The sequence below is a fragment of the Monodelphis domestica genome, chromosome 2 (genome assembly GCF_027887165.1).
Source record: "Monodelphis domestica isolate mMonDom1 chromosome 2, mMonDom1.pri, whole genome shotgun sequence".
In the NCBI taxonomy this organism is placed as follows: Eukaryota; Metazoa; Chordata; class Mammalia; order Didelphimorphia; family Didelphidae; genus Monodelphis; species Monodelphis domestica.
In genome coordinates, this window is record NC_077228.1 from 397,485,749 (window position 1) to 397,629,927 (window position 144,179).

The window sequence follows — 144,179 nt, forward strand, 5'->3', positions numbered from 1 at the left end:
CAAAGTAGAATTTCTGGAAAAAAGTAAGTTTTTAAAAAGTTTATTTCTTACAATGAAATGGAAGTATTAAGGAAAATACAATAAAGCAATGAGAGTTATGAAAGAAAGGATTGGAAAAGGAAGTAACAGCTTTGGCATAAGAAGTACAAAACTTTGTCTAAGCAACAAATTCCTTGAAAATTATTATGAATCAAATAGAAACCAGTGATAACATGTGACAAAAAATAATGTAAATATTAAAGATCTATCAAAAGATGGGACAAATAGATGAAAATATAAGGTCTCATAGCAGAAACAATTGTCCTAGAAAATAGCTGCTCAAGAAGGAAAAAATTAAGAATCACTGGACTATCTGAATGTCATGAATGAAAAAAAAGATCCTAGATTTCATCTTGTAAGAAATCTTAAAAAACTTCCCAGATCTCTTAGAACAAGAGGGCAAAGTAGAAATAGAATTCACTGATCACCTACTAAAGGAGACTCCTAAGATGCCTAGGAATATAAACAAAATCCAGAGCTTTTGAGTTCAAAGGAAAAATACTGCAAACATCTATAAAGAAAGAATTCAAGTAGGTAGGACCCATAGTCAGGATCACACATGATTTAGCAGCTACCCTATTAGAGATCCATGAAGTACTATATTCTAGAAGATACAGGATGTAAGCCAAGCATAACTTACTCAGAAAAACATTGTAATTGTACTGGGGTAAAAGGGTACATTTAATGAAATAAAGGATTTCTGAGATTTATTGATGAAAAGACCAAAGCTGTGTAGAAACTTGGGATTTCAAACATTCAAAGTTAGGATAAACATAAAAAGAGACACCAATGAACAATCATAAGGAACTAAACAAGAATAAACTTAATTCAGATAGGGGTAATGATATATGTCTCCTCTGAACTGTGTCATTATCAGGAATCATGGAGAGAATTGAGTTAGACAAGATATGAGTGTTTCTATTATGTCCTGATTTTAAGAGAAGTCTAGAAAGAAGAGAAATTGAAGATCCCCCAATTTAAAATGTCTAAGATCCTGGTGATATATGGCAGTAAGTTAATATTTATTGTTTTGTACTATGTATGTTACATTCTTATGATTAGGGCCCAAGATTTAACAGGATTCTATATTTACAAAGCAACAACATGATTTTTTTAGAATGCTATATTTTGAAAACTATATTAATTATGAAGAACTAGAAGAAAAATGGGTGCACCCAAGGCAAGAAGATGGATAGAGAGGGAAAATTGTCTCATGAATCAGGATGTGTGAGTAGACATCTGTACAAATAAGGATGAGAAGGTAAAGGAGAGTGACTTGAACCTCTCATTGGAACTGGTCAAAGTAGAAAAGAACACACACACACACACACAAATGCAGAAATATATTTCACTAAACAAGAAAATAGGGGGAAAGAAGAGAAATAGAATTAGAGTGTAGATTAAGGGAAGGATTAGCCTTAAGCAAAACAAAACTAAGATGTAAAAAAATGATTATAAACATTTTTGAGGTGCAGGAATGTAAATCTGAGGGGGATATTCATAAATTAAGAATGGGCTGAATAAGTTACAGATTATGTGATGGAATATTATCATTCTGTAAGAAATGAAAAGGGGGTTGGTTTTAGAGAATGCCAGGAAGAATCATATGATGAAGAGTGAACAAAACCAGAAGAACTATTTATACAAGGACAATATGGTGAAGGCAACTTTAAAAGGATTAGGAATTTTGGGCAGTGTAGTATAGCTACTTTTACAGAGGACTAATGATGAAACATGATAAACACTTCCTGATAAAGAAGAATGAGACTTTTTTTGGACACCACAGTACAGATATGTGTTTTGCCTGACTGCGTGATTGTAACAGAGGTTTTATTTTTCTTAAGATCTCAATTGGGGATAGGGTTGGAGTGGGAAAGAAGTGAGTTTTTGCTGATTGAAATAATATATAATTTGAAAGAAGAAAACAATACTGATAGACTTGAATATTTGTAAGTGCAGGAATTAATCATGACTTCCGAAGACTGGTGGTAAAATATACTTTTAGTCTTAAGTAAAGAGGACAAAATTTATGGTCAGTGTGTTTGTTTATTTTTTTTGCACTTATTTGATACAAGAGATGGTAGAATTTGAGGAAAAGGAGAAGGAAGTCATTGGGAAATAATAGAAATGTAAGAATAAAACATTTAAAAAAATTTCATTACTGTGAATGAGAAACAACTTAACATATTTGTTTTATGCATCTTTGAATATGGGTTGAGCATTTAAAATTGTTTAAAAAAGTAACATCAATAAATTTTTGATAATAGAATATAGTCTTACTGATGCCTTTTCTTTTTATATCAGTTACGTTTTCCAATGTGTCTTTCCTTCTGAGCCACCTTAAAAGAAGAGAGGGGAGAAAAAACCAAAAAAGTTCAGCTAAACTAGCTGACACATTCAAAAAAATCTAACAGATGCCTTAATTTTTGTGTAGAAGCTATTTAGTTTGATACACTCCAAATACAACAACTCTATGAGGTAGGTGCTATTTCCTCTATGCCTTTTTTGGTTAAGAATCTATCCATAACTAAAAGGAACATGATCAACTTCTAATTTTTCTTTTAACAATATGATATTTAACATTGAGGTCAGGTATTGATATAAATCTATTCTGGATATAGTATAAGATATAGATCTAAGCCTAATTTCTGCCAGATATCCTTCCAGTTTTCCTAACAGTTCTTATCAAATCAGGAGATTTTTCTAGTTGAGTTTAGTTTTATTCACTACCAGGTTTTTAAAATTATTTCTGGCTTTCTTGTCTAGTGTAATAGATAGTAATTCTGAGGGTGTATATTGATTGATTCTGGATAACTAATGGATCAAATTTTGCCTACCCTCCTCCCAGTTTTCCTCCCTCTTCAGAAGCCTTTCAGCTTTCCCTCCCCCTTTCCCTTCAACCTTCTTCTAAGTCACTCAGGGTGGACTATGAGGCTTTAGAGAAAATAATCTTTAACTCAAGTAAGGGTTTATTGGGGAAGACAGGAAAGGATGGAGAATAAGGTAAGAGGGATGGGGTATTCCCTAGTCTCTACAGGGAACCTAAGGTTGGAGGATAATGAAACAAAGTCAGAGATATGAGCATAACTGTCTTCTTTTTTCTTCTGCCAGTCAGGTAAGTCACAGATATACAAATAGATTCTTCTTTCCTTCACCTCAGCCAGCCAGCCCCGTCACCACCAGAAGCCAGAAGTCTCCGCTTCTTTTCCACCACCCTGTTAGAAGCGCCAAAGGTCCTGTCCAGTTCAGCCGTTGGCTTTGCTCCAACTGTCTTTCCGGGTAACATTCCAAAATGGAATGTTCCTTTTGGCAGATGATGACCTTTGAATGCATGTATAATCTTTCTTTTACACTAGGCTGTTCTATATTCTCTTCATTTCTATGGAAAACTTGTGGTTGTTCCTGTTTGCCCTGGAATAGTGGGGTACATAGTTTCAAGGATGAAGAGACAAGAGATTGAAAATAATGGAAGAGGCAGGAAAAAAGTAGGCTATTTTGTTTTTCCCTGGAATAGAATCCTTTACTTACATTGTGTTGTAAAAAATCCAAGCTAACAGATCTTTTTTTAAGTTAAATTTTCCTTTTTTCCAATTATTGAATTTCCTCCCCATTAAAAACAAAGAAAACAAAACCCTTGCAACAAATATGTTTAATAGAGTGAAACAAAGTCCTGCACTGACCGTGTCTGAAAATAATCTCAATTTGCACGTCCTTTACAGAATTGTGTTTTAATATCAACTCTGCCATTGGCTTGTGTGAATGTTATGCAAGTTACTTAATCTCATTTATTAATCTCTAAAATGAGTGGGTAAATGATCTCTGGATTTCTGTTCCTAAAATTATATGCTTTGATCTCTTAACTTTAAGTCAAAGCAGGTTGTGAAAAAGATATAATGTGTACATTATAAGAGAGCCAAGGACTAAACATGTTAACATACTGTTCAATTAATAACCTTATGACTAAAATGAGAAAAATGAATTATGGAATCATAGAGCTGAAAAAGACCTCAGAGGTCATCTTGTCTAATCTGTGCCTGAGAATCTTTTCTACAATATGTATGGACAAGGTGTCACATCTCTGCCACTGGAAGACCTTCATGATGAGATCTTGGAAACAGCTCATTCCACTTTTGGAACTTTTAATTCTAAGTCATTTTTTCCCCTATGGAGCCAAAATCAACCTCTCCAGTTTCTGTGTATTGCTAGTGCAATACTAATGACTGGGGGGAGATCATAAGATGATGAAAATTATCAAATAATTTTTGACTAAGTGTTTAATAGTAAATTAAAAAACAAATTCCCCTTTACTTTGGAGATTTCATTTTTAGTCTTTAAAAAGCTCATCAAAAGAGGTAGTTGGACCTAGAAGATATTAAAATGAGTTATTTGTCCAAAAGTAGAATTGGCTCCCCCATCTAGAAGTCTAGAAATGTTCAAAGGAGAGATGAACCTATTAAGAATAGTAATAGTTAGCATTTGTATGGTGCTCTAAACCAGGGGTCCCCAAACTTTTTACACAGGGGGCCAATTCACTGTCCCTCAGACTGTTGGAGGACAAGACTATAAAAAACTGAACAAATCTGTATACTGCTGTCAGGGATAGTGGAGGGTGCAGCACTGGCTGTGATGGGCCTGTCACACCTTGCACAGGCCCATCACTGCCACCACTATATAGGGCAGCAGTATATACAGTGCTGAATCCCCTCCCCAGATCGCTGCTCACTATGCTGAGGTCTTCCATTGTGCAGTCACATATTCCTTTGCGCTGTGCTTCATTCTTGTTCAGTTATTCTCAGAACAAGGCGCCACGCAAAGGATTATGTCACCGGAAGTAGTACTGTACGTGAGCGATGCCCCGCTTTGCAGTGCCACCATATACAGTGCTCCTCTCATTAACCACCAGTGAAAGAGGTGCTCCTTCCAGTAGTGCAGTGGTGGCCTCAGGGGGCCACATGTGGTCTGCGGGCTGTAGTTTAGGGACCCCTGCTCTAAGGTTTGGAAAGCACTTTTTCTGTGCTATCTCATCAGATTCTCATCACCTTATGAGGTAGGTGATGTTAGCCTCAATTTACAGATTAGGTTAAATATCTAGCCCTGTGTGCCTTTAAGAAAACTGCATGCTGGGGGCAGGGAGCTTGGGAAACTGGTGGGGGAAGGGTTCCTACTTACCTGAAGGCCCTGTATAAATGAAGATTTTATAGCTTTGGAGTTCATTTCCCAGAAATCCCTAGTATTTCTCCAAATTCCCTTTTCCTATATCCTCATGTTTTGCGTGATTGTATTTAAGTGACTGTAACTCCTCCCTCTCTCTCCTGGAAGCTTTCTGGCTGGACATGCATGGAGGGAGAAGCTGGCTCTGTTTCTCTGAATTTTACTTTCCCTTTGCTCCAAGTTGATTTTAATAAAGAGTATTAAATAGAATACTTGGAGTATTGGATAATAATTTTTATCTTTACAGCCCTTTGTCCCTTAGTGATTGCCAACTCTAATGTTTTTAAAAAAATAAGACTAGTAGGAAAAAATGTATAGGAAATGCATTCTTTATTCTGGCAAGCTAACTCCTACTCTTCCCTCTGCTCCACTGTTCCCTGGCTCCAAGACCCCTTTAAAGGTCCCTCCTTGGCATGGAATTGGTCCATTTATAGACCAATCCCATACCAGGAAGTAGGCGGGGAGAGGGAACTCTGGGGCATGCTGGGGGATGTAGTTCCCCAGCATATAGTTTTTCTTAAAGGTACAATTACACACAAGTGAGGCAGAAGATGAAATTAGGCCATTCTAAATAGTTCCAAGGACACCTACATGCTGAAATCTTCTTGTTCTCAAAGGGTAACACTTTTTTTCCTCAATTACCCCAAACAGTTCTCTGTCAGAGTTCTCCGATTATTTAGTTGATCAATATGTGTCCCATCAAGAATGTGGACAAGTACTTATTCTCAAAAATAAAAGATTAGACCTGCCATCTTTTCAGTTCATGTAATTAAAAATTATAAAAAATCTTATAAAAAAATTATCAACACAATAGCTGACTTCTTGATAATTTCTGGAATTTATTGTACAACACCCAAAACTCTAGCGGAAGAATTATCAGATATCTCTGTATTATTTGTATATCTATATGTACATGTTTAACTTTATTTGGTGTAACTTTTATTTATGTGTAACTTTATTTGGTCTGGAAAGATCCAGTTCTATAAATTTATGGTAAACTAATCACATTTATATAGCTATAAGGGACCTGGCTAATTATCAAACTAATTGCACTGGCTGGAGCTAATGGGGCAGCCTTATATCTTTAATGAGAAGTATGGTATTTCTTCCTCTTCCCTTGAATGCCACCTTGGTGGTGAAAGCCTTTTGATTTCTTCAAGCTTATGTCTGTGATCCCACTCTCTTGTTTTCTCCAGCAGATTGTGCACATGATCAACTCCTCTTTATCTCTAATCTTCAGGCTTTTTGTACTGTGAAGTGACTTTCCTCTCAGCCTCAGTTTTCTGATCTGCAAAATCTAGTTCACAAAGTTGTGAGGATCAAATGAAATAATTTAAGTGAAATACTTTGCAAAATTGAAAATACCATGTAAATGCTATTATCATTTAGGTTTTATGAAAGTTCAATTTTACATAATGGGGCATGATAGGAGTTTTAAGGACCTATAAGGGAGGTGTGTGTGTGTGTGTGTGTGTGTGTGTGTGTGTGTGTGTGTGTGTGTGTGTGTTTGAGCAGTATGAGGTAAGGACTCAGTTCCTGCAGCCTGAAAATTCCTTGTGGAGAGGTCCAAGGAAGGGTCTAGTATCTGCTGAAGGGGCCTTTTTGCTGACACCTAGGCAGAACTATAAAACAAGTGAAAAAAGTCACAGTAAAGCATGGGATGAATAACCACAAAGCTGAGACCTTGACAATTTGAATCTTTTCCCTGAGTCATCAGCTCCCAAATATCAGCCAGACTTGGGGGATTCTAGAGTTAAAATAGTACATGAAGCACCAAAGCAGCCTGTGTTGAATATGGTGTCTTTGGGATGGAGTTATTGCTGTGGATATGGATGGTAAGGGACAAAGGCCTTGCCTAGTTACTGCTGGGGGTCTGTGGTAGAGGCACGGAGAGAGAGAGAACTTGTAAGACAAGCATGCAAGAGACAAGCTGGGGACCTGACCTGGCTGTCAGTCAAGAAGAAGGTTCCAAAAGGAATGTTCCCAGGAGGAGGAGGCAGTTGAGCTGGCCAGGGGGAGGATCTGACTCTCTCTGGCTCTAGGAAATTGAGGCTGGCTGAGGATCCTTGTAGGACTGGCTTGGTTTTGGGAGCTCTCTGACCAAGGGAGAAACCTCTGCTCTCTTTGAGATTTGATTGACCAAGAGTTGGAGGAAAGCCAGGCTGAAGGAGAGACTTTTCTTGGTGGCTTTGTGAAAAAGAAATATTTAAACAGTTGTCCTCCATCCAACTCTCTGTCTCCCTGTCACAGTTTGTGACAAGACTGATTATTTTCATAACCCTCCTAAATTCTCCTTGTAGTTTAGGGAAACCCTCTTCCGTCTTTCCTCAATTTCCCATCCTGTTATCATAATAAACCCCTCACCTCAGAAAGAAAACTAGAGTATATTATAGTGTTGGTTCTCTCAGAGGTGAGAGAAGCCACAAGGTAGGAAGATAGAGACAGGATAGAAGTTTTTGATACCACGAGGGAAGTGACGGAGTCCTAATAGAGATATGAGGTGTTCAGGATGAGTCTTTATTAATTATCAATGAGCCACAGCTAAGCTCTGATCAAAGGACCAATTCTGTAGGCTTTTCCAGTCCTGAGATCCATACCACGCAGGTCAGAGAGGTGAATAGAGAAAGATTAAAGATGGAGCTTGGCCAGAGGCCAAGCTCCTGCAAGGACAGCCATCAGGTAGCCTGAAAGAGAAGGAGCGCAGAGAGCAGAGAGCAGAGAGCAGAGAGCAGAGAGCAGAGAGCAGAGAGCAGAGAGCAGAGAGCAGAGAGCAGAGAGCAGAGAGCAGAGGGCAGAGAGCAGAGGGCAGAGAGCAGAGAGGGCGAAGGCGGAGCTTGCTGGGCTAGATATAGTTTTTGATATGCAAATATACACAGTACATAGGGATGATTCTCATTGGTCAATGACAAGGCATAGGTGTGGTTTCTCTTAACCAGGGGAGAACAAAGAAACCTGTTTTCCCGCCTAACCTGGGAGAAACTGGGGTCAAGGGTCAGAGGCCTTCCCAGCCATGAGCACTACTGAGCATGCCCAAGACTGAGCAATCTGCACATACTGTTTTCCCCTTGCCCATAGCCAGGGGGCGGACTGCTACATATAGTTCACTCAGGGGGGAGGGAAGAAGCCAAAGGCTTCAAGAAGAACTTGGAGGTGAGGGAGACAGGGAGGAGAGGTGAAGAAGGGAGGGAGAGAGGGTAGGAGGAGATTAGGAGAGATATTGATCCACTAGTCACCAGTAGGGATCAGTAGGCAAACCCCAGAGTATTCCCCAGTATCAATCTAGAGCAATCCCCTGTGGCAGCATTCCCCTGTAGCAAGTGTGTCTCCATACTAGCAGTAGCTCTCTCTAGTCTGTCAGAGTCACTGCAGCAACAAGAAATAGTGTAACACAGATTAACATTTCTATTTCAGGTCCCAAAAATTGACCTGGAGATCTGTTGGCTACAGCAACTCAGTGCAGCCTTCCATTCAGTGTTATAACATTAATCCTCCTCCTCTTCCTCCTATTTTCTTTTACTCCTAGCAAAGGAGGCCTGGGGGTTGGGACTGGAATTATTTTCCATTGCTTTATAACATTGGGTTTTCTTGTGTTTTGTAATGATTAATGAGTTTAAAAATAGGACAACCATGGTTCAAGTCGGACCTCAGGTATTTTACTATGTGTCCATGGAAAATCATTCTCTATGCTCAGTTTCCTTTTTTGTCATATAAGTATTCTAATAGCATACACCTCACAGAATCATTGTGAGAAATCAAATGTGGAACTGTGTACAAAGTACTTCCAAACTATAATGTGTTACACAAATATGAGCTATTACTAAATGCTTTGTTATTTGACTGTACAGAGTCTATATTGGATATTGAACAGCGAATACATTTATCTTTTACATCATTGAATTTATCTTGTAAAGTAGGGACTTTCAGGGCAAAGTAGGAAATCCTTGGTCTAGACCTGATTAACTAGATAATTCAGATAAAACCTTCCATTCTATATATGGTTCCCTAAACACTAATTGTTAACCAAGGATGAACTATTTTCCTGCCTAATGTCCTAGGAATACATTCAATGACTACTCAAGATTCATTTTCTTCCAAGTCTAGTGAAGATTGTCTTTGGAGAGCAGCTGGAGTAAGCTTCCTGGTATTGATTTACCTCTTTGAGAGCTGTAGGACTTGCTTCCAGCCATGGAGATGCCCAGTGTTGGGAAGGCTCAGCCAGGGGAGCTCAGATCTGAGAACACCACCACCTTTTCAGCTTTGTATTTCCTTTCCTGAAGAGATGATGGAGCTCAGGTATACTTAAGGAGTACATAGAGTATATGCATCTGGAGTTGGAATGACCTTGAGAATTTGAAAACTAGATGGAGCTAAATGGCATCAGCAGAAGAGTCCCTTGCATTTTTAAAGAGGTGGTTACACCAAAAAAAAAAAAAAAGGATTAACCTATGCTTGAGGCTGCCTTATGAGAAGCTGAGGTGTTTGGAGAGGGCAAAGCCAAGGTAAAAAATAAAATGCTTAATTAGCAGTCTTGCAAACTTTGTTATTTGTGAAGTGTTCCAATGAGGTTTAAGTTTTAGCTTTTTAGCATATTATAATTTTAGTTTCAAATTAACTTAAATACTATTTTAAGTCATTCTGTTAATACATCCTGTGAGGCTTACATGTTTAGCATTTATCTTGCATGTAGGAACAAATTACTTGTGTATCATTCATATTGTCCATTGAGTTTTTTTGAGGAGACCTATATGTGAGCCATAACCAATGATATATGTTTCAAATGCCCTTAAGTGCCCAGAGTGGGAGTTTAATTAGCTAAAGACTGAGAGAACAGGATGCTAAGCCTCTCTTTCATAAGAGGTCATGCTCCATCACAACTGAATGGCACAATCTCCCAGGCCCTGTGGGCTCAACAGTGTTTCCTTATTGTTGGAGAAAGAAAAAATACATAAAAGCTTTGTTTTAAGTAACTAATATGAACTAATGTTTTTTCCCCACAGAAAATAATTTTTCAAGTTATGTTGATTGTTCCATCTCTGTTTTAGTAAAAGAAAGAACATTTCCTCAATAAGGGGATTTAACTCATAAAGTTGTAGTAGGAAACACTTTCAATGTATCTTTCTGTCTAAATAAGATCTAGGGGGAGGGAATATTTCAATAACCGAGAAAGCTCCCCCCCCCCCATTATTTATATAAATAACATGCTGTCTTCAAGTCATGTTTTAGGAGTTTTATTCCCACTTCTGAGTCTAGTTTTCATAATCCAGTTTCATTCAATAATAGTTTAGTAAGTACAAAGCTTTGTACTATTCCAAAATTTTAGAGTGGAAGGGGACTTCAGAGGCCATATATTTTAGCGCGTATCAAAATGAGAATCCTTCCACCAACATACCCTGAAAATAGTAATTTAGCCTTTGCTCAAAGACTTCTAGTGAGAAAGAATTCATTATCTCGTAAGACTGTTCATTCCATTTTTGGATAGCTCTAACTATTAGGAACTAAGACTTCCCCTTGCTTCGAATTCTTCCTTCTAGGGCCAAACTGAAAAAGGCAATTCCTCTTCCACATGGCAGCCCTCCAAATAGTTAAAGACATGTCATATCCTCCTTAAGTCTCTTCTGGGCTACACATCTTTGGTTCCTTCTATTGACCATCTTGACTCTTCACCTTCCTGATCCCTCTCCAACTTATGAGCATCCATCCTAAAATGTGATTTCCAAAATTGAACATAATCTTCAGATTTAGGAAATGCTTGTTCCTTTCTCCCTTCTTCATTCCTTTTCTCCATTATTTTCTTCTATATTTTTATGATCTTTCCCATTTCCCATTCTAATCTCCTCTACCTTTTGTGTCTGTTTCTTCTACCTTCCAGTGATCTCCTGTCGTACTTTACCAATTCAAAGTCTACCAACTCCAACTAAGCCTATTTTATTGTAGAATTCTCTCCCTCCTCCTCTTGATCTTAGTCATAATTCGTCACCTACCTGAGTGCTGCTAAGTGAGCCAGGTTTGTCATTAACACACTAATGTGACTGAAGATAAGTCAATTTTTCTTAGCCTGTTTCTTCATTTATAAAACAAGGACAAATACAATATTATCTCAAAGGGCAAATTGGTATAATGGTTCCCTATATGGATGAAATCATACGTACATTCAAAAAAAGAAATACCCAAATGAGGAGTGGGATTCATAAATCTTACATGCTAAATGTTGTTGTTCAGTTGTTTTTTAAGTTGTGTTCAATTCTTTGTGACCTGATTTGGGGTTTTATTGGCAGAGAGACTGGAGTGTTTTGCCATTTCCTTTTCAATTCATTTTACAGATGAAGAAACTGAGCCAAACAGGATCAAGTGATTTGCTCAGGATCACACAGCTAGTAAAAATCTGAGGCCAGATTTTAATTCAGGCAGATAAGTCTGACTCCAGGCATGGTACTCTATCCTCTGAGCCATCTATGTGTTCAAATGCTACATAAATGCAAATTATTATAATAAAAATCTTGCTTTCACTTGGTAAACATTTCTGTAATGTTTTGGATCAAAGTTAGTTCCCTGTTTGTTCTTAGGAAACTTCTTTATCCTCTGATTTGTGGAGCAAGTTCATACTATCAGAAAATAGTTACTAAGTAGGTTTGGGCTAGAAAACAGCAAAAGAAGAAGAAAGGGAAAGAGAAGGAAATCTATAGATAAGTACTGCAGAATATTCCCTTCTCTTTTTATTTTTCCCCAATAAACAAGTTTCTTTTTCCCTTCTCTGTTCTCCTATTTTGAGTTTCTTTTATAATTGGAAATACAGCCAGCTAGGAAAAGATTTCTAATGTATAGCATTTTTACCATGGAAAGACATGCTCTTTCCATTTTTGTCAAGTTTAGTTCAATTCAGTGCAGAAAGCATTTACTACATAATGCAAGACACCAGGTTGTGTACTGTAGATACAAATATCAAATAAGAAAATAGAAGTAGATAGAATAATTTGTTTATCTCAGTTAATTACTAGGAGATAGATAAATGTTGTGTACATAAAAAAATTGTACAACAAAAATAAAAAACAAAAGGAGAATAACAGAATTGAACAAAATATTTGAATGATTGAAAAGGCATTTATTAAGTGTCTGTTAAATGTCAGGCATTGTTAAGCACTAAGGATACAAATACACAAGAAAGATAATATTTGCCCTCATTCACACATAAGAGAGTGGTGGCTTTTGAAGTAACTTTTTGTATGGTGAGCCACCAATTGCAATGACCTTTCCAGGTAATATGATAGAAGGAACTTATAAAAAAATAAATTAAGTTGACTCCTAGTCAAATAGGAATCAAATGGTCAAAGAATAAGACCAATTTAAAAAGAAGCACAAATTATTAAGCCTCAAATACTCTACCTATCAAACTGATGCAAATTAAAACAATTTTGACATTACTATGTACCCATCAAATTGATTGAAGTAACAAAAAATAAGGAAATTCAATGCTGATGAGATTATGGGTAAATAGGCTCATTTATTGTTTGCTAGTAGAAATGGAAATTAGTGGAATCAGTTTGGAAAGTGATCTAGCAGCATACAGCAAAAGTTAGGAAGAGAATGATCCTGAATAGCTTTCATAATAAAAGAGCATGACGCAAGAGCATCTTAGCCAAGAAAAAGGAATGTTTTATTCCCCCGCAACTGCCAGCATTCTCTTCTTTGTAACTATGAAACCAGATTTTTTTTTCCATTCTATGAGGAAAGGACATATAAAATTTATTCAGATCTTGATATGACCCTGTGTCTTACTAAGCCATTGCTTGACATTTTGTTACCAGAATTCTGTGACAGTTCAGTGTCTTAGTAATGAAGAAGCTTATGACAATTTGCAAAGGCACTTTCCCCCATGGTTAACAAAGGAGTAGAGAGGATGACTAGCAAAAATTACTTATATTTGCATAAAGTTATGCATATTTCACATACATTAGGTTTTTTGACCTTTATACTAATCTTGTGAGGTAGGTGCAGCAGGTAGGTAGTATGGGTAGTTCACCTCAGCATGTTCTGCAACACCAAGGCTAATTCTCAGATGCTCAACTGGATTTCATTGATATGGATACTCACTCTAGAGATGTAGACAGCAACCTATCCATGTACGGGTTACTTAGGAATCAGAGGACCTGAATTTAAATTTTACCTCTGACCCTTACCTGTGTCACCTTAGACAAATCACTTACCTTTCCTAGATTTTGGTTTTCTCATCTGTAATATGAAGGACTAAATGGTTTCCGAAGTCCCTTCCATCTCTATTTCTAAGATACCATGATGAGTTGGCCACAGGAGGTTCAGCCAAAATGCTGATAGTTTCATCACTTTCTCTTGACATAAAGTAGATACCAATGGAGCCCTCATGCTTTCCACCTGTCATTCTTCAACTTCTACAAAAGTGACCAGTACCTCTCAGTCATCTGTGAGATTTCATTAGTACTGTGCTTTCATTGTTATAGGGAACTTCCAATGATTAAACTCTCTTCACCAATATAGATTGCCATCTGCTCTGTGACTTATCACTACATTTCTGGAGATACTCAGAGGCTAAATGACTTGCCCTGGGTCACAAAAACAGATGTGAGAATTGAACCCAGGTCTTCCTGACTCTGAGACTGACTGCATGTACTTCAGAGGTGTTGAACTTAAAGTCCACTGGCCCCGTGAGCCAGCAAAACCCTCAAAGCCAAAACCAGATTAAAATGTAATTGGGAAATGTTTAATAAATTAAAATAAAATAAAACAAATAATTTTAATTTGTGGTTTTCTAAATCATTATGCAACCTGTATGGATCCATTTATATTTGAGTTCAACACCATTGTGCTAAACTAAACTACTTCTCATTATGAATTTTAGCTAAGTAAAATTTATCACTTAGTATTTTCATTAAAAATTAGACCTTGGGGATCCCTTGGTGCCTTCCAAAATGTGTCCAAAAATGTTTAACAGATTTAAGAGAAATGTATAATTTCTGATTACTATACATCATCATTGAAGTTCCAAATTTTGCAAGCTGAACATTTCATTTTCTAAATGAGAACAAAATATTGTGAGGTAAATATTAACAAAAAACAATAAATTCAGCTCAGACCCAAGAACTCCCATTTTTTTTTTGTTTCATTTGACAATTTAGTGTCTATATTTCTTTAAAATGTATGTGCTTGGTACTTCCAATTTTTAAAAAGTGAATAAAACATAGAAACATTTACTGATTTACATGTAAAGACAGTCTATCTGGACATCTGCCTTGATGCCATATTGCTCTGAGACCAGAGTAGCCTCCATGGGCATGCAGCAGAGTATCACCAAGGTGGAAGTTTTGGAAAGAAGTTGAAGGAAGTGATGTAGAAAAAGGACTATAAAAGGCATGAACTTCCTGTCCAAGGGGCTCTTCAGCCTGAATTATTGGCTTGGAGGATTTTGGACTAGGACCGTGGCTTGGAGCTATGACTTGTGACTTTGACCTGGGACTCTGGCTCTTGGACTACTTCTGGTAAGGCTGCTCCTGGATCTTCTGCTTTGGAGCTTCGGCTTGAGTGAATGAGAAGCTGCCCCTCCTTTCTTGGCTTCTAGAGAGTTTAGTTCTGGAAAGGCCTCCCCTTCTTAGAGGAGGTCTCATGGGTTGAACCCTTGTTTAATTCACCACTGAGTCCTCTGGCTAGGGGTTAATGAGCCCTGCCTGGGTTTAGCTGAGGACCAGAGCAACATTTAGGGTGATAGGCTAGACTTCTTTTCTACCCTCTTTTACATTTCTCTACTTTCACTCTTTCCACTTTTTTGTGACTAAAACTGTTAAAAAGTCAATTTGATTTGATCTTTAATATTTTTACATCTGTGACCACAGTATTATCTTAGAATTCTCATATATACCAAAGTGTGCTGGAGGGAGCTGCTTCCTTTTTCCTCTCCATGTGTGCCTGAGGGCATTTCTTACACAACCACTCCTCTGCCCAGCAGCCTAATGGGAGCTCTTCTTCCCTCCTCTGTCTGGGTAAAAAAGTGGCTCACATGTGGTGTGGGGGTAGAGTTTGTACACTTAGTCTCTAAAAGTTTCACCATCACTACTCTAGAGGATGTACCAGATTGAGTAGCAGCAACATTTTAAATAACAGTATTTTCCTGATTTTATCCTATATTTTAAAATAAATTTTCTCTTATCATCATGTAATATATCATGTGATTAATGTAGATGATTATGGGAAGAAGTTCAAAGACAATGGGAGCTTGAAGCATTAATTGAGTGGATTAGAACATCAAAGGAAGTTCTAGATATCTGAGTGGAACAGAAGAATATACACAAAACCATTTTATTTGAGTAATGTTATAACTACGCCATCATCTCGTCCTTGCCAAAGCATTTCTCCTTCAAAATGAACCATTCCATGCTTTCTGGCCCTTAGAAGAAGTCCCACAAGCTTATTGGAAATGGTTGCATACCTTTCAAAGAGTTGTTTAAATGTCATTTTCCTGCTTCCATCTTCTCCTTTTTCTCCATTGTTCTTCATGAGCCAGCAGAGTTCTTCCAGCTCTTTCTCTACATGGACATGAGCATCTTTTCCTCTTTGCTCTGTTTTAGAACCTTCAGGAGGTCTCCCATAAATGGGGTCTCCTTTCTGGACAGGTATGATCCTGGTCTCATTACTGAATGGATTACATTTTTGATAATCATTATGGCTTTCAATCCAACCCTGCCAATTTTTCCTGAGATCATCCACAGTATTCATTGAAGTTGTGACTGAATAGCCTGCATGTTCGTCATTTTTCTCCATCTCTTGAAAGCTTCCAGATAAACATCTGGCAACTCTTTGATGTGAGACTTAACCAAAACAAAAATCTGTAAGAAAATCCAAATAGCTCTATGAAACAAACACTCCAAATGAATAAAGTCTACTTTGCTTGACATGTAAGCTTTTGGGGAAGTGACAGTCAGGCAAAGGGAGGAATTCCCTGCTACCAAGGTAACAAACAAGAGAACTAGGGCGTTGGCATAAGACTGACATAAAGCTAATTGGGAGAGACCCTTAAGAAGGGATAATACCATAAATGACAAGGAAAGAATTCATGTAGCTGTCATGTAGGAGCTTCATATTTTGTTATTCTTATAAGGAGGGACCAATCTATCATGCCTCAATGTGAAGGCTTGTGAGTGGTGTCAGTGCAATTATGATTTCTAAGGCCTGGGGCAATGTAGTCATTGCCTTGTTATAGCTACTAGGAAGAATCATCTTTGAGGAAGCAGATGAAATAAAATGGTCAACAAAAGGGAAATGTGCCATCTGTTTTGATTAGGCTAATTTCCTCACTGCCTCAGGATTCTGATGTGCCCATTACTCCCAAGCTTTTGTTGATATTGCTCCATCATTCCTTCTTCCTCCTACCTATCTATATTTTGCCCATCCTTCAGTCTTGCTGAAGTCCCATGTTTTTTCATGAAGCCTTCTCTGTTCATTAACGCTCTTGTTGGTCATTGCTGTCTCCTACTGGGAACACTTTCTTTCCTGCATGGCATCTTGCCTGCTCAATTACAGCATAAACTTCATGAGGACAGATATTATGTCTTGTAATTCTAGAACACTATTCAGTACCTAGCAGGTGCTCAATAGATACCTGTTGACTGATTGATTGTGAAGACTGAAGAACTCAAAAACAGACATTGTGAAGTGATGGCATGCTAAAGTTGTGAGCAGAACCTAAGGCTAGTTTCAAAAAGTTGACTCCAAAAGTTGATGAAGAGCCCTCCCTCTGCCACATTGCCAGAATGGAAACAATTACTGCATGTTTCCATTCCTTCGATGTAGCTGTCCTTTCTGTAGTCACCTCAGTTTCAGAAAATTCAATCTTCACCCTTCTGAGGTAAGGGGAGGGATGGAAAATGTCTCAATTGATGGCATTTCACTGGAAACAATAGTTTCCTATTTCATGTTACATCTACTGCTAAGACATTTGTTGGTTCCTAATGGTCTTCGCTCTCCTTGTCTGTCAGATTTTTTTTGAAAGCCTTTGAACTCAAAAGTTAATTATACTATCATTTATATAAGTCTTTCTTTCTCTGGGAAATTAGGCAAAACATAGATATAAATATGACTAGACAACCTTATAAAATGTTTCCGGATTTTTTTCCTTTTAAAAAATATTTTGGTTGTACTGTACATAATTTCCTTTGCCCATACCACAAAGCCTGCCTTGACCTTTTTAAATGAACATTAAGAAGGAAAAAATCCTTTAGAGTTTCTTTAGGATTCTCCTGATGAGTATTCTAGTCATAGTTAACATTAGTTAACAGGAGAAAACCATAAACCTTGTGATAAAGGTTGTATCTGTTACCAAGAAGGTTTCTTTTTGTTTACATTCCTGATTCCTCAACTTCTAAATAAGGTAATCATTATAAAGTACACATGAACCTATTGCATTGGATATGTTTTTAGAAAATCACTTACTTTTTGAATGTCTTCAGTTAAGCCATATTCTTTTATTTGTTCACATCAGCAGTAGAGATGAGTCTGTAATCTTTCCTCATCCTGGCCCCCCTTCTTAATGCAGTAGATCTAATTTTAGATCGACGGTAGAACTGACCAATCTCTATAAAGAACCACATCTATGACTAAAATAAGGTGGGATTTCTATATCCTCCTTCATTTTTTAAGGTGGATGAAGCTCAATACAGTTCACAAGACTTCAATAGAAAACATATTTAGAGAGGGTGCTGTTTCAGTGTTTGTAGTTTAGACTGTAACAAATAGTTTTAAAGATACATGAGAAAGGAACAGTGAGAGAATTTGAGAGGGGAAGACCATAAAAGGAGATTCACAAACAAAAACAATTTCTTTTACTTTGAATTTGTTTTTGTTTTTTTTTGTTTGTTTTTTTTTAAACATTATTTTATTTGGTCGTTTCCATACATTATTCACTGGAAACAAAGATCATTTTCTTTTCCTCCCCTCCCCCCCACCTTTCCCTCTCCCATAGCCGACACACGATTCCACTGGTTATCACATGTGTTCTTGACTCGAACTCATTTCCCTGTTGTTGGAATTTGCATTAGAGTGTTCATTTAGAGTCTCTCCTCAGTCTTATCCCCTCCAACCCTGTAGTCAAGCAGTTGCTTTTCATCGGTGTTTTTACTCCCACAGTTTATCCTCTGCTTGTGGATAGTATTTTTTAGATCCCTGCAGATTGTTCAGGGACATTGCATTGACACTAATGGAGAAGTCCATCACCTTCGATTGTACCACAGTGTATCAGTCTCTGTGTTACCTTGAATTTTTTTGTTATGTTGTACCATCATTGAATTTTAGAGCTGGAAGCCCAATTCCTTATTTCCTGTGCCTTATAGAATCCCCATTTCTTCATTAGCAGCTTAAGCACCAACTTCCATACAAAGCCATTTCTGATTGCCCTCCATTTCCCAACTATTGGTGTTTTCCCTCTTAAGCCATTTTGTATTTGACTCCTTTGCATTTACTTGTATTTATATTTATCCTGTATATGCTTATAAATATACTTATCCCCTTTGTTAGAATATAAATTCCTCGAGATTAGGAATTGTTTCATTCTTTGTATTTGGGTCTTCAGTTCCCGTACAATGCCTGATATTTAAGCACAAAGACAATAGTCATTCTCAGTCACCGAGAGACTACCACTAGTATTAATTGGTTGATAAGATGAACATACATCATGAAAAACACTTCTATCTTTCCTCATAATATTTGGTTTGATTTGGTGAAGTTAAAGTAGTATGATGTTCAAGCACAATACAGTAGGCATTAATGCCTATTCCTAAAGCACTCCTCCAACCAGTCTGTCAGCCTTTGTCAAGATGTTCTTTCCTTAAGCTTCCTGAGACAGGAGGATAGGAGGGAATTGAAGGAAAGAATGACTCCCCTTCCCTCCACCTCAAGAGCTTGTCAACCTGCAAGTTCAGAGCAGCTGAAAAAAGGAGCTTGGTTAGTGGAGCTGAGCATCCCTGAATATCTTTTCTGTGTTCTGTTTCTTTCCTGAGCAGAGTTGACCAAACAGTGATTCTCAGATGGATAATTCTAGGCTTGGGGGCAGACGCATACATTTAGGAAGTTGGAACTTCTGGGTTCCTCAGAGCTGATTGGCAGCAACAAGAGCTCTAGTATTGGATAGGATAACCACTGATAAGAAGAGCTACAATACTTGGGAATAATTTGGACAGTGAGCATCAAGATGAAATGTAAAATGCCTATTAAGCAAGACAAAAAAAACAACACATCATGTTCTGGTTTAAGTCTCAACCTATCAAGAGAGTAAAATAGTGTGTGTGTCTGCTTCTGCTTAAATTTTTTTGTCAGTGTGTCCTTGTGGGTAATGTAATAAACATTTCATTTGTGTAGAGAAAATAAATAGCTTTTCTTTTTTAAAATTTTAAAGTATTTTTCCATGGTTACATGATTCATGTACTTTCTCTCCCCCTTTGAAATTCATGAATGAAGGAAATACTCATTTTCAGTTAGAAGTTAGTGAAAATTAAAATTTTTTTACCGTTCAAGTTCATGGACCCTCCAAAATCTATCTAGGTTAAGAATTCCTGTCTTAGATCAATGAAATGAATGCTTAGGTTTGATATCTTTGGAGATCTGTGTAATTGCTTGGGGTTGGGGGGGAAGGGAGAGGAGGAGATTATTGATTATTTTGCATTGTTAACTTGGAAATAACACAGAACATCTAAAGTAGTCAGCAAAAACCAAGTCTTTAATCAGAAAAGAGATAGATCAAATAATTGGCTGCGATCACAGAGCCAGGAGCCAAGATACTACACAGAGTTGGAACCCTGGCTCTGGAGAGTGTCTCTCGGAGGATCATCATGCTAGATGATTCTCCAAAGACAAATAGAACTTGGGAATCTTTTATACCTTTTGGGGAACTTGGTACAACAAATATACATCGACAGGTTGCTAGCAGGCTTGGGAGAGAGGCAGCAGCTAGCAACTAGAGTACCCAGGAGTGGTCTACTACAATAAATACAAAAGGAAAGGGTCAAAGCAAGAGCTGGGCTTCTTCTGAGAGGACTTTAACACAATAGGAGAAGCTACTAAGACAAAAAAGGATACCCCACATTTGACTATGTCCACTAGTCCCACCCTAACTGGAGTCACCAAATACTTCAAGTACGAACTCCTTAAGGCCAGAGTCTTGTTTTCAAGCTATTGTATTTATTTATTTATTTTTTTAATATATTTTATTTGATCATTTCCAAGCATTATTCGTTAAAGACATAGATCATTTTCTTTTCCTCCCCCCCCCCCACCCCCCATAGCCGACGCGTAAGTCCACTGGGCATTAGATGTTTTCTTGATTTGAACCCATTGCTTTGTTGATAGTATTTGCATTAGAGTGTTCATTTAGAGTCTATCCTCTGTCATGTCCCCTCAACCTCTGTATTCAGGCAGTTGCTTTTTCTCGGTGTTTCCACTCCCATAGTTTATCCTTTGCTTATGAATGGTGTTTTTTTCTCCTGGGTCCCTGCAAGTTGTTCAGGGACATTACACCACCACTAATGGAGAAGTCCATTACGTTCGATGATACCACAGTGTATTAGTCTCTGTGTACAATGTTCTCCTGGTTCTGCTCCTCTCGCTCTGCATCACTTCCTGGAGGTTGTTCCAGTCTCCATGGAACTTCTCCACTTTATTATTCCTTTTAGCACAATAGTACTCCATCCCCAACATATACCACAGTTTGTTCAGCCATTCCCCAATTGATGGGCATCCCCTCATTTTCCAGTTTTGGGCCACCACAAAGAGCGCAGCTATGAATATTTTTGTACAAGTCTTTTTGTCCATTATCTCTTTGGGGTACAGACCCAGCAGTGCTATGGCTGGGTCAAAGGGTAGATATTCTTTTAGCACCCTTTGGGCATAGTTCCAAATTGCCCTCCAGAATGGTTGGATCAGTTCACAGCTCCACCAGCAATGAATTAATGTCCCTATTTTGCCACATCCCCTCCAGCATTCATTACTTTCCTTTGCTGTTATGTTAGCCAATCTGCTAGGTGTGAGGTGATACCTCAGAGTTGTTTTGATTTGCATCTCTCTGATTATAAGAGATGTAGAACACTTCTTCATGTGCTTGTTAATAGTTTTGATTTCTTTATCTGAGAACTGCCTATCCATTTCCCTTGCCCATTTATCAATTGGAGAATGGCTTGATTTTGTGTACAATTGATTTATCAAGCTATTGTATTTAAGGCACTATTAAGTCAATTATTATTAATATGCATCAAGATTTTTAGCTGTGAAAGCAAAATAAAGCCTACAGTAAATAATTACAGAAGATGGGAGTCAGTTGTTAATCTTTGGTTTTTATTAAGTTAACTTTGTTTCTCTGGTCTTGTTCATTGATTAATCAATTGACAAATTAACATTAATAGAAATAGAAAAGTTAGAAGGAATTTAAGGTGCATGTGTTGGAAGATGAAGTGTTGTTTCATGCATACTCAATTGGAGTTACAACCAGGTAGAAATTTAGGATTAGAGCATTAGAGAGAAGTAAAAATTAGCTATATAGGTTTGGTCGTCACTCACATAAAGGTCCTTAGGCTATCTAGCCTACCCCTGCCCTCTCTCTCCCATACTTACTACTGATGAAGGAACTGAAATCCAGAGATATGGAATTTTTTCCCAAATTCACACAGGAATTAGGATTTGAAACTTGAAGCTATAGGAGGGACAAGATCCTGACCTCATCCCTCACTCAGCCAAACTTCAAACTGGGTCTTCTCAACTTCCCTATTTGTCATCACCATAGAAGCATAAGATTTAGAGTTGGATGGGACCTTAATCATTCTCTAATCCAACATATTAATTTTTAATACTGCTTGTGATGGTTCCTCTTCCCTGCCTGAGCTATTATCTAAATAACTAAATGATTGCAGAGCAAATTTTATTTAACTACTCCAGGTATCTAAGTACAAATTTTCCCTTCTTCCAACCCCCTTTCCCAGACTAAGCTCCTTTAAGACAGATTGTTCTGTTTTTTGTCTCTGTCACCTAGAACAGCATTTGGTCAGCTTAATCACAATTGGTTGTGAAGTTCAAATGAGAAAATGAATGTAACACACTTGGCAAACCTTAAAGCGCTCTGTGAGAGCAATTCATTACTATTGTTATTATTTTTAAACTGCAGTCGCCAGATCTTTAGTCTGGCAATGATTTCATTCTCATAGTTTTCTTCGCTCCTGCTGAGTTTAGGCAAGATTGACGAAGCAAAACAGCAGCATGCTGGTAAAGGTTTAAAGAAATATGGGGGGAGGGGGGGATTGTATGCACACACCCTTTGAAGTTTAATTTACATTATTAACACTTTCTTAAGTCTAGATAATCAAGCCCTAATTTGTAGGACTACATAATTCCAGATGTGAATGAAAATTTAACTACTGGTTTGCAAGTTGAGAGCTGGCATCAGTAGTTTGGGCTACTTCTATTTGCCGGCTTCCCATTCCCTACGCCCCCTCCCCACCCCCAAAAAAAGGATAGATGAGAAGATCCCTTCCCCCTCTTTTTTGCATGGGGGAATGGACCATGACTATTAAACACCATATAAAAAACCAGATTCATTGGTTTGGCAGTTTTTTTCTCTTATTTTTCTTTAAAATTTTTACACTTAACGATGGTTAACGATGGCTCTCTGGGAGGAGGGGGAAAGACTAAGAGGGAAATCTTAAGATACACGAAAGCAAAAGATCATTAAAGAGCTCTCAAACAAATGCTTGTTAAAGAGCGGAGAACTGGCTGCTGCCAGAAGGTATTCTAGAGTCAGATTCCAGCAGGACCACTTCTTCCTTCAAAGTGTTAAACAGGTCACACCTACAAAAGGCACGGCTTCTGGTCCAAGTCCACGCCCAAACTCCGCCCCGAGCGACGCTCTACCCTCGCACATGCGCAAAAAGCAGCCGGAGGAGGTGGCTGCTGCGGCGGCGGCGGCGGCGGTAGCGGCAGGGGCAGCAACAGCGACGGATCATGGCGCTTCCTAGCACGCTGAACCGATATTTGCTACTGTTGGCGCAGGAGCACCTGGAGTTCCGGCTGCCGGTCAGTGCCGCACTTCTTCGTCGTGTTGTTTGAGAGCCGGAGGTTGCAGAGGAGGGGCGGCGCGTGCAGCCTGGGCGCGGGGCAGCGGGGTGGGCGCGGGGGCGGGGCTCCTGGGGAAGAGAATCGCGGAAAAGGGGAGGGAGAGGTCGCGCGCGTGCGCGTTCTTTCTCGCGGGTCTCCAACTTCGTTTAAGTGTTGGGCTGCCGCATCCCTAGTATTTCCAATTGTTGGGATAGTCTCCTGATTCCCTTAGTCCCCGGAGTCCTAAGGGAAACCAGGGCTCCCTTAAATCTAATCCATTTGCAGTTTCCTACATTTTGTTCTCTTTTATCTATACTGTTTTGGGATTGGCATGAATGTTGGAACTTGCAGCAGGAAGACGTGGGTTCACATCCTTCCCCTGAGCACTAGGCTTGTGGGAGAATAATAGCACCCACCTCCCCATGGTTGTTGTGAAGATCATACTATATTAATAAGTTGTGAGCCACTTCCGACCCCATTTTGGGGATTTTCTTGACAAAAATAATGGAGTCGTTTGCCATTTTCGTCTCAAGCACATTTTACAAATGAGAAACTGAGGCAAACAGAGTTAATTAGTGACTTGCCCAGAGTTACACAGCTGGTAAGTGTGTGAGGTTAAATTTGAACTCAAGTCTTCTTGACTCCAGGCCTAGCACTCTCTATTCACTGTACCTCCTAGCTGCTCTAAAACACGACAAACGCCCTGATTTCTTGATATCCCAGGTCCTTTCCAGCTCTAAATTTATGAACCTGTACCCTAGAGGCTAAGGCACTGACTGATTGTATGCATTTATTTAGTGCTTAAAGTTCTGCAGTGTTTTACATTTATGATATCATTTGAGCTTGGTAACCTGACTTCCTCATTTTACTAGCGAATAAAACTGAGATCCAGAAAGAAAGGTTCACCTGACATTTTGATAGAGCTAGAAAACCTGATTCTTCCTCATTTTACTAGTGGATGAAACTGAGGTCCAGAAAGGTTCAATTCATCTAAGATCACACAGTTCTGTAGAAGCAGAAAACTTAAGTCTTCCCATTTCCAGTATTCAAATGCCAAGCCTTCCTTTTTTTCAGTCTCTGCTCCAGTTCCTAGGATTAAGGGTCAAAGAACTTGGAAGGTCATCTATTTTGTTTCCTTCATATTATATAGATGAGGAAACTGAAGTTTTGAGAAGGAAAGTGACTTGCTCAGGGTCACATAGTAGCAGAGCCAGAATTTCCACCACATTCTTTGAGTCTAAATCCAGTACTCTTTCCACTGGGCCAAACATTGATGATACTTGTATGGTGATAAAACCCTGAATTTCTTATTGAGCTCCTAGCCAATTATGGGTAAAAGTAAGAATTGAAAGAAAGAGGGCAATGCTTGAGATATTTTGGAGATAGAATCTCAAGATAGGGATTGGTGTCTGAGCAGATGTTCAAAGAGAACCCTGAAGTTGTTAGTATGTATAATTGGGAGGAGAGCAGTACCATTGGTAAAAGAGTAGTATTTCAGGAAGAGCAGCAAACTTTGGGACAAAAAAATGGAGTTTTGTTTTAGTCCTGTTAAACTGGTGTGCTGAGATGGGAATGAATAGAATCAAGTGAGAGTTCTATAGGAAAGAAGAGTTTCAAGGACAGAATGTCAAGAGGTTCAGGGGGAACACATATTAAAGGGATAGTATGAAGAAGAAGAGTTTTTAAAGAGGCAAAGTGTATGTTGTTAGTTACCTGAAAGGCAAAGGAAGAGAGAAGACTAAAGAAGAAAGGGTGGTCAACCTTCTCACCAGAAATAGAAAGGTTAAATAGGAAGAGAACTAAGAAAAAGCTATTGGATTTACTTTTGAGGGGCAATAAGTAGAGGCAGAAGCTAAAATGTCAAAAAATTGAGAGGCAAGTGGGTAGGTGGTGGGGAAGTGGAGACAGTGAGTTTAGACTATGCTTTAAGGAAGTTTTGTGTGTGGTAAAGGCAGAAAGGACAATCAGCTCAGTGGAGCATTTATCAGCCACTGTGTGTGGGCCAGGCACTAGGTAGGTACAAGGAAACAGACAAGTAAGAAATAAGAAATTTACAGGCTAAGGAGAAAAGACATGATTCTCCTATCCAGTAAGATACAAAACAAAAACAAAACAAAACAAAACAAAAAAACTGCAGAAACAAGAGAACCTAAGGGAGAATGAACTAACAGCTCTGTGACCCAGAAAAAGCCCCAAGCAGAGGGTGGCACTTGAACTGAGTTCTGAAGCAAGCCAAGTATTGCAATGAGATGAGGAGAGAAAGGAGAGTAATCCAGGTATGGCTGACAGCTAGTGCAATGTCATGGTTGGGGGAAATGAAGTGTTTTGTATAAGATCAAGAAAACCATATAGCTAGATTATAGAGCGTGTGGTGAGGCATAATGTTTAAGAAGGCTGCAAAGCTTGGATTGCGCCAGGAAGAGGTAAGAGTCAGAATTTTAAATACTCAACAGGGGAGTTCATATTTGACAGTAGAGCTAATTTGGAACCACTGAAGCTTAAAGAGAGAGACAGAGGGACATGATTAGCCCTACACATTAGGAGAATCCCTTTCAAAGCTGTGCAGAGGGTGGTGTAGAGGAGAGAGGGACCATGAGAAGACAGCAGAGAAGAAGGGCTGAAGACTTCTGCTGGTGTGGTGACTTTGGGTATGAGAGAGCTATTGTGGAGATATGTGAGATTTGTCAGCTGTTTGGATGCATGAGGTGAGAGAGAAGAATTTCCTCAAGGTTACAAATCTGGATGATGGGAAAGATAGTGGTCTTTCCACAGTAATTGGGAAGTGGTAGAGAGATGGTTTTGAGGGGAAAGATAATGAGTTCTCCTTGGGATATATTGAGTGAAATACTTCTGGGACATATAGCAGAGAGTGTTCAATAGACACTTTGATGATGTGGAAGCCTGGGAGACAGATTAGGGCAGGATATACAGATCTGGAAGTCATCTGCATAGAGATTGGCTTTGAACCCCTGGGAACGAATGAGGTCCCCAAGTGAGAGAGTTTAGAGAAAAGAGCAGGAGGCCCATGCCTGAGTTGGGGGTTTTGTCCACAGTTCTAGAACTGTTGCTGATCCAGCGAAAGATTTTGAAAGTAGTAGTAGTAGTGGTCAGACAGGTAGGAGAGAACCAGGAGAAAGCAATGTCAAAACCCTTGGGAATAGGGTGGTAAGCAGTGTCAGGTGTGCCGAGAAGTCAGAAGAGATAAAGATTAAGGAAAGGCCATTAGAAGTGGCATTAAAAATTACCAATAATTTTGGTGATCAAATGCCAGTCCCTGTGTGAGGTTTTTTCTGTGTCACTGAGGTGCCTGTGCATTCTCCCTTAGCTTCTCTTATTTCTGCTCTGTGTTCTAATTGTACTTGTATGGGAATGTCTTTATGCTGAATGGGAGAGTTTGAGGCCAGATGGAAGACAATGAGGAGAATAAATAGGAGTTTAATTGAGAAAGGGAGGATAGATATCAGACAATAGCTATTGTTGGTGGTAGGATCTAGTGCCTCTTTAATGTTGGGGAAGACTTGGGTATGTATAGGCAACAGGGAAGGAAGTAGTGGGTAGGAAGAAAATGAAGAGAGGGGAATGGTATTGGGGATGACCTGCTGGAAAAGATGGGAGGAGATTTAAAGGGTTGTCTTTGGAGAAGAGAAGAGCTGCAAATGAAAGACTAAAACAAAGGAGAGGGTGGTGGGGGTCTTCAGAGAGGTCAGAGGAAATATTAATCTAGAGATTATATATGAATTTTACTTATAGTAAACAGATCAGGCCTGGAGTCAGGAAGACCTGAGTTCAAATTTGGCATCAGATACTAGCTGTGTGACTCTAGGCAAGTCATTTAACTCAGTTTCCTCATTTACAAAATGAGTTGGAGAAGGAAATGGCAAACCACTCCAGTATCTTTGTTAAGAAAACCCCAAAAGGTGTCTTGAAGAGTTGGACATGACTGAACAGCAACAACAGCGGGTTTTACTCATAGTAACACTATTCATAGAGCCAGATATTCATTTCTTATAGTCTCTCTTGTTTCCTGGAAAAATTACTGCCATGTATGTGAAGATGAGTTGAAAACACCATTCATTACTTTTAAGTCATCTAGTTTCCAACCTGGGATCTCATTCAAGAATATTACAATCAAGGCTTCTTTGGGTGCTATTATTCTCACTTCATCAGCACTGGAGAGGCAGTTAGGCATGATGGATACAAGGCTGAATGTGGAGACACAAAAATCTTGGGTTTTAATCCTACCCAAGACATCTACAAGACTTATGATCATGGGCACATTTCTCTCTTTAAAGCTCAAGGCAATTTGTGTAGATAGTTCCCTAATACTATAAATTATAATTGGGTTGTGATCTGGGTCAGGGGAGTACATTTTCACCATGGGACATCCTGCTCTAATAATGTCATAGGTGTTTGACTTACTGATGTGTATCCAAAGAAGTGGGTAGTTGACCTACAAGGTACATGTAGTAAGCACTGGATATACATTATGGCTCATATATATACATATTTCAAAAAGAAAACATGCCTCCTCATAATCCAATTTGAGTCTATGAGGCTTATGATTCCTCATTAGGGAATTAGCAAATGGCCTTATGGTGCGGGAAAAGTAGTATTGAATTTGGTGTTAGAGGATCTGTGTTTTAATCCCAGCTTTTCAGCTTCTTCATGGAAAAATTAACATTTACATTGGGCTTTAAGGAATGGGCAAGAATTCTGTAAGTGTACTGGGCAGAGGGAGGGGCTATTCTAGGTATAGGGAATAGCAAAAGGACATCTAAGGATGGAGGGAAGCATTTGTTTGGGTATTCCATTTTTGCTAGAATGTAGAAATGTGAAAGATAAGAATGTTAGGGTGCATCTGATTAGAGAGGGCCTTGAATGCCAGGTAAAAGTATTGGAATAGGGGCTGAAGGAGAGGAAAGAATCAAGGATGAGGCTTTGAACATGAGTGACTTGGAAGGGCAGGTGTAGGAGGGACAGGTTTGGGAGAGAAGAGTATTTTCATTTCTTAGAATTTTCATCAGTCCAATTTAAAATTCATTTCAATGGACATTTACAAGGGATATTCCTTTTCTCAATTTATAGAAGATGTTTACTGAGACTCTATATCTAATCAATTGCCAAATCTCATTGGTTTTATTTCTGTCATCACTCATCAATGATTTTTTTTTAATAAAGCTAACCCAGCCACTGCCCTAGTTTAGATCCTGATCATCACTTGTGTGGATTATCTTAATGGCCTTCTAATCAGTCCCTTTGCCTCCTGTCTCTACTTTTCAGTCTCTCCCCTACACATAGACCAGAATTATCTCCTTTAGGGATAAATCTGGTCACTAGACTCCCCTTCTTTTTTTTTTAAACATTATTTTATTTGGTGATTTTCATACATTGTTCATTGGAAACAGATCATTTTCTTTTCCTCCCCCCCCAGCACCCCCTCACCCCTTCCCTAGCCGAGGCGCGATTCTTCTGGGTATCACATGTGTCCTTGCTCTGAACCCATTTCTTTGTTGTTGGTATTTGCATTAGGGCGCTCATTTAGCGTCTCTCCTCCATCATGTCCCCTCAACCTCTGTAGTCAAGCAGTTGCTTTTCATCGGTGTTTTTACAACCTCAGTTTGTCCTCTGCTTGAGGATAGTTTTTTTTTCTCTCGTAGATCTCTGCAGGTTGTTCAGGGACATTGTAAAGCCATTACTGGAGAAGTCCATTATGTTCTCTTGTACCACAATGTGTCAGTCTCTGTGTACAATGTTCTCTTGGTTCTGCTCCTCTCACTCTGCATCACTTCCTGGAGGTTGTTCCAGTCTCCATGGAATTCCTCCACTTTATTATTCCTTTTAGCACAATAGTATTCCATCACCAACATATACCACAATTTGTTCAACCATTCTCCAATTGAAGGGCATCCCCTCATTTTCCAATTTTTGGCTACCACAAAGAGCGCAGCTATGAATATTCTTGCACAAGTCTTTTTCCTTATTATCTCTTTGGGGTACAAACCCAGCAGTGCTATGGCTGGATCAAAGGGCAGACAGTCTTTTATTGCCCTTTGGGCATAGTTCCAAATTGCCCTCCAGAATGGTTGGATCAATTCACAACTCCACCAGCAATGCATTAATGTCCCTACTTTGCCACATCCCCTCCAGCATTCATTACTTTCCTTTGCTGTCATGTTGTCACATGTCACATCTGCTAGGTGTGAGGTGATACCTCAAAGTTGTTTTGATTTGCATCTCTCTGATTATAAGAGATCTAGAACACTTTTTCATGTGCTTATTAATAGTCTTGATTTCTTTAACTGAAAATTGCCTATTCATGTCCCTTGCCCATTTTTCAATTGGAGAATGGCTTGATTTTTTGTACAACTGGTTTAGCTCTTTATAGATTTGAGTAATTAGACCTTTGTCAGAGGTTTTTGTTATGAAGATTGTTTCCCAATTTGTTGCTTTCCTTCTAATTTTAGTTACATTGGTTTTGTTTGTACAAAAACTTTTTAATTTGATGTAGTCAAAATTATTTATTTTGCATTTTGTGACTTTTTCTAAGTCTTGCTTGGTTTTAAAATCTTTCCCTTCTCAAAGTTCTGACATGTATACTATTCTGTGTTCACCTAATTTAATTATAGTTTCCTTCTTTATATTCAAGTCATTTGTCCATTCTGAGTTTATCTTGGTGTAGGATGTGAGGTAGACTCCCCTTCTTAAAAAAAAATATCTATAATAAGTCCTTAATCACTCTAGAATAAAATGCAGATCCATCAGTATTGCATTTAAAGCAGGTCACATTCTGGTTCTTAGAAGAAATACATATTAGATGCAATTTATTCTGACAAAAGCAAAGATTTAACTGAACATTTCCAAAAAATATGACATATTCCTATTAAAAAAAACACTTAAAAAATCTTTGAATGACCCAATCTCCGAATGTAAACAAGTAACAGATGAAGTCCAAAAGGGGTAAAAATTCCTTGCTAAGATTAATTTTAAAGTGAATTCTGTTGAACATTTAAATATATCTATCTATCTATCTACCTATCTCTATATGTATGTATGTATGTATATATGTATGTATGTATGTATCTATCTATCTATCTCCTTGTTGCCTAAAGTAGTCAAAAAGCATTTATTAAGCTCTTAATTACTGATGCCAAGCACTGTGCTATGAAGGGTAAAATTTAGAGTTGAGACTGAATATGTTTTTTAGTTAGTCGCCAGGGATTTAAATTCTAAATCCCAATGAAATACTCAAGTCAGAATGGAATTTTATGGTGATTTATTTACAATAGAAGGAAGAAATTAAGAATGAGGGAGAGAGAGGGAAAAGGGAAGATCTGCTTTAGTCTGGTCTGAGCCAGGGCGAGTTCAGAGGCCTCAGCCAAGGGGCCTTGCCAGAAGCTGTTACCTCCAGAAAAAGCCAAGGAAAAGGGGAGTCAGCCTTATCACTCACTATGTGATCATCTAAGGCAAGCAGTCGCAGGTCTCATGTTCCTCCAAGTCAAGTTTCACTGCCCAAAGTCCCTCTCACAGGAAGTGATGTGAAATATAAAGGCAGTGCTTTACATTACTTCCTGTGTCTCACATATACCAATGGTGGCTTAAACTTGGCTTTGGACAGCCCAAGGGGTCAGTCAGTTGTTTCTGATTTGTCACTTGCTAGCACACATAGGTCATAGATCTTCCTCCCCCATACTTAATCCTTAAGTGGGATGTATACATTCCTGGTTGCTAGAATTCTAAAGACTAAACAGGGTGGAGTAAATCTAAAATTCACAGTGCTAAATAATCAGGAGCTTACATTCTTTATTATTATTATTTTAAAAATTTTAAATCCTTCCCTTCCTGCTTAAAATCAATACTGTGTATTGGTTCCAAAGCAGAATAAGGAAAAAGGGCTAGCAATGGGGGTGAAGTGACTTGCCTGGGATCACACAGCTAGGAAGTATCTGGGGTCAGATTTGAACTCAGGACCTCCCATCTCTAGGCCTGGCTCTCTATCCCCTGAGCCACCCAGCTACCCCCAGAATACTTATATTCCAATAGTGGGAGTTATATCTGGGAGAGTGGGAGGAGTGTTCTGGCTTTGGAAGGAAATGATTGCTTGACAAGTCCTTTGGCGCTGGGCAGTGTCCGGTAATAACTGTGCTTAGAGCTGGAGTTGGAGGTGGGACCAGGGAGTGAGAGCATGGCAGCTGTGGGACCTGGGAGTGCCTGGGATGGGGCAGGTGGGTCTGGGCCTGGGAAGGAGAACACTTATTAATCAGAGGCCCCCAGGGGGTCAGTGGAGTTCCCAATCTGGGAAAGTGGGTTGCCTAACTAATATTAATTGATAATAAAAATCATTATCTAACTTAATTCATCAGAATTGTTTCATGTTCCCCCACCCCCTTTCTTGTACTCTGTACCAGAATGACCTGCTTGCCATTTCCTGGATGGGGCGTCTGGCCTTTCCCTTGTCTTCTCACCTTTGCTGCCTAAGATCCTTAGCTTTCTGAAAGGCCCAGCTCAGTCACCATCTCCTACAGAAAACCTTGCCTGGTCTTCCTCTTATCCATGGTTCATTTTCCCTTCCTCATCTCACCTTTGATCAACTTATGTTGAATTTCCTAGTAGAATTTGGGCCAGGACCTGTTGCTTTTTTTGTTTTTATATCTCTAGCAGAGTGTTTTCCACATACATAACAGGTGCTTAAAAAATGCTCCAGACGTTAACATCAAAAAAAAATGAGCATTTCTATATATGTAGTAGAACAGAAAAAGGGATGATACCAAAAACTTCAAGTCTTTCATATGCATGGCGTATTTTTCTTTTAACATTGATAATAAATTCAGTGGGTACCTTTTGGGTTTGTTCCCCTTCCCTCTTACTCCTTTGGCCTTTTCTTCTGTCAGCTCTATTTTTAAAGACTGAATTTCTCCTTTTCCCCCCAAGAATCTCCCAGGCTACTCCCAGGCCCAGTCTCCCTCCCTCACTGAGATGGGCCAATATCTCTGATGTGAGTCTGTCTGCTTCTCCTTAGGCACAGGTCTACCTTCTCTGTGCCACCCCTTCTCTCCTAATCCCGAAGAATGTGAGGCTCCCCCAACCCGTGAGAAGCCTCAAGGTAGGAAGATAGAAAAAGGATAGAAGTTTTGGATACCCCGAAGGGTGTGGTGGAGCCAAGTTATAGATATGAGGTGGCAGAAATGAGTCAGAAACCAGGCCTTGTTGATTATAATAGGGCCACAGCAGAACCCCGATCTTAGGATGTCGCAGCGGTATGATCCATCCTGAGATCCACAATTAATACCACACAGGTTGGAGACATAATAGAGAAAAGAGAGTGCCTGGCCAAAAGCCAGGACCCAGGTGAGAGAGATAGAGGAGGAAAGGAATTAAAGATGGAGCTTGGCCAGAAGGACAGACATCAGTGAGAGCTGAGATCCAAGAGAGGAAGAGGGGAAGAGAAGGCGGAGCTTGCCATGGCCCTGTATTTAATCTCTTTGATATGCAAATATACACAATACATAGGGATGATTATCATTGGTTAATGACAAGGTATAGGTGTGGTTTCTCTTAGCCAGGTGAACACAAAGAAACCTGTTTTCCCGCCTAACCCGAGGGAAACTGGGGTCAAGGGTCAGAGGTTTTCCCAGCCATGGGCAAGACTGAGCATGCTCAAGACTGAGCATGCTCTCTTCTAAGACAATCTTTACATTCTGTTTCCCTTGTCCCCAGATAGGTGTGGACTGCTACAGAATGGATCCTGAGCTCAGTGCAGATCCTCTGAGGAGGGAGCCTGCTGTGGCTCAGAACTCTGAGCTCTCAGGCCAGGTCAGCCTCGGTGTGCCCTGTGGCAGGGATCCCAGGCCTGACCCTGCTCGGTGGCTCTTCTGCACACTGAAAAGAAGGAGCCCAGGCTTCTCCCTCATCTCTCCCCTGCAGGCAGGCCAATATCACCCCACAAATGGCCCCTGGCTATTATTATTGTTATAATTTATATATACACACATATATATTATGTTGTAAGTGAAATCATCTTGACTGCATACTTTTTTTTTCAGTGACATAGCAGTCCTGAAGTAGGAGTGAAGAATTGAGTGGGGTTGGGGTTTCCTTAGGTTAAGCAGTTTGCCCAATCATTACATTATTTCTCATTACTTTTGTTTTCTCTGTATCTAATTTCATTGTTATTGGGTATTCCTGATCATATTCCTGATCATCCTTTTTCTAATGCTGATCAGCGATCTCTCTACAATTTGTAGTATTAATAAGCTGCCTGGGTCACTGAGACATGAAAACCTCATCTCTGGTAACTTAACCAGTCTGTCTCAAAGGTGGGACTTGAACCTGATCTTTCTGACTCCAAAGGCTGTTCTATCAGTGTGCCATACTACATCTTACCGCGTTCCATCCATCTTGGTATTTCTCATTTTTATTGTTGTACCACGGATAATATTTTGCCATGTATATCGAAATTTTCTGGTTGTAGTTTTAGAGAAAAACCATTGAACTTTGTCATCTGTAGTAGTAGTAGTAATTGAAATTGTACCAAGTTCAATATGAAGGGTAAGTTGAATATCTCCTATAATTCTCTCAATAGGAAATAAAGTCTTTACTTTCGCTTTTTGGAGGTCGATTCAGCAACCATCAGGAAATTCATGGAAAAGTAAGTTCAGAGTTTGCTTTCTTGAGAGCACTAAATTTGTATTTGTGAGAATATTTTTTATAAGTTTAGGTGTTATCAGATAAAGCATATTTTGAAAAAGCATCATCTAGTTTTGACATGTCATCTAAACACTCCCTTGAGAAGTAGCATGATATAGTGAATGGAATGTTCCATTTGGAGTCAGGGACACCTGATTTTCAAATGGTGCCTTAAAATATAATTTTGAGTACAGACTAGGGGTTCTTAAGCTCTTTTCTTGTGTCCTGGATGCCTTTGGGAATCTAGTGAAACCTATGAACCCCTTTTCAGAATATTGTTTTTAAATTCATAAAATATGTAGAGTCACCAAGGAAATTAATTATATCAAAATACACTTATCAAAATGTTAAAATAAATCATGGGCTTTAGATTAAGAACCCTTTTCAAAGACCCTCTAAAATAATGGCTTCTCTTTTTGCTCCTAGATTTATTTTCACTTAATTTTCCATATTTTTAGAAGATTTTTTAAAAATTCCTGCACAGTGTCTTTCTATTGAAGATAATTTTATCTTCTCTTGATTAACTATGATTGTTAATTACTGCAATATAGACCTTTTGGCAAATTAATTTTAAATTCACAGTATGCCATTATTCAAGAAAGTAAAGTAATAAATTTTATTTTATACTTAATGACTTAGAGTTTTATTTCAACATTTCATGAATCCTTAATTTGTAAGGACTTCCTGTATTAATGCACATTACAGATTTTATATGCTTTTGCCAACAACATTAATATTTTTCCATTGTCAATGGCAGTGGCTGAGGCCAGTCTTTGTGAACTTAACTAGGATGGTCTTCCAATGACTGAAGTATAGTCTTATCACACAGTCCACTCTAATAGCTTTTTCCAAGTTGGTAAGACTTGCCAGAGTATGTATATGTGTATATATATATGTATATATATATATAATGCTGGCATATCTTTCTGTAACCCAGGGCCAACTCCCCACCTCAGTGAAGAAATGGGGTGGGGTATTACTGGAAGGTCAATGCTTTAAAGGAAATGAAATGTAGCAAAGTCAAAAGTAAAATTTTAAGGATTAGAAAATGACAAATAACATGTTATCTAAATACTCCCCTGAGAAGTAGCATGCTGTAGTAAATGGAATGCTTCATTTGGAGTCAGGGACACTTGATTTTCAAATTGTGCCCTAAAAACTGGCTTATGTGACCTTGACAAGACTTGAGCTCTCTGAGCAACTGATTTCTCATCTATAGAATGGGAGTCATATATGCTGCTGTGAGGCTTAAATAATATGGCATATATACAATGCTTTGCAAACAATAATAAATGGCACTTCTTATTAATATCTTGACTACTATATAACTCAATTTATTGTTAGGTCAGCTAAGTGATACAGTAAGTGGATAGAATGCTTGCCCTGGAGACAGGAAGACTCATCTTCCAGAGTTCAAATCCAGCCTCTGATACTTGCTAACTCTGTCATCCTGGGAAAGTCACTTAACCCTTTTTGCCTCAGTTTCTTCATCTATAAAAAATGAGCTGGAGAAGGAAATGGCAAACCACTTAGTATCTTTGTCAAGAAAACCCCAAATGGGGTCACAAAGAGTCTTGAAATTATTACACAATAACCGTATTAACTTAATTACCCTATAGAATAACTCAAGAAGCAAATTATATTCCAGGGTACTGTTGACAGTTCACTCTTTAAAAAACAGATGCTTCTGTATAAAGAGTGTATGAGAAAGAATCCTATGAAATGATCATTTATGTTATTTGGGCTGGTTTGCTAATGCTGCCCAGTGATGTTCAGCTGGTCATTGTAGAAAGGTCAGATCTGGGTGTTGGTTGTTTTGCTTATATAAACCTTGAAGTAGACTTTTGTGTTTTCTTCATAAAAGTGGCAAATGAGAATTTCTCTCCATCTTCTTCAGTACCAAAACTTTGAGCCATGTAGGAACAAATTATCTTACTGCTTTTATTGTTTCTGTTTCAGTCTCCATTTTGGATTCTTAGCATTCCTTCAGAAGATATTGCCAGGAATTTAATGAAACGGACAGTATGTGCAAAGTAAGAACCACTCTGAAAGGGTGTAATTTTCTCTTATTTGTGCACCCACCTACTATGTCTTCTGGGTAATTACAGGCCAAAAAAGCCCTGCTTTTTTGCTACAGCGCTTTCCTGGAAACCAAGTCTGAAAGCAGAAAGAAGAAATAGATATTTTTATTCCATAGGCTGTATGAATAGCAGCTACCTGCTGTCATTACTAGATGGTGCTTCTGCATGAGAAAGGCCCGTTTCCATGGGATGGGAAGGGATGTCTGCAGAAGCTGGAGTCAGACCCTGAAGCTGGTAAATGAATGGATGAAGTTGGTGAAAAGTGAAATTCTGCTGGATGAACACATCAGCAAAGTACAAGGCAGGGGAAAACTATGCCTGAACATAGTTATTCTGCCAACTGTCTTTGTTAGTGAAATGAGTTCCTGAGTGAAAGCTAATTCTTTGTTCATAAGAATTTTCAGTAGTAAAATGCTCAGCAAGCCAGTGTCTATTGTCTTACCATTCATTAACAGTGTAGTGGCATAATTGCCTGTACAACTGATCCAAATGCCATTTTATTATTGACATATTGTTTTGCTAAATAGGTAAGGAGTATCTTTAGTTTTGAAAATGTACACACACAGAATTAATAAGCTTAATAATAGCAATAATGTTTAATAGACTGCATTTTTCTGAAGTCAGAGTATCACATTGCCTTTTAAAACTTGAACATTTTGTGGCATTCTTGAGGTTTTGGAGGGAATATTTCAGCAAATTGCTCAAAAATCTTTTGTCTAGGATTGTATTATTTAGCATTGCAATGTGAATGTATCTTTTGTAGCCTCTGTCTAACTTTAACTTTGGCGAATTTCTCATATATGTGATGTCATAGACATTTGCTTTTTAAGCCTTAAAGTGATGTCTCTGTTTCCTTTTTGGTCTCTGTTGCGCTCTCTCTCTCTCTCTCTCTCTCTCTCTCTCTCTCTCTCTCTCTCTCTCTCTCTCTCTCTCTCTCTCTCTCTCTCTTGCTTTCTCTCTCTCTTGCTTTCTCTCTCTCTTGCTTTCTCTCTCTCTCTTTCTCTCTCTCTCTCTTGCTTTCTCTCTCTCTCTCTCTTTCTCTTTCTCTCTCTCTCTCTTGCTTTCTCTCTCTCTCTTTCTCTTGCTTTCTCTCTCTCTCTCTCTTGCTTTCTCTCTCTCTCTCTCTCTCTCTTTCTCTCTCTTGTTTTCTCTCTCTCTCTCTCTTTCTCTTGCTTTCTCTCTCTCTCTCTCTCTCTCTGTGTCCTCACACACACACACACACACACCTCATACACACTATTATTTTTGTTATTGTGTGTGATTGTTGATATTGATGAATAGTACGTATAGTCAAAGTTCTAGAACCACCAAAGCTAATCTTTTCAACTTGTTTAAACAAGTTTTCCTAGCCATTTGGGTTTAATATGTTACATTATTATGGATTGTTTCTCTGAAAACTTACTTTGTAAGTTATCATTATCTAAATATAAAATGTTCAAAGCCATATGATCTATTAGGTATGATTATATCTATTCTGAGGCTGAGAATTCTTAGGTCTTAAAGTTCTTAACTTGTATATATTGGAACTGTGAATAGGTAATGAATGGTATGATTGAATGTGCATCTATAGTTGCAGATTTGCCATCTTCCTTTATATATTTTTCTGTGGTGGATTTGGAATTCAGGTAATGGATTCTAAAACCATTTTTCTCTGTTAGCCATATTTCATATACTGCTACCATCAATCACATGTTTTATATCTGTATTTTTGACATTGTAACTATGTAAAGTAATAAGTCTATTATTTGGCAACTTTGAGGAATAAAATGTTTTGCATGAATGATTCATTAAAATTGCCAGATGAGTAAGATGTTATTGTCTAGCCCCTTCCTCAACAAGCTCAATAGAAGAGTGAACTACTAGTTTTATAAATGTGCTTTTGTATATGTAATCATTTTCCCCCTTAACATCCAAATTTTTTATTATACCTTTTTAGAAAATGACAAAATTTTGAAAATAAATGATATACTTTTCTATATTTGTAAAGAGCTTAAATAACATAGTTTGCCCCCTTCTTAATGATTCAGGGTTTTCATCATGATCATTAGTAATCATATAGGGATTATGGAGGTGTGTAAGACTATTTGTTAAATGATCCTACACTGGATAAACTTAGATAAGAATTCTTTGATTCTTTTGTCAGCTGTGCATATTTTTTCTCTCCTCTGTTGCTGTCACTTTTTTCTTGCTACTTTTCTATAACTGTATTTGGTTACCCACCTTTCCTTTCTTCCATGTCAATTTGTGGTAGCTGCAAAAATCAGAAAACCAAACTTCTTAGAAAAGTGTATACAACTTAAAAGTTAAACTCTAAATGGTGGTCCAAAAGTTCTTTTGCAAGTAAAGCAAATAAAATTTGGTGCGTGGAGTTAGTAATATGTTTTTTTCATCATTATTTATAGATTTTAGAGAAGGGATGGATCTTAGAGATCATCTTGTCCAACTCTTTTGTTTTAAAGGTGAGGAAAGGCAGGTCTGGAGAGGTTGAACACTGCCCAGAGATTGCCCAGAAAAATCTACTTTCTGTCTCAGTGAAATTCGATATACTCAAGGTTAGCATATAAGTGAGGAGTTAATTTCTATCTCCTTCTGCAGTAAGTTGTGTGGAAGAACAGGCACTTATATTAAAAAATGTTTTGTTGCATATATATGCAAGGATGAAATAATTTAAAGGTAAAGGAATAGATTTTGGTGTATGTTCAATTCTATTTTTTATTTTTTAAAAATCTTACCTTTTATCTTAGAATCTGTACTTTATATTGGTTCCAAGGCAGAAGAGTGGTAAGGTCTAGGCAATGGAGGTTAATTGACTTGCCCAGGGTCCCACAGCTAGGAAGTGTCTGAGGTTGGATCTGAACCCAGGACCTCCCATTTCTAGGGCTGGCTCTCAATCCACTGAGCCACATAGCTGCCCTCTTGATTCTATTTTGCATTTACTCCTAACATTTTTTTTTTGAGTAGGAAGATTTTTTTAAAATGTCAAAACATTTTGTAAACTTCTCAAATAGTTTACTGTTTGTATCTACTCAGTGAAAAAAAAAATGTGAGAAAATGGATACTTGGTATACATGTAGGTTCTTGCTACTCTATAGCTCAAAAGATTAGCAGCCGCTGGTTTTAGGCTTTTTATAGCACTGTTTAGAAGTTACAGTTTACTTAGGAGTTAGAACCTCCTAATACCACAGACAGTGAAACACTGCCCTGAAATTGCTTTTTCTTTTTCAGTTAATTCACATTTTAGTTGCTGTTCAGATAATTGAACTTTGTAATCAAATGACAAACCTTTTAGTTGATTACCTTTTGCTAGTAAGGTTGAAATCCTTTTTCCATTTTAAACTGGATTAACTTTCCTATGGGCCTTTTGAAGACCAATCCTTCTTAAACGTTTTAGTCACAAAAAAGAAAAGTTTTAGTCATAAAGTTTTAAAAATAAGTGATAGCTTGCTATTGATTTTCTTTGTTAAAGTGGTTGGACCTATCTATACCATTTAGTAAATACAAGTTATATCCAAATGCAGTGATTTTAAGACTCATTTGTGAAAAAATCATCCTGAATAAGGAAAAAGACAGTCTAGAGAAGCCTAAGTGTTTCACGCTGTCAAATTTCCTTATTGAATTCTTAATGATTTTGACTACTACTATGCAGAAGAACTATACAAATGTGAGAGATTACTGTTACTATTAAAGAGGGAGTCCACTGTAGTAAAAAAGGCAGGACACTTAGTCAGGAAACTGGGATATGGGTCTCTTGTTGATACCTACTCACTGTGTGACCATAGGCATGGCAGTTAACCCATTCTGGCCTTCATTTTTCTCATTTGTAAATATTGATAATAATACATGTTTTGCCATATTCCCAGGATTGTTCTAGAGCTCCTAAGAGCATAGATTTAAAACTATAAGAGACCTTTGAAGCCATGTGGTCTAAACCCCTTATTTTACAGATGGGAGAACTGACCCAAAGAAGTTAAATATCTTGTCAAAGTCACACAGCTAGTAAGAATAAAAGGTGGGATTTGAATCCAAGTCCTTTGGCTCCAAATTCATCATTTTTCTATTATATTGTCTGAGAAAGAATTTTGGATATAGTATTGTGAAATAGGGAGTTATACAATTCTGAAAGAACATTTGAGCTAGCCAAGATAAGTAATTTTTATAAGTTGATACATAGATTCATACATATATATATGCATATGACATTATAAACAATTATGTTACTAGGTTTTGGGTTGGATCTGTGTTTTTATTGGTGAAATAAATTCTCTCTTCAAGTATAGTTTTTTAGCTATTCTTCATCTTGAATCTTAGGGAATTGCCTGAGGCATAATGAGGTTTAGTGACCTGCCCAGGATCATATAGACACTTTGTATTAGAGACTTGGAGAAAAAATATTGAACTTCTTCATTATCTATAGTAATAGTAATTGAAAATGTAATGAATTCAATAAGAGGGATAAATTGTTTCCCTTAAAATTTTCACAACAGAAAAAAGAGAAAATAAAAAAATAGATAGTTAAACCCAGATTTCCATGACTGAGACTCTATCAATTTTTATGTCATAATGCTTTGATACGAATATTATCACTAACAATAACTCAGTCTTACATAGTGCTTTTAGTTTTACAAAACACCTTCCTCATAATGTCCTCTGAGACAGGTTATATCTATTTTACACATGATTAAGTTTACTTAGTGTATAACTTTCCTGGGGTTACATAGCTTTGATCATAATTGTGATTACATATAACAATAATATAATTGTGGTAAAGGATTATAGTCATATACAGATATAACAGGTTACATTTATGTATTGCTTTAGGATTTATAAAGTACTTTATATACATTATCTCATTTCATCTTTACAACAACCCCCTGAGGTGAGTGTTCTTATTATACCCATTTTCTGCCTTGGATTTATACTGGCTAAGTGACACTGGGCAAATCTCTTAACCTCTTTGTTCTTTAGATAACTCTTTAAAATTATTTAAGATTATTTGCAGAGTAGTAGTTTCCTCATCTGGGATTTCCTTATATCAGTGAAATCACAAATACCAAGTGATTCCTAACCCTGTATGTATTAGGAAACTTTGTTACCCAGGGGTTAAGTGATGTGCAAAGCTTTGGTCACAGACCAGTAAATATTTGAGTTTAGATTTGAAAAGAGATCTTTTGCCTTTTAAATCTCTCTACTGTGTCACACTACCTTATTCTTCAGAAGTTTAAAAAAAATAGAAAAAATGCATTCACTATTTTTTTTTCCAATATCTTGCCAGCTGTAAAAAGAAAGGAAAAAAAAGACACAGGATAAAATGCTGTTATTCTGAATACCTCTCTGACAAAAAGAAATGCTAAGCATAGTTAACAAGTTGAGGTCATTTGAATACCCTGTAAAATTGGTTGTAATTGATTTAGATTTGAATGAATTATTGTGTGCCTAAATTTTAGTCATTCCTAATTTGAATTATTGGAAAGGTGATAATTTTGAAAATACTAGGTATATATAGACTGATGAGCTGATCAGTGAAAATTTATATTAGTAAGAGAGATACTTTTTATCTAGCTTTGGATAATAAAGACCAAAAACTGATTAGAAACTGGAGACAAAAAGACCATTTTTTAAAGCATAATCAGCCTGATTTCCTCTCTCTGGCTTTGAAGATGTAGCAGTATGTCCTTTTAGAAGTGTGGAGGTGAGAAAATCCCTCCTCTATCACTGGCCTTTGGGCTGGTAGTGCCTTCCTTTCATCTGAATTCATCAAGTTTATGTTCTTTTTATTGTGTATACTGTTTTTCTCTATAGACTGTGAACTCCTTAAGGGCAAGGATTATGTGTGGTTTTTTTTTTTTTGCTTGTATCTCTACATCTTAGTACTATGCCTCTGACATAGTAAGTATTTAAAAAATGCTTCATCAAATAAAGCAGAAAATTAGGAAAACATTTTTTATAGTTTCTTGGATAGAGGGCTCATATCTAAAACATATAAAGAATTTTGTCAAATTTATAAGAATAAGAGCCATCCTCAAACTAATAAATGGGCAAAAGGTATGAACAGACAGTTTATGGATAAAGACACCAAAGCCATATATAGGTATATGAAAAAATGCTCTAAGTTGTTACTGATTGGAGAAATATAAATAAAAACAATTCTGAGGCATTATCTCATACCAGTCAGATTGACTAAAATGTTAAAAGGGCTGGTGGAACTATGTACTGATTCAACCATTTTGGAAAGCAATTTGGAATTATGTACAGAGGGTTATAAAAATGTAATACCCTTAGATCCAGCAATGTCAATGTGATTATGATGGAATAGTAAGAAATGAGCAACTTAATTTTTTTAAAACTTGGAAAGATCTCCCATGAAATAATAGTGAAACGAGAAGAACCAAGAGAAAATTATATACAGCCACAGAATTAGTATTGGAAGAATAACTTGTGAATGTTTACCTCCAGGGAATGAACTGAAAATTAGAAATGTGAAAGATATAAACACTCTCTCTCTCTCTCTCTCTCTCTCTCTCTCTCTCTCTCTCTCTCTCTCTCTCTCTCTCTCTCTCTCTCTCTCTCTCTCTCTTTCTCTCTTTTGTCTCCCTGTCCCTCTCCCCCCTCTCTTTCATGTGGTGATATGGTGATACCTTCTATGGTATAGGGAGGGGAGAGATAGGCTAAGATACCTGGGAATAAATTATATTAAATAAAATGAAAAAAAAAACAACAAAAAGAAACCAAGAACAAAAATATTTGCTTGATTAGAGAAAAGGTTTATCCTCCCTTCTGTGTATACCCTATTTAAGCTTATGACAATTCAATCTCCAAAGCTGTATTTCAGATAACCAGGCTTAAATGTACTTATAAGTCCCAAGTCTCTTATTTAAATGTACAGTAATGAAACAGAAGAAAATATTTGCTTAGCTAACATAAGTAAAATCAGTGTTGTGTTTTTGGTGGGAATTTTTTCAATCTGAAAATAACTTTGATCATAAAATTTCCAGGTCTATATTTGAACTTTGGGGTCATGGAAAATCTCCAGAGGAACTATACAAATCTCTAAAAAGTTATCCCATGGAAAAGATGGTATGTATTAAGATATGTGTTATATAAGAATGCATGCAGTTCAAATAAAATTGCCAGATATTAAAAGAAAATGATCTGTTTTATTTTAGGCTCCATTTCTACATTCAGACACTACATATAAAATAAAGATTCACACATTTAATAAAACATTAACACAAGAAGAAAAAATCAAGCGCATCGATGTAAGTGGACTTAAAATTTATGTAGCTTTAACTCAACATAACAATTATTGAAATATTTTAATGACACTTTATTTTAAAGTTTATTTGGATGTTAAGAGTTTTTTTTTCCCTTTTAGGCACTTGAATTTCTGCCGTTTGAAGGAAAAGTGAATTTAAAAACTCCACAGCATATATTTTCTATCCTGGAAGATTATGGCTTGGATCCAAACCACATCCCAGAGAAACCACTTAATATTTATTTTGGTAGATGGGCAAGTAGCATTACTTCTTTATATTTTGGTTTTTCTTTAGAAAAAAATTAGCACTACAAATTTGATTTTATGGAAAACTTTAAAAGAACTAGACTATTATAGTTAAAGAACTGAATAATGTACTGTACACTTGTTCAGATATAAACAGTAAATATGGGGAGGGAGAGATTCAGACCTAGAAGTAGTAAATAGTTCCATATCCAAAACCCTGAACAACAGACTGGCTCTTTCTCCAGATTGCTCCATTCCTTTGAGGCCTAAGGTACAGAAAAACCAAACATTTTTACTCAAGTAGGGATAGAATTTTAATTAGGTCCCAGCCTCTGATAAGGAACCAGGGCACATATAGGACAAACTCAAGAGAAGCTCCCCATTCCATGGCTCAAAGAAGAGATAGTGTAAGCCCATGCCCAGCAGGTCAGTGAGCAGGTACCCGAATATAACTAGAATTGGCTGGTGTTATTGAAATTGTGTTGTCTATGCCCCAGACACAATTGCAAATTATGCCCCAGAAACAATTAAGACATGACAAAAGAAAATAGGTTATTATACTTAATGTCTATAGAAATGATAAAAAAGAGTTTCCATGTCATTTTTAGGCAAGAACTTCAATGATAGAGACCTCTTTTATTGGTTTTCCATAACAATATTTCACAATTATAAAATGCTTTATAGGTTACAAAGTATTTTCCTTACAGTAATGCTGTGAGGTAGATAGTATAAGCAACAATATCCCTGTTGTGCAGATGAGGAAACTGAGGTCAGGGTTACATAGGTATTAAATGGGGGTAGGACTGTTAAGCCCAGTGCTCTTTGCCTCTCTTTCCACTATGTCTTTTTGTGCCTTCCATACAAAATTCAAGGATAGTTATTTATTCATTCATTTATTTATTTTAAACCTTTACCTTCTGTCTTAGAATCAATACTGTGTGTTGGTTCCAAGGCAGAAGAGGGGTAAGGGCTAGGCAATGGGGATTAAGTGACTTGCCCAGGGTCACACAGCTAGAAAGTGTCTGAGGCCAGATTTGAACCTAGAACCTCCCATCTCTAGGCCTGGCTCTCAATCCACTGAGCTACCCAACTTTCCCTAAGGATAGTTATTAGAGAGCAATTTAGGCTACAGTCACTAATGAGTGAGGATTCCACAGGGTTAACTGAATAACTTTATTGTTAAAGATTTTGGACATGGAAAAAATGAGTTATTACCATTGGTTGGAGGCAATTCATTTCTGATATTAATGCAGATTTGACTTGGAGAATAATAAGGGAAATGCAAAGATATGCAATAGGTGAGGAACTTTTCCATGACCACCTCCATTGCATTTACTAAAAGAAAAGTTAAACTATTGGGAGTGGAGAGAATCTGAGTCATGGAATCACAGGATTGTTAGAGCTGGAAGAGACCTCAGGACTGTCTTTTCCTAAACATTTCAGGAAGGAATCTGCAGTTTACCATACATGGCATGTGGTCATCCAGTCCTTTGAGGGACCCTGGGACAGTCCATTTTGCTTCTGAGCAGCTTTTATTGTTAGGAAATTTTTCCTGACATTAAGCCTAAATTTGCTTCTTCACCTATTACTCCTACCCTTGACTTCTGGGACCACCAAAAAAAAAAAAAGCCTAATCACTTTTCTGTATACCAGCCCTTCAGATACTTAAAAATGATCCTGTCCCATTGATTCTCTTCTTCTTCTAACTAAACATTGCCAGTTCCTTCAATTGCTCTTCATCTGACCTAGACTCAAGGCCCCTCACCAATCTTGAGTTTTTCAGAATCCTCTCTAGCTATTACTTCACATGTGATCACAGAACTTCTTTATTCATGGAAGTTATTCCTCTTTTAATGTAGCCCAAGTCTGTATTATTTTTTTGTCTCCTGATCAATGTGCTGACTCATAAGGAGCTAGCCAACCATTATAGTCTTTAGATTTTTTTCATATAAACTGCTTTTATGCCTTCCCTGTTTTGTACTTATGAAATTCATTTTTTGATCACCATCAATATATTTTGCCTAGAGTTTTGACCAGGGTTGTTTATCTTAAGTGAGCCTCTACTAGTCCTTATATTAATTTAAAATATTTTTTGACACAGATTGCAGATGGACAGAGAGAGCTTATTGAATCATACAGTGTTAAAAAGAGACATTTTATTGGGAACACAAGCATGGATGCTGGGCTATCATTCATAATGGCTAATCATGGGAAGGTGAAAGAAAATGACATTGTCTTTGATCCATTTGTTGGAACAGGTATTTTTAATTATTTTATAAAATTGAAAAGATGTTCTTTTAGGTGAAACAAAGTTAAACACTTAAAAAAAGAGTATTCTTTCATTTCCTATTTAAGTGGGAGTGTATATAAAAGTGGAAATTACAAAAAGAAATTGTGATGTCCAAGATTTAAAATAGTTTTAAAGTAATAATTTCTTTAAAAGAAAAGACAGAATATAGTTTCATCTTTTTTTTTATTCCTTTATAGTGTTGGATAAACCAGTAGGGGGAGCTTTTAGCTCATAAATTACAGTACTGTAGTTCAATTTGAAAGGCCAGAATGTCTTGAAACATGATAATCTTTTGGACTTTGAGAACCCTATTTAAGAAAGAAAGATTTAAATGCTTTGATCAGACAAGTAATTGGAATCACTTCACAAAAAGATAATCAAATGATCAGTTAAAAAAATAGATGCTGTTTACTATTTAGTTAGCAAAAAACTATAAACTATATACTTTAAAGTAAACTATAAAGGTGGAGATTGATGGAATGTAATTTAGGGAAAAGACTGTGACCATAATGACATATCCCAGTTACTATGGAATTGGGAGCCCCTGGTCATTGTAAGGATGAGCAGGAATTTCATCATCATGAATTCCATAAGGATTGTGGTAATGACAAAAGGATACCAGGATTCTACTGGGGAAATTTCCAAATATCAGTTTCTCATTATTACAATCCTTTCAGAGTTCCTTGAAGTAAATCTCTGGCTGTCCTGATGGTGCTGTGGTCACATAAATGGTATGTGTCAGTTAAAACTTAAACCCAGCCACCGTTTTTTGTTCATCAATATCAAGTATATCAAATAAAACGATAAAAAGAACTAGAGATTATTGTATATATTTCTGTTAATGAATTAGCCCACTAATCAGTTTTCAATTAACCAATAACTTCATCTCTTCTATTCATTATACAAATAATATATTCCTACTACGTTGTTTATGCATTTCTTCCTTACCCTTATGACCTTGTATCTTTCCTAACTGATCATTATCCTCACCACTATTTAGTCCCTTTCTTGGGAATTTTATAATGCTTTGTGGACTGGGAGGAATTCTTGGATACCCTGCATGTAGTGTCATAGTTTCCCCCCTAAATCTTCTTAGTGTAGTTTTATTTCATTAAAAAAAATCCTTACTTTCTGTCTTAGAAACAACTCTTAAGATAGAAGGTAGGGGATTGGCAAATGGGTTAAGTAACTTGCCCAGGATCACACAGGTAGGAAGTGTCTGAGGCCGAATTTGAACCCAGATCCTCCTAACTCCAGGCCTGGCACTCCAGCCACTGTGCTACTTAGAGGCTTCTTTATCCTAGTTTTAAATTAATCTGGATATGGTAAAAAGTCTTTGATTCTTCTAGGTATTAGAGTGAAAAGTCCTTTCTGTTGGCAACACAAGTGAAAACAAATGAGCAAAAAACAAATTTCTATAGCAGTGAAAATTCTCACTTGCTTTAACTATTGTGGATGAGAGTGACTTTGCACATTGAAGTGGTTTTGAGGTGTTAGGATTGATTTTTTAAAAAAAGCTTGTCTTGGCTGGTTTAGCAGTCATATTACTGAACTTATTAGTGGAAGGTTAGATGAGTAGTTAAACTGAATGGTTGATATGTAGGTCAGTTTTACATAGTAGTCCATTTGTGATCCAGACATAATTTTAGAATTTTAATTTGTTTTATTTAGTTCAGTGATGATTTACATAAATTTGTTTCATTTTTCTTTGGGAACAATTCTTTAGGATAACCTGTTTGTTATTGAGCTTATTGCTTTCTCATAGAGGGCTTTAAGGACCAGAGAAATGAAGTAGCCCTGACTTTGAAGTCACATTTTTCTCAAAGTTAGGTTATAGATTTGGCATCATTCCTTCCTGTTCCCCCCTTTCCTGGTCCTATTCCTTTCCTCTTTGACATTTATTTACAACATATTATCTATTTTAATATTATTAAAAATGCTTATTGGTAGAAAAGCAGAATTGAAATGAACATGATTTTCTACCAATATCTTTCCTCTATTCAGGGGATGTGTTTTTCTCAAGGTTATAGAGTAGTAAGTTAGAAAGCTTCTAGGAAACTGGAAGGAGAGAGATGTAATCTTTTTTCATTTGAATAACTTTCCTTGTCCTTTTAGACAGTCTGCTACTGTTTTCTAGAATGTCATTATGAGCTGTAGAAAAACACTTTTCCATTACATTTCAGCAACCAGATTTGTTCAGGATTTAAAAAAATATATATCTCTTTATTTAAGGTTTAAAATAATTGCTCAATAGGCAATATGATTATTGTTATCCCAAGAACACACTTAGTAGATTAATCAGTCAGCACAGTATTTTTAAAATCCTTTCTGTGTGCTCAGCCAGAATAAATTTTCACACTTATATTTCATTTGCTAGGTTTTTTGTTTTGTTTTGTTTGTGAATTATATTACAAATGTAGATTCATGAATTACATGTAGCACTTTCACTGACTGTTGTATATCTTTACATAAATTATATATTATATTATTATATTATTAAATTATATATAAATATAAAATTATATATAAACATTATATATAAATATATAAATTATATAATATTAAATTATATAAATTATATAACCCATGCTCTTATCCTTTTTGTCAAGTGGAGCACATAGTATTGGGTTTGAGACTTGAGGTTAATCAAGATCTTGAGATTGAATATAGCATACTGGATAGAGTACTAGGCTTGGAGTCAGGAAGACTTAAGTTCAGATTTGGCCTCAGGAACTTTATTAGCTCTTTGGTCTGGCAGTTTCTTCATATGCAGTGGGTATAATAATAATAGCACCTAAACCTCCCCTTCCCCCTACTTGTTGTGAGGCCTAAACTGAGATAATATTGGTGCAGTGCTAAGCAAATCTTGAGCTTTCATTATTATTATTATTATTATTATTATTATTATTATTATTATTATTATTATTACTTTGATGACAGATACCAGACTCAATATCAAGTAGTAATGAACAGGTTTGTTATGTGGACACTTTCTGTTGAAGGATAATTGAACATTTCAGTGGCTAATTCTCAGAAGTTTGCATAGACTTATTTAGGACTATAGTTCTTCTTTCTTTGCTAAAATACAGTAGAAGACAAGATAAGGAAATGAAGGTTTCTGTTTGGAAAATCCTAGTTCTCTATTTGTAGCTGCAGTTATTTCATAGAGAGGTGCAGGGCCCAGTGGTGTGAAAGACCCTCACTTGTTCCCCTTTGAATAGTGTAGTGTTTATTCCTATTGGTCAATGATTACTGAACCAGATTCTTATGGTTCTTTCCTCAGGATGAAATAGGAGAAGCATGGCCCTCAGAGTGGGAAACTCTCTCATAGTTCTTTGAGGGGACAACAGAAAGTAAAGGATAAAATCAGAAAAAAAAGTGATAATTGATTCCCTAGTGGGTTCTTGGTCTCCCACCTTGTCACCTGTCCATCACAGAGCTGGGGTTTAAAAAAAAAAAGAAGCAAATTTTATTGTAAACTCTTAAGAACTTGACTTCTTTTCTTGGCTTTATCCCATTGCCTGGTTTCTGTTAAATGGAATTGGAATTGAAACTCCAAGTTGGCGAAATGTCAAATTTTTTATAATTCTAACTGGCTTCCCTGGATGATAAGCTCTTTGAAGAAAGGCCTAATTTTCACTAAAGGAAGGAAATGTGTGGAAATTTAATGAGCTATCTGGTCAGGTTGGGTAATCCAGTTTTGTCTAGTACTCTCCATATCATTCTGTTGATATTATTCCTTCAGATTACTGGTATTTAGTAGATTAATTAAGTATGGCATTTCATATTGTCTGTGTGTGTTTTCAGTGGCATAATGGACTATTCAGTTCTACTACCTTTCTTTTCCTTTTTTATTTTACCTCCTTTTATTATATCCATATTGAAGTCTCGCCATTCATTTTCTGGACCTAGTCCAGTTTTTTATGATTGATATCTAAGTTTTCAGAAATGGAAAGCTTTTATCAGCCTATACTTGGATAGCACATTTAGTAACTTAAAAAATGTCTTTTTTTTTAATTAAAATTCTCTGTATAAGATGTTAACTTTGCTTGTAAATGTTCTTGTTAAGTAGTGTGAAGCTAAGACATTCCCAGACTCTGGAATGAGAGCAGGAAGCAGGTGAATCTTGTCCTGTTCCTTTGATGCTGAAATCTCATAAACCCTCAATTCTGGAATATTTCAAGGGTACAACAGCCTCAGTGGCTGCCTACCAGTGGTTATGCAATGGCCAAGGCAGTAAGACAAGCTCATTTTTAAAAGAAGCCTCAAAAAATAGAAATAAAAAAAGATTATTTAAGATTATTTATCTCCTCTCAGTAGTATATTATATTATGCAACGAGTCTTGTCTTTTTTGAACTCATTGTAGCCAAGTGGATAGGGTTGTGTTTGAGGAAGCTTATAGGGAAGTATTTCTTTTTCACTTGGCAACTAGTCCTCCAAGGTGAGTATCTGCTTCCTTGGGTAGAATTGAAGGAGTTCAAGTCATAGTGTGAATGTTATAAGTCGTTCAGCTTGATACATTTTATACTCACATTTCATAATGATTACTCTGACGGTTCTGTTATTATGACTAGGTTAATCGGGGCTTTATCCCCTTATCTTTCACTTAAATCCCTTTTCATGAGAATGGACTTTGGATTTAATTTTCAGATTGCTTTTGGTGCTCCTATTCATCCTTACTTTCATAACTGTTTAGTGGTAGTATTGTTTGCTTTTTAAAAGTATTTTGGTATGAATCCTATGATACTTTGTTCTAAGTATTATTTAAAGGACATGACTGTATACTACATATAACATAGTACAGGTATAATGTTTTTGACTCTGGAGAGAATAATTGATTTTTTGGAAACTACCTATTTTATTTTGAGAGGTTATATTTGGGAAATCTGAAGTTCCATATTTTTTCTTTTCCATACCAGAATATATTTTATGCCCTAAATCATAGATCACCTCTGTCAAATAGTAGATAGGCAAATGTATAGTTTGTTAGATTATTCTGCTTTGGACTATGACACATATAAAGTCAAAGACTGATTATTATGAGCATTTTTATTTTTGTTTTTGATTTTTATGCTGATATTTAACTTTGAAAAATGGAATGATTTTAAAATATGAAGGAAAATTACAAAAAAAAAATGATCTACATGAGAAGCTGTAACTTGTCCTAACATGTTTCCTTTGGTTTTGGTAGGGGTTGACATGTGAGTGGCATAAATTCTGCCCTCTAATATTTATTTATAGTTTTGTGACTTCATTGAGAATTAAGCCCAAATGTCAGAAGTTAGTTGTTTTGTATGTGGGGAAAGGATGCCAACTGTGGTTATGTAGCAAACTCTATGAGCTAATTTGTCAGAAATGAGCAGGATGTGTCTGTAGGGGCCCCTTTGAGTAGAAGGAGATACAAAAAAATGTTGAAGAAGTAATTGTGTATCAGCAATACTTTTCAGTAACGATAAAAACCATACTAATTTATACCCTACTTTCTAATGACCTCAGATTAATTTATTAGTAAGGATTAATAAATCCACAGCACACCCTTCAGACAGCTATATTTTTAGGCTCTCTGGTACTACTAAAGTGAAGAGGAGAAAACGGAGGAGATGGGGAAATGCAGCTTTCCTCCTAATTGATCATGCACTGTTATCGTCTCTTTAATTTTTAGGTGGCCTCTTGATACCCTCTGCTCATTTTGGGGCCTATGTATGTGGAACAGACATAGATTATAATACAGTTCATGGATTGGGTAAGTTGTGGTTCCAAATAGCTTAACACTCACTAGTGTATTAACAGTTCCTTTTTATAAATAATAGAAAGCTAAATAATTTTTTGGGCTATTATTTTGTGATATAGTCAACTTTAGGTTAGTAGCATCAAAATAGATGACCTTTATGTCAAGATAAGAAAAACATTTTTTTACTTCCTCTTATCTTCCCGACCTCCCTGATTTTCTCCTTCAATTATACATGAGAAGGGATGACATGAATAAATATGATAAATAATATGAATAATAAGTAATAAATATGATAAATAATAAATAAATATAATAGCAATGGCTCATTTTTCCTTGGGGACTTTCATAGCATTTCTTTACTTGACACATTGGAGGCAGTATTATAAATTTTGTCATTGCTTATTTAGTACCACTAGCCAAAAATTGGCAGCTGTGTTGATTAAAGCATTTCCTGCAATGAAACCAAAATTGCCCTATTGAGGTCCTAAGTGAAGAACTAGCCTTAAGGAACTGTGCACTAGAGTAAATTTGATAGAATGAATTGTAATACTCTTCTGTTTTTGTTTTGACCCCCCAACAATTTGTAGGGAGAAATAAATTATTACATGAACCACCTTCCAAGAAAGAAGTATTCTTTGTGATTTATTTTCTTTTATGAAGAAATTATATCCTTATAGAGTATGGTGGTCAATTAGCTTTATGTTTAATGTATGAGATGAGAATTTCTTATGCTATATCTTTTTCTCTTGCTAGAGCAAGCCAGAGTTAAATATTCCTAATTGATGGCTTGAATTTTTTCTTCATTAAAGATATTTTATAACATTTGTAATGAGCAAAATGAAATTTATTAAGTTAGTGTTATTGTCATTTATGTTTATATATTTCTAATATAAAAAAGATTACAGCCAGAAGAATTTAGGCCAGGTAAAATGCCACTGAATATGGACTTGGTGAAAGACAGCATGTCTGTCATCTGAAGATCATTATTGCCCAGTTCAGAGAAGCATATCACCTTGTTGGCCTTACAGTAATGAATTTTTTGGAGACAGCAAGTCTTTTTTATTGTAATTTTTATTTTATTTTTCAATTGACAAATATTAGTTTCCTCTTCTTCACTCCTCTGCACACTGGGGAAAAAAACCAAAAAAAGCAACATAAGTCTTATAACAAATTTGCATATTTAAGAAAATAGATCTCCAAATTGGCCATTTCAAGAAATATATGTCTCATTCTGCATCTTAAGTTCATCGGGTTTCTGTCATCAGGTGGTAGTGCCATTTATCATTGGTCTTCAAATTGATCAGAATTCTCAGGTTTTTCAGATTGTTTGTCTTTGGTATGTTGTCATTGTTTAAATTATTCTCATTCTGTTTAGTTCATTCTGCAGCAGCTAATATAAATCCTTAAATATTTCTCTGAAACATCTTTCATCATTTCTAATGTTGCAGTAGCATTCATATACCATAATTGTTCAGCCCTTCACAAATTAATGACCACACCCTTAGTTTAAGAGCCCTTGGTAGCTCTTGAAAACTGACAACCATGTCACAGTAGTAGTTGTTGTTGGAGGGGATACCTATGCTAATAAAGTTATGGATTCTTGAAGCACTGAAGTAATGTGCTCAGGTGAATTATTATCTTTTGACTCTTTCCTATAATAGGTAGATTTCCTTTGGGGAAAATGCCCCAAAAGTTCTTTATAAAATAAAAAAAATTATATTATAACCTTGTTCTATAGCATACTATATTAAAGGGTATTATTTGAAAGATTGACCTATTTTATCTGTTAGCTAAGATGGCTTAGTTCCCATTGCATGAAAAGTATCTAGGAAGGCAGTTTTACATGAAAATAGGACTTGTATTTTGTTGCCCAAGGAGAGTCCTTGCAGGAGCTAAGTGACAATGTATCTTATTGTACTGAAGCAGTAATTTCATAATAAATCAAGTGAAAGTACTGTTTACTTAGTTAAATAAAATGCAAATTAAATTATCAGGAGCTTTTCTTTAAGGAACAGAGAATTAAAAGTGAGTCTATGAGTTAAATGAGAAGGAATAAGAGTAATTTGGCTAATACTTATGTCAAAACATGATATTCTCTTTCTTCCTATTCCCCTTACCCATTAGGGAAGGCTAGTAGGAAAAATCAAAAATGGCGAGGTCCAGATGAAAATATTAAGGCAAATCTTCGCCAGTATGGCTTGGAGAAATATTATCTTGATGTCCTCGTTTCAGATGCATCTAAACCTTCCTGGAGGAAGGGATTGTTTTTTGATGCAATCATCACTGATCGTAAGTATATTTCTATATCTTAGTAGGTGTACAATTAGAATTATGCAAAGTAGCTTTATATGTTGGGGAAACCATATACCAGGGCACATAGCTTATCAGTGCTATTTCCACCAAATTTGTTCATTTAGTAATAAGGGAGAAAAATATGGAAGTAGTACAAGAAATTTATTGAAGAGGAATGCAGAATTTAACAACATGATTCATAGTTTTAGTCTCTAATTTTTTTCTTTCCCATACCTAATTTCTTTTTGGCTCTAGGTATGTATGTAGATATACATTTATTTTTATAGTTAAGATAATTCAGTATTTTTCAGAAAAACTAGAAGCAAGATGTCTAATCCATTTACAAATATAATCTGAGATTTTTTAGTAAGAGAATGGATAAATACTGCACGTTTGTCTAAATAGAGGTCTTTGTATTTTTGTAGCACTTACTGCTGCCAAAAGAAAGATCACAGGATATCTTATACTGTGCAATTAGAGGAATACTGAATTCCCATAGACCTGGTATAATTTGATAATACTACTGTTAGTAATAATAATAATCCTAGGCAGAGGGGGAGAGATACAGGGGGAAATGTAGACTGTGTGAAAACAAAGATAACAATAAAAACATATGTTTAAAAAAAGAAACCAAATGAGAAAACCCCCCCAAAGAGATTGAAGTCTAGGAGAATAAATATTTGCGGGGTTAAAAAAAAAAGGCTTATATTATCTGACATAAAACAACTCTTTTAGGGAGGTTTTGCTGGTTCCCTTTGTTGTTGATGCTCTCTTGCTTCTTGAATTATCCTTGTATTTATTTATCTGTTTATATGTGGTGTCCTCCATTTGGATACAAGTTTCTTGAAGGTGAAGAATTTGTGTTTTATTTTATTCTTATCTTTGTGTCCTTAACACATAGTACAGTGCTTGGAAAATAGATGAACTTAATAAATGTTTATTGTTTTTATAAAGTAGTTTACATCTTTTAGCCACTTTGATCTTCACAATAATCCTGTGAAGTTGTTAGGGCTCATATTATTAACTCCATTTTATTGATGAGGAAAGAGCAGTTCAGACTCTTTAAGCGACTTTCCCAAGAACATCTAATAAGTAGCAGAACCAGGAAAAGAATCTACCTCTCCTAACTCCAAATTCAATTTTCTTGTTTTCCTCTACCCTTGTTTTTCCCCTAGTTTTTTCCTGAATTCTAACCCTGCATCACTCACTGCTTATTGGATATTTTAAAATGAATAACTCATATAATTATATACATAATTATATATATTATAAATAAACAATAATATAAAACAATATAATATATAATATACTGTATCTAATAATATAATATAACAAATAACTCATAATAATACAATAACTCAAATAAATAACTCACAAATTATCAATAATAACTAGCATTTATATAATAGCTGACACTTATATGGTACTTTAAGATTTGCAAAGTACTTTATAAATGTAATTTCATTTGGTCTTCACAACAATTCCTTTGGTGTAGGAAGGAATGAAATCAATCATTTATTAAGCATCTACTGTGTGCTGTATTAAATATTTTAAACTATACTGAGCATTTTATAAGTATCCCATTTGATCCTCACAACATGGGGAGGTAAGTGCCATTATTATTCTTGTTTTACATATGAGCAAGCCCAGGCTCACAGAGACTTGTTCATGGCTGAGCAGTTAGCATGATATCTGAGATGGGGTTTCAACTTTCTGACTCTTAAGTTTAGAACTCTGGAAATCAGTACTTTTCTGAATGCTCAAACCCACCTTCTTCTGAGCTTTCCAGGCGCTGTTGAGGGCATCGTAATCCTTCCATTCACCCAGTGTTTGCCACCCTTCTGTTGTCTCCGTCACCTCACTTCCCCTCACTCCATGTAAGCAGTCAGTTACAGGTTTTGTTGATTCTGCCTCCATGACATTTCGCACATGGATCACCTTCTTCCCATTTACCTTAGCTACTAGCTCTCACCACCTTTTCCCAGGACAATAACCTTCTAATGATTGCCTCCTTGCCTTAGGTCTCTCCTTTCCAATCTGTCTTCCACATAACTGCAGGCATATTTCTAAAGCACAGTTCTGATAATATCACTTCCCTGCTCAGTAAACTCTAATTACTCCCTGTTACAAATTCCTCTGTTGGCACTTGTTCCTTCAGGCAGGGCAAAATGACCTTGCTGCTAATCCTTACACATACCCCTCCAGCTTATAGAACTTTATACATGACTTGGTACATAGTAAGTGCTTAATAAATGCTATTTCCTTTATCTATTTTGTCTGCATGTCTTTGTACTTGCTGTTTTCCTTTCCTGGAACATATTCCCTCCTCACTTCAATTTCTCAGAATCCCCAGTTTCCTACAAAGGTCAGCTCAAACATCACTTCCTGCAAGAGAATTTTCCTGATCTTTCAGTAGTTAGTGCTCCCGTCCCAACTGCCTTCTGTTTATTTTGTATATACTTAACATGCAAGTTGTTTACCCTTATAGAATGTAAACTCCTTGAGCTCAGAGTCTGCTTTGTTTCTAATCTTTGTAACTCTAAAGGCTAGCACGTCACCTGGCACATCATAGATTCCTTTTTTTTTTTAAATAAACTCTTACTTTCTGTCTTAGAATCTGTACTAAGTATCTGTCCCAAGGTAGAAGGGCAGCAAGGGCTAGGCAGTTGGGGTTAAGTGACTTGCCTAGGGTCACACACTCTGAAGAATCTGAGATCAGGTTTGAACCACATCCTTCCAACTACAGGTGTGGTGTTTTATCCACTTTGCTCCTTACCTGCCCCTATTTATTAGATTCTTAATACATGCTTATAGATGGAAATTCATTTTCCCATGTTATATTTTTCACTGTTACATTACTGAACCAGACTTCCTTTTTCAGTGTGGCATCTATCAAGTCTTCATTTGTTGGCAGTCTTGCATGTTCTTTCCATTTCTTCATTTTCTAACTGAAAATGCTTTCTCTCACATATTCTTGGAAAACATTATAATGGTCTCTCATTTTCCATAATCATTCTATTAGCTTAATTCTATTTAGTTATTTCCATGCTATAATTCTCTCTCCACCTCTCCCATGTCCCAATAAAATGTAAGCTTCTTAACAACAAGAACAAGGTCATTTTTATGTTGATATTCCTAAAATAAAAAACGACTGTTGAATTAGATGCTTGAATGAATTACTGTTGCTAACTAGAGAGCAGAAAAAATTGCCTGGACATTATTAATTTAATGTAGATGTGTTTTTTGAAATTATAAAGGTGAATTCTGGCTGTTAGTGTTTCCTGTGTTTTCTGCTTAGCTCCCTATGGTATCAGAGAATCTACTAGAAAAACGGGTTCACAGAAAGAAGTGCCAAAAGGAATAGAAAAATGGTAAGCTTCAGATAACTATATACATGTAAAAATTTAAGCTTTTCCAACTTTGAGATGCTTGTTGCTTTCTTTTATTGAAGTTTATCTTTAAAAACATCTTTATAATGTTTGTCACTAAGCATATAATTTTGGTATTTTTTTTTTGTTTAGCCCAGAAAGCCACATCCCTGTTTCCATCAATTATCATCTGAGTGACATGTTTGTAGACCTTCTAAATTTTGCTGCAGAAACTCTTGTACTTGGTGGAAGACTAGTCTATTGGCTGCCAGTATACTTACCAGAGTATGTATCCTTTGGAGAACATTATCTTTTTATTCTATTTCTAGAATATCTATATTCATAATATATCTTGTATTATTAGACTTGTTTTCTTAATTTCAGTTGTGTCTGGAGTAAGAGTCTTGGTATTTCAAGTGAAGTGAAAGTCTTTAGTTTCTATACACAGCACAATCATGTTTGTTTAGTCCTTGTCTCTCTAACTCATTGGTTTATTTAGACTTGATAAATATTTGTTGAATGAATGCTTTGTTATGCAAAGCTTAGGAGAGTGTGATACACTGTAACTTCTTTCTTTAGGCTCTCTGGCCATTTTTTATTTTTGGATTCTGCCTATTTAGTTAATTTGCATATATCATTGTTAGGAATATATGTTATATCCCTAAATGAGATTTTTTTGAAAAGATAAAAAACCTTGAAAAATAATTACACAGACTAGGACAGTGATACACAGAACTGATGAGATCACCAAGTTAGAAAGTATAGAGAGCAAAGAGAAGAGAGTCTATAGCCTTGAGAGATGCTCATAGTTTTACCCTGTTAATTACTTATTAGGACAAAGCTTGTTATTTTTTGTAAAAACAAATAAGATTCTGGAGCATGAAACATAACGTACTGTTTGCCAGTTAGTTTGCCAGAAAAATATGGACAGTTGGAGAGAACATCACTAGGCACGAACCTACAACAGATGGGTCGCTCTCATTACCTTCTCTTCCTGTAACCCATACCCTCTGATTTGATAATCTTAACATTTTTTTCCTTAGTCCTGGTTTAGCATGTAATATTCCATGATACTTGGAAAACTTTAAAATAAAAGTTATGATCATTTATTTCTTCATGATTTCCTTCTGACTGTTCTCAGTTTAGTATTTTAATTTCTATAATAAGACTATTTTATATTACCTTTTTAGGATACTAATAACATGGACATAGTACTTAATGCATAAGTTTAATTTTCTGTTTGAAATCCTTTGTATCCTTTATTTTTGTTTTATTTGTTCTTTTATAAATTAATGCTATGCAACTCATTCTTTATATTATATAAAAACTCATTTTAAGGTATGGGTGCTCTAATCCTCAGTAAAGTTTTTAGATGAGTTATAGGAGGTTATAGAACACTCATTAAAATTCTTTTTTTCCCATCTAATGATGAGGTAAATGAGAATGAGGAATTGGGAATGGGACTGGAAAGATAAAGAGTTGGGGAATCTAAATAGAAAGTGCTTTCATATAAGAGGAAACAAAAAAGTAGGACTAAGTCTGAAAAATTGAAGGCTATAAAGGTAGAAAGACAGAATCTCAGTATATTAGAACTTGGGATTTAGAATAAGTAATTTTATTAAATCCAGTGATCAACCAATATTTATAAGTATCTATCTATCTCTGTGCTTGATACTGTGCATAAGTGTTGAGGATACAAAGCCAGAAGTGAAAATCTGCCCTCCAACGGCTCACCTTTTATTTATTTATTTATATATTTTTTGTTGTACGTTATTTATTTAGTCAACTTAGAACAGTATTCCTTGGTTACAAGAATCATATTCTTTTCCCTCCCTTCCCTCTCCCCACCCTTCCCATAGCTGACGCACAATTCCACTGGGTTTTATATGTGTCCTTGATCAAAACCTTATTTCCATGTTGTTGGTGTTTGCACTAGGATGTTCATTTAGAATCTACATCCCCAACCATATTCCCTCAACCCATGTAATCAAGCAGTTGTTTTTCTTCAGTGTTTCTACTCCCACAGTTTTTTCTCTGAATGTGGATAGTGTTCTTTCTTGTAGATCCCTCCAAGTTGTTCAGGATCACTGCATTGCCACTAATGGAGAAGTCCATTATATCAATTGTAGCACAGTGTGTCAGTCTCTGTGTACAATGTTCTCCTGGTTCTGCTCCTTTTGCTCTGCATCAATTCCTGGAGGTTGTTCCAGTCTCCATGGAATTCCTCCAGTTTATTATTCCTTTGAGCACAATAGTATTCCATCACCAACATATACCACAATTTGTTCAGCCATTCCCCAATTGATGGGCATCCCCTCATTTTCCAATTTTTTACCACCACAAAGAGCGCAGCTATGAATATTCTTGTACATGTCTTTTTCCTTATTATCTCTTTGGGGTACAAACCCAGCAGTGCTATGGCTCGATCAAAGGGCAGACAGTTTTTTATTGCCCTTTGGGCTTATCATAGACTGTCTTGCTGATGTAGGGCTCACCTTCTAATAGGGGAGACAGATGTACATCTCTAGGTAGATATGAGACAATTACAAAGGTTCAAGGTTAGCTTATAGGAGGAAGCATTAACAATTGAGCATCTAAGAATGGCCCTCTGCACTGCAGAAGATGGAGTTTGAGCTGAGTTTTGAAGGAAATCAGGAGAGGCTATAATATAGTGAAAACTGCCAAAGAGGAGTTTGCATTTGATCCTTCAGATTAAAAGGATCCATTGTAGTTTCTTGAGTAGGGGAGTGATACGGTCAGCCCTCGGGAAATCACTTTGGCAGCTATATTTTGAATGAATTGGAGAGGAGAGACACATGGACAGGTAGGCCAATATGGAGGCATTGTTTTGTTCATTCCAAAAGTGATGAGAGCCTGAACTGGAGTGGTGGTGGTGGTCTGAATAGAGAGAAGGAGGTATATAAGAAATATGGAAGCTGAAGTGACAGGATTAGGCAACTAATTGTATATATGGGATAAATGAGAGTGAGGAATTGGGGATGGCATTGAGGTGCAAAGGTAGGTACTCGGTGTCTCAATACTAATATGAAAATTCTAAGAGGGCTAATTCTGAGAGAAAGGTAATGTGTTCTCTTTTGAATATATTAAATTTGAAACGCCTCACAAATATCAAGTTTGAAATGCCCATTGGCCAGTAGATGATGTAGGGTTGGAGCTCATGAGAAAGAGGAGGGTTCAGTATAAAGATCTTGGAATCTTCAAAATAGAGACAATGCTTGAACTCATCAGAGCTGATGAGATCTGTAAGTCAAAGGATGTCTACAGGAGGAAGAATAGGGCCCAGGAAAGAGTATCCAGGAGAGGAGAGTCAGCAGTGTCAAATAAAAAAGAATGGAGGTTGAGAAAAGGACCTTAGATTTGAAATAAAAAAAAAAACCAAACAAAATAGCAGTAACTTGGGTTCAGATATTACATTTGTGTGTATGTCCTCAAGAGGAAAATGGGTATTATGTCTTATTTCTCAAGGATTTGTTTGTTGGAGAAACCATTAATTCATAGTACAATGAATTTTTGTCTATCTAAAACTCTCAGGGCATTATTCTGGATGCCTGAGTTTCTTTAAGTAGCTGAGGGAAATTTTGTAGGATGAACTATAATGAATGGCCCTCAAAATATTCTGTACGTAATTTAATTTTTTTTTTGATGGCTCCAAATCAACATTATTATTGTATTATGCTATAGCTTTAGCTATAGATCTATCCATAAATGGTATGGTATAGACCTGAATGACCTAATTTGGCACTGTTTATACAGTATATTCATACCTTTGCCTGTTGAATTATATGCCATTTAGTATTCCTCTAAAACTTTAGGGGCTATCAAGGTACAAGAAACCATTTACTCCCCCTCCTCAGATACACATGGAAGTTTCCTGTCTTGACCTTCAAAGCTATACTTTTGAGGTATTTATAGTTGCCATTTGCAAACAACAGCATTGCTGTCTCTTTTTGTGTTAGAAGGCTTCCTTCTTTGCTAACATCAAAGTATCTGCTACTCACTGTCTCTGTCACCATTTTTAATCACTACCTCTGATGTCACTACTGATCTAGGCTGCTCTCTTCCCATTTTTCTTACCCTTGTTTCTAGCTCTCATCTTTTCTGCTGAAGTGGGAGTAATACGTAAATATTTGTACGTAAAAACAAAATGCACTAATTCAAAAGTAATTTCGCATGAAAAGTCTAGACTTGCATAGATATGTGTGTGACTATTCAGTTTCACACACATTTAAGTACCTATGATATACAAGATGCTGTGCAAGGCACAGTGGATCCAAAAGCAACAACAACAATCTTATCATCAAGGAGATTACATGCTACTGCTAGAGGCCCAGAGATACTTGGATACTTTTTTGCTACTATTGATATTCTTTACTTCCCATTCTTTTGGGTCATTTTCATTCCAGAAGATCTCTGGGTGGCCAGCAAAGGCAAATTAAAACACTTAATTCTTGGACCCTTTTTACTTTACTTTGTATGAGAGGTTAAATTCTTGTTTAAAGTCTGCTTGCCAATTATTGTAGAAAGGTGCTTACTGATGAGTCATGGTCTGGCTCAATTCTCAGCTGGTATTCTCAGATTCTTGACCTTATATATATGTTGGTCATCATCATGAGTAGATGAAACATTTTTGAAGAATGATAAAACTGAAATGAGAATTTTATTTGTGAATCATTGGCACAGGTTTAGCTATCCTCAGATGGATTTGTTATCTTGCCAATATGGCTATCCCTGTAACAATCCAAACTGCAGCACATTATGCCTTTTTATTCTGTGCAACTTTTGTCTATTTTCTCCCATGCTTTTGCCAATGAGGGTATTCTCAGTGTTGTAGAGATCTCCTTAGTTTTTTTATAAATAATTATAATTTGGAGAAAAATATGTCCAACTAATAATCAAAGATAATAAAGTATTTGAACAAGTAATGATAAACATCTTTTATCATCAATCTCAAGCACCAAAGAATTTTATTTTTTTGATCTGAACTAGAAATAATTTTTGTAATTATTTTGTTGTCAAGTTTGTGTGTGATAATAATTTACATTTATGTGGTGCTATAGTACTTCCAAAGGGCAGTTAGATGGTACAGTGGATTGAGTGCCAGGGCTGAAGTGTGAAGATAATTTTAGGATTGTGACTTAAAATCTAGATTTAATTGGCTGCCAGGGGAAATCCCAAATAAAATACCCAAGTCAGTCTGGAAATTTATGGTAATTTAATTAATATAGAGGGAAGGAATTTAAGGAAGAGGGAAGAGGATATAGGATTTCTCCTGCCTGGCCTGTGCCAGGGGGAGTTTAAAATTCCTGCTTCTAGGTCTCTGAAGAAGATTAGAGGCTTCTAAAAGGATAAAGTTGGAAAAGTAAAGGAGGGAAACTCAGCCAGAAACTTACCACCAAACCAGACAATAGCTTATAGCCAAGCTAAGATGCCGAAAGGCCCAGCACACTATCAGCCAACTCTCTGCTGCAAAAGGTACAGGAGAGAGGAAATGAGCCAATATACCTTTCACCCTTGTGTGCCCTCCTCTAAATGCCCATTCTTTAGTTCTCATCTCCTTTGATTAGATTATATCTTTAGAATTACTTAACACTTCTTTGTTAAGTTCACCTTTTGTTAGTTACTTGACCTTTTTGTGATTAATTTAACCTTTATAGTTACTTAACACCTTTTTGTATTAAGATACTTAAAATAGAGTTCTAGCTTTACTATAGGGTAAGAGTTAAGTACCTTCATTGTTCAATCAGGAGATTACAACTTTATCTTCCCCTAAATTACGATCTAAGTAGGGTGGCCTAATTTAGAGTTCCTAAGACATTCCTGATTTTGTTAAACTAAGTATCTTCATTGTTACAATCAGGAAATAGCTAAATCCAATCTTCACAGAAGTCAGGAAGACCCGAGTTCTAATCCAGCTTTAGACACTTGTTATATGTCCCCGGGCAATTCCTTTAACCCTATTCATCTGTTTCCCCATCTGTAAAATGAGCTGGAGAAGGAAATGCCAAATCTCTCCAGTATTTTTTCCATGAAAACTCCAAATGAGGTCATAAAGAATTGGACATAACTGAAAAGATTGAACAACAGCATAATAATTCGAAAGTGTTTTTGCCACAGTATTGTGAGTCAGGTCTGCAAATATTATTATTACCATTCTACAGATGTTCAAACTTAGACTCTGAAAGATGAGTCATTTGTCCAGAGTCACACAGCTAGTGAGTATCTAGCAGGGGGGTGGAGGGTGTAGGAATCACACTGAGTTCTTCTGACCCCAAGTCTGTTGCCCTTTTTGCTGTGCCACACATTATGTCTCTCATAATCATGATCATAAACAAGGTTTTAAAGAGCAGTAGTATGGAGTCTGCCTTTGTTGGATTATTAGGAAGCCCATTACATATTAGAAGCAGCATGCATTGAGAATAATGAATTTTTTAGAGTGGGTTAGTTTATTGAAAGTTATTTTTGTCCAGCTTCTGATATAATAGCTAATGAGACCACAGACTTCCTTGTCCAGACTGATGTTATTATTTGAAGTATGAATCTGGATATCTAATAAGCAACACAAAGAGAGTCAAGACTAAAATCAGATCTTGGGGTCTGTTGATGTCTGAAATGACAGGTGGGTTTGTATATTTACCATCTGTTAGAAGGAGTTTATTGGCATATATATATGTTCTCCTTCTGTCTTAGGCAATTGAGTTTCAAAAGGCAACTAGCTTTGTTGCAGTTAAGTTATAGGGAAAAAATGTAGCCATAAATATTTGACCCTGCATTTTCCTAGTTTCCAGCATTTAATTTGCTTGAAATTCTGTCTGATACAGCAGTAGTTAAGAATTCTTATGCTAGTTTTTCCATCTTTGCAAAAGTAAAGTTAGAAGTTGTCTTTTTTGCTTACAAATTTGCTTTCAAAGATGGTAAAGGACATATGTTGGATATTTTTGTCTTCAGGTTTCTTTGTTTTAATAATTTTTGACTGTTTCTAAATATATATAACCAAAGGCTCTCTTCTTCATCATCTTTTTTTCTTCTTTGTATATTCTCTTGGTGATCTTACTGACTCTTTTGGCTTCATTTCTTCCCTTTCTTCAGTTTCCACTTCTACCCTCTCCCCAGAGCTTCACTCCCAGTTTTCAATTATTCTCTGCAGGATCTTGCTCCCTGGATGTATTGCTAGCACTTCAAACTCATCATGTCCAAAACCAAGTTCCTCATTTTTACCTTTTCCAAATCTGCTCTTTCCCTTAATGGTTCTTTCTGTTGTGGGCGTCCTTATTCTCTCAAGTTACTTTTCCCTTCTCCCTTAATTTCATCCACCACACTTAGTTATTTGCCAAGTTCTGGTGATTTGGCCTTGGCAATACCTCTTGCAGATAGTCTCCACTCCCACTGCAACTTCCATTACTCAGATTTCTATCAGTACTCACTTGGCCTATTAAAATTGCCTCATGATTGGTTTCTCGCCTCTTCTCTATCCTTTCTTCAGCCCATCTTTCATACAGTTAGTTGCTCCAGTAGTCTTCCTATGAGGTGGGGGATGCTCCTTAGCATTCTATATCTTCTTAGAGCCCCCCGCTGAGAGTTAGGGGAGAGGTGAACATCAAAGGTGGGTGAGTTGCCCTGAAAAGGGTTCAGCAAGCCCCCCTACTAGAGGTGCTCGTACTTCCCTCACACCCCACATCCATACATTTTTGGCATTCAGGGCCCTGGTCAGCCCTTTGCATAGCCCACCAGGATTATCCCATGTCATTTCCTTGTCTGAGAAACTTCAGTCCCTTGTTCTTGTTTCTGGGATAAAATAAAAACTCTTTTGTTCGGTCTTTAAAGCCTCTCACAGTCAGCCTTCAGTTTCTCTTTCCAGACCAACTTCACATTGTATTCCCTCAAGGGTTCTCCATGCCAGGCCAGTTGGACCATATTCTGGGTACCTTCTTCCTTCTCCCATTTCTGTCCCTTTCTACAGGTTGCCCTTCACCTCTGGGACTGTAGTCCTCTCTCTCTGTGCCTGAGTCTTTTGGAATCCCTGGCTCTCTTCAATACATTCATTTTTATACTACAGATATTTTTAAATTTAATTTTTGTTGATATTTCTAGTTTTATATTTTAAAAAGCAGTTCATTAAAACTAATCTATATGTTAATCAAATCTGACATTGTATTTAGTGCTCCTCAAGTACAACCTCTTATACAGGGTGTTTCTTGAGCCTCCACGTTATTAGTGTTTCCCCATTTTCCTCCAGAGTCACCTTGTATTTTATATATAATTATATTTACATGTGTGTGTATATATGTTTACAGGTATACATGCATATAAGCCTGTATATTTCCACTTATGTATACAAATGTGGGTGGGTATATATATTATGTGTGTGTACCCACAGACACACTTACTTGCGTCCCCTTTGGGTGGTTTTGTTTTTGCCCTTGTAGTGAATATTTAGCCCAGTGCTTTTACAGAGTAGGAGTTTGATAAATGTTAGTTTGGATTTTTGAATTCATATGTTCTCTGTTTTAGCCAAACTAGACTACTTTCTCTTCTTCATTCGTGTGCTGTCCTTACCTATCTTTAAGTCTTTCATCAAAGAGATGACTGATGTCGACCTCTTATTTCAAGTCGACTGACAGATCACTTGAACCACTGTCTGTGATCTTTGAAAGATCTTGGAATGGTAGAGGCACTGTGGCATCAGAGAAGGGCTTTTGTCCCTGTTTTCAAAAAGAAAAAAACAAAACAAGAAACTATAGATTAGAGTCTGTTGAACTTGACCTTACTTCTTAGCATAATTCTAGGCTTTTTAAAAAAAAAGTTAGTTAGTGGATATCTCAGAAAGGAAGCAGTGATCTTGGGAGGGGATATTCAGCATGGTTTCCTCAAGAGTAAATCATGCCAGATTGACCTCATTTCTTCTTCTTTTCTTTTTTCTTTTTGATAAGGCTATTCGACTAGTAGTTCAAGGAGAATGTTAACTATAGTTTACTTTGATTTTATGAATTATTTTTTGTTTTATTGATACATTCATTTTTATACTGTAGATATTTTTAAATTTAATTTTTGTTGCTATTTCTAGTTTTACATTTTAAAAATCAGTTCATCAAAACTAATCTATATGTTAACCAAATCTGACATTGTATTTAGTGTTCCTCACTCAATGCTCTTTCTTCCGTCTCCCACCTTTGTGAAATACACATAAATGCACACATATACACACTCTATATACACACGTGCACGCACACTCTATACACATATACATCTGAAAAGAAGGGAGAAAAGTGCATTTTCATGTCTTGGGGACTAAGCATGGTCTTTATAACTTTACATCATTGTTTCTGTTCTTGTTGTGCTTTTCATTTTGCTTGTTATAGATGGGAAAATAATTTCCCATGGAGAAGGAAATTGCAAACCACTCCGTTATCTTTGCCAAAAAACCTGTCTAGGGTCATGAAGAGTCAGATATGACTGAAATGACTAAACAACAATAAATTGTTTTCCTGGTGTGGGTTACTTAACTTTGTGTCAGTTTACGTCTTCTCATACTTCTCTTTATTCATATTCTCACAAGTTCTTCCAGGGCAGTTATAGTCCATTCTATTCATGTTCCGCATTTTGTTTCACCATTCCCATGTTGATGGGTATCTACTTTGTTTCTCTTTCTTTGCTACTTTCTTTGCTTTCTTTGCTACAAAAAAATGTTGCTAGAAATTTCTTAAAACTTAGATTTTATTTTAGTTTTTACAATTTTCCTTTTCTTGTGATTTTAACAATCATGAATAATCACAAACATCTTAAGAAATGGAGGCGAGGAAAGAGGATAAACATGAAACTACGAACTTCTACCACATGTATATTTCTTTTTTTAAGTGCATATTTTTAACCAGGTAATTGGAAGTTGTTCTATCTTTGATCCCTTCTGCACTTATCCTCTCTACCCTTTATGTAACTTTATCGAAGCTCTAATTGCCCACCAACCCTCTACCCTCTTTCCTACCAAGTAAAATCCTTCCCTTATGACTAATATATTTAATCATGTCATACAAATTGAGATGGTGGCAGTATCTGAGAATTCATATCTGATTCTATAGCTCTAGTCCTTTACCTAGTTTTAATAGAGCTTTTAATAACCTCATGAGGTAATAAGTCCCTTTCTACTGTCCCTTGAGGTCTTTTAGCTAAAAGTTCATAGCCACTTATTAGGTTTATTGAGGAGGGGATCCTTTATCAGGAATGCGTTAGACTAGTTGGCTTTGTTGTTACTTCCAGAGATTCTTTGATTCTCTGAATATTATATCATGAATTTGCTTGATATTGTTCTCACCTAAATATATGTCTTTTTTTCATTCTAGTCACTGAACTGTCCATCATAGGGAATTTGCTGACTCATTTTCCACTTCTACCTCCTTGACCTCAGGTGACCTCATCAGAAGCCTTTTCTTAAGTGGTTTCTTCCCAGCTTGCCCTGAGAGTGTATTTTAAAAATGAGAATTTAGAGTTTGATTTTTGCAGTGTACCTACCTCAGTGTTCAAGGATTTTATTGGTGTAGGCATTTCTCACACCAATGAGAATAACATTTCCACACCTTATTTAATCTCTCTGGCCCAAAAAATTGAATTTCTATTAACTAGCCTTTTGATAGTGATGAGACCCCATTTTCTATCCCTCAACTTTGCTACTTGATTCTTAGACATAAGCACAAGAAATTACCAGTTGCCCATCATATTTTGTGCTTTTCCATCTTAATAGGACCTGCCAGATAGTGTTCTTTATTTTATTGGCATAGTTTTTCAAGAGCCCAGGCTCACCTCTAAGATATAACATGCATTACATTTTGGAAACAATAATGATTGTAAGCCTCACATTTCACGCATGAATTCAAGACTCAAATCTCACATATCAGAAAACAATGTGGCAGCAGCTAGGTGGCTCAGTGAGTAGAGAGCCAGGGCTAGAGATGGAAGTGCTGGCCTCAGATACTTCCTAGCTGTGTGACCCTGGACAAGTCAATTGATAACAATTGCCTAGCCCTTACCAATGTATAATTGAAAATCTGTTACCTTAAAAAAAAAAAAAGAACTACATATCCTGAGAGCCCACTGACTTCTTGTCATTTCATACTTCCTGTAGTCAGAGGATAAAGGGAATGGGCATTGAGGCTCCTTTCTTTTTTTTGTCAGGATGTAGAATCAGCAGTGATGGTGGTGAGTGGGGATTTTGAAAATGACTAACCATTTTCATGGTCATTAATGGGCACATGGTTTTTATTTTGTATCCTCTTTATTCCTTGATTTCTAATGATCATTTAATAAACCCCATAAACTATAATATTTTATTACTTGGGATATAAATTTAATTTTTATACCACTCTTGCTTTGGAGCCAATATTCAGTATTGATTCCAAGACAAAAGATTAGAGTTTCCTTTTTTCAGAAAAGAAAATGATGTGAATTTTTTGTCTTATGTTATGTATATCATATAAATAACCTTTAGTCATAGCAACTCACAAAACAAAGAAAGATACAAGATTAACCTTATTACTGTATGGTGTTGCTTCATTGATCTCTTTAACATGTGGGAAGATAAAATAGTGAAAGGCAACTCCAATTTAGAATATAAATTTATTTGTATAAAAATATTTTTACATAGATATTTTAGCAAAGATTATGAGCAATATTGTATTACAAATATTAATAAGTGAGGGAGGTAAAAAAAAAAACCCAACCTGTAGGAAGTTTGATAAAGACTCAAGGAAAATTATCCCAAGCAATTAGAGATGATAGAAATTCAAAATGATGGCTCTTTAGGATTTGAGAAAAGCTTTCTTGTCTCTTTGGAGATATATCATCTCTTTTAATGAAACTGGAAGGATAATAAACAGATAAAAAATGGAAAAGACCTGTCTGTTAGTCTTACTATCTCAAGCTATTCTCTCTCTGCCAAGTTTGGACTCTAGTGTCCAGGTCCCTTGTGAGCTATAGAAATAAGTAAAAGGATCACAAAAGAAAACAAAAATGAGGAAAGGAACTGATAAGGCTAAGTGGTACCCAGAGAAGGACCATGATTAGAGGCAATGCCATTGGAAGAGTATTGTTGTTCAGGTGTTTTCAGTTGTATCTGACTCTTCATGACCCAATTCTGGGTTTTCTTGGCAGAGATTGGAATGAATTTGCCAATTCTTTGTCTAGCTTTTTTTGCAGATCAGGAAACTGAGGCGCAAACAGCATTAAGTGACTTTCCCAACATCACTCAGTTACTTGAATTTAGGAAGATGAAGTCTTCCTCACTACAGGCCTGGCATGCTATCTCCTGTGCCACCTAGCTGCCCAATTGGGAGAGTATCTCCAGATTTTTTTTAAAGGGACAGGTTCAAACACTTGGAAAAATTGTGAATGTAATTACTACCAAAAAAACAGATAATTGAGGAAACATGAGTATCTGTGGACCTATTTACCCACTTTCCCATCTCCACAGAGTCTTTCTGTATCTATCGAAGGTGTTCTTGACTCAGGCAGGCATGGAAAGAGATTAGGAAGATTTTGGAAACAATACTCTGGAGATTTTACCATCCCAGGACTGACTGGAAGATTCAGCAAATAAAAGATCCCACTCAGTGAATTCTTTGTTTATTATGAAAAAAATTTAAGAGTAAAATGTCACTTTAGAGTAAGTATCCCATGAATGTAACTGTATATGCTGAAGACCTATTGAATTTCTTGAAAGATGCAACAACAGATGAGTATTAAGGCATTAAGCAAAGAGTCATTGGTTTGGCAAAAATGCTTGCCACTGTCATGGAAAATGTTCAGAGCAGAGTCCAGATAGAAGTAGGATTCTCTATAGAAGATGAAATTCTCCAGATATTCCTATTTGGGATAACATTGCACTGAATTCAGCTAACTATAACACTAGAGCTTCTTAAATGAAATCCACAGTCACTCAAAAGAGTGTGTTGACCTCAGGCAAGTCACCTGACTTTCCTCACCCCCAGTTTTTTCATCTGTAAAGTATGGAGAGGGACTAGATATTCTCTGAGGACCATTCCAGATCTAGATTTATAATTCTGTGAGCCTATGACTCAACAATTCACATAGGAAAAACCAGGTGGGAAGAAAGATGTCTTTTTTCCAAACCGTGATTTTTTTGGTACATGTATTATGTAGCTGAGTGCCTAGTATGTAGTAGGTATTCAGTAAATGCTTTTTGACTGATTAATTGGATGGACGATCCATATAGTTTGTCCAATATCACATATATCTTGGACAGACATATTATAGAACTAGAAACTGGCCTCAGGATAGAACAGAATGAAAAAAATTAGATACTGTGGAATATATCTCAGAATAAAGTTTTAGGTTACCCAAAAGACAATGGAAAGTTGCATAGAGGCCCTGAATAGATTGTAATTCATTACCAATGAAGAATTGTGCAGAAGTGGCACAAAGGATATCATTGGAGGAAAAGAAGGTGATTTGGTTAGGCAGTAAGACTGAGGAATAACTACTAAATAGCCTGTATGCTTCATTGATATCTGTGATATCAAGAGATCTCGAGGAAGGTTCTCAGCCAATTGTATTGAGCCCTATACAAGATTTATTTAGTAAAAAGCATGGACAAAAATTGCACCTGATTAGAAAGTATGGGTATGCTATGATCTGCACATTTGTAGTAAATATCAACATTGATAAGACCACATACTTGTTGAAAGATATAACATAGACATAATAATTTGTTGAAGGACATAATAGTTTCTTGAAGAATATTATAGTTTCTTTGTAAATCTCATCCAAAAGTGACCAGTTTGTAATTATGTGTATTATACTATCTGTAAAAATTTAGTCTTAATAATAAAAATATTATATTTTAGGAGGTTTATTAATGATCATTAGAAATCAAGGAATAAAAAAGATACAAATTAAAGACCACGTGCCCTTTAGCTGATTAGCCCATTTAAAATCCCTGTGTTTATCTTACTGCCACTACCATGCTGGCTGCAAGCCCAAGAAAGAGCCCCAAGAGGACCACCCACTTGTTAATATCCTCTGTCTACAGGAAATACATAAAGGCAGGAAGTCAGTGGGCTCCTGGGAAATGTTTTTTTTTTAGGGTAACAGATTTTCAATTAGACATTCCCCCTGAGATCCATGGAAGATTAATCTCTCCAATGAATCTTGTAAACATAACCATCTTTTGAATGACAATAATTTGGGGATAAAAGAAAAAGAGAACAAAACCAATGATTGCTAGGGATATTGACAAAAAGCCAGTTAGGGGACAGTCTCTTTCAGCATAAGAGTATACATACAAAACAAATGCATTCAACCCTACACTATTCAGATCACCACATCCCAGAGTTCACGCTGGATCTTCTGGTGCAGTGTATGGTCTGTGGAGGCATTTTCACGGTGCCTTCTCCAAACAGCTCACTTTATGGATTCGGAGAGGTAGCATGTTTCTTATCCTAAAATTACTCTCAAAAAGAATTTAAACTTTGCATTTTAGAATAATAATACATTCCCCTCCTGAATAGGGTGTTGAAAAACACAGGGATCACTTAGGGATGCATGACTGAGTTATGAAGTATGTGAATCATTTGGCAAGAGAAATCAAAAACATCAAAAAAATCCAAATAAAAGAAAAAATAATATGTGGACAAATTATAGTCTATCAAAGACTTATGAGTAAAAAGTCTAAGTAAAGGAAAAATAAACCTATAACAGGAACTTGAATCAGGGCCCAGTTAAAGTGATATAAGCAATTATGCACTTACCCAGTCAGTAGCCAGGACTATAAAAAGATTGCCAAGCTATGAAAGACAGAATAGAGACTAGATTATAGGAGCCAGGTAGGAGTTAAATTTGAGATACTTGGTAGAATGTGGGACAAGGAAGACCTGCCTTTGACATGTCAAAACAGCTACAACCTCAAACCCCAAACAAGTTCAAGTTCTCTTGTCTTGGCCCAAAGTTTCATCAATCCCATCCAGATTGGTTGGTCTCTTTGGCCTTATGCTCTATTGGCACTATGCAGTTTAGCTTTGTGCTTCTTTGGCACTGTACAATGGCTCTTTTTTATTCTCTTGTCCTGGAATCAGACAGAATCATTAAGCAAAGTCCCATTTAACAATCAAATGGCATCTAAAGTTTTTTGGGTATGCATTAATATTAGAACAAATATATTTTAAACTTATATTACTGAAAAATCAAAAATAAAGAAAATCTCAATAATTAAAGAAAATCTCAATACTGTTGACATGTGCTTCAAATACAAAAAGGAGAGAAAAAATAAAACTTAGATACTATATTGCACATGCAAGGAAAAACAATAATAAAAAGAGTTTTAAAAATCAAAAATATATAGCTTATAATCATTGACATACTGTGTCAGTTAGGGAGAGGTAGAATGCAAAGGTTTCTCACCCCAAAATGAGATCCATTTCCTTTTCAAACTTGGCCATGATCCACTGTGAGTGTAGAGCAAATGATTTTCACAAAGTAACAGTTTTTTATAAAGAACAGTGATACAACAGGTAATGCACATTCAAAAAGTATCAAAATCCCCAAAGTTATAATAGCCCATTTAATTATAATAGCAAACAAAAATGAACTGATGGATATTTGTCACAAATTTTTACAGATGCAGCAAATCTCTCAACCTTTGCTGAGATATTCTTTTAAATCTATTACTAAATTTTTTAAGCCATGTTTCTCCTGCCAAGGCTTTTCACCCACTCTAGCCTCCCACCCTCTCAAACTCCAAGGGAACTCTGAACTCTCTGTACTGTTGATGTTGGGTCTAAAAATGTCACCAAGCATCTAGATCATTCTGGTGGAAGGGTAGAGTGAGCCAAAGAGTTAAAAATGAGAGATGCTTCCTCTTGGGAGCCATCCAGGGGTACCATGCCCTAGGAACAACTTCCCAGCTCCTCTGGTATGAGACTGTTACATGTCTCTTTACATTTTTACAAATGCAGAGGTGGGGATTATAATTGCACTTCACTTCAGCTACTAAATGGACCCTTTAACTCTTATTACAAATAACGCAGGGGCAAGAAAATATTTAGTCAGAGCTTTTGAAAAAAATATCTAATGATCATGTCTGAAGACCCCATATAACCAATTTGAGATATTTAGCTCATTAAATTCTTCAAAGGTTGTTAGCCAGGTTGAGTCCATCCATCATCTATGTGACAATTAACAAATTGTTCAGTATAGTTACAGGGGAAAAGTAACAGAATATATTTAATAGTTAAAACATAGTATGTTAAAAAGATTCAGTGTAACAGAATAGTATTGATCAGATTAATATATAACAAAACAACAAAATTAAATCTTGAACAAAACAATCAGCAAAATACAGTAAACTACAGATACTTTCAAAAAACAGTGGAGTTTGAAATGGCTTAAAAAATTTCACCTCCAGACACTTTAAAGTTCCTTTCTCTATCCATTCAGAAGAGCTCTGGAATTTCCCATAGTGAGGGAGAACATGGGTTCAAGGAATCCCAAACTGTATGAATCTTAGAGACTGGGCAGGTCCAAATGGCAAAGGGTTGTAGGGAAATGAATTTCTCCCCTGAAACTCAGGCAAGATAAGTAAAAGAATCAGTGCACTCATGAAGTACTGCTCTTTCAAAGAATGCCCCATGCTTGCAATTTTTACTACCTATTTGGAAGATTAAACTTCTTCTTCCCTCTCTCCTCCCCTCCCCCCAGGTAAAACACTAGTTTCTCTAGCCACGTGGAGAGGGAGTTAGGAGGTTAATTGTTGCCTAAAGAAAATGCACCCCAGTTTTTACCAGTTGCCTGGAGAGTGACTCCAAGAACTCCTAACTTCCCAGTGGTAGCAATCAGCAGACCAGCAGGATCAGCAGCAGAGGTCAGTCAGGGTTGGGGTGGAGGCTGATTCAGGAGCAGGAATAGGAGAGGGGTCAGAGATCAGGAGGAAGATTGCCAGAGGCAGCAGCAAGGAATTGAGGAACATGGGCTCAATCAGAATCCCCTGGCTAAAAACAGCCCAGAGAGCGACCAGGCAAAAAGTACGGAAAGAAAAAGACAGCAGCTCCTAAAAGAGTTTGGAGTTTTCTTGGAGTTTACAAGGATGGGTGGGGTGGGCGAAAAGCCTTGGCAGGAGAAATATGGCTTAAAAAATTTATCTAGGCTAATCTTTTAAAAAATTTAGAGTTTTTTCTCTTCTCTTCTGGTTGCCATAAATGTAAAAATGAAAATTTATTCTCAATAATGGTTGCAAGTCCAAGAAAGAGCCCCAAGAGGACTGCCCACTCGCTAATATCCTCTGTCTACAGGAAATACATAAAGGCAGGAAGTCAATGGGCTCCCGGGAAATGTAGTTATTTTTTTAGGATAAAAGATTTTCAATTATACATATATACAAATGTTATCTAGCAGGGGAAGAAATAGATTTTAGTGAAGTCACTTTGAAATAGCTAATTTTGGAGAGTTGAGTAGTTTAAAATTTATATTTAAGCATCGCTTAACTTTAAAATATACTGGAAACATTTATTCTTTTTATCTAGGTGAATGTGATGTCGAGACTATTCTTGGTATATTTTATATTGTTGAATCCTAAGTTTTAGTTAAATTAAAAAAATAAGAATGTATATGGTGACCTGCCATTCTATGAAGCCAAGGTCTTATATAAGAAGGCATCATAGAATGTTAGAGCTGGAAAGGATCTTCGCCATTATCTAGTTCAAGTTGATCTTACTTTATCCTAGGTTCTTGATTTCAGTGTAAGAACAAGGTCAAGACATTGATCTGTCTCAAAATCTAGTGCTTTTTTAGAACTGAGTGAATATTTTGTTTATTGTTTAGACTCAAAAATTTTTTAAGTATTTAACCATTTTAGGTCAATTGTAATGAAGAAATGTATTTCTGGTTTAATAAATATTTTCTAGTGCCTCTATAAAAATTCCATTTTCATTATATACCACAAGTGAGTTTTAAAATCTGAAGTTTGTATTCTCTATTATTATTAATTCTGTTATTTTATATAAATATATACTTTTGTCATAAATTTTAAGGGCAATTGGAATATACTACTTTAGGAAAGTAAAGTAGTATTATGTATGATGGGAATGTATAAAATAAGTATAGTTGAATAATTCCTATTTTTCAGTGTGGGGCATACATGTTCCTAAACTTATTTCAGTGGCTTTATTCTTTTCAGATACACAGAGGAGATAGTACCACGCCACCCCTGTCTGAAACTCATTAGCAACTGTGAGCAGAGGCTTTCCAGTCATACAGCAAGGCGTTTGGTAACAATGGAAAAGGTGAAAGACTTTGAGGTAAATGGGTCTGGTCTTTTTGAAAAGAAATGTAGAATTTAAAAAATTGCCATCATTGCTTTCTTTTTTTTTCCATACCACAGCCATTTCCCTTTAAACACATTCTCTTCTGTCCCATTCAACCCTCCCTTGTGACAAAGAAAGACATTTAAACAAAATTAACTAATGCAACCATTATTTCTGATGATGTGTACTACATTTCTTGTCTCTAGCGCCATACCTCTGCTGGTATGAAGAAAGGGAGTTTCATTATCAGACTACAAGGCCTCAGATTGGCTATTACAATTAATCTGAATTTAGTTGCTTTTTAATATTATTGTCTTTATTAATATTATTTTAGTCAATGTGAACATTGTTTTCTTCTTATTAACTTTGTTTTGTGTAAGTTTGTATAAGCTTTCCTGTGTTTCTCTGAATTCCTTACAGTGGTCATTTCTTGTGTTGTAATAATATTCCATTACATTCTGATATCATGATTTATTTTCTACCATTCTCTAGTGAATGGGTACTCATATAGACTTTTTCTACCATAAAAAATGTTGCTGTAAGTATTTTGGTGTAGATGACATCTTTTTTCCCTCTGTTTAGATCTCGAAGATCTGAATAATGGGACCATTGGATCAAAAAGTTTGAATAGTTTAGTTACTTTTTTCACATAATTACAAATTGTTTTTCAGAAAGGTTGAACCAATTTATCTTCACTAGCAAAAGTATTGATTAGCCTGTTCTCTTCAACATTTCAACATTGATGATTTTTGTGATTTTTTTTTCTACTTTTGAGGGTTGTGTAGCTAGTTTGATCATTAGTCCTTTAATAGTCATTGTATTGATCAGAGATTCAACCTATTCAACTTGGTAATTTCCCTCCAACCTTAAGGCAGCACATGATTCTTTCAAGTTTAATTATGCTTACACTCATTTACTTCCAGTGTTAACCCATAGACTTCTCCTGCCTGCCTTGTGTTCCTTACTTTGTCTCAAGTTATCTGAGTATGCTTAAGTTGCTTTTATCCTTTTCTTCCTATGTATTTCTGTGTGCTTGTGTCTGTCTACTTGGACATCTATTTACACATCTTTTAGTTTTTGCTTTTCCCTCTCCTAGTTCAGATAATGGAATTAATCAGAATCTTCCTTGTCCCATTTCCATCCTTGAGCCTTCCTCTTAACTTGAATAAAATTTGTGGTATCCTCATCCAAGACCTGTTAATTTGCTTCTGCTCCCTCAATTCTTTAGCTTTTTAGGCAATTCTGAAACTGAGACTTTCCTCAATTGCCATATACATGTATGTGCTTCATTCATTCTATTATAATTCATTCAAGGTGGGACTTTTGAGGGTTTTACCATGTATCATTTGTCTCTTACTGAGTCATAGATCAGTCTTTTCCTCCTTTCTCTATCTTTTTTGTTTGTTTAGTTTGTTTTTTGAGGGATGTTTCCCCCGAGAGATTTTAGTTCATGAGAAAATTTGTAGTGTGGTGAAAGATACTCTTAATTTCTGATTCATAGAGCCTGGCCTTCTATGTGACTGTGTTCATAGGTTGCCCATCCTAACAGATGACTGTCAAAGTATGAAGAGGGTAACATTTATTTGGATGTGTAAATTGTACATTTTATTTTTTTTAAACTATACAGTTTTATTGATGACATATAGTACTTTGGGAATGAGCAGAGGTATAATCTTGCTATCACAGTTGTGCTGAAAGTAAAACAAATAAAATGAACTCTTTTTTGGCTGTTTGGACAGTATAAATTGTCCCTTAACTTTGGGTAATAATGGTGATTTGAAACATGGTGCCAAAGAAATGGAAAGTGAAACATAATAGGAATAATTTATAGGATTTTTTAAAGACCAGCACAATAAATCCATGATTTGTGTTTTTATTCCAGAAATGATTCATTTTGGACCTTTTACCTTTGTTTCTTTCTTTGGAGCTTAATTTATTTCAGTGTATTTTATCCTTTTTCTAATGTTATAATCTCCTTCTAGGCAAATTCATTTGGGACTTGAAAGAAAAGGTAGGGATAAAGCTGAGGTAGCTTTTAAGTTTTTTTTTTTTAACCACGTGCCAAAAATATAAAGGGAAGCTTTCTAGGGTACTTTATAGGCATTAATTTTAGTGGTAATATTAGTCTAGTTGCCTCATGCCATTTTGCCAAGAAGCATCCTGTAGTTGTCCCCTGCCTGAAGTAAAACGATCTTTGCTTTCTAAGAATTGAATTTCATTATGAGTTTTCCTTAGATTGTTACATTAAGGAATGGGGCTTAGTTGGAAATATATTGCTTTATTTTTACCCTCATTTTATCAAGAGGAATGTATATAACTGTTGTTAAGATCCTAGTCCTTTATAATGCAAGAGATGACATAAAACTGTCAAACAGTTCTCATTGCTCTAACAAATTGCACTTCTGCTTGTCCAACACTATTGACTTTGGCTACAGAATGCCATTAATTATAAATTTTTATACTTTCGTGTGTTTTCTCTCCATTTCTGGGTTGTGATATGTTAGACACGCTTAACATCAATACAACTTGGTCTGTTTGTTATGTTGATATAAATTATTCCTTTTGCCCTTTTGAAATTTCTGTTTTTAAATTTAGAAAGACTACTATTGAAACTAGTGGTTGATGAAAATGTGAGATTATAAAAAATGTATTTGTTGTATGTTATTAGATGACTATTTAAACTTGATTATTGGGTCTCAACAATAAAAAGTGTTTTCTTGATAACCCAGGTGAACTCAACAAATGTCTTCTTACAGAGCCAAAAACATATTAAGTAATCTATTCTTCCCTAGTGATATATATATATCTTAATGATAAATTAATAATGTGTGTATCTTCTCACAACTTTTCCCATTAAGGATCTACAAAGATAGTAACTACAAGAATATTTTCAAAAGTGCCCTTGGGGATTATTGATCTATGTTCTGATTTTATAGGATTATATTCTCCTCATATACTTGTGTTCTTTTTAAAAAATATATTAAAAATTTTTCAGTCAACAAAAATCTTTCTTCTCACCCTTCTACCTCAATTCTCTTCTCCCCAGTTAAGAAAAAAGAAAATAAAAATCCCTATTATAAACAGGAATAGTCTAGCAAAAACATTTCCACATTGACTATGTCTCACTGCAAAATAAATCTTCATTGTGAGACCTTCACTTCTCCAGTTCTTTCAGAGTTAGTTTGTCTTTATCATATTGTTGTCATTGTATATATTTGAATTCTAAATTATATTACATTTTTTCAGCCTAAATTATCGTACTTCCCCCTACTAGATTTTGAAATCTATGGGCAGGGACTATGTGAGTACAGCAATTGGAATTGGTCTGACATTTAGTTATATCACCATGAACAAATCACTGGAACAGTCTTGGGTTCCTTATGTGGAAAATGAGAATAATACTTTGTCATGGAGAAAACACTTCATAAAACACAAAACTGAAGGTGCTATGTAAATATGGGTCATTTTCTTTGTTTCTCAGGGGCACAATGAAATTCACAGTTAGCTCTTAATGGATGTTAAGGGATTTCATCCTCAATTTATGCAGCCTCAGGTCGTTGTTCATGTTTATGTTTTTGTTTTTAATGAACCATTACTCTTATTGTTCTGTTGAAGTGCTATTCATTTTGTGATGATTATCTGTAAATTAGCACATTGCTTTCTTTATGTAGTCTTCATCAGATATAGTTAGTATGAGGAAAATGCTAAAAATCCACAGGTTTATTGAGTGTATATCAAAGTACTAGTCTCAGTTTTATTTTTAGTAAATTTAAGGACAGTTACTAAAATTTAAACAGTTATATTCTGTGTACTATATTCTTATTTGAAAATTTTTTTTCATTAAAAGCATAGTTCAGCAGGCATCTATTTCTTTAAAACTATTTAAGCATCTGTACTTGTGATAAATATTTTTAACTTCATTTCAGAAAAATGCTGTATGTGTATTATACAGTGTATTAAATATGTGATTATTTTGATTATTTTGATAGATAGGATAATATGCTAGTTCATAGACTTTAATGAAGGAAATACTGTGGACAAAGGGACAAGGAAAAAGTTAAGTTCTTTTCTCTGTTTTGGATTTACTGGGAAGAAGACTCTTGTAAATGGAAAGGGTGATGAGAAGATTGTAATAAATCAGAGTGGAATGTGGCCGAAGATGAGGGATTTTGCTCTAGAGAAAGGGGTCCTATTTTAAAATTGTGGAGAAAAACTGTCCAGATTGTAACAATTATTTGGACATGGGAGAGAAGAGAGGAATCAAGGATGACCTTGAGGTCATTTGTTTGCAAGATGGTGTTATCCCCAGAGACAGAGATGACTTAACAATGTCTTGGAGAGGAATAAATTAAAAGTTATGATGAGTTTAGATATTAAATATTACAGCTTAGAGGGATATATAATTTCCTTGGAAATATTTGCCTAGAAGTATATTTGTATATATATGTGGTATATGTCATATAGAGAAATATAAATGGATATAATTTATATTAGTTTATATTAGATTATAAACTGATTTCTGTTAAATCCAAGGATAAGTATGACAACTGTTTTTATTTTCCTAATGGTCAGTTTGTTTTTCCTTTGAGTTACTCAGATCCTAGTATATGTGGCATAATTTTGGTTATTATTCAGTCTTATTTATAAGGATCATTCATTTCTCTGAAGGAAAATAGAGGGCAATCATTATAAATCATATTCTCTTCTACTTAAAGAGTTCTTAGATTTGCAACTGTGGTAAGAAGAGAATTCTTCCTTAATGTACCAGTGATGATAGAATCCTATGTGAAAGTCTATAGTTAGTAAGTAAGATATGTGGTATCATGATTGTGGAGATAAAGATGAATTTAAATTATATTTAACAATTTTTTAAATCCTGTGGTCAGCAGTGTTCTAAGGTGAAATAGAAATACCAGTACCTTGTCCAATGTATAATTTTTAGACTAATGTTTTCTTCTTGTTGAGAATTTTTTGTTGTTCTTTATTTGGAATTTATTTTAGAATAGTCTTCTTAGCATTTTTCTTAGATCAAATATGGACCATCATATCACCCCTGCAAAACTATCAACCATAAAAATCCTAATATTTATTTGTAATATTTTTTTCTATTCTAATATTTATTTTTAATTTTATAATTCTTAACATTTCTAATTCTAATTCTAAAATTTATTTGTAATACTTTGTTTCTATTGACATGTTTAGGAATTTTCTAAAATTTATATGGGCTGTCAGTATTTCCAACTTTTTGAAATCTATTACTATATCTGATCTAAAAAAAAAGAATGTTCTTTTGTTAGTTTGAACAGAAGGTAAACAAGACTTTTTCTTTGATTTAACTATACTTTAGTTATAGCAGGTTCACTAAGTTGGCAATAAATTCTTGCCTGTTGCTCTTTCAGGCTTCAGGTTTAACTGTTAAGTTTTTATGTAAAACTATTGATTTTCTGAGAAGGGTGCCCCTATAGTACATTGCAGAGTGCAATGCCTTTTGTTAAAAATCTATTAAGTCCCACTTGGTACTAGTTCATAGAGAGTTTTTGGTTACAAAAAGGAAGGAGAGGCCCAGGTTTGAATCTTGCTTTCAACACTTATTTTTTTTGTGTGTGTTTGGGTACGTTGCTGAACGTATCATAGCCTCAGTAAAGTCTCTTGATCAGTAAAATTGAAGTGATACCCTGAAGTACCTGAAATTCATTTTAATGAATCTTAAAGTATAGAACTATGAGCTAGTGTTGTTACATTTGAATCCTATACTTGATGCTGGGTCCTGGGCATTAAAATTTCATATTTTGTGGGAATATTGCTTAAGGTTTAGAATTTTAGGAATGAGGATGTTAAAAAAAATTCCATAAAAGATATGGATATAGGTGAGGGTAATTGAAAAATGAACTTTTGAAAAGAACATATTTGCAAATATATAAACATTAGACTTACTGAATAAAGATTTCCAACCCCACCTTGTGACATTCAGGTTTTCATTAAGATTAATGTTGGGAGTTTCTATTTACCAGTATTGGGTGCCAGACTTTTGACCTGCTTGTCCTTGGTTTGGAAATTGCTTAGTGCTGTTTATAGTTGTATAACTTCACCACAAGTGGTTTCTATAGCTACTGTCCAGTACCAGATGTCGAACAGTGGGAAGCTTTGATAAGGGTAGCAGGATTTTTAAACAAAAGCCGGACATGGGTAATTACCCTGAAGCTGAACTGAGGCCCACCGAATTCAGCAACATCATTTATGTTTCATTTCTTTATTAATTTAAAAAAGAAAAACTACCTAGTGCTTTCCTCCTCCTCGTCTCCCTCATCTTTCCCCTCCTTGCTGCTTTCACTTTAATATTTCTCTAAGACTGTATCACATACCTCCAGTCTCCTTTGTAATTAAAGAGTCTTTTCCTAATGTTGGCCGACAAAATTAGGTTAAGTATAAAGTTAGGTGATTGTCACTTTGCTGTCAGCATCACTGGCTTTCACTTATCATAAGATGCTTCATAAGCCATTTGTATTCAGATGTTTGCAGTGGAAACTGCTGTTTTATATAAACTACTGTCACTTAAGAAAATATAAATGATCTGAAGTTAATGCCATCGATGTGGAAGAAATCATTATCTCATTATCAAGGAGTGACAGCGAGTAAAGGAACAATTTTAACTTGGCCCATAAATAAAGTAAAAGTCACTTAGTTTCCTCTTGAATCATTATAGATTTATTTAGATTAGCATCATACAGTCTTTGATTGTCCACATCCCAGATGATACCATTTTGGAACAAATCACCCGTTTTATCCAAATAGCCACCTTATAATTAAAAAAATTACCCTTTGTGGTTGTCACTTACATTGTGATTATATGCCCTAATTAACAAATGTCAATTTTGGGGAGGGAATTGATAGCAAAAATCTTACTTGAAAAATGGAATTTTATCTTTAGTGAGGATTATATTGGACAAATGCCAATTACCTGCCATCTAGAAATTTTCAATATTTAACAACAAAATGTTGTCTGTTTCATTTGTGACTATGAGTTGAACCTCAAGGTGAGCAGTTCCTTCACTGTATTTATAGTCTGGTAAAGGATTTAGTTAACATGGCAGATGGTGCATGGGCGAAATTAGATGATACAGTTAAAACCTTTAATAGTCCAGCAATCGTTTGACAAGTGCCTACAGTATATTCTACTAGACCTAGAGAGATACAGTAATAGAACAGTATGTGGTTTTGACTTTCATGGTATTTATTGTCTAGTAGGAATAGTAAGTATGAGGGTATTTGTCATGCAGGTTATACTCTCAGGCATCTCTAAAAAAGGTCTGAATCGACTGGATTTATGAGGGATTTGAGGAGAGAGAGATCAGAGAAGTGTGTGTGTGTGTGTGTGTGTGTGTGTGTGTCTGTCTGTCTGTCTGTCTTTCTGTGTATTATGCTTTTAAAGGAATTGAGGCAAGAGAGGTCAGAATGGGATCGAAGAATGAGTAATTTGATTAGAACACAGTCCAGTTGTGGAGGGACTTGAATGCCAGGACAAATCAGTAGGTAATGGAAATATTTTTAATTTTTTTTTAAATATGGGAATGACATGGTTAAATGTTTATATCAGGAATATTACTCTGGTGGCACCTAGAAGACTAAATTGTAGAGGGGAAAAACTAGTATTAAATGGAGCACTTGGGAAGCTATTGCAGTAGTTCAGACTAGAATAATATACATTTTAGTCTGGTTAGATTATAAGCTTCAAGAAGGCATTTGGTTTGTTCTCTTAGACACCCACGCTAACAACCTATATGTTTGTGATGCCTTATTTCCTCTTATCCCTTATATTCAATCCATGGTCAATTCCATGTTCCCCCTCATAATACAAAGATGCAGGTGACAGGCTTCCCACTACCTTTCTGCACTTCAGTGACTTTCTCGCTTCACTTACCCTCTTCTGCTAAGTGTAACCATTCCACTTGTGCCTCGACTTCCCCCCTTCACCCTCAGTCCCCTCTTGGACCCTGTTCCATCAGTCATCCCATATCTCAACCATTTTCAGTCTCTGATGGCTCCTTTGTCTCTGATTACAAAAATACCCAGCTCTCTTCATCTTATAATAAAACTTTCTTTGACCTGGTAACATCTCAGACTACCATCATCTTCTCCATTGCCAAACTTCTTGAATAACTGTCAAAGTGAATATGATAGCTTCTCACAATAAAAGACAAATAAAAGGATTCAACTTGGTATTGTGACTTATTTCAGCAACACATGGTATTTGGGAAGTAGGAATGGAAAAGCTCTTACCTAAAAGGTAGCTTTTAAAGTTTTAGGAAAAAATGCAGTTGAAATGTCCTACCTGTGATTTAAGACTGGGTAGGTAGGGAAGTAATAATTTGGAAAAGGCCCTACATGCCTTGCTTTTCGAATTTGTAAATTTTACAAAGCTAGGAGGAATAGTTAGAATGTTGGGGGACAAAGTCAGGATCAGAAAGCTATTAAAAGGCCAGAATAATGGGAAAAGTCAAGGAAGGTGGGATTTAATAGGGACAAATGTAAAATATTTCCCTTGGGCTCAAAAAAATTAACTTTACAAGTATAGGCCATGAGAAATATGACTAGATAATTCCTACAAAAAGAAACAGAGAAGAGGACTAATAAAATATAGCCTTAGTGTATGATTAACAGTGATATGTGGCAATACCCAAAGCTCTTTTAGTATACTTTGAAAGGCAGAAGGAACAGAACCTCAGTTGTGACTAAGATGGTAAGAGGACTAGATTCTATACAACTAATTTATTTTTAAACCCTTACCTTTCATCTTGGAGTCAGTACTGTGTATTGGCTCCAAGGCAGAAGAGTGGTAAGGGCTAGGCAATGGGGGTCAAGTGACTTGCCCAGGGTCACACAGCTGGGAAGTGTCTGAGGCCAGATTTAAACCTAGGACCTTCCATCTCTAGGCCTGGCTCTCAATCCCCTGAGCTACCCAGCTGCCCCCATTCCATATAATTTAATAGGGATTCTTAACCTGGCTTCTGGAAACTTAAAATTTTTTTGTTAATAATTGTATTAAAATACATTTGGTTTCCTTTGTCATCATATGTACTACTATATAAATTTTATTTTTAAAATTTAAAATTTTATTTTATTGTCATGCAAAACACACTTTCATATTGGCCATTGTTGTCAGAGTAACCTCATATATAACCCAAACCCCCAAATAAAACCATAAATACACTGATGTGAAAGATGACACCAACAATTCTTTCTCTGGGGGGTGGTATATATGTATTGTAAAACTATTCTAAGAATCCATAGGTTTCACTAAGACTGTCACAGGGGAGTGATACAAAAAAAGGAAAAGAACTATAAGAGAATAGTTGAAGGAACTGGGGGATGACTAGCCTGGAGAAAAACTCAGTGAGAGTAGGAGGGAGACATGATAACACTCTTAAAACATTTAAAAGGATTGTCATATGGAATAGTTGGTTTAATTTTTTAATTTTTTGCCCACAAATTTTTGCCCACAAAACTAGAAGCAAGGGATAAAGTTGTTGGAGCAGATTTTAGGCTTATTTTTTTTTAATTTATTTTTTTTAGGCTTATTTTAAGGGTAAAAATTTCTAGCAATGGTTGCTGTTTAGAAATGTAATTTATTATTTCAGTAGTCAGTGAATTTCCTGTCATTGGAATTCTCCAGTCAGAGAATGGTTGATTACTTGTCTGATGAGGCATAAAGATTTCACAATTAGGTATAGGATGGACAAGAGTTTGGTCTCTTCCAACTTTTAATTTCTTCATGTCAGAATATTGGTGATGGTCTGAGAAAACAGAAGTATCAAGGGATTGGTGGCCATGATGAGAATGATGAGATAGTTTAGAAATGATGATGTAAGAGAATTGCAAAGATGAGAGATTATGGTTTTAGGGGGAATTTCAAGAACTAAAGTTTTTGGAGGTAGAATCCTTCCAAGTAATGGTGACTTACAAAGCATGACCGCCCAGTGAAGTGTATGGCTGAAGTAAGAGTTTCTAGGTTTTTCCATGGCCAGCGTTACTGATTGATGGTGGTAGGACAACAGTTCACAATGGCGGTGGAAGTAAGGAGAACACCAAGTTGCTAATCCCAACCAGTTGATAGAATGAGGAGGAATAAAAAAGGAATGGTCAATTAGAGAAAGAGTGGTAAAGGGCTGTGAGGCCCTTGGGAAAAGATCAGGTTTAATTTCATGCAAATGGATCTCAGTCTCCTGGGAGAAAATTGAGGGTGAAGAGGAGTTAATATCAAAATGGAAATTCCAAGTGACCTAGTGGAAGTGAAGTCATGTAATCAGTACTAGGGAGAGTTAGGACTGATCTAGGTAGGGATGAGGATGGGTGGAGACTAGGTTTTATAAAACCATCACAACCCCCAGTGTCTTGCACATAGTATAAATATTTGTTTGTGACTTGCTTGATTAAATCATGCCAATTGTTTATGATGAGAGGAGTGGAACTGTAGCCAATAGCTACAGCTAACCAATATCCAGAATTTTCTATTTTGAAAATCACTCAATTTCTGTTATAATAGCAGAATTAGATGGAGCTTCTCTCTCAACCTAGTTCTCATGATTTAACTTTATTCTCTTCTAGTGAACAGTAGCAAGGAGGCAGAATTACTGTACTGTCAAGAACACTTTTATTTCTCTGGGACTGCATGATAAGACAGAGTAGGTAGTAGGTTTGGGTAACAAATATGATTTTTAAGAGGTCATCTTGTGCTGTAGTCTTTGCTGCCCCCAAACCTATCCCTAATTCCTAACAGTGTGTGATCTTCAGGTTGAGAAATGCATTTGTATACTCCTCCTCAAGCGATAGCCAGTTAACCTCCGTAGCCCTGGGTTAAGTGCCTATTTTGAATTTGTATAAACAAAATATTCTCTGAAGCTTCTTTTCATTGGGCATTTATGAATCTGTACGTTAATGTTTATTGTGGCATCATTTTGCATGTTTTGGGATTTGAAGTCGTTTTTCATGCCTTTTATCCTTCTTCTTAGACATCCCATTTTATTCACTGATGATAGGTATATAAATAAGGTCCATCCTTTGTTCCTGTTTTAAAGGGTAGTTTTTATTTCTTGGTTGTTCACAGATGAAGATTAAGAGAATGTGAAATTTCTTGCAGCTGCTTTGTTGGTATATCTGTGTTTAAGAAATGAATTGTTGTGAATAATGACTAGTCCTTCCAAATGAGGTAGATTATTTTGATCATCTTTATGATAAATATTACCCAGGCAGATATCAAACAGCAGTGAGATCCAAGCACTCCTGACCTCTATGTTAGACTCCAGAACATGGTCAGTTCTGGGTTAAATCGTTATTGTAACCTCTCTGATTTTGGCCAGCAGAGGGCAGTGGGACACATAAAAATATTGGAAAAGTCCATTTCTGCTTGAGGGACCAGTGCTGTACTTCTCTATATGAATTACGTTTAGAAAGAGCAGCTTTGATAGGGCAGGAATTTAACTTGGTGGGGACCTTGTGTTAACAGGATCCTGTATAAAAGTTTAGATCCAAGAGTTTTTTTTTATATATTTAGTAGATTTCAAATCTTAGTTTGTTTTGTAAGCCCCACCAGTATTTTGTTTAGAAAAATTAACCAAATGATCATGTGTAGGCTTTAGAGTGAAATCCTTTAGATGTAATTTGGTCCTGCATTCTAACTTTACAGGTGGGCATATTAAGACCCAGAGAGATAAAATGATTTACCTAAGGTCACCAAGGTCAGACTCAAAGTTTAGTGCTCTTTTCAGGACATCATTCAGCAAAGATTTTATAGACATTAGAATGGAACATTATTCATGTATTCATGTTGCCTTTATAGACGCCGCAGTGACTTCTTTCCTGTGATATGTAAAGTTACCTATCAATTTATGAGGTTGGGTATTTCCCTTTCCATTAGATGTGATGAGCATCATTTTTCTTTAAGAAGCACTTATCCTAGCTGTAATTTTTGTCTGATTCACCGCCTTCATTCAAAACTTTTGGAATTATCTGCATTTTCCCCTTTCTCTTACTCATATCCAGTTTGATACTAACTCTTGTTGATTACTTGTCCACAACACATTAATCCCCTCCTCCTTATTCCCACTGTTCTGTCCTAATAAAAGCACTCATTACCACATGTTCTAACTATTGGATGCTGCCTGGAGAGTTTTTCTCACATCTCTGTTCCCTTCTCTCTTCTGTCTTTTCCTTTTCCCTGCTTCTTCTGCCAGAAACCTTTCTTATGTAAGCTTTGCTTATGCATGTCTCTAAAAATTTTAATTTTAATTTAAAAAAATTAATTAATTAAAAAAAATCCTTACCTTCCACCTCAGAACTAATAATATGTATTGGTTTTAAGGTAGAAGAGTGGTAAGGGCTAGGCAATGGAGGCTAAATGACATGCCCAGGATCATAGGGCTAGGAAGTGTTTGAGGCAAAATTTGAACCCAGGACCTTCTGTCTCTAGGCCTGCTTCTCAATCCACTGAGCTCCCCAGCTGCTCCCGAGGAGTTCTCTCATTCAATGTCAAGTTTTTTTTTTTTTTTTGCCAGACATTACAGGCCCTCCACAATCTGGAACCAGCCCACTCTGACAGTTTTGGTTTATATTGCTTCCCTTAGGTATTCTACATTCTTGCTAGTCTTGACTATTCTTTCTCCTATGAACATATGCTATATTCTACGGCCTTCTTGTCTTTCATTATGCCTTTCTCTATGCTTGGAGTGTTTTCACTCTCTCTCTTTACCTGCTGAATTCCTTTTTATCCTTTAAAATCCAGTTCAAATGTTGGTTCCTCTAAGAACAAACTGGTGAACCTGGCCTACCAGTCACTTTATTTTATAATTCTCTTATCCTCTTTTCCCTCTCAACCTTATTTTTTTTTCCTGGGTGGTTTGGGATTAATTTCAGAAATTACCAGTATGGAAACTTCTTCCATCAGTGCAAGTTAGCATCTGGTCTGCAATCATGAGTGCACAGTGTTATACTCAAGACATGAACCCAGATCTTTTGGGATTTATCCACTATGCCATACTGTTTCTCTGTTCTGAGAAAAAAGCATAGTTCCACAAATCGTTTTTTACATGACTGTTCCTGTGAAAAGTTCATATTAATGTGTACCACTTTTTGATTTTAAAGTTAAAAGTTTGATTTTAAGCTAAAACTTAAACTGTATCTCCTGGGACTGCGGCTTCTTTTGCCTGCATCTTTTGTCTTTGGTGAAGGACAGACGGACTGGAGACAAGTTCTTTATTTTATCTTTAAGCAAGGATTTGCTTAAGGAATGGAGTCAGTCAGCTAGCCGCCATGCTGGGAAATGGCATCAAGTGGAGAAAAGTGCACATGCGTTGTTCAGGCATTCTAAGTGCCCCAGTGGTTACTCCTAGTATCAGGAAGAGTCAGCTCTTGTCCTGATGGAGTTCTGAGTCCTCCAATCAGAGAGGCTCAGGGAAAGGATGTCATGAAGAGCATAAATTAATGGAGAGACCCAGGAGGGCCCAAGGTCTGGCTCAGCCTGCTCATGGAGGAGGCAGCCAGCCACACAGCTGGTGCTTTTCTCCCTCTCTTTCTCTGGCCTGCCTTTTTCTATTTTAATAAATAATTTTAAAACTAAGATATGGTCTCCAGAGAATTTGAGTTGTAAAATTTCTCCTCCCTTCAGTGAGTACTTAAAGGATCCAAGTGTGAAGCAACAAACTGGAGCAGATAAAAAAAAATTTTTTTTTTCTATATCCCTTCCTTTCTTAGTAGTCTTTAGTTTCCTATGTATCTGTATTTTCCATCTGTTTTACTTTCTCATTATAAATTGGTTACCCTATTGAACAAAAAGAAGCTACTTTGAATGAAGACATTGTAATATTGAGATAGTATTGCGATTTAGGCTAGTAGGCAGTTTCATGAGTATTAAAGAAATTGCAGAAACCAGATGCAGAGTCTAAGCAAATAGCAATCTTGAGCCAAGGAGGAAAAGATGGAAGATCGTATTGTACTTAAAGGTCTTCCTTCTCTTTAAAGGAAACACTTTTGTCTTTGAGATGTTTAGCTGATGAGAGTTGAAACAAAACCACAGACATACTCGATCAGAATGGACAGGGAATGTGAATAGAGAAGAGTCATTACAGGTGTTGAAAGATATGTAGAGTTGAATATCAACATCTTAAGAGTTTACTCTGGCATTAACAAAAGATAAGAGTAGATAGAGAGGAGTAGGAGATTGAGAATTGAATTTATCTGAAGTGAGTCACTATAAATTCTTACTGTCATAAATAGTTTCAGGGGTGGGCTGGGTGCAGGAAGAGTGGTAGACTTGAAGTTGGGAGACATGGGTTAACTTTGCCCAGGATTATGTTTCTGATCTGGAAAATGGGAATAATAATAATATTGTCTATTTCACAGGGTGGTTAGGGAAAGAAAGAACGCTATAAACCTTTAAGCACCAAATAAATGTTAGAGCTGATAAGCCATTCATATCAATTGACATATATGTGTGTATGTATAATTATTTTATGCAATGTGTCATTTTTATGTGACTTATACTTTTCCCATCTTTTCCAATAGTTCCCCTCCCTTACTTCTCTATCCCTTCAGTATAAAACATATTACATTGCATTCTAGTGCAAAATTAATTTTCAAGACATCATAAGAAATCTTGGGATATAATCTATACCTAGGAGGCAAGTCATAGCATGTAATTTTATTTTCATTAATTGAGGACAACTTGAAAGCTTTATTTTTGTATTTTCAGTCACTGATTCCTCTAATAGTCATGAACCTTGAACTGCCCTTTCTTATACATTCACCTTATCTCATAGACTACATTACTTCCTCTAGTTACTTTTTGATCTTGAAGGATGGCATTTTTTTTTCCTTACAACCTCATCTCTCCAGAATCAGGTAGAGTTTGTATAATTTGTGATCAATCTACTGGTACATTATAGTAATCTTGGCTTACAGAAATTCCTTCTCTAGACTTTTTTTTTGTGTGCTCCTCTCTATCAAATAAGATAAGCCTTTAACACTTTTATTATTTGCTAATTGTCTTTCAAGGTAGTTGTCAGTAGTAATATCTAAAATAACACATGTTGGCAAACAAAAACTACTTTCCACAAAGCTGGCTTAGGTATAATGGGACTCAGAAAAATTTCCATCTCTTTAGTATGGGGTCAGTGGCAGTAGTGGATGAGAAAATGGGTCAGTTGCTCTTTCTCTCTTCAGATTGAGTCCTAGGCTAGTCACTTGGTAGTGCCTCAGTTGGTCCTATTTATTTTGATGAGAAGAAAAAATAAGACAAAATATTTATATATTGAGTATCTACCAAGTGACTAGGAGAAACTCCACCTTTCCTGGATTGTATATTCCCAGAAGTTGTTGACTCTGCTATTTTCATTTTGCTTTTATACCGTTAATTCATTTCATTGGAGTTCTTTATAAATTTGATAAACTTCTAGGATATGTGTATGCTATGCTATCTTAAATTCAAGTAGCTGCCTGTTTATGCTTAATGCAATAGTAATGCTAGACATATTTATGAAATACTTATTGCATAATTTGGATGCACTTAGTTGTGACTAAAATGATTCTTAGGAAAACATATGGGCCAACAGTATAAAAAATGAAATTTTGTATTAGCTAAAGCTTCTGGGTATTTATAAACTAGCAATGAAGTAGGACAAAGATATTAATTTCTCATGAAATAAGCAGAAATGGGAAAACATTCTGACAACTGATATATTACAGATGCATTTGTAGCTACCATTTTTATATTAAAATTAAAGACTAAGAGGTTAGGTTTTTGTTTGCGAGTTGATTCTACCTCTGTTAAAAAGAAGACATTAATTCACACACGTGTGAATTAAAAAGACACATGTGTGAATTAGTCTTTTTTTTTAACAGAGGTAGAGAGAATCAACTCGCAAGCAAAAACCTAACTGAGTAGGTAGTAAGACCCTCTTTCTAAGAGCAAACTCCCCACTCCCTGCAGTTTTTATATTGTTGGTAAATTGTTTTATATAAGACCAGGTCTAGTTGAGAAGTAATTGAATTATCATCATTCACTGTCAGGTATGTCTAATCCTGCCCTGGTGGCAAATCATTTCTCAGTAGTCTAGCCTACTTAACAGTTTTTAAATAGAACTCACTGTAGTAGTATATCATCGACTTTAATACCTGAATATTGGAGTAAACCAAAAGTTTCATTTATTTATTGAATATTACATGAATTCAACCCTTTGTGATCATTCTCTTCTGGTTTCATTTTTGATTTCAAATCCTTAGTACCTGGCCCATAATGGTCACTTAATAAATTATTATTGATTGATTGATTAATTTGTGTGTGTAAGTACTCTTAGGGCACAGTTCTTTTATTCAGATTCTGGAAATATATTCTGCAATGAAAGAATAACAGAAAGGTAGAGAGTTTGCTTAATAGAATTTTTGCTATGTCATATGTAAACAATTTAATGAATATTTTAATGAATTTAAATGAATTTAAATGAGTTTAATGAATATTTTTTTCTCTATCTTCTCATCCACCAGGATCAGGACCAGTATTCTCACCTATTAGATAATCAGTTTCTGCCTTACAAAGGTCTTAATTCATTTCGTGAAAAGTATTTCAGTGGGGTAACAAAAAGAATTGCCAAGGAAGAAAAATCCATCCAAGAGTGAAAATTAAGTTTATGACAAATGAACGAAAATGGAAGATTTGGGGTTTGAGGAGAAGAGACATCTGGATATTCATGAATGTTCCAGAGAACATGTACTGTTTTAAACTTTTTAAAATAGAGAAACAAAATAAATGCTACAAGGTAAATTGAGCAATTCTTTTGAAAGTGGGTTTGTTTATAGCAGATTGATTTTTTTTGTATGCGTCTTTTTAAAAACCTTATTTAATTTATATTTTCAAACATTATTGAAGATTGACTTTAAAATTATATTTTTTTACCATTAACTTGCAAAAGGAAACAGTGCATTGATATTTTGGTATTTGGCATTTGGGGTCTCCTGTATATTTTAGGACCTGTTGGAGGTGATCAAGAATTATTTCTTTAGTATATTTGTCAAACTGTTTAATTTTTATTTGTAACAAATATGCATTGAAACCAATAAAATGAAACTTCTTGGAGTTCGTGTAACTTTTGTTATTTTCTTGATGAATTTTTCTTATTTTTCTAGTAATGATAATTACAAATCTTAGGACCTGTTAAAACTGAAAAAAAAAAAAAGCTCTCAAACTATCTGAAGCCTGTTCACATCTGAAGCTCATCTGTACCTTGGATTTGCTTTCACATTCCTAAACCTTGACTTTTGGTAAAGACAACTGCCCACAATTTTTGGTTCAGCAACTGATAGTTAAAGCACAGTAACGACAATAACAACAAAAAGTCCCATAATAGTTCCCTAATGGTATTAAGTCCAATCAGTGCTCTTTGAAATTGAAGCTGTATTTTTCTTGAAGGGGAAACTTTGCTGAATCCACATTGTGTCATGAAAGTATCTCATTGGGAAACCACTAACCCCATTAATTCTGGATGTTAATGGCTTTCCTTGCCTTTGGTGGTCAAATGTACCTCAGCAGGGTGGTGGTAAAGTGGAGTCTTTCAATCTATCCAGATGCTGCTGGATTTAAAAGGTTTTTTGGTTTGTTTGTTTGTTTAATGTTACCTTTGGTAATTGTGGTCACACATTAATGGGTACTTGATCATTACTTACTAAAGACCAGTATGGCCCATGCTGAAAGCTCCCTGCTACATTGGATCTTCCCTTCTTCCTTTTTTGCTATGGATCTGAACCTCAGCAGGAAGGTCTCAGAAATGTCAGTGATTGTTTTGTTTGGGCTCCTAGCTGTGATTTGTGGTACACTAGAGAAAAATCTAAAAGTATCCAACAGTCATTTATTTTCAGTCTTTCTATTTGTTATAAACGGATCTATTTTGTTTTGTTTTTTAAATTTGGAGGCTGTTTAGGGGTAAATTTGAATTTTTGTTACTGGCAAAATTTGAAATGAGAGATTTCAGCCTCGTGACTTTTTTTCCTCTTGCAAACAAAAATGAGTCTTACTTTAAAAATTTGGAGCATTTAAAAATGAATCTTAACTTGGTCACCACTTAAAACAACAGCAAAATAAAAGCCATAAAACTTATAAATGGATTTCAGATTCCAAATTATCCTTATAATTAAGCTAATTCTTTAAAGCAGTAATTTAAAAGTCTATTAAACTTTGAATCTGCAGAAGCTCTATGGAATTTATTTGGAGTTTTTGTCAGCGGGACCACCCTTAAACTCCTAATTTGTCACCAGCTTGGGAGCCAATCACTGGGATACATAATTTATCCTATTATATATTTTGTAATATTTTGTAGCAGTTACAGCAGATTACTTCAAAGAGGAATGTTTCCACTTTACTTGTGGATGCTTGGCTCACTTCTTTTTATATTTAGCAGACGGAATATCACCTAGCCAGTTAACTAAACACTAATCCACTTAACAGTCCTGTAGCTGTGTGATTCAAATATGGTCATAAGGGTCCCCCAGGTGGTCTCTAGACCAGTCTCTTTAATGTTTATAGTATGACAGAGTCTGTAGTTTTGTTTCTGGTATAAATTAATTTATTTAACATATAATAAAAACCAGACCACCAGAGTGATATTTCATCAAAGGTAATAACACCCTTCCTTGTTAATTTTGGTGAGCAGAGAGGGAGAGAGAGAGAGAGAGAGAGAGAGACAGACAGACAGACAGACAGACAGAGATAGAGACAGACAGACAGAGATAGAGACAGACAGGGAGACAGAGAGAGAGTGTGGTGACAAGCAGGATGAATAAGTAGAGTAGGTAGTCTTGAGAGGTTTTTGCTCAAGTAACCAGTATATACAAAAAAGTTCAAGAACTCTTTGGTGCTGTTTTCTCAGTAGCTTTGTGCCCCGGGTGTGACCTACCATTAGGCCAACCTATGAATGACAAACCCTTTAAAGATAGAGATTTAGTAATATGACATTTTCAAAGTGTTTGCAGACTCTGGGAGGTAAGGCAATCTTATCATAGTTTCCTTGTTAAGGAAATGTGTTAAGGAAATGTGCACTCATAAAGTTGGCCATTCTCTGTACACTTGAGAGGAGTGGATAGTATAACTGAAAAGAATCTTATTCCAAGCTTTGTGCTTGGAGGGAAGCACAGCTCGAGGTAGCATAATTGGATTCATTAAAGCGAATGTGTTTATATTATTGGGTGAAAAATATGCTTTAAAAGTCTCTAAGCACATGCTTTATGGAGACATGGAAATAGCTTTTGACTCATGTGTTTTTATACCCTTATTAAAATGTAAATGAAAGAAGCAAGGATGTTATTTTTAAAATCCAGGAAATAAGACTTTTAAGATGGAGTGATCTGGTTGCCAGTGTGAGCAGTCAGCTGAGAATTGGAGAGAACAGCTAGCAGTTCCAGAAACTTAGCATCCTATTCATTGCCTGCCCAAATTGGGGTAAGCTATCTTCTGGGCTAGGAATGCTCTTCCACTTTATTTTTGTCTCTCACAGTCTTCAAGATTCAGTCTTATCTCTTCCAGAAATGCCCTCCGCAGTGAAGATTGGCAACACATCTGTAACTTACAGTTTTGGAGAGTCATTTGGGACCCTGAGAGGTTAAATGATTTCCCCAGAATCATAGAAGGTCTTTTTGACTCTAAAATCTAGCCATTACTCTATTCTGTTTCTCTCTTAGTGAATTGCTGCATCCTAAAAAATTTAGCACCTATTGGCCAGCCTTCTGGTGATGAACCTTTCCAAAGTTAACTGTAGAGTAGTTCTCATATAATAGACGTCTGAAGCCTTTCCTATTTGTTAGGACCCACACTCCAAGCTGCACCCCAAGATAAGGCTTGGGAGACCTTTTCACTTGGACATTTAATCAGTGAATTGAACTGATTTCTGACCTAAAGATCATATGGCAGCAGCATCTTCCTCTTAGCTCCTCTTCTGACTCTTCTTGACTTAACTAATAATGGATAGATACTGGAGAGAGCTGGTGACTTGATTTCCCTTATTTTTGTGTCAGGTTAAGTACTTCAAGTCATTGTGAAAGATAAGTGTAAGCTAATACTCTTAAATTAATAAAAAGAGCAAATGACTTGTGCAGTATCTTAATGTCATGAGGATTATTTCCTCTAGGCTAATAGATTTAGAACTGGAAGAGACCTTTCTTCCAACCATCTTGTCTAATTTCGTTTTACAGGTGAGGAAACTGAGGCACTGAACAGTTAAATCCCCAACACCATGGCAATATTAAGCATTAGAAGATTAATTTGAAGCCAGGTCCCCTGAAGGAGAACTCTACACTTCAAAATTTTCCACTGCCATTTTTTTTTTCGGTCATTTGTCAAGTGATGCCATTTTCTCTTCAACCCCCAGCTTCCCCTGACCTCTCACTTCCCCCCAAACCCACAACCTAATCCTTTAATCCATGATGTGTATATATAGGAACACAATAAACTTAAGCTAAGGGTGTTTGTACTTCATTAAAACATTTTAGATCTTCCTTAATACCAGAGTGGTCTGGGAACAGAAGGTCTAGAGTGTCAAGTATTGCAGTGGAAGGATAAACACATTTCTAGCCACAAAATCCCAGATGCAGCACATTCCTGTCTACACTGGGGTGAAATAACTCACTAAGGACTCTGACCCTATTCCCTCAGCAAGGGTCTTTGGGAAGACGTTCATCTGTTTCCCTGAGCTGGATATTGACATTTTGCTCTAACTGAGGCCGGCTTGGTAGTTGGCTCTTATCCCTCCATCAGTAAGCTATCGGTGACGAGGCCTTAGGGGATAGGAGTTAAAATGTCTCAGCAATCTCTTAGGTAACCGGGGCCTCTGATCAAAATCAGGCTTTACTAGATGAATGCCAAGATAAGCCAGCTGCCCTTATGCAACTTTAGACCCTGAGCTTTTACTTCACAGGGTATTAGAATGTACTCAGTACATTTTCCTTTTGGCATCTGAATGTTCTTACAAAATCAGTCATATTGCAGTGATGCCAGACTTTAAATTGCCAAAAAAGGACACTGCTTTGAGCTCAATAATTTAGAAATTTCTCTTTTGAACACCCTCTCTGACTCTCCTAGGTAATTAGTAAGGAGGGAACTCTGGAATGGCAGAGTACCAATAGTGCAGTTTAGCATGGAACCATGGGCTCATCCCTAAAGTTAATTTAGGTTTAAAACAAAGCAAAAAGAAATATAATGGAAAAGTCTGGTGGTATGTCACAAAAACACTGCAAAATAAGTGGTGTCAGCATTATCTGACATTCTCCCGTCTTGTCAATGGCAGAAAGAGGTAGAGGGATTGTGATTTGCTTATAAGTTCTCAGTTAGTGTATGACTGACAACAACCTCAGTTCTTTATTTAAATTCTATCCTCAGTTCTAGAGTATGCCATCTCTAACTCCTGGAAACCGTTCTTTCTTCATTTATTCATTCACTCCACAAATATTAAAAAAGACAACTACTATGTGCAATGCACCATGTTTGGTCTCAAGTACTCTCAGCCCTTAAGGAGCTTATAGTTTACTGGGGTTAGTGGGGAAAGGAAAAGTAATATGTGCACAGATAAGTAAATAGGAGATAATTTTAGGCATGTAGAGCAAAAACAGCAGCGGAGGGGATTAGGAAAGACCTAATGTACAAGGGAGCTCTATAGCTAAGCCTTGATGAAATCTAGAGATTCCAAGACACATGTGGAGAGGGGAGAACATTCCAGAGTTGAGGCAAGAGGCAGCTTCAAAGAGAGATGGGAGAAGGAATTTTATTAATTGTGTATGGGGGACATAAAGTAGGCAAATTTGGCTAGAACATAGAACATATGTGAGGGAATAATTGAAATCAAGTCTGGAAGGAGGATGTAATCAGACTTTAAACGCCAAACAGAAATATTTAATTCTAGGGGCAGTAGGGAACAACTGAAGCTTCTTGAGCAAGGGAATGTAACAAGTTAAATTCTTGAAAGGCAGTATTAATTTAAAATAATTTATTAATTGACCATTCAAGATATTCTAATATGGTCAAAGGATCCCCTCCATAAACCCAAAGATGCACTTCTCTCTGGATCAGGCAACTATATACACTTTTGGAGCTCATTGGCTCATTAGGAGGTGGTCCATGAGACTCTCAGCCCTTCCCCACACCAGCAGGTGATGATCATCCTATATGCTAGAAAGAATAATTGTAAAACCTTCCTGGCAGCCAGGGTTTATGAAAGGAACACATTCCTGGGGATTCCCAAGAGCAAAGGAAATGTGAAAACCTATAATCACAAAGGTGCCTGTGATACACAAACTTATCCTCTAATATACAGAAATTGATTGGGGCCTCTGATATACGAATTAATACTGTATATGAAAAGTAGATTCTCACAGGAGTGACAGGAACAGGTATGTATTTTAAGACAAACATTTTGACAGTTTTGTGGAGGATGAGGCTGGAAAGGGGAGAAAGTGTGAGCAAAGAGACCTGTTATGATATTACTACTCAAAAGTGGTGAAAGCTTAAACTTGTGGGGTGGTTGTGTGTATGAGAAGTAGATAGATATGAAAGATGTTGCAGAAATAGATGGACAACTAGGTGTCTGGCCTGGAGTTAGAAAAATCTTGAGCTCAAATCTTGCTTCAGATACTAACTCTGTGACCCTGGGCAAGTCCCTTAACCCTATTGGCCTCAGTTTCTTCCTCTGTAAAATGAGGAAAAGGAAATGGCAAATGGAAATGACACTCCAGGATCTTTGCTAAGAAAATCCTAAACCCTCAATAATGAAGAACTAGACACAACTGAAAAATAACTAAACAACTGCAGAAATAGAATAAACAGTACTTAGCAATGGATTAGATGGGATGGGCGAAGGAGAGTGAAGTCAAGGATGACGCAGGGGTTGCAAATATGGGTGAAGGATATGGTGCCCTAGAAAGAGTGGGGAGTTAGGAAGAGGCTGGTTTTAGGCAGAAAGGGGCTGTGTTTCTATTTGGAAATAAGGCTTTTGCAATTCCTTTGGGACATTCAGCTAGAGATATCCACTAGGCAGTAGAAGTTAAGGGCCTGGAGCTCAGGAGAGAGAAGAGAGATAGCCTTCAAGCCATCATATCTACATAAAGATAACAATTGAATCCATAAAGTTATTGTGATAATGTATAGAAAGAGAAGAGAAAATGCTGTAGACAGAGCTTGAGTTGACATTCTATATTATGAATGAGGATTCAGCAAACAAAAAAGGAGCAATCAGACAGGTGGGAGGACCACCAGAAAAAAGTGGTCTCAGACACATTCAGAGAGGAGGGAGGGGAATATTCAAAAGCAGAATGTATTCAGCAGTGAAGCAGAAATCATGACAGATACAGCCTGAATTTAGTAACCAAAAGATCATTGGTAATTTTAAGGAGAGTTACTTTGGCCAAGTGGTAGGATTGGAAACCAGGTTCAAGTGAAAGATTTTATGGATGAGAGACATCTGGGCCTATTCTTAATCAATAGTGAAATATATAAGGCACAAAGAAAGAGTGAACATAAGAGAGAAACAGAGATAGAGAGAGAGACAGAGACAGAGACAGAGATAGAGAGACCAAGAGAAACATGAATTTGATGATCAAACTCCCAGAGGATATAGGGGATGGAATCCAGGGCACAAATAACATTTTTTTTTTTTTTGGCAAGGAAAATCACCAGCTCTTTCACTGAGATTGGAGCAATTGAGAAGAGAATTGAGGAGGGAAGATTTTGGGATTTGAGGTGTAACATTTGATTGGGAAAAGAGGGAACTCACAACAATGGCTTTTGTTTTGCTACCCCCCCCCCCTTTTTAAATAAAAACCATTACCTAGCAATACTGTGCATTAGTTCCAAGGCAGAACAGTGATAAGGGCTAGTCAATAGGGGTTAAGTAACTTGCTCAGAGTTACTCACTGGGAAGTGTATAAGGTCACATTTGAACCCAGGACCTCCCATCACTTGGCCTGGCTCTCAATTCTCTGTGCCACCTAGCTGTAACTGTCCTTGGCCTCTATTTTTCTTAATTTAAAAAAAGTGGGGAGTAGTCCGCTGCTGAGATGAAAGGTAGATAGTTTTGTGGGTGGTTTGAGAGAAGATTCTAAATAGACTCAGAGCTTGATACAAAATTAATCAGGGAAGAATAAAAGGATTTCCATGTAGCAATAAGGAGCTAGTTGAGATTAAATGGCAAATGTATTTTGCAGGGAACCTGGTCAACACAATTATATATAATAAATATTTACTGATTTGACCTATATGATGTCCTCCAGCAGTGTTTGGCAGCATGCAAGTAGGAATTGAAGGTAGAGATGACTGAAGATGGAATTTGGTAAGGGAAGAATGGCAGTATAATAAGAGGGAAAGGGATGCAAGGGCAAACACAGCCTAAAAGATAACCTTATTAGCTATGAGGCCAAGATTGTAAAGAGAGGAAAATGAAGGTCAGAGCAAGGATGATGAACCGAGAAAGTGAGGAATGGTGGAATGATGAAAGAGAACAGTGAGAATAAAAAACAGAGTTCCAAAAATTCTGTACATCTTTCACAAATGGTTGCCACCTTAGTGCTACCTCTTTGTCCTTGTTTATGGGGGAAATATGCACCCATCACACCTGTGGCTACAATTAGTCTTGGCTCCTATTGCCCTATATGTTCTTGGGACAGAAAAGGAGGAGATTCCTTATTTCTCCTTTCTCCATTTTTGGGCTGAGCTATGGTTGAAGCCAAAGCTGATATTCTCTCTGTCTGTCTGTCTGTCTACCTATCTATCATCTCTATTTTCCTCTTTTCTCCTTTCTGTTTTTCCTGGCTAGACTTTTAGGTCCAAGGAATAATAGGCATTCTACTGACTGTTGGAGAAGATGGTGAATATAAAGGGCCATTCTTTTCTTTTTTCTATTTGGTATATTGGGCAGGGCACCCCAGAGGAAAAGTTACAACACTTCATCAGAAGTTTGTATACCCTGGTTGTTAGACTGAAAATCATCTCACTATGTAACATAAAACATGTTTTAAAAAATTGTGTAAAATGTAATTTTGTGGAAATTAATTATGCAATTAAATAACTAATTGGGTAAAAATGTCTACTTAACTGACTTTTTACAAGAGGAGGACACAAGGAAATAAATGAAATGAGAATTCTTTTTTTTTTAAACCCTTCTCTTCCCTTCAATATTGTACATTCATTCCAAGGCAGAAGAGCAGTAAGAACTAGGCAATGGGGGTTAAGTGACTTGCTCAGGATCATACAGCTGGGAAGTGTCTGAGGTCAAACTTGAACCTAGGACCTCTTGTCTCTAGGCCTGGCTCTCAATCCACTGAGCCAGCTAGCTGCCCCAATAAGCATTTTTTATCATCATACACTGCTCCACATTACCTTACACATAGTATATATTTTACAAATGCTTATAGACTAAATATAGTGGATGTATTACATTAATGTAACTATATTCCTCCCCCCAGTTGATATACCCTGAGGTAGGACAGAAAACACTCATCTATGTGGGGAGGTATAATATGCACTTCATGTCAGTGTGAGGTTTGGGAAGGTAAGGGGGGCAGAGTCAAGTTAAGAAAGCAACAAAGCACTTCTTATATGTCTGTCAGGCATTGTGCTAAGTGCCTGGGGTACAAAGAAAGCAAAAAATTCTCCCTGCTTTGAGAAGTTCACAATTTAATGGCAAGGGGTGGGAGTGAGAGGGGAAGAAAAGATTGAAATAAAGTGGGAATTGGCATGGAACCTATTTCTCATTCTTTTTAGACTATTGCAATTGCCTCTTAATTGGTCTCCTCATTAGTTTCTTCCCTCTCCAAAGCCTCCTCTACATAAATGCCAAGTTAGTATTCCTAAGGCACAATATTCCTAAGGAATATGTCACTCCTCTTAGTAAATGACTTCGATGGATTCTTGTTACTTTTGGGATCATGTACAAACTTATTTGTTTGGCCTGCAAAACTCTTCAAAATCTGGCTCTCATCTCTCTTTCCTGACTTATTTATACTTTACTCCCCAACATGTACTCTATGTTCCAGCCAAATTGGCTTTATTATTATTATTTTTGCTGTTCCCCACATACTACATTCCTCATCTCATCTGCATGCTTTTGTACTGTCTGTCTCCCATACACTCATTTCTCATCCTGTCCCAGAATCCTTGATTTCTTTTGAAAGTTACCTAGAATGCTATGTAAGGCTTTTACTGACCCTCACCAGCCACTAGCTTCTAATGCCTCCTCTCCAAATGACATTTTACTTACTCTGTATGTATGCTGTATATACTTTTAAGTATTCATGTTGCTTTCCTTTATAGAATGTAAGCATCTTGAAAGTAGGGACTATTTCAGTTTTGTCTTTGCGTCTTTATATATGTGATAATATTTGCAAAGTGCTTAGCATAGTATTTGGCACATAGTAGGTGCTAAATAAATGTTTATTCTTCTCCCTCTCCTTATTCCTTCCCTGTCTAGGACAATGGTTGGTATATAGTGGGAGCTTAATAAATTCATGTCGGATGATTGGTTGATTTTTTACAATAACACTTTAATATGAAAGCCACATATTCTTTTGGCATGAGCCATGCCCAGGAACAAGCAGAAAATCTATGGTATATTAAACCAAGTGAGAAGGGAAAGGTGTGGCTAGTGTAGAGTAATCAATCACCAGCAGAAAGCAGAATTAAACTGGAAGGGAAGCAAATTAGGAAGCGCAGAAGTTTATTAGATTTGACTGGAACTCTAGTGTTGCTTGTAGCCATAGGACTCTGAGAAACTAATAATGTCTCATCCTCCCTGTAGCACTGGGAGAGAAAGAGCAGGGTCTGACCACCTTAGCTGTGTCTTTTTGTGCTAGTTTTTTGTCCTGCCTGCACTAAGATGGAAGTCTGGCTTCTTGGTGAGGGAAGACTTTGTGGGTTTCTCATTGGTTGCTTGAATACTTCTATTTGTAACATAACGATGCTATAGAGCACAAGGGGTGCTGTAATTTGTCCCTATCCCTGTTCCCCTAATGGACACCTCTGCTTTGGACCTATGCAGGCCATCTGACGTGGTTCAATCCTTGGAGAGCCTGGTTTCTAATGAGGCTCTCTTTGACTACACTCCTCAGCTCACACAGTCCTTATCCCAGCACTCAGAGGATATTTTGGTTCATGTCTAGGTCTCCCCAAAGTGGAAAATTAAAAGAAAAATCTTAATGTGTAATATAAATCAGGTCAAGTATGTATTTCACACAGACAAAAGATATGATGAACACAAAAGATTTTCAGAAAGTAAAAATGTTGCCGGAATAACTTAAAAAATTTGGTAATTTAATAGTTAACTTGATTTAGTTACAACTTAAATTATAATTTGCTGGGAAGTAAAACTTAAAATTTCATCAGGGCATGAAACAGTTTGCAGGACTGATAATTAGGCATTTAATATTTCATCCCTGCTTTGCACTGTACAAAAAAGCTCCATGTTTTCTGGTAAGCCAGGACAAAGGCTTGTTCTTTTTTCAGTGGTCATCCTCTCTGATGGAGGAACATCCCTTCCCTCTAGTCAGCCTCACTGGATGGATCCAGGACTCCTGAAACCCACAAGGTCACCTCCAAGGCTTCTGAAAATGGCTATCTTGACCTCAATGCTTGGTCACCTACTCAGGAAATGAAATACAAAGTAGAAAATGTGGCCAAGGACCTGGGTAGAAGCCTCATGGAGTACCCTTCCTCTAGCTCACATTAAAAGTGTCCCCATAATGTTGGGGCAGGGAAGGGTTAGCTCATCTTCTATCATTCAATATAAGTCATGAAAGTTACATGGTGCCAACACTTGGACAATCAAAGGAAGAGAGCCAGACAAGAGCCACCTTTCCTTTTAATTGACAAAGAATTCCATCTTCCCTCTCATCTACTTACCTTCCATGGGCCTCTTTTCTTCATCTATCAAGTGAAGGAGATGGACTCAGTGATTTCTAACGCCCCTTCCAACTTTAAATCCACCATCTTATTAAAGGATTCTTTTATGATCAAAATTATTGTGTATTTTAAAATCACACATTTTGAGTTGAAGGGAGATTAGATGCCATCTCATCCAATCCTCTGATTTTACAGAGGAACAGAATGAGATCTAAAGAGGTGAGTGACTTGCCTAAAGCCACACAGATAGTGACACAGTTGAGGCCTTAACCCTGGTCCTATGACTTAAAATCTATTGTACTTTCCATGGTACCATGGAAACTTTAGGAATGGAAAAGAAGGCAGAGATATTCCAAAGCCAAAAACTGATGGTCATTTGGAAATGGAAGGTGACAGAGAGCCCAGGCTATAGGGCAGATAGACATGGATTTGAAATTTGTTGTCATGCTCCAAGATTGATTTTGCAATACTATTCCTTTTTTTTACAGATCACAAGAATCTTTGGCAAAGAGGTTTGGCATGACACAATTCACAGGAGATTCAGTTAGATAATTTCAAGTTAATTGAAAGCAATTTACAGCACTGAAGTATTACTTAAGATGAAAAGACCCAGTTGTACTGCTTAAAGTTATTGAGAACAACATGGTCACATCTTCTTGTATTGGATAGCTGGTAAGCATCTCCTTGTTCTTTACATTTGTGTGCCGATGCAGGAACAGTTGTATTCTGCTGAATCATGTGCAGAAGAGCTGATAAACTACTTTTACTAGCGGCAAGGCTGGGCAACCCCACTCTTTCCACCCCCCCCCCAATAAACAGGTTGTCATCATTGGTCTTAAGGTCAATAACAAAGAAGAGCTCAAAATCTCCAATCCCTCCTTTCTCACTATTCTAAAATGCAAAAAACTCCATTCTTTCTGTTGTTTAATAAGCGGTTAATAATTTTGGGGAACTATGTAAAATCATGGGGTAGGTCAGAAATATGTAGAGAATTTTAATTAAATCTGAGGTTTTATTCATTTTAAAAAAATTTACCATAAAAAGAACAAAATCTGCTTCCCTCAATTTTTATTCACTTTTCTCTTTCTCCTTTTTTCTGTATATCCTTATGTACTTGGCAGGGTTTGTGACAAAACCCTTTCCAGCTGTGGATCAGCCAAAAACCTTTTCTGAAGCTCCTACTAATTTGGATTAAGCTAGCCAGTAGAAATCTCATGCAGCAAATCCTGGCAGTCAATATGCTGAGGTCCCTTGGCATTTAGTTCTCCAAACTGTTCTTATCTTTGGAGGCAAAATAAATTAGGAAAATATAATTTCTTAATCCTCCATTTGTTAGCTTCTTTCTTCGACTTTGGAGAATACAAATACAGCTCAGGCCTTAAAACAACAGAGACTTTTTGAAATGGTATTTTTCTTTTTGCCTGTCGGGATAATTACTATTTAGTGTCCCACAGCAGGAGAAGAGGACTTCTATCACTGGAGGCAATGCTATTCCATGGAGAAAGTACTTGCTCTGGAATCAGAGGATCTGTGGCCAAATCCCACCTTTGATCCTTTTGACCTGCACTTATAAAAATCCTCATGTGTACAATGAAGGGGCTGAAGTGGATGGTCTAAGGTTCCTTCAAGACCAAAGATCATGACCTCATTAAGACTCTGATGCAAAATCTTGTCTTTAATGATTACCACCTGTATGACTTTGGGTAAGTCACTTTATATCCTTATGGTTCAACTTCCCACCTGTATGGCCTAACATGTCAATGACCTCTGAGATTCAGATGAGAACATTTTTGCTGTCATTTTCACATGGAAAGCAGTATGTATGGTACAGTAGAAGGAGTCTTTATTTTGTAGTTAAGAGGAGTTGAGTTCAAACCCTATCTCTAATGATTACTACCTGTATGACCTTGGGTAAGTTACTAAACCTCCACATGGCTCAATTTCTCAACTGTATGGGGACAGTTTTAACATAGGAATGTCAGATTAGATGACCTCTAAGGTTCTTTCCAGCTCTAATCTCTAATCCCATGATAAGTATTCTGTCTACAAAGTCATATAACAAATTGGAAGTTCCTAACCCATAGTCTTCAAGCATTACCACCATATTGTCTCTTGTGTTTCTCATTTCACAATTTGTCCAGATTCCTTGGTGAGAGGGGTATATATCTAGCAACAATGCCTCTCATTTGCTTGGCTTAAGGATTTTACTGGATTCTACGCTTTCTTCCCCTTTCCCCTGGGGAGAATAAAGCATAGAAAATTAGAACCATTGAATAGTCAATCAGGAAGCAACTTTAGAGATTACATAGTTCAGTCTTCTTGTTTTAAAGATGATGAAACTGGGGCTGAGGGAAGTGAAATAATTTGCCCATTTGTACATAGGGAATTAATGGTAATGCCATTTGAATGGAGATCTCCTTGATTCTCACTCTGCCTTTTTCTACTCCACAATTAGGAACATCTGAACTAAACTCAAGTTCTGGATTCCTTTTATAAGCAGATAATATGTGCTGTAAAGAGAGGTTTTGCAATTCTGCCTTTCTTCCATATTTCCTAGACATCTTAGTTCTATATTTGACATTCCAAAACTATGGAAACTTTAAACAGATATATGGACGAAATAAGAAGGGTTTAGGTACAGATTTGATGCATTTCTATACTTAGAAACCTTATTTCGATACTTGGTTTTTCTTGTGATATCGTGAAGTGGGTATTCTAATAATGCTGATGGCAACCCATCTTTGACTGTTTGTTCTCTATGATCTTTGTCTATATCTTCTGGTAAATATGCCACAGGATGCCCATCAAAAGTCCTAGAGGTCTTGCTTTAGATTTCCTGGTATTTTGTGGTATCAATGGAATTTATAGTTCTCCTGCTTACTTTCACTATGAAACATATCCATCTTTTCCCTCGGTCTGAATATATCCTTTATGTCATTTTCTTCACACAGTTCCTGACTTGTAATGTATTTCAGCCTGCTCATGCCCACCACCTGCCTCTCCAGGGCTTTTGGGTGATCCTCCAATTTGCTGAAGATGATGGAATCAACACAACCACTTTTCCAAGTTGCCTTTGTTAGCTACAAAAATCTAGAACTTCTGCTCTATTACTGTGACCCTGAACTAATGACAACTTTCCTGTTGGATCTATCTGTGAAGTATAAATGGTTATTGGTCGTATCAATGCACATTTTTTCTTTCTTTAAAAAAAACTCTTTACTTCTATCTTAGGATCAATATTGTGTATATTGGTTCTGAGGCAGAAGAATGGTAAAAGCTAGGCATGGGGGGTTAAATGACTTGTCCATGGTCACACAGCCAAGAAGTATCTGAGGTCAGATTTGAAACCAGGACTTCCTGTCTCTACTCCTGTTAGCTACCCCCAAATTATACTATTTCCCATAAAAACTGTATGGAAACCTTTTTAACAGAGATTCTCTTGCTAGTATATCTGTAGCAGTTCAGCTAGTAACCAGGAAAGTTATTGAATTGATTTCATTATCTATGCAAAATTGATATTATAGATGGGAAAAAGCAGATGTATAAAATTTTTTTTAAAAAGCTGGTATATTTTGTCCTTTTTGTTAAGGGCACCATGGCTGTTAAGTGTTGCTAGAAGCCATCCAAGAAAAATTATCTGTGAAAGGATAGCAATTTTGAAATATCAAAGGTTTTCAGAAAATGAAATTTTGGAATAATGTTCTAAATTGACTAAATAAAATTTTCTAAAAGAAAAAACAACAACAAAAAAGAAAGTGAAATTTTGTTGTTCAAAATACAGAATATCACATGTTTTTGGCAATAGGAGGTGAACATGGAGCCCCCTGATCTTATGGTTGGTCCAGGGTACCTCATTCTTCAGGGTATAATAGCTCTGGTTGATTCTTCATCTTTTTTAGCACAGCTCCTAATCAAAGATACTCAGGGACCAAGAAGGAACCAGGGGCCAGAGTCCATCTCTGTGAAGGTTTGATCAGGACAATTGTTTAGAATGGTCACAGCACCCCGTAACATAACATGGCAAAACTGGTCAACCTTGCTATATTTGAAATATAAATGTTTCATGTTTCAAATGCTATTCAATGTATTTGCAAGGAAATGTGATAGGGGTGTGTGGTCACTATGCTCTGATATATTAGGAAGGTAAGAATACTTGTGAACCGTTCACTAGGTGGGAACAAGGTATCATTTCCATGTAATCAATTCCCATTTAATCAATCAGTTAAAATTTTAGGTTATGTGGGAAAAGATTTTGATGAATTTAGATGTATTTGAAAGCTATTGGATGATCTAGAATAATGTTATCCCAGAAATATGTTTGAATTGGTTGAGAAAACTCGGTCACACTCAGGGGATTATTTACATACATCTGAGCCAGTTTAGAACGGAAGGATTTGAATGTCTGGTAGCTTCCTTCTAGCCCAGCACTTGAGAAAGAATTGCTGGGAGAGGGAAAGGGGAGGAGAAGGCCTCATTCTTGGCCTTTGGGTCCTCTTCCTCCTTGGCCAGAGAAGGACCTTGTGAACTTGAGAGGACTGAAGGATTTGGCTTTTTCATTGGCATCTTGGCAATAACTGTAGGGCAGTGGCAACCAGCTGCAGTGTCAGTATCAGAAATGGAAGGTAAAGGGAATATGATGAGGAAAGGCAGATTTACAATTCTATAAGAAGCCTAGCAAAAAAGCCATACGATCACTAAGGAGAAAATCTGGAGGACTCAATCAAAAGGACTTTTGGGAGATTTGTCACATATGCACCAAGTTTGCGTCCATTTCTCCTTGGATTCGCTATTGTCTTAGAATGCTTGGCTGATGGGGAATTCAAAAGATACACCATCATCATCATCATCACTCACAGTGCTGGCTTCATTGGGTCTACAGCTTTCTACATCTGTCCTTTAGCTCTTCTCACTCAGGAAGAATGAATTTAGAGACCACTGCTGGACATACTTCTTGAATGTGAAAAAGATAATTCATTCATTAAGTTTGTAAAACAGTCCCTTCTTGGCAACTTGTGTTCTTGCAGACTGGGGAGGGGTAGGGTGGGTTATTTTATATTAATTATGTCAAACCTACTCTGCATTTTTTAATTTTTCCCAAATCTCTTAGTTCAGTGCTGTGTACCTAAGAGGACTCAAAAATAATGAAATCACAACTATGACATCAGCATGATATTGTAGAAATGTACGTAGCTGTGACTAGCTCACTAGCCCTGACTTTGTCCCTAAAAGTTTCACTGTGTGTTCTTGGGCTAGTCTATATTTCTTTAGTTGTGAACCATGAAGTTGGGTGTATTTTATTAGGTAAAAAATGGAAATCACAGTCCCTGTCTAAGGATATCTGCCTTACTACCTAAGGAGGCAAGATGGATCTCCTGTGAAAATATTATGGGAATATATTTAAGAGCATAAACATTAAATAAATGTAAGGTATTATTATGCCAAATTAGAAAAATATATTTTTTAATTAAAAAACTCCCTTACCTTCTGCCTTGGAACCAATGTATGTATACTATGTATGTATACAATACTATGTATTGGTTCCAAGACAGAAGAGCAATTAGGGCCAGGCAATGGGGGCTAAGTGACTTGCTCAGGGTCACACAACTGGGAAGTGTTTGAGGTCAGACTTGAACCCAGGACCTCCTGTCTCTAGACCTGGCTCTGAATCCATTGAGCTACCCAGCTGCCCCCAAGAAAATATATATTTAGGTGGCACAATGGATAGAGTGCCAGACCTGAAGTCAGGAAGACATCTTCCGGAGTTCAAATCTGGCCTCGGATACTTATTAGCTGGGTAAGTCACTTAATCTTGCCTCAGTGTCCTCATCTATAAAAATGAGCTGGAGAAGGGAATGGAAACCACTGCAGTATCTTTGCCAAGAAAACTCCAAATGGGATCACAAAGACTCAGATACTACTGAAATGACTGGACGACAACAACAAAAGAAAAATATATAACACAGAGTATATAGGTATTTCTGAAGAAGTCACAAACAAAACTGACTAGTCATTTTTATGATGAGAGGGAATTGAATTGGCCAGAATGCCTTTTCCTTTTCACGTGTTTCAAAGCTCCTAGCACACAGACTTTTAGAGGGTTAGGACAGGACAAAAGGTGGAATTACTTCCTGTCAGTTTTCAAATCCTCTCCATAATTCTCTCATCTTCTAGCTGGAAATGCTCAGGTCTTCGAGATGCAGATGTCGAGAAAGAATGCTGCTCATTTTCTATGGGGTTGATCTGTCACCTCTGGGGTCAACAGCAGCCCTCTGGGTCCTGGGGTACTCCATTCCCTGTAGGTTTGTCTAGGAGGAATGTCCTTTCCACACAAGAAAAAAAAAGACAACAGTAATGACACGTTAAATCCGGTCTGGAGAAAAAGATACAGGGTGCTAACAAAACTCTTATTATAGACCTGGTCTTGTCACCCTTCCTGATGCAAAAATGGCCTTCCACATCAGAGGAAATTTTGCTTTAGGAAGGAATGCAGAATCAGATGTATAATTATGTGGGCATGTGTGAAGAGGTGCTAGACTGATAGCTTAGGAGACTGAGGCCCTCACTCTATCCATAGAAGATATGCAGCAAGGGGTAGAGATAATTTTGACTGCTATATGCATGTGTCTGATCCTTGCCTTGGAAAAACTGTTTCCAGAGGAGATAATGTTTCCAATTCCTTGCCCATCTATCCTCTGAGATAATACAGGTAGCAATACATGTCCTGGTTTGTGGCAGAGACACCTGTCTTAACTATGGACGGATCTCTAATGTTATTTTAGAAAAAGGAGATCTAGTCACCTATCATGTAATATAGTTTATTCTAGTTACCTGTATTGGCAAGATGGTGAGACATAGAGAGCAAGATTTATAGCTGGAAGACCAAAGCTACCCACTACCTGAATGATCTTGGGCAAGTCCCTTAATCTCTATAAACCCATCTTTCCTCCTTTGTAAAATAAGGGAAGGGTGTTGTAATTCAGGCCCGATTCATCCTAATCTGAGAGTTTAGGTTTGAGCCTGGAATGAAATGAAATACTCACAGATGATGTATGTTTAATAGAAGGAGATTACAATACTTATCACATGGAATGGATAGTGTGTAATCAATCACTGGTAGATGAGGACTTTCTTTTCTTTAAATATAAATTCGTTTGGTCAGCAGGGCAGAATGTGGTCAGTTGCATGGCAGTGGGACATGTGCCAAATCTGAAGAGCCTTGGTCCCTTGCAGGCTGGCCTCTTTTATGCCCCTGGATGATCAAGAAGACAAATCAATAACTGCAGTCTTAGTCCAACTGGGCCAATCAAATGTCCAGGATAACCCTTTTCCCAATAGTTTGGTGGTCAAAGAACATGAACAAGCACTTATCAAAAGAAGAACTGCAAAGTATTCACAACCACATGAAAGATTGCTCCAAATCACTAAAATTAAAAGAAGTGTAAATCAAAACAACACTAAGGTTTAAATTCATACTTGGCTAATTGGAAAAGTTGATGATGTCAAAAATCAATGTTGGAGAGGTTGTGAGAAGACAGAGATGCTATCACATTGTTGGTGGAGCTGTGAATTGTATAACCATTTTGGAAAGTAGTTTGGAATTATGCAGATAAAGTGACTAAAGTTGTCCTTGCCCTTTAGTCCAGAGATTGCATTCCTGGCTGTATTACCTCAAGGAGGTCATTGATATGAAGAAAAACTCCGTATATGACAAAATATTCCTAGGAATACTTTTTGTAAGCACAAAGAATTGAAAACAAAGTAGATGTTCTTTTGTTGGAGGAATGGCTAAACAAATTGTGGTACATGAATGTAATGGCATATTAATTTGCTATAAGAAATGGTGAGTGTGAAAAGTACAGAGAATCAGGGAAAGATCAATGTAAACTGATATGGAGTGAAGTAAATGGAGCCAAGAAACCAATAATGGACATAATGATTGTAACAATGTAAATGGAAGAACAATTGTACACACATAATCAAAAGGGACTGTTGTAAAATTCTAAACAATTATGGCCCAAGAGAAGAAATATATGATAATGCTGCTCCTTTACCTCTTCATGAAGGTGGGAAGTCCATAGACATTTCACACTACACTTGTTTTCAGACTTTTTCAATATAATGATTAGTTGTCCTTATCCCAATCTCTTTCTCTTTTTTCATTTAAAGATCTTACTGTCATATGGGATAGATCTTTGAGAGGAAAAGAGGGAAAGATATAGGGGAAGATTATAATGATGTAAAAAACAAAAAACATTAACATTTATTTAAAAATGGAAACTTTCAGCAATAACATCTTGATTTTTAGGGGGAAAATGAACTTAAGTCTCTATATAGAGATAAATATTGCTTCTACCACAAGGGACTTGGACTCAAGACTTTCCTGTTATTTACCTCTATGATCCTGTTGGCCTACAAATTTCATGAAGACAAGAACTTTATCTAAGCTTTGAACTGTGGCCTGAATCTAGCATTGTGTTTTGCTTAATAATGTATTATCATATTTGTTATGTGCACACCATATGGACTTTTTTGTAAAATCCAGAAAACACTTTTGGAAGGGACTTAATCAAAGAACAATCTTTTCTACTATTTTCCAGCCTTTCCCAAGGCAAATCCCCCTGATTTCAGCCCCTTAAAAGTGAAAGAAAGTACCATTGATGGAAATATTTCTAGACTTAGAGTTAGGAAAATTTGAATTCAAGTCCCAGCTTATTCAATTGATTTTGGGACCTTGAGCAAGTCTTTGAACTTCACCAAAAGATTCAATTTCTTCATCTCTTAAGCTGGGATACTAATACTGACAGTGCCTAACCTCAAAAGGGAATCTAATAAGCTGTTGTGGGCAGGATAGAGCACTGCACATGCAGTCAGGAAGACTTACTGAGTTCAAATCTGGTCTCAGACACTTTGTTGCTGGGTGAGTCACTTAACTCTGTCTCAGTTTCCTCATGTGTCAAATAAGATAGAGAAGGAAATGTCAAACCATTCTAGTCTCTTTGCCAGGAGAACTCTTGGGTTCATGAAGAGTCTGACTAAAAAATAACTCAATAAGCTACTGTAGTAAGGCACTTTGCAAGCCTTAAATGTATGTATGTATGTAAATATATATATATATATATATCCATATATATATATATATATATATATATATATACTAATATTTTAAAAGTTTGCAGGACTGTCAGACTGCTGCTCCTTCTTTCTGTGTGACAAGAATGCAAAAGTTCCTGGTAAATCCACAGGCTACCAGGCTTATAGCTAAATGTTGTCTAGGATGATCTGACACTTCTGTTACTCTTTATAACCTATGATGTCTTTACATTAACCTTTGCCTTCCATGTTATTAGGATTATATTCTCAGGATACATTTTGTACGATTCCATTGGGCTGTCTCAAAATCAGTAGTGGGGAAGGATTGATGATACTCTTTGTGTCAATATTAAACATGAAATAAGAATCCAAATTCTAGTCATTTTGGAGGAATTCACATTGATCCATCCCTGAAACAGGCTCAATACCTCCTTGTGCTGTTGAGCAGGGCGAGCTCAGGTCCTGGACACCAGGGTAGTTGTTTAATGGCCCACAAATGGATTTGGTAACAATTAAAATAACTAAAATACTTCTGTCCAGGAAGCAATTGCTGTTTCTAGTTAAACACAGAAAATGTGTCGTCCACTCATCCACATCATTGCTTTCTGTCAGTCAAACCAATCCTCTGCATGTAGGGTAGTTTTACCATTTATGCAGAGAGCTGAACTGTAAGCAAAGAGGCTGAAGCCTGGGAGACTAAGAGATTTCTTTCTTTATTGTCATAGTTGTCTTCAAAGCTTGTCTACCAGGGAATCTTCACAAAAGGGCAAGGTGGCGACAGCTCCATGATTATATTACAAAAAGACTCACATTGGTTAGGTGCATTAACCCCATTGGATTCTTGCTACATCAGTCAGCTCTTAGGACCACGTGATTCTTTGTATTCTGTCTGCCTGGGGCTTCATGGATTATGTTTGATGAATGGAGGGAATGGAGCCACCTTCTTCATGCTTGGCTTTCCTTGTACACCTGTTGATGCTGGAACAGGAGATGGAATGGGGGTGCACTGATTCCCCTGCCTCCTCAATATTTCCTCTCTTGCCTTCATAGCTTTGTCATGTTTATTTCCCCTTCCTAGGTCGCTCCCTCTTTCTTCTCACCTCTACATCTCTTCTTGCCTTCAAGGCTCAGCTCAAGTGCCACCTCCTCTTATATGAGACCTTTCCTAATTCCTCCAATTGTTAGTGTTTTCTTAATGGAATATTACTTTTTGTTTATTTTGTATATATGTTTTATACTTATCTGTATGCATGTTGTCCGCCTCCACCACTGGAATATAAGCTTGTAAGTACTTAGAGGGTAGGGAAGGACTGTCTCAATTTTGCCTTTGCATCCTTAACACCTAGTCCTTTATCTGGCATCGAATGATTGTTTAATTAAATAGAATCAATCAATGAACCAAGTACACAAGAGTCACTTGTAGTTTTGTATAATATATAGAAATCTCTCTCTCTATCATCTATCTATCATTTATCTATCGATCTATCATCTATCACTTATCTATCTATCTGTCCATCTGTCTATCTAGATAGACATATCCATCCTTCTCTCTTTCTTTCTCCCTCTTTCTCTCTCTCCTTAATTCTCAAAAAGTTCCATACAATTTAGTAAGAAAGGCTTTACTTGCTTCTTTAGGATTTCCCCTTTCTCAATTATATATGAATCGCTTCAGATTAATATTTTGAAATGATTTACTATGTTCAGTTCTGAATAGTCAAACCTACTCAATGTGTTCTTTCAACCTGGTTACAGAGGGAAAATTAAGGAGAAGAATGGTCAAGGTAGGCTTGCAAAAAAAAAAAAAGATCAATTTTAATTCCTGGAAGATAGATTTGACTTTTTAAAGCATATTGTACAGGATAATAATAGCTAATAATAACTAATGTTTCCACAACACTTTACATATATTTTATTGGGTTATTTGATACAACAATCCCATGAGATCAGTGCTATTATGCTCCTTATTTCATAATGGAAAAACTGAGGCAGAAGTTAAGTGACTTGCCCAGGGTCATACACCTGTGGCAGCATTTAATCTCAGGCCTTCCATTAGAGTTATCTAAGTTATCTAAGTCTGACACCCATGGTACCACCTGCTTCTAGGATGTGGTATAGTAGAAAATGTCCTGGATCTGTAGTCAGAAGACCCGTGTTCATTTCTTGGATTTGTTATTTTCTAATTTTGTTTCCTTAGCTAAAATACTTCACTTATCTATAAAATAAGGGAGTTAGACCAGAAGACTTTTAATGTCCCTTCTCTCATTAAAGTCTGTATAATGGTACATGTCACTAAACACAGTGCCATGCTGAGGGGAATATGATAATGAAAATCCTTTAAAATGATGAACTTGACAAATTTCTATATTTAAATAAGAACAAAAGACGAAGGAAGGAAATAAGCATTTATTAAACTCCTGTTTTGTGCCTGGCACTGTGATAAGAACTTCACAAATATAGTCCACTAACTCTCCCAAGAACCCTTTGAGGTAGGTGCTATAATGATCCTCTTTTTACAGCTGAGGGAACCCAGTCAGGGAGCAGTCAAGTGATTTGTTCAGGGTCACACAGCAAGGATGTAGCTAAGGCTAAATTTGAACCCAGGCCCTCTAGACCTCAAGCCCAGTGCTCCATTCATTGTATCACATTTATAAAACATTTTAGGAAATTGTGTCTCTCTCAGTTATGTGTGGCTTGTTTTTTTAAAGTATGTAATAAAATTAACATTATTGCTCTTTCCTTTTGAACTTCCCTCTGTTGTTTTCTGTATATATAACAATGTTTCCTTGATGCTTTTTTTCCTTTGGTATTGTTATTGCTACTTCTTCTTGAACTCATCTTATTAGTCCATCCTCCCCCCACCCCCTTCCCCAGTTGCAAATGATTCCCTAACATATTTATGTGGGTGACACCTGATTTCAGGGAGTTGGGAACTATTGCTATGGAACTTGGATGGTTGGTTGTTTGGCTTTTTTTCCTTTTTAATTTTCCAGATTACATGTTGATATAATTTTTAATATTTATTAAAATTTTAAAATATTTTATTAAATAAAATTTTAATATTCATTTCTCCAAAAGGCACAGGTTGTATATATATATTATCATATGATACATATTTTCATGCTTGTTATATTGTGAAACAAGACACATTGCTTTCACAAGAGAAAAATACAGGAATGAAATAAAACAAAAATTATCACCATTCCTCTGTCCTACCAATAAAGCCCATAAGCAAGAGGTAGAAAGATAAATCCCCTCTAAAATAATTGTAGAAAATATAAAATACCTGGGAGTCTACCTGCCAAGGAAAACCCAGGAACTATATGATCACAACTGCAGAACACTTCACACAAATAAAGCCTAATTTAACCAATTGGAAAAACAAATTAGAAAATTGCTCATGAGTGGGCCAAAACAACAAAATAAAAATGAAACTTCTTTCTAAGTTAATTTACTTATTCAGTGTCATTTCAAACTACTGAAAAATTATCTCACAGAACTAGAAAAAATAAGAACAAAATTAATCTGTAAGTACAAAAGACCTAGAATAGTGATGGTGATCCTATAGCATGGGTGCCAAAGATGGCATGCAGGGTGCTCTCTGTGGGCACACAGCTGCTCTCCCTGCCTCCCCCTCCTCAGATCATTATTAGAAAGGCAGAGGGACTAAGGTCGAACTGTTCCCCTCTCCCTCTCCACAGTTCCTGATGATTTTTTCCCATATCCCTGCCCCTCTGCCCAGCAACCCAATGGGAGCTCACAGGGGGTAAGGTGAGCAGCTCATAGGCAGCAGAGTTGGAGGGGAGCCAAGTGCTCAGGTCACTCTCCTCCCCCTCTCTATAGTCAAGACATTCCTCATTTCACCTGCCCCTCTGCCCAGCAGTCCAATGGGAGCACTTCCTCCCTCCCCTGTGTAGGGTAAAGGGAGGGCATACCAGCATGTGGTAAGGGGGAGGGGCATGGCACTTGGTCTGGGGAGTGGGGTGGGGATAGGGCCCATCACTCTGTCTCCAAAAGGTTCACCATCACTGAGCTAGAATATAAAGAGAATTAATGGAAACATTTTTGAAGAAGGTGACTTAGCTATACTGGATCTCAAACTATGTCATAAAGTTATAATCATCAAAAGAATCTGGTACTACCTAAGAAATAGAGTGGAAGAAGACCAATGGAAAAGATTAGGCACTCAACATGCAATGGTAAATGATTATAGTCATCTAGTGTTTGACCAACCCAAAGATCCAAGCTTTTGGAAGAAGAATTTGCTATTTGACAAAAACTTTGGAGAAAACTGGAAAACACTATGATAGAAATTAGGCATAGACCAATACTTCATGCCTTTTACTAAGAAAATGGATACAAGATTTAGAAATCAAGGATGATGTTGATTGGTTTCTCGTAAATGTTTTCTTTTGTCATAAGAATAGGGTTCCATGGCAAAGAAGAGAGGGGATAGTATATTGAGAAATAACTACTATGGGTTCAAATCTAGTCTCAGACTTTCCCAGCTGTGTGACCCTGGGCAAGTCCCTTGACCCCCACTGCCTAGCTCTTACCACTCTTCTGCCTTGAAACCAATTCACAGTATTGATTCTAAGAGGGAAAATAAGGGTTTAAAAAATAAAACAAAACCTCTGGAATGCCTCTCTCCCTATTTAGAGGCAGTTAGGTAACATGGTGGATAATGTTGTGCCTGAAGTCATAAGGACTTGAGTTCAAGTCCTGCTTCAGACATTTAACCTCAGTTTCTTCATCTGTTAAATGGAGATCAAAATACTAACACCTTCCTTTTAAGGTTGTTGTGAGCTTCAAGTGAAATAATATTTGAAAATACTTTGCAAAACTTAAAGCAATATGTAGCTCTTATGATGATCTCTGTCTCTAAGAATCTCTAGTTCACATGTTTTTGCCTACACAAGACCGTTTCAGATTCCTGCTTCCCAGTTGTTCTCCATCTCTGTCTCTCCCTCTCACCCTCTCTCCATCTTTCCCTGCTTTATATTTTCCTACACATGTATATGTTTTATTCTGCCTCTCTTTCACCCCCAGGAAGCTATAAACTTGTTGAGGGAAGGGACTGTTCTGCTTTTTTGTCATTTTGTCCTGAGACCTGGCACAAAAATGCTTAGTGAGTTGAATTGAAGTCAGGCATTAGGGATAGGGGTTGAGGTTGGTTATATGTGGAAAGAGTCAAGAAAATCTGGAAATTTCCCTTTCCTTATAGGTTGGAGTACTTTAAAACCCACATGCTCTAAAAATAATGTCTTCCCCTAGCCCAGTCTAACATTTCTTTTTTGCTTTTATCTTATCACTGCCATTCAGGGTCAAGCCCCAGGACTCCAGAGCTCAAATGCCAAGCAGGGCTTGCATCTTCTCTCCACCTCCCCTTTAGGCAAGTTTAGCCAAATCTGCAATCGAGAGTCTTGTTGACACTGAGTCTCTGCAGAGAGAATAGGCCATTCACAAGTGGTGCCATCACTCAGCAGAACTGTGACAGGGTGAAGATAAAAGAAGTCACAACATCTTAGAGGATGCTTGTTGGCTCTGCTTTCTGGATGTAGCTGCTTAGTCCTAGAAGAGAGGACAAGGTCGGGACTCCTTCCAGTATTCACACACAAGATTCTTTTGAAAGACTCTCTTTTTTGGGGGTAGGTCATCTTGAAATGAATCTTCCCATTAGAATAACAAGTGATAGCACATTTTAAAAGTGAGGAATAAATTGGTAGCTAAGTTTCTGACTCCCATAGCATTTTGGGTATAGAAAATCATTTTAGTAACCAGGTGATCATCTTCGGTCCACACAGCAAATACATTTTTCATTCATTTTCTATTCTCAAGGAAAAAGGAATTATTTATATAAGTGAGTTTGTAAAACCCACTTTAATGATTACTTTCTACCCTTTTCCTTGTTGTTGTTCAGTCTTGGACTCTCTGTGACCCCTTTGGGGTTTTCTTGGTAAAGAAACTGGAGTCTTGGCCATTTCCTTCTCCAGCTCATTTTAAGGATGAGGAAAGTGAGGCCAACAGGGTTTAGTGATTTACTTAGGATCACATAGGAAGTGTCTGAGGCCAGATTTGAACTCAGGAAGATGAGTCTTCTCCTGGCTCTGGGATGGCTGTTCTGTCCACTGTCCTACATAGCTGCCACTCATTTCCTTACCACCCTTTTTCTATCGTTTCTAACTAGTGACCTTCTTCCTTATCCTTTGTTAGAAGTAATAATGAGAATTGAAATGGACAGGACCAAAAGGCCCATGGATCACTGACAAATGGGAGAGCCAGCCTCAGAACCATCATGGTTTCACTAATATGTGAATAGCTTATTGCCTGTGGGGAATATCTGGTAACAGGGAAGAATGGTTAGTCAACTCATTAGGGGACTGTTTAAACTTTACTTATTATGACTAATTATTTGTTTATTTTATCTAAAATATTAAGATGCCTTCATTATGGCCATTAATGCCTCTTCAGAAGACATTTTAAAAATGTTTATTGGATTAATGAAAGATCCCAGAACTCTAGAACATTTGAACTGGGAAGGAACTTTATAGATCCCCTAGTCCTAATTTGGTACAGTGGATAGAGTGCCAGGTCTTGGAGCCAAGTTCAAGTTTGGCCTCAGATACTTACTAGAGGCTGGCACTCTTCAGCCTGGCACTTTTTCTCTAGTGCCAACCTCTGTCACACTGTGATCCTGGGCAAGTCACTTAACCCTGTTTACCTCAGTTTCCTCATCTGTCAGATGAGTTGGAGAAGGAAATGGCAAATCATTCCAGTATTATGCCAGGAAAACCCCAAATGGGGTCATGAAGAGTTGGACACGACTGAAAATAACTGAACAAGGCCTAACTCCTCATTTTATAATTGGGACATGAATAGGTCCTGGACTTGTGATTTCATTTGTATAGGAAGCTCCAAACTGGGAAAGGAACTTCCCCTACTAATTCATGGCAAAATTGCTGAACACCGAGGGATTCAGTGACTTGCCAGGGATCAAACAATCATTAAGTTTGTGTGTTTGTGGGGTGGGGGACATGGTAGTGGTACCTTGAACTTTGAACCCAGGTCTTCCTTCTCTATCCCCTGTGCACTGCTTCCTCATCATTTTATAAATAATGCACTGGATTTCGTAGTGTATTTGTATTTTATTCACCTTGCATTTTGCAAAACTCCCCTAGTAGACTGGTACCACACGTTCCCATCTTGTGACTCTAATTGATACAGAGTCCATCTTACACTCAAATACAAGTCTAATCCACAGTGAGAATTGGGGCACGTATCTCCATGGCAAACAATCATGGGCCAGCTCCCGTTCTTCCATGCTTCACAGATGGATGATTTCCTCTCTGACGGTCCTCCTGCAGGATCATAAGGTATAATTTGTTGAGTTGTTATGATTGAAACGTTCATCAGTGTATAACCATATGATGAATGATTCTAAATTTAGCCTAACTGGTCTTTAGGCAATGGATGGTCTGTGCCTGGGTATCTACCCGAAGTCCTTCCAGCTCAGCCTAGGACTGTCCAGAGCTTGTGCTCTGTCTGTATTTCTGCCTATCAGAACCTCAGTGTGTGTTAGCTGATATATAAATACATGTAGCTATGCATACATACCTATAGATACATACATACATACGCATAATTATCTGTGTAGAATTGAAATGGAATGGAGCAGAAGGCTTTGATTTGTAGGTGATTTTCCATCAAGGGAAGTCTTCAGGTGGTCATCCTTAGGCAGTAGGTGGCAGCTATTAGAAGTGTTGCCAAGAGGATTAAACCAGTTAGATGGCCACCGAGGCCCCTTACAACTCTAAAATATTGTGATTTGGGGGATAGACACATTCCTAATAGAAATCTGATTCAGACCTCCGATTCTCTACATAAACATCTATCATATAGGAACATATCTGCAGATAGTAATCCTCTTTTAAGTGCCTACTATGTGCCAGGCATTAAGATAAATAAAAAGATAAATAAAAAATCAGAATTGGGGAAACCTAATCCAGTTCCCAATTCTACTAGTAGGTCAGAATCAGATTTGAATTAAGAGGGAATGTGGAGGTATCTGTGGCAGCGAGGTGGTACAGTGGAAAGATCATTGGGTCTGGAGTCCAGAAGTTCTGAATTCAAATTTAGTCTCAGATAGTAGTTGGGTGACCCTGGGCAAGTCACTTAATTCTGTTGACCCAAGTTTCCTGAACTGACAAATTAGCTAGTGAAAGAAATTGTAAACCACTCCAGTATCTCTGCTAAGAAAGCCCCAAAAGGGGTTGGAAAGAAAAGAACATGACTGATCAATAACAACACAGTTTGGAATCTACATCATACAATTTTAGAGTTGGAAGGGACCTACATGGGCATCTAATTCAATTTCTACCTATAGCTTTAATCCCTGCCCTGTAACACCCTAACTGGTGGTCTAGATCTTCCACCTGACAACCTTCCATTGATAGAGAATTCACAACCTGTTAAGGCTTTTGGTTCCAATCCATTAAGAGGTTGACCAGGTAGTAGACCATTGAGCTGGGTAGCTCAGTAGATTGAGAGCCAGGCCTAGTGATGGGATGTCCTGGGTTCAAATATGACCTCAGACACTTCCTAGCTGTGTGACCCTGGGCAAGCCACTTAACCCCGATTGCCTAGTCCTTACTGCTCTTCTGCCTTAGAACCAATCCCCACTATTGATTCTAAGACAGAAAGTAAGAAAAAAAAAGAGATTAACCAGGAAAATTCTATAAAGTTCTTTATATTAGGCTAAAATCTGTTTCCCCAGAACGTTTATCCATTGGTTCTAGTTTTACCCTTTGGGTCTAAGATGAATAAATAAAACACCTCTTCTACATGACAACAATTCTAGCACTTGAAGACAGCTACATTTTCTCCTCTGTGAACTAAATATCCTTAGATCCTTCAAGTGATTCTTTCATCATGACTTTAAAAATTTCTACATTAGCTTGAGGCAGAGATAATTTCATTTCTGCCTTTCTATCCTCAGTGCCCAGCACATAGTAGGTTCTTATTAAATGCTTGATAGCTGGTTGATCGGTAGCCCTTCTCTTCATGAACTCCAAGTTGTCAATGCCCCTCATAAATATTATTCTTAGAATTTCAAACATTATTCCAATATCGTATACCAGAGCAGAGGACAGGGGATCTGGCAGCCCAATTCAGCTTGATTCTGAGGGCCAGATTTCTATTCATGCAATCTCAGACAACTACTGAGAGGTAACAGAGTGAATAGATGACTGAACCTGGAGTCAGAGGACATAGGTCTTAGTCAGACATCTGACACATACTGGCTATGCCATCTGGGTAAGTCAGGTAACCCCTCAGAGGCATCCAGGAACTCAAAGAATATACACTGCAGAATGGTTGCTAATCTGCAATAGCAGAAGGAGTTTCCTTACCACAAGAAGCCTATACCAATGAAATCACAGATCCAGAGCAAAAAGAAAAAAAATCACCCTTTTTTTTTGGGGGGGGGGTGGGATTGCTCATCATACTGGGACTTATATGGTGCTTCCAGGCCACTAACCCTCCTCTTTCTTTTCTTCATCCTCCATTTCCCTTCCTTGATTATTTATTGTTTTATTATTTGTATAGGTTGAAGAAAATGATGGGAAAATGTTTATAATGTACATTAAAATTTTAAGAAATATTTTATTTTTTCCTCAATTACATGTAAAAATAATTTTTAACCTTCATTTAAAAAAATTTGAGGCCAATTGCCCCCTTTCCTCCTCTTCTGTCCTCTCCCCTCCCCAAATAGTAAGTAAATGGATAATAGATTTTTTATGTGTATTATATAGCCATTACTTTCTCTCCAACTCATAAATATGACTTTCTGAACATGCATGCAGGAATCTATGCTTTCCCCTATTAAATTTTTTCTAATTAGATTAAAAACTTCCTTAGAGGCAGCTGGATAGTGCAGTGGACAGAGGGCTAGACATAGAGTCAGGAAGACCAGAGTTCAAATTCTGCTTCTGATAATCTTTGTCAGAGTGTGTGGCAGGCTAAGTGACACTGGGGAAGTCACTTAACCTCAGCTAGTCTCAGCTTTCTTACTGGTAAAATGGGGATGATAACAGCATTTGAGATAATATTTGTAAACCTTAAAGCTCTATATAAATGCTATTATTATTCACACCATTGTTTTAGTCTGTTAAGATAATTTTTGAATCCTGCCTTTCTCTTGCAATTTATCAATGACTCCTCCCAGCTTCAGATCATCCCTGTGCTTTCTATTACCTTTTTACTAACTGGATTGCATCCTGTTATTGTTCCATTGTTTCTCAATCATATCCAACTCTTTGTGACCTTTTGGGGTTTTCTCAGTAGAGATACTGGAGTGGTTTGCCATTTCCTTCTTCAGTTCATTTTACAAATGAGGAAAATGATGCAAACAGGGTTATGTGACTTACCCAGGGTCACATAGCTGATAAGAATCTGAATTGGAACTCAGGTTTTCTTGACTCTAGGAACAGTGTACTTTCCACTGCACCAACCAGAAGCCCTTGTATTCTGTAGTTAATTAAAAAAAATCTACTCTTCATTATTTATTTATTCATCATTTTAATACATTTTAACATTTTATTTTACATTATAAATTATTATTTACATATAATGTAGCTTATTATATGTAAATGTAAATTTATCATCATTCCTTTTCCCCTTTATTCCAGTAAAAGCAGAGAATTGTAAAACACCAAAATAATGGAGTCTATCTGGGGTGACACCTTTGTTTCTTAGCTGCTTAAAAATGAATTCTGATTGCTGTCTTCAGAGGCACTTAGCACATCAAGGATGGATGAAAAAAAGCAGCCTTAGGTACAAAACAATAACCAAGTCCAATTTTCCAGTCCGCTAGGTTTAATGCGCTAATGGTCTTAATAAGGACAGTCATCGAGGAAAAAAACCAAGCTATTAGGTTGAGAACAAAAAGGGTTGCCACCAGCACACTCTATTCACTAGTGGGCAAAGGGAAAGAAATGATGTATCTCAATGATTTGGGTAGTGAGACCTCTTGTACTTGGGATTCCAGTTACATGGAAACAAACCAGCATTCTGAAGGGCCTCCCGTCTCAGAAGCTGACATTAGGGAAAAGACAAATCTGTTTTCCTTACTGTTCTTTATTTGTGAACATATGGAACAGGATATAATGCACATTAATCAAATGAATAAATAATGCTACATTATAAATAATCAATTGAATAATGGATCTGAGAGGACTAAAAAGCTACTTTCTATTTTTAAAATGTATTTGGAGAAAGTGGGAACTGGTTCCTGATGAATCATCAGTTGATATAATTTCCAAAATAAATAATCAGTTAGAGACTCATTGTGCTTTATGTAGAAATTAATCCAAAAGGATGTGTTGTTAAGGAGTAACCTAGATGACACTATGTGTAGAAATGTTATTTGAGTTGTAAATTTGCCCAAGAATCTGGAAAAAGACAGTCTCGTTAGCTTATTTTTTCCCTATTATTTATTTTATATTAATGAGCTTCTTGCTATCCCGAACCAAGAAAAGTATTTCTGGGGCAGTTCAGTTTGATTTTTGTAGAGAAGCTGTTCAGCTGGGGACAAAGAAAAATGATGAACTAAGCTTGTAGCAACACTAGCAGCCATTCCAATGTCCAAAAGCAGAAAAGTTTTCATTCTTAATGACCTTGGAAACTCCTCAAGGTCTAGGAAACATAAACAATCAGGGGAACATAAAAGCTTTCACACCCCAAACATAGGCAGTTCAGTAGCTCAGCTTGCCATTAACCAGGGTCAGAAGACTCACTCTTCTCAGGGACCTGATCCAATGGGTTTCAGGGCTCGAACTTCCACCTAGACAGGATCTGTGCCCTGAGAGCTAGAAGACAACGTAGCCTGGTGGCTCCAATGAAGGATCCATCAAAGGATGAACAGGATGGAGGAAAACATTCCCTTGCAATGGCACATTTCCACAGGAAAGATTGAATGCAGTATTAATGATCAGGTTGTTTGTTGCTCGTTTGGTTGTTTTAGTCATGTCTGATTCTTCACAACCCCATGTGGGGTTTTCTTGGCAAAGATACTGGACTGGTTTGCCATTTTCTACACCAGCTCATCTTACAGATGAAGAAACTGAGGCAAATAGAGTGAAGTGACTTGCCCAGTGGCACACAGGTAGTGATTTGCTACTTCCTTCTCCAGCTCATTTTTTTTTTTACAGATGACTAAACTGAGGCAAACAAGTTTAAATGACTTACCCAGGGTCACACAGCTAGGAAGTATCTGAAGTCAGATTTGAACTCAGGAAGAGGAGTCTTCCTGATTCTAGGCTCAGCACTCTATCTATGGAGCCACTTAGCTGCCCCCGAAAATAATGCTATTAGTCGTTATTTCTATGTGGTAGATTAAGGTCTTTGTATGTATTATTTCAGCCCTGTATAGCAAGCCAGGTAGATATTTTTGTTCCCATTCCCCAGATGAGGAAGGTGAAACTCCGAGGGGGGAGGGACAGGATGGGGCATTAAAGCAAGCTACTCAGGGTCCCACAGGTCAAGGCTGACCAAGACACAAGTCTTAAAACTCAGTTTCTTCAACCATAGAATGGGGATAATAATAGCATCTGCCTCCCAGGGTTGTTATGAGGATCAAAGGAGATAATCTTGGTAAAATGCTTAGCATAGAGCCTGATAGGAACTTAATATTTACTTGCTAGTCCCTCACAGTAGGCAGCTAGGTGACTCAGTGGACAGAGTCTGGGGCCTGGAGTCAGGAAGACCCTGAGTTGTTAGTCACTAGCTGTGTGACCCTGGGCAAGTCATTTAACCCTATTTGCCTAAGTTTCCTCATCTTTAAAATGAGCTGGAGAAGGAAATGGCCAACAGTTCCAGTATCTTTGCCAAGTAAACCCTAATGAGGTCGTAGAGAGTTGGGCTCGAGTGAATAGCAATTCCTTTATAGAAATGTGATATCTTTCATTCCTTCTCCTCAGTGTGACATTTGGGGCCCTGCTGCAGGAAGGTCTTCTAGACCAACCCCCATTTTAGTGATGGGGAAACTGAGACCCATATAGGCTAACAGTAAGGCCTCCTATAACGACTTTTGGAATTGCTGAATTTAGAATTAGAGGACTTACTTTGGAACCTCAGCAGTTACCCACTGTGTGATCTTGGGTAAGTCACTTCATTATTTCCTGGAACTTCTCATTAAGGAATACATTTTTGGCTAGCAATTCAAATGTCATTTGCACTTAGAAATCTTTTTCTTATATGTACTCTAAGTATTGAGAGTCCACATTCAAAGGAAGCTTGGCACAGTGGGACATGTGCCTCAAATGATGAAACCTGAATTTGAATCCAAGCTCTGCTACTTATTCCCTGTGTGACTTGGAGCAAGTCTGGCCTTAAGTTTCCTCATCTGTAAAGTGAGGGGGTTAAACTATATAACATCATAAATCCCTTTCACTGATTTTTAAACCTCTACCTTTGATCTTAGAATCAATACTGTGGATTGGTACCAAGGCAGAAGAGAGGTAAGGGCTAGGAAACAGGGGTTAAGTGACTTGTCCAGGGTCACACAGCCAGAAAGTATCTGGAACCCAGGACCTCCCATCTCTTGGCCTGGTTCTCAGACCAGTAAACTACTTAGCTATTTCCATCTCTTTTGTTTCTAGATTTTTGATACTATGATTGATGATTTAATTAGTCTATAGAATACCTAGTGTAAGAAGTTCTTCCACTGCTGGAGATTGGCTTACAGAGATTAGGGGTTAAGGAATTAGTTTATATGGTCAGAGGTAATCTCTGAAAAGTTTTTTTTTTTTTAAATTAAACCCTTACTTTCAGTCTTGAAGTTAATACTGTGTTTTGGCTCCAAGGCAGAAGAGTGGTAAGGGCTAGGCAATGGGGGTTAAGTGACTTGCCCAGGGTCACACAGCTGGGAAGTGTCTGAGGCCAGATTTGAACCTAGGATTTCCCATCTCTAGGCCTGACTCTCAATCCACTGAGCTACCCAGCTGCCCCCTAAAGTTTTTTCTGACAATATGGCAAACTATCTATTAAAGGCTGCTTTTTTCCTCTAGTTATTCAGACAACAAAATTAATTGAAGTGAGGCTATGGGGACTTTCCTCCAGGTTGATGAAACTTAGAGGGAACCGGCAATACTCGTGATTCTTTTTTTAGTGTAGAAACAACTGAGTTTAATATCTTGTTTTCAAGAGAAAATAGAAAAGAAAATCATTAGATGAGATTGCAGGGGGCTATCCTCCATGTGAACTCTTCCCTGGTATCCTCCCTCTCTTTCCTCCAAGCCAGTTTTCAAGATATAATGAAGATGATGATAATAATATTGTAAGCTACTTTAGGGCAGGAACTACCTTTTGCCTCTTTTTGTGTTCCTAGCGCTCAGCACAGTGCCTGGCATATAACAGGCACTTAATAAATGTTTATTAAATATTTTCAACAAATATTTTCCATGTTTAATAATATTCAACTTATTCAATAAATAATATATTCATTAAACAAAAATATTGAATTGCTTTAATATTGACACTAATAGCTAGTATTTGTATAGCTCTTTAAAGTTTGCAAACCCCTTTACAAGTAATGTTTTATCTTCACAACAACCCTGTGAGGTAGACTCTATTATTATTGCCATTTTACGGATGGGAAATGGGGCTTAAGTGACTTGCCCAAGGTCACACAGCTAGGAATTGTCTGAGGTCACATTTGAATCCAGGACCTCCCATCTCTAGGCCTGGCTCTCAGCCACCCAGCTGTCCCCAACCCTTTCACTTCCAGATTTATGATCCTATGATTCATGAGGCAGATGGCCATTAAGTAACTTGCCCCGGGTCATGCAGTCAGCTGAGGTCTTCCCAACTCCACATCCAGTATTCTATCCTCTATGTACCACTTAGCTTAGGTATGTCTGTAACTCAGGCACAAGCTTGTGAGGTATGTCTCTGCTGAAGCGCCCCTTTATTGTCATGATCATTTGGTCAACGAGTAAAGCCATTCTCCTTGCTCTGATGTATACTTATCTCCAACTGGAGGAGGGAGGGAACTTTTCTTCACATGTTTCCAAAAGATGCCCACCCCATTTCACTTGTCTTTCTGCTGCCTTTCGGTGGCATGGGTGTAGCACAAATTCTTCTTACAGTATTAATCATGGAACAGCGTTTGCAAATGGAGCTGTCACAAACCACATCTAGCAATGCTTTAAAAGACTAAGGCGGAGCCAACTATGGGTTCTTTTTTTAGGTTTTTGATGTCAGTCCTGGAAACTGTTAGGCATTTCCACATATGGAAGTACTGTACTCCCCTCTTCAGATGTATTGAACATTGCTGTCCTTCCTGGGCAATCCTGTGGTCCTACCACACTTATCTTGTTGGTACCCACACAGGACAGACCATCTCCTTGCCCAGCCTCTCTCTCATGTCTACACAGGCAATTAGATGGATACAGTGGAGTTGTTCAGAACCAGTCTGAGACATTTACTAACTATGACTTTGGTCAAGTCACTTAACCTCTGCCAATTAAGGATAACAATAGCACCTACCTCCCAGGGTTGTTGTGAGGATTAAATGAAATAATATTTATAAGCACTTAGTACAGTGTCTGGCACACAACACATGTAATGCTGGCTATGATGATGATGATGATGATGTCCTGAGTTTTCTCCTTCCTCATGTTGGCTTCTTAGAATCTCTAGTTTCCTTCAAAGTTTAAATTAAATGCCACCATCCCAAATACTCATAAACCAGATCTTTCCCTCTTGCCTTTATTTTGTAGTTACTTATATGTGTAGATTTTATCTGCTCTGAGAGAATGTAAAAGTTGTCAAGGTAGGGACCATTTTATTTTTGACTCTATCCCTGAAGACATGAAGAAAGATCAGGCATGGACTACCTGGCACAGTAATTGTTGTTATTGTCATTCAGTTGTTTTGTAATCTTGACTGATACACTGTGGCCCCATTTGAGGTTTTCTTGGCAAAGATATGGGGTGGTTTGCCATTTTCTTTTCCAGTTTACTGAGGGCAACAGGGTTTAGTGACTGGCCCAGGGTCATACAGCTAGTTAAGTGTCTGAAGCTAGACTTGAACTCAGAAAGATCAATCTTCCCGATTCCAGGTCTGTTACTCTATTGTGCCCACCTAACTGTCCATGGAATATTAAAGCCTTAACTCAATCCTAGCTGATTGGTTTTTTAAAAAATTAATTTAATTAACAAATTTAGAATATTTTTGCATGTTTATATGATTCATGCTCCTTCTCTCCCCTCACTCCCTGCTCCTGGACCCAATGAGCAATTCCACTGGGTTATACGTGTATCATTGTTCAAAACCTATTTCCATATTATTACTGTTTGCAATAGAGTGATCTTTTAAAGTTAACATCCCTAATCATATCCCTTTTGAACCATGAGATTGATCATATGTTTTTCTTCTGTATTTCTGTTCCCACAATTCTTTCTCTGGATGTGGATAGTGTTCTTTCTCACAAGTTCCTCAGAATTGTCCTGGGATGATAAGAGTTTTGAAATAATCCCAAATGTAAGCAGATGTGGGGTATTAGAAAGGATATTTATCTTGGAGTCAGAAGATCTGGATTCAGATCTCAGCTCTGCCTTTCATTAATTGTACAAGCATGGGTAAATCACTGAATTTCTATGGTCTTAATTTTTCTTTCCTATAAAATGGGTCTAAATATCATAACTACTTAGCTCATAAAAACCAAGTGAGCTAATGTGGAAGAGTTTGTGATCCTCTCAACAGAGGGAGGGAGCAGTCAAATAAGTCAGAATCATTAATCCTTGAAGAAGCCTTCATCATTATGATTATTATTTTCATATCATTTTTCTCATATTTTTGTATGAGGTTCTGATAGAAATGGTTTTGCAACTTCTATTAATCTGCCATTATTGTTTTATTTAATGTCCAATTAACTTTTGAACAGATAGATAAAATAATTACTCTTTTTACTTGAATAAAACATTAGGTTATAAGCTCATCCTTTGTAGGCTTGTTCTTAGAGTTCTCAGGACAATGTTTGTAGCTGACACAATGATGGAAAAGAGAAATTAGTTATCTATTTCCATATGAATTTTACCCCTTTTTATAGATGTATTTAATTTGTTTTATAGTTTGATGACTGAATATTTGGGATTATGGCATGCATTAAAAACATTGTTCTTTAGTTTTTATGTTATATACATTTAGGTCATTGTAGGCAACAATTTGGTCCAGAATAATGGGTGGTTCTGCTTATAATTTATTTGTCGAATTGTCCAGGATATTTTGAAATCTATATTTGTAGTATGGTATGTCACTTAGCAATCTATGAAAAATAACAAGCAGTATTTTGACACATAAATATCGAGTCCCCAGATTTTGGTTTGCTAGGCATTCAATATAGGTGACATTTTGGCCATCTACCTAAATGTGTTGTACCATAGCCACTCTTTTAAACACTGTAAGTCTGGATTCTTTAAAGATAATCTATGAGGTTTTTTTTTTTTTTTGGCAATGAATTAGTCTTGAACTTCCATTTATTCCACTTCCACAAACATTTATTTGAAGTTTCTTCATCATCATTTGTTGGTTGAGTTTGTGCAGCTATATCCCATGAAGGGCCTTTTGATTCCACTTCTGGATCTTAGTTATTTCATGGGCTCAGTTTGGAGATAAACAACTTTTAGCTATAGTTAATAAATCCATTGTCAGTACCTGTACTTGTTATCAATCTTTACTACTCCTTAGTAGAGTGATGCTTGTTTATTCAAAAAGTATTTCTGTAGGTTTATGACCCCTTTGTCACATGCTCAAATAATGTCTAGAAATACTTTTCTTTCTTTTTTAGTAAGGATAAGGTTGTGAGCTCTTAGGGCAAGGACTGTCTTTTGTGGTGTCTGACATACAATAGGTGCTAATAACTCTTTATTGATTAATTGCAGTTTATGAAGTATTCAGGGAGGACTAGCACCTCTGGTTGGACTTGTTAAGTCCTTTTCAGGGTTGCTCATCTACCTTTGGTGTCCACCTTTCACCCAACTCTCACCTGGAACTCTAAGAAGCTGTAGCATGCACACAATTAGATCAAACTACCTCAATAATTGGACTAAACCAGTTTGAGAGTGACTAGTAGGTCTTAAACCTGGGTTAGGTATATGTCTACCCCAAACAAGTGAAAATCCTAACATCCTACCCTCCATGGAATGGGCAGATGAGAATAATTTGTTCCAGTGGCCATGAAGGCTTCTGAAGTAGCCACTATGGAGTGTTTAGAGCTTTGTCAGACATTGAAGTGCCAAGATCATCCCCTACATCCAGGGCCATCACCAGTCTTTCTGATTTTTGTTTTGCCACTGGATTTCAATGACTTTGGAAGTGAGAGGGAGATTGATAACTTTGCGCAACTCAGCTTCATTTAAATCCAATTCATGTACAAGTCAAGATATCACCTAGTGATAACATCAGTCCTCTTCAAAAATGAATAATGAAGAAGAACAACATTGATTGATTGGATAATTTAATCTTTCTATAACTGCCTTACGGTTTTAGGCCCTATGTTTTATTAATATTGTACATGCTTTCTTCTGTAGTCCATTTTACTCTTCCAAAGAGGTATGGAGTACATTAAGACTTGTATTATGTAGGTGTTAATTGCTTTAAATGTAGTCTTTCTATTCAACTTTGCTTTCAGAATGCCATTAAGTCTTGTTCTATCAGTCACAGCCTTCTTCTTGATATTGATATGCTCAGTGTATTTTGCCAGACCAGTACTTATCTTTATGTTTATAGCTATGAATAGATCTATGGATGTGTTCATATATATATCTATATATCTATATGGATGGATCTTTGTATCTATATAGATCTATAGATCTATCTATGTATATTGATAGATATGGACATCACTTTTATCCTTTGGTTGTTTTTGATATTATAAATGTAAAAAAGATGGGGCTGGTTGATTTACTGAATCAAGTCATATTCAACAGTTGATTACTTTTGGTTAGTAAAGATTACTTTTTATGTGCTCAGCATTTTCCCATGCCTCTATTTCTTAAAGTGTACTTCCCAACCAAAACAACAAAACCCTAGCACTGAACCACAGGGGTCTAGTCTTAGGTGTCCATTTCAGTTTTCTGCTGGTTTTCAATTCCTGTCTGAATCCTGCAACTGGAGACATTCATCCAGCTGTGAAGTTGCATGTTATCATAACCTCCATTGGTTAACAGCTTCATACTGGCAACCATCCATATGTAGCTACTGCCAAGAGGGCTTCCTTTATTCAGGAAGGGACAATTTGCAACTTGTCAGTCTACCCCTGGTGTGCCTGTGCACCTGTGGGAGCTCGGTTGCACATTCCTCCTTGTTTATATGGGATCTATGTATTGGAGGTCACTGAGAAAAGAGTTCTGTGTTTTTTGTTTTTTTTTTGGAAGGGGTTGGTATTAAGGGCCATTTTTGAGACAGAATTGGGTCATAAAGAGAAAGCATAGGATCATGATATGCAAACATCACTAGGCCATGAAATAGAACTTGAAACAAAAAAAATTGCCCTACTCAAAATATGGTGTGCAGCACACCTTGTTTTATTGTGCTTCACTTTATTGCACTTCACAGATATTGTGTTTTTACAAATTGAAGGTTTGTGGCAACTCTGTGTCAAGTAAATCCATCTGCACCATTTTCTCCACGTCTCCCTGTGTTATGTTTTGTAAATTCTTAAAATATTTCAAATGTTTTCATTATTTTTATATCTCTTATGGTGCTCTGTGATTAGTGATCTTTGATGTTACTACTGTAATTGTTTTGGGATGCTACAAACTGAACTCATATAAGATGGCCAATTTAATCAATAAATGTGCATGTTCTGATTGCTCCACTGATCAGCTCTTCCCATATCTCTCCTTCTTAGATTTCCTTGTGCCCTGAGACATGATGATATTGAAATTACACCAATTATTAATCCTACAATGACCTCTAAGTGTTCAAGTAAGAAGAAGAGTCAATTGATGCAGCAAATTTCATTGTTGTCTTCTTTAAAGAAATTGCCACCAACACCCCAGTCTTCAGCAACCAGTACCCTGATTAGTCAGCAGACATCAACATTGGGGCAACACACTCTACTGGCAAAAAGATTAGAATCTGCTCAAGGATCAGATTATTATCTGATCGTTATCTGGATCAGTCTTCACAAACCCAGTGAGGTAGATTGGACAATTTTTACTATCCCCATTTTATAGGTGAGAAAACTGAGACTTAGAGAGGTTGAATGATTTGTCTAAGGTCAAAGGATTAGTTAATATCCATCCTTAACCCCCCCCTTAGATTTCAGTTTAGATGCTACTTCCTACAGATGGTTTTGCTTAATCCCTCTAGTTATCAGTGTTTTCTTCTCAATTACCTTGTATTTGATTATCTGTTTACAGATTATATCAGTTGATAGTCTCCAGGGTCTAGAATCAAGAGGAACTGAGTTCAGATTCAGCCTTAGCCACTTACTAGCTGTGTGACTCTGGATAAATCACTTAATCTCTGCATTAGTTTCCTCAACTATAATAGGGACCCTGGAGAAGGAAATGGCAAATCCTTACAGTATCTTTACAAATAAAATTCCATAAAATTGAGGTCAAAGAGTTGGACAAGACTAAATTGACCCAACAACAACAAAATCCTGGTAGAAGAAAGTAAGCTCCATTAGGTGAGGATTTTCCTTCATGTTTAGCTTTATAACCTTAGCTCCTAGCAGAGTGTTGTGCTCTAGTTGTTTAAAAAAGGTTTGTCACCAGCACTTATCATAGTGTTGGACATTCAGTAAGCACACTTAATACGTGTTTATCAACTTGACTTGGATTGTAGTTACATGTCAACATTTGGAATCATGATCTCTGACATCTAATCCAATGCTCTTTCAGAGAGAGGGCCATTAAAAGAGAAAGGTTCTCACAACTCCATATAAAACCAGAACAATTCTTCTGTTGCCTTTTCCCAATGCACTTTGGATGATGTTATTATGTTAGTGTCTTCCAAACTTACCAAACAGTATATAAGGAGGTTGAGTTAATTCTAGGTAAGACTGTAAAGTAAGTGGAACCTTAGATAACCCTGTGGAGAAAGAAGGGGTCTAGGCATGCCTCCCAACTAGGAGGGGGCAGAGTTAAATTGTCACAAATTGTACCCCTAATGCCAGCTGGGAGATAGGCCATTCTCTCTTAGTTTCTCTGACTTCTCCCCTCCTTTTGGTTAAGAGAGAATGAGGTCAGTCTCTAGATTGCGAATTACCCCTCTGGTGGACAGTATGGCTCCAAATGGCTCATTTTTCTGGAGGAAATCTCAGTGAAACCAGAGTTTAGTTTTAGTGTTATGCTTAAGAGAGTTATAGGATCATTCATAAACTAACTGTGACTCTAGCCCTCAGGGAAGTCTTTTATCCTACATTCCCCCAACTCAAGACAGAACAACCAACAAGGTTCTAGCAGTTGTAAAATAGAAAATGTCTTGAGGTCAACACCTCACACATACTCTGATCTCAAGGAATGACATTCCTAAAGAACAAATGATTTCAAAAAGACAAAGCTTGCAAATTAGGATAAGCAAGGGGAGAAAGGAAAAGATTGCATTTTTTAAAAAGCACCATCTAAATTGGCTATGGTTGGAGAGAGGGGGAGGATGAAGATGTCATTAAGAAATTAAGTATTTATTAAATGTTTACTATGTGCTACATATTGTGCTAAAATCTGAAGATATGAATGTCAGCAAAAGGAAAGACACTTCTGACTCTCAAAGAGCTCACAATTCTAATGGAAAAAGACAACAGTAAAAAGGGAACTGAAAATGTGGGGGAAGGAACTGAGGTATTGGCTCTGAAGTCCAGAGGTTAGGAACAGGGCTGGAGTGTGTAAGGATGAGCGCATAGGGGATTTTTGGAACCCTGACATCAGGGCTGAAGCATTGATTGGAGAGGAAAGGATTTTGGGAAAGGAGACTGACCTGGGAAAGTTCTAAGGGGGTGCTGGGGGCTTCTGAGCTGAGTCCTTGACCTGAGAAGACCTATTCTGAGACTGGGGATTTCACTGAAAGTCACCTGAGAGAATTCTGTTCCTACATTCAAGCTTCCTAGAGATCTTTCTTCAACCAGACATCTCCAACCTCCTCTAAACTGAGGCAAAGATACCTCAAACCCCAAAGCAGGGCTGTGGACTCACAGAAAGGAGAGCCCAGCTCTCTTGCCCTTTCCTGCTTTCTTGCACCTATCCCTTTTATAGTCTCTTAGGCCAAATAGATATGTAAATTAATAGAGGGATTATTTAGCTGAGACAGGTAGGTGAAACCAGAATGGGTGAGGTTCATGCTATTCAGGCCAGGGACTGAATAGGAAATGATAGGGTAACCAATCCCCTCCTTCCTTCACCCAATTTACCCAAGACCCTTCATTAAATCCTTCATAAAGCAGTCAGATTCTTGCCAAGCCTCTTGATACAGTTTTAAAAGGGTATATAGTACAAGAACAATAGAGAATCATTTGAGCCATCTCCCTCTGAGGCAAGGTCCCTACTGGGGTTTGCCTCTAGATCCTCTCTGTGGGAGAAAAGCTGAGAACATCCTCAGGTTTGGTTGGCAGGGGAAGCCTGTCTTCAATTCCCCTCCAGCCATTAGCTCAGGGAACCTAATTCTGTAACTGACAGCTGCCTCCCTCAGGAAGGGGAGAGAACAGAAGCTAACTCCAGTCAGCTTTGGCTCTCTCTCTCTCTCTCTCTCTCTCTCTCTCTCTCTCTCTCTCTCTCTCTCTCTCTCTCTCTCTCTCTCTCTCTCTCTTTTTCTCTCTCTTTCATACACTAATCCTGCTCCATAAACTCTCTAAACTCCACTGATTCACCATCACAACCAGTGGAAAGAACCTATATTTTTACTCAAGGCACCATTCATTTTTACAAGTGTAATGAAGGCAGGCAGGCTCTCCTGGGCCACTCCAGGAAATGGAATCTCCAGGGGGAATTCACAGTTAGGAGTGGGAGAGCAAGTCTTATGAAGGGATATACCTGGGCAAGCAGAGGGTTGGTCCAGGTGAAGGGAGAGCCCAAGAGAATTTCAGGAATAAGGGTGTGTTGGAGCCAGCTCTAACTGATTTGTCTGAGCTGATAGTTAATTTTTATTGTAAGCATTTATACTTAGAAATCTGTAATAGCTAGCAAATTAAAGTTGATTTATTGCTTTATTGATTTCTAGACTTAAGAAAGTGTCAATAAGGCAGATTAAATTTAAATTGTGGATGTATATATATATATATATATATACATATATATATTTGGAGAGCCTAGTTGTTAAGCATTTACCTGCACACCCCAGTATTGCTCTATAAACATTGCTTGAGCTCATCAGAAAGATTACGGAATGAATTCATCACTAGACTGAACACTGGGGGACTGTAGGCTAATAATAATAATAATAATAAAAAGTAATAATAATAAGCAAAAGTAATTTCTCCTTTACCATGACCCTTACCTCAAGAGAAGTTGTTGATATTTTGCTTCCGTAACACAGGGCAGGGGTATACAGGGCCCTCTAAATTTCTGGACTCCCTTGGTTTCAATCTGGTCCTTTGGGCTTACTGTTCTCTTGGGGATCCTATTCAGTTTACTCTAGAAAAATCTCCAAATGTAGTTTAGGTATAGTTTGTATGTATTTTTTCCCTAAATATAGGAGGAGTCCTCAGCTCCCATATAAGTACTCCAAGGTAACACATTCAAGTGAAATCGGAATAACTTCTATTTTGCCTCACAGAAAATGCAGAAGATTCATCGGATTTATAGTAGTTCATAAAAATATTAGAAAAAAACCAGATAAAGTACCCTCAGTAGATCCTTTTAGAAGGAATTGATTTTAGGATTTTATTGGTATAATATTTTGACATTCTGGTGAATCACTAGTTATCTTCCATAGAGTCCTACATAGTTCCTCCCAGGCTTAGAGTTCTTCTCTGTGGTTTAAACTTCACCTGGGAGGCAAACACACTTTGGGGCTGCTGAACAGGCAATTTCCTTTCCCTGGAACTTAACAACTATCTAACTTACTGTAATAGGGTAACAAGGTGCAGATCTGTTATTGCCTCCTTCCTCCTCATCCCCACAAAATGTCATGGCTTTGCTCTTTTGAAGTCATGAGGGTTATCCTCTATATTGAAGAGACAATGATGCTTGGGAAATCCTCTTTTCTCGCAAAAAGAACTGACCCTGAACTCTCAAACTTGAGAAATTTTGAACTGAGGATCATTCATAAGAATACCCCTGAGGCTGGCACAGACCAGGGAATCATCCTCATTTGTCCTGATGGGTATATTTTAGGATCATGCTAGCTAGCAAAGAAAAAGAAATTCCCCCTTTCGCAAGAGATTAGAGTTCAAGAATATTGTCTATGGACTACTCTCTATGCTACTTCCATGCATTTTTTTTGTGTGTGCAGGTAATTTATAATGGCCCCAAACTATGTTGTCATTATCTGTTATCTCTTAATCTGGGAAAGTCAACTTTCAAGGACTCTCCTTACAGGATCCTTAAACATGTGAAGGTATGGAAACCTTTCTCATGTGTTTCTTTTCCTTGGGGAAAGTGAAGTGGTGGTGGTGGGGCTGATGAAAGAAATCCACTTCACCCCATGTTTTTCTGGTAGAAAAGACCAAGAGAAAAAGTAAAAAAGGTGGAAAGGATTTCTTTTATAATTTGGCACAACAGCTCCTCAAACAAAAGTCTGTCTTCTTTTCAGGAGAGCACAGACCAGTTCATAAAGGTCAATCAAGAATTTCCCGCTGGAGACAGCTAGGTGGCTCAGTGGATTGAGAGCCAGGCCCAGAGATGGGAGGTCTTGGGTTTGAATGTGGTCTCAGACACTTCCTAGCTGTGTGACCCTGGATAAGTTACAACCTCCATCACCTAGCCCTTACTACTCTTCTGTCTTGGAACTAATACACAGTATTAATTCTAAGATGGAAGATAAGGATTAAAAAAGGTTTCCCCCTTCTTCCCAACATTCTCAATAGGAATCTTCTGCATTTTCTGTGCAATATAATAAAGTTATCACTAATCTAACTTGAATTTGTTATCTTGAGGTATAATGTCAATGGGCACGCTCACATTCTCTATTGGGCAAAGGTTCATTCAATTGACCAAAGAGTTCATTAGATTGCCAGTGATGATAGAGGGGCAGGGGAAATTTCCTCTGAATAACTCTCCTTACAGGAGAATGAATGGAAGTATATCTTTAGGGGGAGAGTGGTTTAGAAAGCTCCCTAATTCTTGACCAGCTCTTCTTCTACAGAAGCATCCTCTTCTCTTTTTTTCATTCAGTCCTTTGGAGCTCAGTAGTTTTCCACTCCAAGTGGAAACTGGTTATCATTAATCACTGCGTGCAGCCCTGCTTCCTCTGGGGGGTTTCTTTTGGATGCCAATAAATCTTCCTAATTAGCTGTAAAAATCATGAAAAGTAGACGTCATGTTTTAATCATAAGCCACTCAGGCCATTGACGTTGGTGCCATTGCTTGAATTTTTATTTTTGTTTACTAAACTGCTTTGGGTTCCTAACACTTTTAGTAGCTCATCTGTCAGCCCCCAAAGCCCAGTATTTCAAAAGCTATGAATTGTTTTCAGTAACTAAATCACAGAAAATCAAGGGGGAAAAAAAGACATCGACACATTGTCAGTGGTTTCTTTTCCCATGTGTTAGTGGAATATTTAAGATCTTTACAGATAATTCAATGCAGACCTGGTTCTAAGAATAAAAGCTGGCATAGTGATCAGTGAAAAAAGAGGGGAGGGAGAATTTTCTTTTTTAGTTTTTTTTTCCTCACAAGCTCCAGTAAGTTACTGAAGCAATTGAGAAGGAAGACTGTGGATCTAACTCCAAATCCTTTTTGACAATTAGCTTCCTGTTAAATATGCTAGGCAGCTAGGTGGCCCAGTGACTGAGTAGAGCCTGGAGTCAGAAAGATACATCTTTGTGAGTTCAAATCTGGCCTTAGACACTTTCTAGTTGTGTGAATCTGGGAAAGTCATTTAGCTTTGTTTGCCTCAGTTTCCTCAGCTATTAAAATGAGCTAGAAAAGGAAATGGCAAATCACTCTACAATCTTTGCCAAGAAAATCCCAAATGGGGTCATGAAGAATCAAACACAAATGAAAACTTATTCAACAATGATTTATTATTCTAGAAAGGATGCTTGAAGGCAGGGACTGTTTAATTTTTGTTTTTACATTTTAGGACCCAGCATTGTTCTTGGCCCATAGTAAGCACAATAATTGAATGAATGAATTTCTGGGCATAACTGGAAAAGAAATTGTTTATCCTATCATACACAGATATCAGATATTTTGAAAAGGTTCCAGCTTATAACTTACTGTTCATTCTATTCTATTAATTTACTCATTCATTTATCAAATACTTATTAAGCACCAGCTGTATATAAGTCATAGAGCTAAATAATATTGTAAAGATATGTATATATGCCTCAGACTCTACTCCTAAGGAGCTTATAATCTAGTAGAAGGGTAATGAGATGTAAATACATAATTAGGATAGGAGAGGAGAAACCACATTCCCCTGGTAAGGGTGTGTGTGTGTTTGTGCTCCCACAATAAGGTCAGGACAATTTTACTTGGGTTGAGGATATTTTGTAGTTTTGAAGAACATAGAAGAAAAAATTTGAATACAAACTCGTGTGCTATTTCTGGGTTAAACTCTCACTGTTAATGTGGGAAAAGAAACACTTAACACTGTTTCACTGTCAAAGGTTGAGAAATGAGGAATGTTATAGTAGATCTTTTTTTTTTCTTTTTTAAAGATTGCTAAAGATACAATTATGTAGCCCCTAGCATAATGCTTTGCAGTAACAGTATGTACCTGATATATGTTTGTTGACTGAGCTGAGAAGTTACATTGTATAGATGAGATAGGCTAGAGAAAACATCAATATTTGAGAGTATGTATAATTTCATTAAAGTATTTTTTCTTTTCTAAGGAAACTTAGAGGATCTAGTTTCAGATATCAACTTGTTAGCTTATTAGCTAAATAACCTTGGTTGAGTCACTTAGCTTCCCTAGACCTCAATTTTATTATCTATAAAACAGAGAAGTAGGACTAGCTGACTTCCAAGGTCCCTTCCACCTCTAAATGATGGCTCTGATGATCCTGTGTTCTTGGATTTATGATTGGGATAATATAGAGATTTTGGGAGAGTTGTTCAATAGACAGAACTTTAGACTGGTCATTGGAACCTGGAAATGATCTTGGTAAAATGGAAAACCTACAGGTAAATGGTTAGAGGTAATGAAGATGATTACTTACCCTCTCTGTGGAAGAAAGTGGGTTAGGATTTTTGCAGAGGTAGACCAGGGTGTTAAAGGACCCTGAGAAGCCATGTGCCTAGGAAGAATTCTTTGGGACTTTCTTCCTGGTTTCATGCATTCCTACACACAGCTAATGGGAATTTAGGTTCCTTTCTACTGATACACAGGCTAAAAAATATAGACTAAGGTGACACTGGACTCCCTTTCCAGTGTGAACATGGCACAAACCCAGATTTACATAGATAGCCATGGACAGAGTTGGAAGGAGACTCTGCTCTGCTCCATGTTGCTTAGCTTATTTCCTCAAGCTTTTCTTTTTGTGTTAGATTTGAACCTAAAAAAGATTTTTGGATCATCTCAGCAATGTCAAGTGCTTAATTATATACCCAGTAGAATGCTAACTCCTTGAGGGCAGGAAGTTTCATCTTTTGTATCTTCCCAGGGCCTAGTTCAGTGTCTGTCATAAAGCAGACATTTAAAAAATGTTTGATGATTTGATCTTAGTCAATTAATTAGCACTCATTGTCTTCACTTTGAGATTAGCTTCCATTTACTCTGTATATGTAGTTTTTCCAAATGAATTTTGTTATTATTTTGTCAAGTTCTATAACTTGGCACTTTTATTTTTATTGTTCAGTTGTGCCTAATTCTTCATGACTCCATAGAGCATAGCTATCCAGGGGTTTTCTTGGCAAAGATACCAGAGTGGTTTGCTGTTTCCTTCTCCAGTGGATGTAGTAGATCTTTTTGTCAGGCCATCAGAAGTTAAGTAACTTGTTTACAATCATACAGCTAGGAAGTGTTTGAGATAGGATTTGAACACAGGTATTTTTGACTTCAGGAACAGTATTCTAGACACTGAATCACTCAGCTATTTTCTGTTAATTTGATTGTTAGAGTATTAAAAGTATAAATTAACTTTAATAGTATCATTCTAAATATATTATATACTAAGATATATTATGTTTTATTATGTTTATTATATGTATGGCCTAGTTACGAACACTAAATATTCCTCCAGCTATTTAGGTTGTTCTTTCTTTAAGAAGCAATTTGTAATTGGATTTTTATAAGGCTTTTATGTGCTTTGTGTCCTCTTTCTCTGTAACGTATGTACATAGTTGTTTCCCTCCCTATCTAGACAGTAAGTCCCTTGAAGACAGGGACTGGTTTTGCCCTTTTTTTGGGAATTCCAGTGATGAGCACGGTGTTTGGAGTGAATAAGTCCTCAATAAATGTTTGTCAATTTGACTTTAAAAAAAAAATCATTTCTACTTTCCTAAACTTTCAAATGTCTTAGAGAAGATTTGAAAGATGGGAGATGAGGTTGAATAGGTGCCCCAAGAAGGAAAGAGACCCTATTTCCACTATCTTAAAGTTTTATTTACTTAATCCTTGAGAAACATAGTTGTCTTTTTCTTTTTTTTTGATGAAATGAGGGGCTAAAGGAAGGAAGGTAGAGACTTCTCTTAGATAGAGGTGAATGGATAACTCAGGAGGAGAACAGAGATAGGAGCAATTCCAAACTTGAAAGGGTCATCAGAGAGCTCAAGCTGCTCCTTTTTGGTGAAAAAAAAAAGGTGGAGGAGTTTGGATGGGGTTCAAATTCTATAAAAAAAGATCCTTCAGTCTTATATTTAGAGCTGAAAGGGATTATTTCATTCACCTCTTCATTTTACGGACAAGGAAACAGAGACCCAGTTCTATAATGGTTAAACATAGGAGAAACACACACTTCATTTACCTACTCTAAAAGAAGTACAATGAATGCATGGTTTAGATAACTCAAAATCATATCAGAAAATGATTCTGGAAACAACTATTTATTTGCTTAGGAAAAGTAATGACCTATGTCATTTGAAGAGACAATAATGTAGATTTCATTCCTTTTATAACCAGTAGGACTTGATGGGAAAAGACTGACAGGGCAGCTAGTCTTTCATATTTTTTTCACAAGGGTGTTATGATAGATTGTTTTAAAAACTGTATTTAGTAATTTGAGGTGAGTAAAGGAAAAATAGTGGTCAGTGACAGACACTAAACATTTCAAATAAAATAATAAAAAGTAATTGTTTTAAAAGATCTTGTTCCTTACCCTTTCCCCAGTTGGGATATTTAATTTCTTCTTGTGAGTGTTGTGTTTTTTTTCTTTCCTTTTTTGACAGTTAATTTTTAGATCCATAAGGCCTTTCTCCATGAGATTGTTGGAACCATTAAAATCAGGTAAAGACCATACCTTGCCCTTTTCTCCTTGATTAAATGGAACCTAACTAACTAGACTTCTCAGTCAACTGGATATTTTGCTTATTATCTGCTTTTAGGATAAAGGGGGCAAATGATAAGAAAACAAAATTGTATCAGAGATTTATTAAAACAAAATAAAACACTTCTTTCAGGAAATGTGCTAGAGTCAATGACTATTCATATTTTATCATATATTTAGAGCTGAAAGAAACATTCAGGGTCATCTAATCAGAGCTCATTTTACCACTGAGGAAACAAGGGCTCACAGAGAGGTTAAGTGAATTTCCCATAGTTACACAGCTATTAAGTATCAGAGGCAGTAATGTACACACATATCTTTTTTACTCCAAGTTCATCCAAGTTCATCTCTATCTCAGGGCTACTCTGTATCCCTTTTCATTGTTGTTCTGTTCTTTTAGTTGAGTATGGCTCTTTGTGACCCCATTTTGAATTTTCTTGGCAAAGATACTGGAGTGGTTTGCCATTTCCTTCTCCAGTTTATTTTATAGATGAGGAAACTGAGACCAACAAGGTTAACTGACTAGTCCAGGGTCACACAGCTAGTAAGCATATGAGACTGTATTTGAATGAGGTCTTCTTGACTCCAAGTCTGGTGTTCTATTTACTGTGCTTCTAGCTGCCCCTTCCTTTATGATACATTCTGTCTAATTACCTATATACCTTCTATATCTATGGCACTATGTAGTGAGAATTAATAATCAGAATGATGACCCTAAGACATGGTGGACAATAAAGAAGAATTAAATTATATTCAGGAGAATGGACTTAGGATGGCTGACATCTATTGTTTCTGCTCTGTTTAAAGAACGATACTGAATAATAGAGAACAAAAAGTAGATGAGATATAGACTATTCTCCAGGGCGTGATAGTCTCTGTGTGTATATGTATATAAGTATATGTATGTGTGTCTGTGTGTTTATATAAAAGGTCTACAAATGATTGTGAGATGAGAAAATGAGATTGCTTCAAAGAAAAGATCTGGTCAAATTGATGTGAGGAATTTGAGAAGGGAGAAATCACATTTATCAGGGAAAGAGAGGGTCATGGGGGTCAGACTGGGTTTCACTAAGGTTTCACTAAGCACCTGAGCTGAACCAGCAATCAATCCATCAGTCAATCATTCAACAAGATAGAGAATGAGGTTTAAGTGGCAAAGGCAATGTTATAAAGAAAGGCCTAGAGCAGCGGTTCTCAACCTCTGGGTCGTGACCCCATCGGGAGTCGAAGGACCAAAACACAGGGGTCGCCTAAAGTCATTGGAAAATGCATATTTCTGATGGCTTTAGCCACTGAGAAATTGTGCTACTTTACAGCAAGATCTTGGAAAGAACGGGGACCCTGCTGGCCTCACATTGTACTAATATTAGTTACATATCAGCAGCCCTCCCCCATGAGGGGAGATGGATTTACCCTGTTGCCTGGAGACCGGACTCAAACAAAGACCCAGAGAGAGCACTGGAGGGGAGGGGTTAAGAATGAGTCCTGGAGCGGATAACTCCTGGGGTGGATAATGGAGCCGAGTAACCCCAGCAAAGTGAAGCCTCAGCTCGAGCTGGAGGGAGACAACAGGAAGAAGAAGGCAGCATCTGTGGACCTCCTCCCCAGGCAGGACTTACCTCCCACCCCAGTGCTCAGGCTGCCTTTTGCTGGATGAATATTTCTCAACATATAATTAAATATTGTTTTTGTGATTAATCACTATGTTTAAATTATGTTTGATTTGTAGCAATGAGAATACATAATACATATCAGGCCTTTACATTCTGAATCATAACTGTAGCAAAATTACAGTTTTGAAGTAGCCACCAAAATAATTTTTTGGTTTTGGGTCACCACAACATGAGGAACTGTATTGCGGGGTCACGGCATTAGAAAGGCTGAGAGCCACTGGCCTAGGGGGAAGAGAAGGCAGAAGAGGTTAAGGGACTAATAGTAGTCCGCTTTGACTGGAATAGAGACTATATAAAGAGAAATAGTTGGGGAAG

The 144,179-nt window shown here is 36.9% G+C and overlaps 1 protein-coding gene and 2 long non-coding RNA genes across 6 annotated transcripts; 1 reads left to right on the plus strand and 2 right to left on the minus strand.

Moving 5' to 3' along the window:
* Positions 1-12,328: 12,328 nt before the first annotated feature.
* On the minus strand, positions 12,329-17,985 carry LOC130457438 (uncharacterized). Its single transcript, XR_008916667.1, has 2 exons — positions 17,701-17,985; positions 12,329-16,097 (listed from the first exon to the last, which is right to left on the minus strand). It is a non-coding gene; the product is annotated as an uncharacterized LOC130457438 (long non-coding RNA).
* Positions 17,986-23,147: 5,162 nt separating this feature from the next.
* Positions 23,148-92,720, plus strand: TRMT11 (tRNA methyltransferase 11 homolog). Of its 4 annotated transcripts, XR_462943.3 has the most exons (14): positions 23,160-23,316; positions 33,917-33,982; positions 35,980-36,053; positions 43,094-43,175; positions 43,265-43,357; positions 43,474-43,608; positions 45,701-45,857; positions 51,553-51,633; positions 53,746-53,910; positions 57,212-57,284; positions 57,435-57,566; positions 67,637-67,701; positions 74,001-74,163; positions 75,475-75,596. XR_462943.3 is itself a non-coding variant. In XM_001380143.4 (13 exons), the coding sequence occupies exons 1-13, from the start codon at positions 23,245-23,247 to the stop codon at positions 92,261-92,263; spliced, it is 1,383 nt and encodes a 460-aa protein (XP_001380180.2). In that variant the 5' UTR covers positions 23,148-23,244; the 3' UTR covers positions 92,264-92,720. The 4 variants fall into 4 exon arrangements, 2 of the variants coding, with proteins under 2 accessions (XP_001380180.2, XP_056674708.1); XM_001380143.4 differs by lacking the exons at positions 67,637-67,701; positions 74,001-74,163 and adding an exon at positions 92,132-92,720 and having other exon boundaries at positions 23,148-23,316; positions 75,475-75,595; XR_462944.3 differs by lacking the exon at positions 74,001-74,163.
* LOC103097273 (uncharacterized) lies at positions 52,675-56,327 on the minus strand. The gene is made up of 2 exons (XR_462942.3): positions 55,684-56,327; positions 52,675-52,748 (listed from the first exon to the last, which is right to left on the minus strand). It is a non-coding gene; the product is annotated as an uncharacterized LOC103097273 (long non-coding RNA).
* Positions 92,721-144,179: the final 51,459 nt, after the last annotated feature.

Coding starts and splice junctions, on each gene's coding strand:
- TRMT11 (XM_001380143.4), top strand. CDS start 23,245: ATGGCGCTTCCTAGCACGCTGAACCGATATTTGCTACTGTTGGCGCAG. Junction 53,911..57,211: donor TGATGCAATCATCACTGATC/GTAAGTATATTT, acceptor TTTTCTGCTTAG/CTCCCTATGGTATCAGAGAA. Junction 57,285..57,434: donor CCAAAAGGAATAGAAAAATG/GTAAGCTTCAGA, acceptor TTTTTTGTTTAG/CCCAGAAAGCCACATCCCTG.